This window comes from Lissotriton helveticus, chromosome 6, assembly GCF_964261635.1.
Source record: "Lissotriton helveticus chromosome 6, aLisHel1.1, whole genome shotgun sequence".
Taxonomy (NCBI): domain Eukaryota; kingdom Metazoa; phylum Chordata; class Amphibia; order Caudata; family Salamandridae; genus Lissotriton; species Lissotriton helveticus.
This window is the reverse complement of record NC_136067.1, coordinates 34968296-35112474: the sequence shown is the minus strand read 5'-3', so window position 1 is coordinate 35112474 and position 144179 is coordinate 34968296. Positions and strand designations below refer to the sequence as shown.

The following is a 144179-nucleotide window of genomic DNA, read 5'->3' as shown; positions in this document are numbered from 1 at the left end:
ACGGTGATAAAACCGAGCTAATGTTTTTAGGCAATCCCTCCCCACTAGCTCTCAAATCACTTAGGCCTCCCTCACTAGGCCCTCCCCCTCCACCTAAGGAAAAAATTAAGAGCCTTGGTGTCTTGCTCGATAACACCCTCAGCTTCAATGCTCTAGCCACCAAACTCTCGGCAACCTGCTTCGGCCTTCTCAGGCTAACTTGGAAGATCCTCCCCTTACTACCCTTCGAAGCAAGGAAATATTGGTTCAAGGCCTAGTCCTATCCAGACTGGACTTTGGAAACGCCTTGTACCTAGGTGCCCCCCAATTCACTCTTAACATTCTTCAGGTGGTGCAGAATTCTGCGGCTCGGACTCTTCTTCAAATCCTCCGGCGTCTTCCAATAAAGGCCGGTCTGAGGACCCTACACTGGCTGCCAGTGAGGCGTAGAATCGAGTTTAAGACTCTCTGCATTTCCCACCAAGCCTACTGGAAAACTGGTCCATCTATAATTCATTCTCTGATTACCCCACACAACCCTGTAAGACATCTTAGATCAGCATCCTCATCGCTGGTCAGAGTCCCCAGGATTAAAAAATCCAGAAGTGGAGGCCGCTCTTTCTCTTATAATGCCTCAAAACTCTGGAACTCGCTCCCCCTTAAAATGCGTTCAGAGTCTAATCTGCTCTGTTTTCGCAAACAGTTAAAAACCCTACTGTTCTCTCACCCTGACTAATTTTCTTCTATCATCAGCTCGCATCTGTCTGCAGCGCTGGGACGCCTCAGGGTAACCATCGCACTTTATACATTTTCCTTTCATTTCATTTCATTCATTTCAGAAAGACCTATATACTCCAAAATGATACCACTAACTTGCCAGAAACAGCTAGACTCACCATCACCGACCCTGCACAAACACAGCAAGGACCACCAATTTCCCATTAAAAAAGAAACGAAAATTTGACATAAGACAATGCAGTACACATCGTGCACAAATCCAAAAAGAATTTCATGCTCAAAACATAAACTAAATATGCTACTATGACACCACTTACAAAAAATTCATGCATGACAATAATACTTATTTTGGGTAAAGACAACAAAAAGAATGTCTTATCAAATACATGCAACTACACAAACTGCAGATCAACCGCTGCCAAGACCGCAAACAAGAATCAAAAGCTCTGCACTAGAATAAAAAATAAAAATAAAACATTACGATCACATATGCAAATAATGCACCAGTCCACACACAATCCACCAGACAAGCTGGGGGGCAGGTGGGCCTAAAAGCATAAGACCTACCTGCCCCATGGGGGGCAGAAACAGGCAAAATAATCACCCCTAAAAGGCGAGCGACCCTTGTCCAAGGGGGTGCTCCCCCAATCGTAGAAATGGGTTTTGACAAAATCCCTGGTGTCTAGTGGCTTCTGTTCCCCTTGGGGGCAGTTGGGCCAAAAATGTAAGGCTGATCTGCCCCCAAGCGGGGCAGAAACAGCCAATATATTCACCCCCGTAAAAGGGGAGCGACCCTTGCCCATGGGGCCACTCCCCAACAACATTTAAAACTCCGCCCTCCTCTGCTAGAATTAGATGTAATGCCATCCTATTCTGTAAAAACCTGCTACACATTGCAATTACTTTTTCAGTAATGTTAGAAGGACAACAGTAGTATCATTAGCTCATCATTCTATTTAGCAAGCTTCCTTTTGCATTTTTACTACATTTAGTGCAATGCCAACAAAAGGACTCATGGCTGTAAAAAAATATCTAAAACATCATCTTCTGTGTCCTTCCTTGTAAAAAAAAAAAGCTAGTATTTAAAAACTTTCTTGTATGATATATTTGTGGACTTACCAAGGCCAAAAAGGAAACACTATTCCGCCCAATTGGCAGTGAGAAATAAGCCTTATCCCCCACACACAATACATATCTTTATATTTTTTAATTTTCCATAATTCATAAAATTGGCTTATTTGTTAAAACATGAGCATAATTACTTTTGGCTACCACTGTGATTCCCTGGTGCACTAAACAAAATGGTCCCGTTCTTTTAAGCAACAAATTCAAACCCTGATGTGTTAAAGGCAAAAAGTTATTTTTGTTATCGATATTTCATCAAATTTTGCTTTGCTTTCCACACTTCAGATTTTTACTCTGTTGACTCATTCTTACAGTTTCAGAGAATTTGCTTCCTGTCTCTGGTGCTCTCATCTTTTTAGTATGTGATGAATGATTCCAGTTTTTCATATTTCAAAGCAGTGCTGATCATCAGAATTACTAGGTGCAGTCCACACCAGCACAACTTATAGACAGTCTCTTCTCGAATGGGTCTTCACTACAACCCAATCGCCAGGTTCTAGACTACAGCATGCACATGCTGCTGGTTTAGGAGCACATTGTTGGACCTGGTGAGATATAGAGAGCACAACATGAGATAGTATTTTACAATTGTAAAATGTAAATGTAAATTGATACTTGTATAGCGCACTACTCACCCGCAAGGGTCTCAAGGCGCTTGTACGAATACCGTTGTGGAACCCTTCCTGGCCTTTCCCTGTGAAATGTCCACTCCTGGGCACCCCCCAGGTGAAGCCAGGCATCCTTAGCGTTGTGGGGGCCGTTGTGTAGATTAAGCAAGCTATTGCCCAGAGTTGCTGAGTGGGACCCATGATTAGAGTAGGCACCGAGGCGAGAATTATCAGGTCCGTGGAATGTTTGAGCCCAAGACCCACCGAGGCGGGAATTGAACCCTGGTCCCGGGCTAGACTTCTGCATCAGGGTCTGCCACTCTAATAGTCCATATTCAAATTATTAGTCATGGTCAAAACACTGCAGCCAGCAATCCTGGTACGCACATCGGCCATACCGTCAAGATCTCATAACAAGTTATTTTATCTGGGGTGCATCAAACATCCATAAATACTAGAAGTAACGCATCAGGCCATTTAAATGTTGATACACATAATTTTGCTAATGTGCTTTTTTATCACCCCTTTCATTTCCTCCACAACTCCTGATGATTAGGGATGACAGGCACAAGGAGTTTTTTGTGTGATTCCCACTGCTTCACAACTCATCTCATAAGTTAATTTTTGAAGTCTTCTTCTTCATCACTCTCAATGTACATAGCTTTTTTTTTATACTTTATTTATGATATTTTCCATAAACATACAGCAATTTAACACAATACAGTATGACAGCCATATAATCCAGTGTAAGAGTGAATAACAACTCTGTTCAGCAGTTCCCATGAGTGCAGCACAATATCGTGGGCAACCTATAGGCGTGCTAGATGGCATCAAGGTAGGTACAGACTGAGTGCAAAGGTCGACGGCAATGTCCACATCTCAGCAGGAGAACCATAAAAACAGATCAATCTCAAATCACAGTGTCCCCCATACAAACTCAACAGTGATTGACAATATGGCATACAAAATATCCCAGACCCCCAGCAATTGACAATCCAGTGTGGCCTTCCAGGAGCCACAGGCCACTCTCCATAGAGGAATCACATCCCTCCTCCCCCTCACGAGCAAGATATGTCTGAAGTGGTCCCCATATATCCCTTGGCCTAGAGGTGGCCGTCTGTGTCTCCGCATATACAGATGCTTGTTCTTGGCAATAGACAACATCCTGCAGCCAGTCCTTGAACTTTGGGGCTCGCAGCCTACCCCACCGACAAGCGACCCTACGTTTGGCCAATAGAAGAGCAATATCAAGGAACTTCCTACACTGCACGGGTATTTGTGCTGTATATCCCATTATCATAACCAACGGGTCTTTCACCAGGTCAATATCGAGCATGTGTTTAAGAACTGTGTGCACTTCTGTCCAGTAATCCCATACCCTCGGGCACTCCCGTGCCAAGTGCAGGAAGCCTGCTCCCGGTCTCCCACACCGCTCACATCTATCATTGTCCGACAGCTGAAATCGAAACTTCTTGGCAGGTGTGTAATAGACTCGCTGCAGAAACTTGTAGTGTATTACCTTAAACCGACAGCTGGCGGAGATATGTTCTGTTAGCCTACAACAATATTTCCATTGCTCATCCGTCACTTCTACACCCAAATCCTCACTCCAATGTACGCAGGCTCTACCCTCTATACCCTGTCTATGCAGACGTATGCACCTATATAATCCCGACACCATATGTTTTCAATCCGGAGAGCTAAGTAGATAATGTAGCGGCCCGAAAACCTCCGGTTCATGGGGAAAGTCTGGAAGAATCCCCCTCATCCCTTGCCGTAGGCGCACATACAAAAAAACATCCAAAGGCGTGGGCTGCACCTCTCGGAATATGCGTTCCAGAGAACGAAACATACCATCTTGGAACACGTCGCCCCACGTAGAAATATGAAGCCTCCTACACATAGCTTGAAAGCCCGCTTCCCGCAGCAAAACCATATTTGGATTATATGTTAATGGAAGTCGCGGAGAATATAATAATTTGGACCCCAATAGATTCGCCATTCGGCTACATGCATCAACCGTGCCAGTAACCGTCGTGAATGGTATCTCTGTGGCACTCACAGGTCCGTGAATGAGGCCGCTCAGTGGAAGAGGATGTGCCAGCCAGTCCTCGGTAGCTAATTGTGGCATGTACGGTGTGGGTTCGCATCCAATGATATGCATAATGTGCCTGCGCACTTACATAATAGACTTCAAAGTCCGGAATATCAAACCCACCCTTATCATACGGTTGTGTAAGGACAGACCATTTAAGCCGTGGCTCTTTATCCCCCCCACACCCCTATAGTAGACGAGTCAATTCAGCCCTAAGCGTTTTGAAAAAGAACTTACCCGGATAATACGAGACATTTAAAAACAAGTAAAGAAATTGAGGAAGGACAACCATTTTTATGAGTGAGGCTCTCCCTGAATGCGAAAAGGGCAACGAGATCCACCATGTGACAGCTGTGGTCAGTTTTGTTATTGCTGTACCATAGTTTAGCCAAAACGTTTCCTCCCTATCCCTGGACACCCGTATTCCCAAATAACGGAGATCAGAGTCACACCATTCAAGAGGAAAGTCTATCTGAAACTTAGTAACCGCAGGTGTAAGCGGAAAAAATTGTGACTTTCCCCAATTTATATTGACGCCCGACAAATGTCCAAACACTAAAAACTTCCGTAACAGAGGGTTAACATTCTGTTGCGGATCTCTAACGTATAATGTGACATCATCCGCATATAGGGAAATCAGGACCTGTCGCTGGAAACACTGGAAAGCCCTGTCCCTATGGAGCTGACGCAGTCTAGAGGCCAACGGCTCAATCGCCAGGGCAAAAAGGAGCGGGGACAGCGGGCATCCCTGCCGCGTACCACGCGATATAGATAGAGCAGGGGAAAGATGACCGTTTATCAATCCCCTAGCCGAGGGCTGGTGATACAGCAATTGTACCCAGGAGATAAAGAGCTTAGGGAATCCCATTCTCTGCAGGACATCAAACAGATAGCCCCACTCTACAGAATCAAATGCCTTCGAGGCGTCCAGAAAAGCAGCGGCAAGTGGAAACTCTGGCGACACAGTCTGTATCAGAGAATATAAGGTACGTAAATTATGTGTAGTAGCCCTACCAGGAACGAACCCAGACTGATCGGGAAGAATGATTTTATCCATAAGCAGAGTCAATCGGGTAGCCAGCACCGTAGCTAATATTTTTGTATCATAGTTGATGAGTGACAATGGCCTATAAGAGTCACACACCTTAGAAGATTTACCGGGCTTTAAGAGGGACGTTATTACCACTTCCCTCATGGAGGGGGAGAGTATACCTACTTCTAAGGATTCTTCAAAAACCTCTTTTAGGACAGGCGCCATTACATCTATATAGCATTTATAGAACTCAGCTGGTATTCCATCTAAGCCAGGTGCTTTCCCATTTTTAATGTCATAATGGCTTCAAAAGGAGAACTAAGAAACTCCCTGTGAACATCGCTGAGCCAGCACAACGCTACCTCCCCCATAAAGGTGTCAAGATCCACCTTCCCCTGCCGTAGCGTGGTATATAAGGTAGCATAATGTGACGTGAAGGTTTCAAGAATACCCACAGTGTCCCGACAAATAACTCCCCCCGCTGTCTCTATCTCCAATACTTGAGTGCTAAAACGCGGACTCTGAGTAATCTCAGCCAAAGCCCTCCCTGGACGTTCACCTTCTCCATACCTACGCGCCACCCAATACCGCCGTCTAAATTTAACCTCCCTGCCAGCCTCTTCTTCATAGTCAGATAATTTGGCCCGAAACTCCTGCTGAACTTGCCCTGTTCCCCCCCCCAGCATCCGACATTCAAGCCTCTTCAGATCTTGTTCCAGCTTACTCAATGTGCGCTTAATGTCTCTCAGCACTCCAAAGCTTTTGGACATGCAATATCCCCGTACCGTAACTTTAAATGCCTCCCAAATAACTCCACCCTATCCACTGATCCCTTATTCCGCATAAAAAAATCTTTTATTTCCTCTCCAAGCTCTGTCTGGAATACTGTATCCAGCAATGCAGTAGGTTGCATTCGCCAAGTGGGCCTAGGCAAATCAAAACCAGGTAAAGTGAGCGTAGGGGGCAATGATCCGAGTATGTCCTAGCAAGATGCGTAGCAATCCCCAAGCCAGGTCCCAACCCCTTAGAAATCAGGCAATAATCCAACCGTGCCCATGTGTAGGAAGTGAAGTGCGTCCCCTCCCTGGTCATCGGATGCAGATACCCCCAGTTGTCTAACAAACCCCCCTCCTCCACTATGCCCTCCAGCACCTCTCGTGATCTGTTATTATTAGAGGTTGCTGAATCAGATCTATCCTGAGCAGGAACAAGGGCCACATTAAAATCCCCCCCCCCCAGATAATATGTGTAGAGCCCAAATCTAATATCTTACCCCACAGGGATGTATAAAATTCAGGTGTATCCACGTTGGGGGCGTAACAGCTCACAATTGTGACAGAATGCCTACCCATATAATAGTATATCTCCCTTGAGGATCCATCCCTGTACCAGCGTGTGCAAATGGCGTCCGTTGTTTAACCAAAATGGCCGTACCCCTCGCATAAGAGGAGTATGATGAAAAAGCTCGCACACTCGCCCATTTACAAGCAAAGGTGTTATGGGAGTTCGGGTGGATATGTGTCTCCTGCAGCAATACTACCTGTACCTGCTGCCGTTCAAAATAACTCAGAATGTGCCTGCATTTCCTGGCGTCATTCAACCCCCGCACATTCCAGGACATCACTTTTACCTCTGCCTCACACCCGCGTCGCCATATTTCTTTATATCATTACATTTACTAGTCTGCACCAGAAAGTAGCAATGTGCACCACCTCCAAGAATAACATGGAATGCACCCATAGAACAGATAGGACTGTCATAGCTGTAAACATCGATTCCCCTACCTCCCCCCACCCACTGAAGCATCCCAATCATGCCAGCATCTTGTAATCCCTCCCCCCTCCCCCCCAACAACCAAAAAGAACAAACCATCAGGGGTACTCCACTAGGTGGCCCATGGGTACCTCACACCTATCCAGGAAGTCTCCACCAACTGCGAAGTCCCTGCACAGGCAGCGAGGGTGTCCGGCCCTCCGTAACCACCTCGCTCTGCCCTGCTGTAGCAGTATCCTCATGCAGTCCATAGCACATTACAAAGGATATCCTTATATAGCACTTAATAATCATCAACTTAGTTAGAAAATGAAACCAGCAGCCTCACATTTGCGCTATGAAGTTACATCTAAGACAGCATAAACGACACACACTGTTTAGCAACTCATTCCACATCCGAGAGAGGCCTATCCGATACATCTTCCGTCTCCGGAGTCTTAGCCCTGCGATGTTTAATCTTCTTAAGGAAGTCCTCCACTTGTTGCGGATTCGTATATATATTTTGAGCACCCTGATCAGTAACTCGCATCCTTCCCGGGTATAATAAGGCATAGACCACTTGAGCTTGTCTCAGCTTTTGTTTGACTGTGTTGAATTTTCGTCGTTCCTCCTGGGCATGTGCCGTAAAATCAGGAAACACCGCGAAGGAGACACCATCGTAGGATAGTTGTTTTTTCTCTCGTGCCACTCTTAGTACTGTGTCCCTATCTCTATAATTTAAGAAACGCGCTATGATGGATCTGGGGGAATTGCCAGGAAGAGGCCGCAGACCAAGGGAAGGATGGGCTCTCTCCACAACAAACTGGAGGGATAGGGCATCCGCACCAATCACTGCTGTCATAATTATTTCAACCTACCCCTCCAGCCGGCCCGTATTCATGCTTTCAGGCACTCCCAAAATGCGAACATTGTTACGCCGACTTCTGGCTTCAATGTCCTGTTCTTTGCATTGATAATTTTCACCAATTTATCCATCCGAGTGACTGTTTTTTTAAGTTGAGTCGTGACATCCTCTGTAGTCGATATTCGTGGCTCCACTTCCTTTAGACGTGATTCATGCCCTTCTAATTTACAGACTATGGCATCCATGCGCGTGTTTAGAGTGTCCATTTTATCCGCCATCGTGGCAAACCCCTGACGCACTTCTGGGAGGATGGATTGCATTTCTGCACCTAGTCCTTCATCATTCCCACGGAGTTGTCCTTCCGCGCCATGCTCCACCTCCGCATCCTGTTGGCACGCGTTCTTTTTAGAGTCAAAAGTAAGCTTGGACTGGCGCGCATCCACCCGCCCCAACTCGAAGCACCGGAGCCGCCCAAGGTCCAATTCAGGAGTCTTGCGTAATCAAAATAGTAGTAGGTCCCGCTGTACCATCCACCAATCACCGTCACAATCTCACGACTCCTCCGATGTCAACGTCTTTTTTCCCCCTGTTCCAAATATCACAGCGCAGTTCCCCTTAAGGCCTACTCCATGTCAGGCGCCGCCACTGGAGGCCCCCTATGATGTGTATCACTGGGTCGAGGAACATCCGTGTCATCACTCCCGGCCAGCAGACTATGCCCATCCGTGATGCAGCCAGCCCATCCCAGGATTAAGTTCCACACGCACCTTGTGGGCCAATACGCAGTCAGTCAGTGGGCACCAGTTTTCCCCTATATAATGACACAAAAATTCCATGCAGGGGTCCGTCACCCCCAAATGCCAAATATCGTCTTGTGTCCCGCTCGTGCTACACAGGGGCACCACCGCAGCCGCCACCCCTATTCTACGATCCACGACACATTAAAGGAAACTTCTATGGGCGAAATTCGCAGTAGAGTAGAGCACTCAGTGAGCTCCCAGGCCTCCAGTCCTCAACAGCACACCCATCTAAGCCAGCAGCAGGCAGCGGCCATCTTGGCAATGTAATCAGGCATAGACAGGGGGGCGTCATGCAGCCTTCACCACTCGCAGCACTCTCACCTCATGGAAATCGCCGGAGGGACCAGCTCTCACTCCAAGAGGGTCATGCGCTGTGGACTTTCTGCTGTGCGGCACCCCCAACAGCTCAGATCACTCTGGGTCCGTCTCTGTAATCAGACGCGGTCGCGCGACCCACACACCACGTGGCCGCTGCAAGTCTCACGTACCTCCCACTGCCCAGGCAAAGGTCCAGGGCGCTTCAGGAGACCAGCCGCTCACCAACTCCTGCCGCGCGAAACTCCGCTTCCGCGCCGAGCAGATGGTTGTATGACATTACAATGCGGACTTTTACCCCGCGTGCCGTTACAACCCTGTTTTTACAACTCAAGTCGTTACAACGACTTGCGCTGTAAGCGATGGATAGTGGAATTGTTTAATTTTCTATTCCAACTCCAGCCCACGTTACAGTGGGGAAGGTGTTGGATTAGAAAATTAAACTATTCCTTTTCCAACAGCGCCCTCCAGCGCAAGTCGTTGAAACGACTTGCGTTGTAAAAGCAGCGTCGTAATGGCAGCGTGTGGTAATGCCCGCGTTGTGATGGCTGCTCACCGAGCAGAGAGGTGACCGGCGCTCGCTCCTCAGGTAGTAATGGGCTCAATTAGGCTCAGTGAAAGCTTTCAGCAGGATCAAGAACGCAGGATAAGTGACTCGTTAGCAGCCGGACTGCGGGAGCCGCACGCGGATGCTGCCATTCCGCTCCAGCGCCACCTAGCGCCCCCTCTCTCAATGTACATAGCTTCCCAGTAATGTGGAATCAGTTCTTAAAGCAAGAATTTTGCTACTGTCGTTGCATCACATATGCTCATTTGATGGTCTTCCATCTATTTTGAATACATGCATCTGTTGCTCCCACAAGGAGGGAGTTTTTTTTTATCTCAAATGATCACTATGCCAAAAGTGAAAAACTGATTGTGAGTACAGCCCCTGGCTTGTCACAAACACGATGGGCTTTGAAGAAAGGAAAAAAGGAAAGGCCATCTGAGTGTTCCATACCATACCTGGTGCATTGCCATCCAGAAAAGGACAAGGGCATTCAGCACTAAGGGGTCGATTATGATGGCAGACGGACTTGCGTCCGTCCGCCACCACTGAGTATGAGGGACCGTCCGCATGGGCAGCGGCGGTCCCTCCATGGCAATTAGGATGTGACCGCCACCCTGGCGGTCACATCCTGTATTTTTTACATTGCGGCGGGTGCTGCTTTAAGCAGCACCCGCCGCAATGCAAAAAATGACAACAGTGCATTTGCATGCAAAAAGCGGCAGGCACCGCGCGGTGCCTGCTGCTTCATGCACGCAAATGCAGGATGGGACCATAGGTACCCCCCATGTGCACTCACCCCCCCCCCACTCAACCTGGGGGCAAATCACCGTATGCCTTTCCACGGCGGAGAATCCGCCGCGGAAAGGCATCTGTTGACCCCCATCCTAATATGGTTGGCGGTGTCTGATAGACACCGCCAGCCATGTTCAGGGAAAACACTCTGAGGACCAAAGATGTCATAGGTCTTCCAGTTCTAGCATATTGGAGCTGGTTGGTTGTTGTGGAATCAAGTTTGTTTTGCATGGGACATAGCTACTAACCGATGAGCACAATGGATAACTAACCTAATCAAAGTCCTCTGAGGCATCTGAACTTCTGTCACCCACAGGGTCCTCACCAAGGGCAGATGTGTCGCTTCCCAAAAAACTTCCGAATTGAAGTTGAGTGCAAGTGTGATTAGGAAAAGTCTCTCTGAGGTGTCCAAAATAATCAAGGTGGTCACAGTGGCCCCTCTTTTCGAGGGGTCTGCCACACAATCTTGGGGTTCTGAGGGCTGCAGGGACCTGGGTGATTCTTACCCTCTAAGGATCGATTTAGAATGAGTTGCTCCTAGCTGTAATGATTGCATTGGGAAACAACCTTCACATCGCAACTTTTACAACGCACTACCATTACAATGAAACGTTTACAACGCAACATCCATTACATCGCATGCCATTACAATGCAACCATTACAACGCATGACACTACAACGCATACCACTACAACACGTCATTACAACGCATAACATTACAATGCATAACATTACAACGCATAGTACCCTTACACTATCCAACACTTACCCTACTGTTGCACCCCCTGGAGTTAGAATAGTAATTTTTACCCCTACACTATCCAACACTTACCCTACTGTTACACTCCCCTGGAGTTAGAATAGTAATTTTTACCCCTACACTATCCAACACTTACCCTACTGTTGCACCCCCTGGAGTTAGAATAGTAATTTTTACCCCTACACTATCCAATACTTACCATACATGCAATGTAATGTTATGCGTTGTAATTGTATGCGTTGTAAAGGTAGTATGCGTTGTAATGGAATGCGTTGTTAAGGTAGTTTTTAAAAATTCGTTGTAATGGCATGCGTTGTAATGGATGTTGTGTTGTAAAAAATGCATTTTAAAGGTATGCGTTGTAAAAGTATGCGTTGTAAAGTCATACATCCATTGCAGGTGTTAGTCCACATAAGTCCCTTTCATACAGGAATCACATATGTAGGCCAGCTTCACACCAAGAGAGACCCTCTCTATGTCTGCACATGCTCCGAAAGCTGTCTTTGTAGAAAAGGGCGCGCATGCGCTCTACAGTGCGGAGAACTGCACTGCCCTGACCAAAACCTGGCGCCACAGCTGGAGAGATACCGCATTCCGTGCTGATCCTGGGAACCAAATCTGAGCAGGAAGGAATTGTTAGGATAATAGGCTACAAAGCAACAAGGATCTCAAGAAAAAAAACAACAAAAGAATGAATGTCTCTCACAAGTAAAAAGGGGAAAGGGACTTAACTGATGCTGAATAGGATGAAAAAGAGGAACAGCAGAATGGCTAGAACCTTTATGAGTGGAACTGCATGGTGATAGGTGGAGGAAGCATGAGGGCCTTGGTTGGCTGGCCTCATGTAATTTGTAGTATGTACATGCAGCTGCTTTTATGAAAAATACCAGAAGAATCTTAATTCCCTGATTACTTAGTGCGTTTCAATATTATTTTTAACCCAACTTGTCACAGTTATTACCTTCGAAGTGACAGAAATAAACAAGGAGTTCTGAAAATGCAAGCCCCAGCCACCTTAGTGGTTGACATTCCCAGGGTCCTTCGGAACTTTCCAAGCCCAGTCAAAGGTCTAGAATCAGTGGAGGCTCCTCTATGGGAGCGTTTGGGTGCCGCCCCCCTGCTTTCTCGCTGTGCGAGAAGGCAAAAACAAATGGTAGTTATTACCGTAATAACTACCATTTGTTTCTGCCTTCTCGCACGGTGAGAAAGCAGAAGTTCCTGGTTGGGGGTGGGCGCCCAAACAGACAGTATTAACAACAGTGGGCAAGCCACTCCCCCCTGCCCTCGAGCAACTCCGCCTACTCTCCCTGTTCTCTCTGTATGCTGTAGCATACGGAGAAAAAATGACGTGGGTGGGGCAGCGGTCTAACCAATCACGGCGCTGCGCTGTGGTGGAGGGGAGAGAGGCTGCCTGCAGCCTTCCTGTCTGATGACGTGCACCCTTGGAATTCAAAACTAGGACGGCGGGTGTCGGGAGTGTCTGGACTTAAGGTAAGTAAAGTTTTACTTTTATTTTATTTATCCCGCCTCCCCCCATCCCCTACGCGGCGCGACAACCACATTTCCACCCCCCCCCCCCCACCCGCCCATAATGCCGGCCGCAACTGGCACCACATTCTGAAGTATCTCTAGGCGCTCAAATAATATTAATTCATATTTCCCCAACCCAACAGTACTCATTTTATCGACCTAAGAAAATGCCAGAAATAGCACCTGTGACGTGGCAGCTGCATGCAGATCTCATCAGCAGGTGCATTAACCCTCTCAAATACTTTACTACCATTGGAACCTGTAACCTCCCAGGAGCAGACACATCTTTACAGCAGCCACTGTAATCTAGGGAGCAGTCTATCTTGAATCGAACCCGGGCATGCAGGTTACACGCAGATCTCTACAAATGTCACCCTAAGCCCTTGGGCAGTCACAATAAATTGCCAGCTGTGCCCTGCAACGTCTACTGGGAGCTCTGCGGTGGAAACATTAACTCGCTGAGCATTCTCACTGGGAGTGTGATCTCGCCGTGAGTTACACACAGATTAATGCAACAGGTGCATGTGCCCCTCAGGCATCTTATTGGGATTGGAACTTATAACCTGTTGGTTAGCTTAAAGAGCTCTGCAATAGGTGCATATACCCACTCCACTATCTTACTGGTATTGTAATTTGTGACATGTGGGTTAGCTTAAAGACATCCTCCGCAGGTGCATTTATCCACTCAGCCATTTTACTGGTATGAACCTGTAACCTGTGGGTTAACTTAAATATCTCTGCTACAGGTGCATTTACCCCCTCCGCTATCTTACTGGTATTTGAACCTGCGGCCTGTGTCTTAGCTTATCAAGTGCATCAATTCCCGTAGCTATAATCACGGGACCGAACCCTGTTCCCTTTACATTACATTGAAAACTGCGCAGCAGGCACTTTCCAAACAGTAATGTCACTGGGGTGGAATTTGCCACAAGCAGGTTATTTACTGACCTGGCGCATTAACTCACAAATCTCTTTTACTCAGACGGGACCATGTGCCTGCGTTTTTATTCACATAGCTCCGCAACCGGTGCAGTAACCCTTTCAGCTATCGTCACGCTGGAACGCTTGACTTGTAGACAATGTACGCCGTGCACCCTGACCTGCCTAAATTGGAACACCAGAAAAGCGGAGAGAATTTCCTGGACAGCCATCGGGCAGGGCAGGGCCGTGAGGTGAACGGCGGCATTTTCCCCTACCGCTACCGCCGAACCACAGCCCCCAGCAGCCTCAGGGGCGGCGCGCCGTGACGCGATTGGAGCGCCCGGAGGCGCTTGATAACCGCTGACCTCCCAGGAGCCCAGGGGGGAACACCAGAAAAGCGGAGAGAATTTCCTGGACAGCCATCAGGCAGGGCAGGGCCGTGAGGTGAACGGCGGCATTTTCCCCTACCGCTACCGCCGAACCACAGCCCCCAGCAGCCTCAGGGGCGGCGCGCCCGTGACGCGCTTGGAGCGCCCGGAGGCGCTTGATAACCGCTGACCTCCCAGGAGCCCAGGGGGGAACACCAGAAAAGCGGAGAGAATTTCCTGGACAGCCATCGGGCAGGGCAGGGCCGTGAGGTGAACGCCGGCATTTTCCCCTACCGCTACCGCCGAACCACAGCCCCCAGCAGCCTCAGGGGCGGCGCGCCCATGACGCGCTTGGAGCGCCCGGAGGCGCTTGATAACCGCTGACCTCCCTCTCGCCCCGCGAGTCGCGCGCGGGAGGTGCCAGGGAGAAGCCCGGGACAAGGGCGGGGCCGTCTGTGGCCGTCCGGGGACGGGCCACCCCCTTGGAATTAATTGTGAGTTCAGGCAAGTGGTAAATTGTGGATCGAACATTGTTTAAATTTTAATAGTTGCCCGTGACTTCTGACCTACCCCCAATATGTCTATCCAATCCACTTTACCAGATAACTTTTTATTGAAAGTAGTTAATAGAATTAATAGCGACAGAAGGAAATCGCTAGGCAAAAGTGCTCTACCAGACCTCCCTTTGGTTGTGCATCTGGATTCTAATAATGCTGGAATAAATATTACCAATGACATTGTTATAGCAGCTGAGACTGATAACACCAGTATTAATGTGGAATCCATTGAGGCTCCTGATAATTTGACTGTGGTGGAAGATAATTCGTGTGAGATCTCGGAAGGTACCCCTCAGCAGTCCACCAGGGCTACAAAATACATGAGAGCATGCAGGAAAACGGCTCTTAAACGGGGAAATCATCCTGCCAGAAAAAATAAAAAAGACATCATACACAAGGAGAATGTTGAGGAAATAGGGGCTTTATCTAAAGAACACTGTGTTTCTATTAAGCCTGACCAAATTGAACTGTTAGTGAGTACGATTAATAATAAACTCAAAATGGCTGTAGAGCCCTTGTTAGCTAAAATTGATGATCTGTGGGCAGAAGTATTGAGTTTACGGGCTGTGGTGGATCAGCATTCAGTCAATTTGGATAAATCCATATCTAATATAAAAGATACTATGTGCCCAAAGTCAGTACAAACACAGGAAAGGGTACAACCACGACATACAAATAGTGCCCCCTCTTCTGTAAATACTGGGAAACAACTACCTAAAGAGCTATCTGTACTGACACGCCCATTAACTCAGGAAGTGGGTCGACCGCCACAGTTGCCGGTAGTTGGGTCAACTAGCGTAGTGTCGGGTAGTCCACACCCCGATGTAGGATCATTACCAGCCCCAAACAGGGGAAAGACTGTATCAGTGCCAGCGGTGTCAGCTACGCCTGCTGCCCCGGGGGGGACCAATGGGGTACCTGTGAGGATATGTAGGCACCCAGTAGACCTTCCCCCTGAATGTGTACCCTATGTTGTGGTGTTAACTAACGTCCCGACTCTAACTCTGGCCTCGTATACCCAAGAGTCGGCGGATTCTCTAAAAAATAAAACAACTTCATGGTTAAACCGCCACTGTGGTTACCCAGTTGGCTACTCTGATAAAATTATTTCCATCAGAAGAGTCAATTGGATCGGTAATACTAGGAAGACCTGTGGGGGCGACTGCGTGATTATTAATTTTAAACATCCGCAACACGTTGCGACGGTCCTACTTAGAGCGGCCACACTCACGCAGTCGGATACAGATGTCGTTGCAAGACCATTGGGTTATTTTTATAACCATCTTAACAGGTTGCCTTCTGCTAATTGTTGGGAGGGGGCAAAGAATAATGTCAACTATCCATCTACTGTAAATAGACCTGGGTTATCTACCTTATGTCCCGGTTCTCTGGATGGTACACCTATCCCGCCAAGGCACATGATGAATTCTGCCCCTGGCGGGAATAGGTTTATAACACATACTCCCAATTTTTTATCAGTTTGTGACAGTACTTTTTCACCTGTTAATGGGATGGTTTACCAAGTTCCAATCCAGAATAGGTACCAGTCGTTGAGTTTTCTGGATCAAATTGATTGACATGAGATTGACCCGGTTCTTGGGAGAGATGTAAACAGTAATAATATTGGAGAGTTAACTGTGCCCGCACATGAACTGGTTAATAATGTGAACGTGGATTGTATGTCTGTTGGGGGAGAAGTTGAGAATTCAATGTTTAACATAGAGCCTTTTAATTTTGATGACAACATGTCCATATTCAAAGATGGAATGCCTATTGCTAGCAATGATAGGGAAAGGGTAACTTGTTATATCGCCAGCTGGAATATTGCAGGCTTGATGGCCAAGGAGGATATGCTAGGATGGAAAGATTTTATTAGTTTATTTGACATCATTTGCCTACAGGAAACCTGGTGCAAAAACTTTAAGGGCAGTGAGGGCTTTGTATCCTATGAACTTCCTGCCTTGGCATCGCCCCATGGTAGAGCAAAAGGAGGGCTGTTGGTTCTGATCTCAGTCAAGTTACCCATTTTGGTGAAAAAGCATGTAATAGTGGGGGCTCATTCCCAAATTCTATGGCTAGCACAGGAAGCGGGTAGAAATATACTTTTGATCAATTTCTACAATAATATATTTGATGGCACAAGGCACATAGCAATTAATGATTTAGATAATGCATTGAGTAACCTTGTGAATAATTTTAATGGCGTTTATGAATTTATTTTTATGGGGGATTTTAATATTTCAGTTTGTCCCTTATCATCCCAGAAGTCATGTGGTGTCTATAATCGTTCAGGGGACGCTGATGTTCATTTTCCTCATCATTTGTATGGAGAAACCCTGAATAACTTTTTGATAGATTATGACATGGAAATCATGGAAAATGCCAAGAACGATCTGGGAGAAAGTATACCGACTTTCATAGGGAGAGGGGCCAATACTGTTATTGATTTTATGTGCATGTCCTCTAACTTAATCCCCATGTGCTCAGAGCCCAAGGTGGTTGATGTGATGCTAAGTGACCATAACTGTTTAATTACTAAAGTCATGATTTGGAAACCTGCTCCCACACTCGATATGGGTGTGGCGCCGCGGCCAGGGCGACTGACACTGGAATCTGGGGACCACGGTTCGATCCCCGGCTCCGGCGGCAGGTTAGCCCAGCACCATGTGACTCTGGGCAATAGCTCGCTTAATCTTCCCGACGGCCCCTAGCGCCTAGAGACCCTTACGGGTGATTGTGCGCTTTACAAATGTGGACTTTACTTTTATTGTTAATATCGAACCCCATAGACCAAATGGTTTTAGGTTGAGGTGGAAAGGTGAAAAAGCCGATATAACATCTGACTCCATCATCAATAGTTGTTTGATGGAAATTACGGCAATTCTCGAACAGGATGAAACTGTGGCTGTCAGTATTGATCACTTCGATAGTATTAATTCAACCATCAATAAGAAATTTACTAAAGAAATAGGGCACAAGAGCAGACAAAAAAGGGGGTGGTTTGACCATGCTTGTTCTAAAGCCCGGAGTGATCTTAAAGAGGCCTTAGCAGCAAAACCAAGAGACAGGAGTCTGGTGATTCAACTTAGGCAGGATTATAATATGATCCTTAAACGCAGAAAGGCTGAACTCCAGCAGGAAGCGTGGGACAACCTAAGCCAAGCAGCAGAATTAAAGAACTGCACTCTGTTTTGGACCACGGTGAATAGCCCATTCCTTAAAGACGAGAAGGTCCCAGAGCTCACATCAAATGTGAGCATGGAATCATGGATTGAACATTTTTCCATTATCTTTGACTCTGGTAATAGACCGGCCTCCTATGGAGAAGGCTGGCCCATCTTTGCCCTAAATATCACCATAGATGAGGTCATGGATAGTATAAGAGCCAGTAAGGGAGGGAAGGCCCAGGGACCTGATGGGGTACCCATAGATGTGTATAAGACTGCCCCGGAGATTTGGGGCCCATTGCTGGTCAAGATCTTTAATGCAGCAGTTAGCTGCAAAATACCGTCTACTTGGGCAGAATCAATAATCGTCCCCATCCATAAGAAAGGTGACCGGGGCATTGCCAAAAATTATCGACCAATATCCTTACTGGACTCATCTGTTAAAGTTATGAGTCGGGTCCTTCTAGTCAGATTAGAGGAATGGGCAGAGACCAATGAGATTTTAACTAACAGTCAGTTTGGGTTCAGAAAAGGTCGTGGCACCATCGAGCAGTGCTTGAATTTAGAACTTTTGGTAGGGAAATATACCCAGGCCAAAAAAGGGTCACTTTATCTATGCTTTGCTGACCTAAGCAGCGCTTTCGATATGGTAGACCACGCTATATTATGGGCTAAACTGATTGAAATGGGAGCTCCCAAAGGTATAGTTTATTTTTTGGCACGCCTATATGAAAAACTTAGCACCAGTGTCCGGTATGGACCCACTGGGGAGTGCGCGAACAAGTTCAGGATCGGGAGGGGAATTAGGCAGGGGTGTGTTCTAGCACCCCTGCTTTTTACTCTCTTCATAAATGAGGTGGATTCTGTTCTGCAGACAGTTACGGCAGACGTTCCTAGAGTTAACAACCTTAACATTCCTGTGTTACTCTATGCGGACGATGCCGTGCTGCTATCCAGGACCCCTCTGGGTCTCCAACGCTTGATGGATAGGTTTGTGGAGTTCATCAAAAGTAGGAAACTGGTGATTAATAGGTCGAAAACCTATGTGATGGATGCGGGCCAGGACGAGCTAAAACGAAAGTTAATTCCCATTATTTTATAGAAGGCGAATTGGTCCAAAAAGTCGATAACTTCTGTTACTTGGGGATTACCTTTTCTAAAAATGGTAGCTGGGACATTGAACATAAAGCTGTTAAAACAAAGATGATCAGGAGTGCTAATGGGGTTTTTGTATTTGCCAAGAAGCTGGGGAATAGAAGTATTAGGGACATGTTAAAAATCTTTCAATCAAGATGTCTGTCGGCGGCCCTTTATGGGGCTGGAGTTTGGGGTGTGTCATCGGCCGGGAGTCTACAGGTGGAGGAGAACAACTTCCTGAAAAGGCTCCTGTGCGTACCCAAATCTACCTCCAACAACTTGGTTCATAAGGAAACAGGGACCCAATTCCTGAATGATTTGATCATGATAAGACCCTTATTACTATGGCGCTCCGTTTGGCTGAATGATGGCACCTCATTGAATAGAGCCATTATTGAGGATTGCCTTTCTTTGGACCAGCATCTAAAGATCCCTTGGATCAAATATATTATCGATTGTTTTCAAAAGGTTTTTGGGCTTAAAGTGACCAATGATCGATACTGTGTGTCTGATATCTCCAAGTCAAATTTGAAAATTACCTTTCTGAATTATTGTACAGAGAGGCGTGCTTTGGAGGAATCCAAACTATCTACATGTAAGCTGTACAATAGGTTGAATGATTTTGAAATCCGCCTGGGTCTCTCCTATTATTAAAAAGCCCACATTAGACCCCACAAAACCTGAAAACTACAGACCCATCTCGCTGCTCCCCTGGACGTCTAAACTGGCCGAAGCTCATGTCAATAAAGTGCTATCCCATCATATGCTGTCCAACCACGTCCTTGATCCTTCCCAAAATGGCTTCAGGCCAGGACATAGCACCGAGTCGGCCCTGCTGACCACCACGGAACACATTCGGGACGCCCTGGACGCTGGTCAAAGTGGCGCGCTGATCCTGTTGGATCTCAGCGCGGCCTTTGACACGGTCTCACACAGCATATTGCTGACTCGACTTGAGGCCATAGGGATCAACGAACTCGCCCTTGAGTGGTTCCGGTCCTTCCTCAAAGACAGGTCCTTTCAAGTTTCAGCCCCACCTTACATCTCCCAACCCCATTCCATCGAACAGGGAGTCCCCCAAGGATCGGCGCTCAGCCCATCACTTTTCAACCTATACGTCCAGCCTCTTGCAGCAGTGGCAAAAGAGTGGGACCTTACGCTTGTATCGTATGCCGACGACACACAGCTGGTCATCACACTCTCTGAAGGCCCTTCCACCTCGGCCACTAACTTCAAGGATGGGCTAGCGGCAGTTGCACAGTGGATGACTAACAACTGTTTGCAGCTGAACGCCGGGAAAACGGAGGTGCTTCTCCTTGGCAAAAACCCTAGCCATTGGAGTGACCATTGGTGGCCCTCTTTGCTTGGTCCCACCCCCGTGCCGAAAGACGTGGTGAAGAACCTAGGTGTTTGGCTCGACTCCTCTCTTAACTTCCAGTCCCACACAAAGAAAGTGGCAGCTACGTGTGTGGGCCTAATGAGAAGTCTCAGCCCGATACTCGGTTTCTTCGACTCTAGAACCCGCCAACTCATCATCCAGTCCATGATTCTCGCCCGGCTGGACTATGCCAATGTGCTATTCTTAGGGGCAAATAAAGCAGAATTAGCACGGATGCAGCGTATTCAGAACTCGGCCGCCAGAGCAGTGGTTGGCCTCCCACGCAGGTGCTCGGCCAGAGCTAGCATCCGCAATCTGCACTGGCTGCCAATTGAATCCCGCATCCATTTTAAAACCCTCACCACGGCATTCAAAATTCTTAACTCGGACTGCCCTGAACTCCTACGCCCGCTCCTTGTTCCCTACACCCCTCAGCGTACTCTACGCTCTTTAGGACAACACCTTGTGACAGTCCCCCGTTCCAAGCTGTGTAGAATGGGTGGACGTTCCTTCAAGGTCTTGGGGGCAAGACTGTGGAACTCCCTGCTTCTACACATCCGCACCCTAACCAACTTAACTGCCTTTCGGAAAGAATTAAAAACGCATCTCTTTTCCCTTATCTAGTCCTCTGTTGGTTATCCTCCTTCACCCCTCAGGTACTGGTTGGGTTAGCGCCGGGACGCCCCGTTGCTGGGGCAGCTGTTTTGCGCTTTAAAAACTGGATAACATAACATAACATTTCATCCTTACTTGACACAGGTGACCAGAGTCTCGCACCAGTTTGTACTAACCAGAATGAGGATGGGAACAGTACATTATCTGGTTGCGTGCCCCAATGTAAAAATGCGCCCTACTGGACCCTGTGCTTGTGATAATAATGCGGAACAGAGCACTACGCACTTTCTTTTTTCATGCCAATTGTATAGCGAACTACGGAAAATCTTCTTAAAGCCCATGTTGAAAAGATTTGGAGTAAGAACTATTACCGACTCTATGAAACTGCTTTTTAATTTGCATCATCCGGACATTAGCTTTTTTTACCGCTACTTTCCTGCTTAAGGCAATTGGTGCCAGGAAAAGCATGTGCTTTTAATGTTTTTTAACTATTTATTCCATCCCCCTCTGGATAATAGATGTATTATGTGTTTCTTTTCTAATCAATGAAATGTCTGTATCTGTAATTGTATGTGCTTTTATGGACATGTTTTTTATGCTCCGAATAAAGCTTTATGAAACTGAAACTGCCTAAATTGGATCGAAACCGAAACACCAGCTACAAAATAAACAAGGAAAGCAAACGTTGAACTGCACTGCCCTGACCAAAACCTGGCGCCACAGCTGGAGAGATACCGCATTCCGTGCTAATCCTGGGAAACAAATCTGAGCAGGAAGGAATTGTTAGGATAATAGGCTACAAAGCAACCGGGATCTCAAGAAAAAGAAAAAAAAGAATGAATGTCTCTCAAAAGTAACAAGCATTTGCAATGCAATAGGTCTCGCATTAGGAAAGTTTGAGCTTTTGGCATTGTAAATGACACATTTTTTATTTATGTGTTGGTTTTGAAAATAGCGAAATTAATAGCTTTGTCATTTACAATGCCAATACTTTTAACTTTCGCAAATGTGACACCTATAGCATTTGTAATGCAATATGTGTTGTATTTACGTGACTTAGATGTATTGATATTACAAATAACAATGGCTTTTAATTTTTTAAAATAATTAATACTTAAATAAAAGTTAATGTAATTTACAATGGCGATAGCTTAAACTTTTGTGAATAACTTTTGTGAAGATTATGTTCAGTGTATTTTATTGTGAGGAAAATCCAAGAACAGAAGTGAAATATTAACATCTTTTTGTGACATTTGTAATAAAGATTGAAACATTGAGAGAACATATTTGAAACAGTTGTTGTTGAATGGTTGCACAGATTGATGCTGTGGTGGCGCTGAGTGATGTTGTTGAGAGATGTTGTGTTGTTGACGAGTGATGCTGTGGTAGCACATATTGATGTTGTGGTGCCCCTGAGGGATGCTGTGGTGCCCCTGAGGGATGCTGTGGTGCCCCTGAGGGATGCGATAGATAGAGAGTGAGGGCGATAGAGAGTGAGGGCGATAGAGAGTGATATAGATAGAGAGTGATGGCGATAGAGAGTGATGGCGATAGAGAGTGAGATAGATAGATAGATAGAGGGCGATAGATAGATAAATGGAGTGAGGGAGATAGATAGATAGATAGATAGATAGATAGATAGAAGTGAGGGAGATAGATAGATAGATAGATAGATAGATAGATAGATAGGAGTGAGGGAGATAGATAGATAGATAGAGTGGGGGCAATAGTAATACAAAATCCACTTTTTCAATGGAACTATTTCAAATGTAACAGAGAAAATACATAGGGACTATTTTGGTTGAATACAAAGTAAATTAAATTGACAGAACCAGACCGTAACCATTTAGATAAGGTAGCGACCTCACATTTTAACTTTTGAGTATCTGGTTGAGCATAACATAAATAAAGTAATTAAATTGTGTTTTCGTTAAAGCAGAACAAACGTATTCAGCAGCAATGCTGTTTCACCTAATATTACACAGTTGTAAATTTCCTTTTGTAGTTCTAAGAAGGGGGTACTCGCCTGCATTTAAATAAAAAATGATTAAATGACTTTGATAAATAAAATGGGCCAAGTTGTTTGACAGCAGAGCTGTAAGATAGTTGGCCTTTAAAGTTGTTGTGGACTCCGTCAGTCGAGATGAGGCGACCAGATTACCTGCGCGGCTTATTTTGCATTGAGAAAGATGTCTTCCTTTATCTCTCCACGTGAACACGTGCGTAACCCGGCCTCAGGAGTAATCAGAGACAACGCCAGTCTGAGCAGGCATGCGGCCAAAGAAAACATTCTTATCCGAGTCCTCTTATTTGGAACAAGTGAAAAGGAAATGGAGATATAATCACACTGGACCCAGCCGGCTACTGTATGTGTTAGAAAAAAGGGGGGAAAATGTTGGTAAAGGGGGTACTGGAAATCGTGGAAATTAATGAACAACTGTAGGTGAGGATGCTTTCTTCTGTGTGAGGGTGGGGTGGAAAGGAAGGAGTAGAAGGAAGGCTGGCGGTGGACGATGAGACAGGGCAGATGCGGCTCTCTATGGATCAGAGCCTGAGAGCTATTACCTGCAAAGGAGGCGTGGTACATGAAGGGAATAAGTGCATCATGTATTAAAAATGTATAAAACGACAACTAGAAACTTGAAAAATTCGTACCCGTGTAGGCCTCCATTAAGGTAGGCCAAGTCACAGGTAGCAATGAAATGGGCGCGGTAACTGGATATGTTCCGTCCTGGGATATCTGAAAGGATGCACTTGTCCATCAGTTACAGAGTTCAGGAAGTTATGTGAGATTAAATCGGGCGCGCGGTCATCGCGCATTAATTTGCTTCACATTGCTGAGTTACTGTGATGTGTAGATGCTCCGTGTTAAATGACCGGGTTATGTTTGCAAGATGGTGTGCCGCACCTTAATAGCGCATTTAGTCACTTTGCTAAGCATTCAGTGCCCCAGTGTGTGGCATTTCATTCAAACTATGAAAGTAATTTGCGCAAAATATTTATGCGCACGACAACATCCCCATAAATTGCTTAATAGTCGTGTAGACTATACCTGCACCACCCTCTTATTGGCTGATAGTGCCTCAGTGGTACCAGAGTTTGGGAAACAGATTAAGTTAGTGCACGGGTGGTGTGCAGAATAACGAACTGTGGGCCAGCTGTTAAAGAAAGTTGATTGTGCGTGAGGCTTACCTTCCGAATTATTTGGCAAAAAAACGCCTGGAGCTGCTACGCGTCGCCTCTGAAGCCTCTGTCTGGATGTGATAACAGCGCGGGAAGCTTCGAGGTACACTTAAGTACTGTCTTGGTCTAGTCAAAACCTGTTTGCACGGCAGGCATGTTAGTGGATTGCCGTTCGTGAGAGGGAGCAGGACGGAAAGGAAAAGGGTAATAACAAGCCAGCAACAAAACAAAAAAATGCGTGGTGAAAACGAGGCCTGACACGCAAATAGGATTTCCAGCCGGGAGAAAGGAGAGGCGTGACACGCACGAACTGTCCTGAAGGGGCGGAGAAACAACGGAGCGGGCTGCGGAGTCTGGACACGGAGGGACAGGACGAGAGGAGCCGGTGAGGGGGGGGGCGTCGGGGCACATTGACGGTGCCCGTCCCCCCCAGTGATGGAAGCCCTGCGTGTGCCCGGTGAGCGGGGTTGGGAGTGTGTGTGCGCGTTTGTGTGTGTATGTACGCCTGGGTAGGGGGGGTGCGCTTGTATGTGCCTGCGTGTGTTGTACCTGTGTGTGTGCCTGCCTGCATGTATGTGTGTGTGTGGTGGGGGGGCGGCAGCGAGTGTACGTGTGCCTGTGTGGTGTGTGTTCAAGGGTGTGGGGGCTGGCTGTGTGCGCACTGGAATGTGAGGCACGAGAGGGGCACGGCGCCGTGCGCGCCCACGAGGTCAAATCTGCGCTCGTGCCCCTCTCGTGTCTACATTCCCAAATACGGGCCACAATAGGTCTTTCGCTGACGCTCGACCTAAAAAGGGGAAAGGGACTTAACTGATGCTGAATAGAATGAAAAAGAGGAACAACAGAATGGCTAGAACCTTTATGAGTGGAACTGCATGGTGATAGGTGGAGGAAGCATGAGGGCCTTGGTTGGCTGGCCTCATGTAATTTGTAGTATGTACGTGAAGCTGCTTTTATGAAAAATACCAGAAGAATCTTAATGCCCTGATTACTATCAGGCACATGCATCAATATTGCTTTTTGCGATTCCTTAATTGCGAAAAATAAGGAATCGCAATTAAGGAATTGCAAAATGCAATGCATCAAGAAATCGCTAAATAAATTGCGATTTCTTAATATTCCTTAATTGCGACTCGCAAATTGTGAGTCGCAATTAAGGAATACCTCCCCATTCATTCCTATGGGCCTAGAGGCCCATAGGAATGAATGGGAAGACATTCTCAATTTGCGATTAGCAATAAGCGAATCGCAAATTGAGAATGCGATTTCAAGGGTGCAGGGGTGTCCAAAGGACACCCTGTTGCACCCCTGAAATCAATCTGTGCACATATGTTGTGCACACACACGCCCTAAGGGCATGTGTGTGCACAACATGAAACTTTGAAAAATGCACAAAAGTGCATTTTTCAAAGTTTTCGCAAATTACCATGAGGTTCAACCTCATGGTAATTTGCTCCCCCTAATTGCTAAATCGCAATTTTTTTAAGTTTCATGCATTGCATTTAAGGAATCGCAAAATGCGATTCCTTAAATGCAATCGCAATTTGAGAATGTGCAAATATTTGCAAATTCTCAAATTGCGAGGGCCGTCACTCTTCATGCATTCCAAAAGCAGATTTTGCGATTTCAAACGGCCGATTTTTGCGATTCGCACCGTTTGCGATCGCAAAATCCTTTGATGCATGTGCCTGTTAGTGCTTTTCAATATTATTTTTAACCCAACTTGTCACAGTTAATACTTTCGAAGTGACAGAAATAAACAAGGAGTTCTGAAAATGCAAGCCCCAGCCTCCTTAGTGGTTGACATTCCCAGGATCCTTCTTAACTTTCCAAGCCCAGTCAAAGGTCTGGAATGAGGGAGGTTTGGGGTGATGTAATAACATTGACATGGAAAAATTGTACTAAGAGTGAAGAAGATTACAAGTTAGGTATGGGGCACTACCACTATGCCCCTCATCCTCATCCCATTAATTACTTTTGAAGTATACCAAAGTCAACAGCGTCTGATGAATCAGAAACATATACACTCAAAAACGCAACACTCACGTTTATTGCCATAAGTGAACCAAAACCTGAAAATATTTCCTACATTTCATGAATAGAATCTCTCTGCAACTCTGCACAGAAAGTTGTCAACCCTCTGGTAGACTTTTCATGCACAGAAGCACAAACTGTCTCATGTTGACGTATTAGCAGAATAGTCTACTTTATCTACCTTATCAGAGTTATATAGCACACTCATACCTTTCTATGATTACCCATAGATCACAAACGATCTGGTTTTCTAAACTCATGTGACCTGTCAAGAACAATCAAGAATATAAATACCGACAAAAAAGCCTTTCCACGAGCAGTGTGTTTTCTCTATGACATTGCTAAAACTTGGTACAGCTAGTTTACTTGGGGTATTTTCCAAAATGGCAGTCAATTTTTCCAATTTTTGTGGTTTCTACATACTTTGGGGTGAGAACAGGTTTGAGACCCATAAGAGAATCTGGAAAGCAATGCTTTTCTGAGTTCAGTGAGTCACTCAAGTCATGTTGTCTTTATTCGATCTTCCAAGGACAGATCATAAAAGGTACACACAGTAAAAGAAAAAAACGAAATTTATTAAAGATACACATGTTAAAAAATGACAACCACATATTAAAAATAATCTACATTTTGTGCTGTCTGGTATCTGTAAAAAATGCCCAACTACCACAGTATGCAGTTTACAGGCAACCGTGTATGCATGATTAAGGAGAAGTGTGGCTCAATGGTTAGAGCGGCAGACCCTGATGCAGAGGTCTGGCCGGGACCAGGGTTCAATTCCCGCCTCGGCAGGTCCTGGGCTCAATTTCCTCGGACCTGATAATTCTCACCTCGGTGCCTAGTCTAATCATGGGTCCCACTCTGCAACTCTGGGCAATAGCTTGCTTAATCTCCACAACGGCCCCAACAGCGCTGGGATGCCTGGCTTCACCTTGGGGGTGCCCAGGAGTGGACATTTCACATGGATAAAGCCAGGAAGGGTTCCTAAGCGGTATACGGACAGCGCCGGGACACATCGGGTGAGGTAGCTGTGCGCTTTACAAATGCCCTCATTTCATATTTCATTTCATTTCATGATTAGAGAAATGTGTGCCTGTTGTATGAACATGTAATGAGTGTAGTGATATGTGACCCAATCCTATCTTCACCGTCTGTCTTTTAAATGTACGAGAGTGCTATAAAAAAGCCTAGGCTAGCTTTGACTATCTCTTCGTGGCACTGCCTCACACGGAGTCGTGGCTGATACTGTGTGGGTGCCAGGTGACCCTTTACTGACGCCACCCCAGGGCAGCCTATAGAGACTCAGGAAGACTTGCTGTTCATGCAGCTTTAGCTCACTCAATGCTACATCTAACTTCTTCCACTGATTGACCGTAATCTGGGGTATGTCAGAGGATGTCTTCTAACCCATCTCTCGGACATTGAGCATATTCAAGAAAAGCGGTGGTATAAGGGAATGGAAAAAGACCAAGAACTTAAATGTGTGAAGGATTTTATTTTGAATGGTTGGCCCCAAGAAAGGAAGCTTGCAGGAGTTGGCGATTGAAATAATATCATAGTAAGAGGGGACAAATTCATTCCACCTTTTGGTTTAAGGAAATAGTTTGTTGACATTGCCCATCAAGGACACTTTGGTATCTCCGCAACCAGGAGACTGCTCAAAAGTAATTTTGGTGGCTAGGTATTGACTCTAGTGTTGATCATTTGGTGAGAGACTGGGAATTATGTGCCATCAGTGATAAGTCTGCTAAAGCCTTGGTTGCCAATCCCCAACCGGTTGATTTACCTGACTCACCTTGGTGCAAGTTGGCAGTTGACATCTTTGGTCCGTTTTCTGTGTTACATAGTCAAGAGTCTTTTGACATAGTATTGATAGAGTATTTCTCAAAGTGGTCAGAGATTCAAATGGTTAAAGAAATCACATCAGAGGTTGTTATACAGTTTTTGGATGACGTGTTCTGTAGGGAAGGTATACCCCAATAATTGGTTACAGACAATGGACCGCTGTTGTTACCAAATGGAGTTATTTGAACAGATGGCCCAGAGGCAAATAGACAAATCGAGAGATTTAATTGTGTGGTTATAGATGTAATTCAGTTATCCGTTAATGGTGGTCTCAGCTGGAAAAAAGCTTTGCAGTCCATGTTGTTGACCTATAGGACCTCTCCCAACTCTGTTTCATTGGTAAGTCCCTTTGAGTTTTTGAAGGGGCGCAAACCTAGTACTATGTTAGTTCGTTGGTGGTTAAGGAACAAGAACAAGCCCCAAGGGGAAGTGGCTAAAATAGATTTCAAGGAGAACCGTCACAAAATGGAAATCTATCAAAATAAGATGAGAGAGAATTTGCAAAGAACAAAAAATGTGTCCGCAAAATGCCATGTTCAAATAGGAGATGTTGTGAGTCTAAACAAGGGTACAATGGTACCGTAAGGTGTTTCCGGTTGATCTGTGTTACTGAAGTTTTTAGAAATGCTGTACGAGTGGAATGGGGTAATGCATGGAACTTCGACAGAGTGTCAATTTTCAGAGGTGATCTTCAAATGTGTTTTTGGATGTTAAGGAAGATACATTAGGACATTTCCGCAGTGAACCTGTATCTCATGAGCATGATGTGAATGTACGACTTATTTAACAATAACTACATAATTGGTATAAACTTACTGGGAAGACTCACCCAAGCTCTGTAAAGAGCACTTCCACAGAGATTAAGAACCTTAGAGTGTAGAGCACTGGGTACTCAGTCAAAACATGGCGATAGTCATGTTCACCCTTATGTGCAATGCACTGACTGTAATGCATTTGTAATACAGTGGACACAACATTAATTTGGCAAGTAGGCCAGATGATGAAGGCTGGCAAGCAGGCCAGAAGTATGACCAATATGTGCTAAGTACTGGAGACATACAAGACATAGTGTCTCAATTATAATATAGGATGAAACATAGTCTTGGAATACAGTACTTGTTTGGTTGAGAATAGAAAGATTTTTTTTTTTTTTGCAGAGTTTTATATAGCGCGAACTAGACCCGAACCGAATCAGGTATCAGAGCGCTTTACATATTTTTCCAGTTACGTTAAATTTTTTACGTTTCCAGTTACTTTCATTTTAGGCACGGGGAGATTAAGTGACTTGCCCAGAATCAGAGGAAGTTTTGGCGTCATTATCGAGACTCGAACCCAGATCCCCAGGTCCGAGGACGAGCTCCCTAGCCGTTAGGCCAACTCCTCTCTCCTTTACAACATTTACATTTACATTTAATTTACAACATTAGAGGAAACAATCTGAAAGGCTACATAGCTAGTCCATTAATGGGTTGTGGAAAGTATCTGCCTGTGCTCAGACATTTCTAGGCAGATGCTAGCAATTAATCTGAATGTTCCACTTCAGTCAGTATCCCTGAACTCTAAACCTACTGGAATCACTATTGTACGAAGTTTGTTTCTTCTGGTGCGTCATTCTGTGTCGACTACTTATCGTGCAGACTCCTGGTGGTATTTACCAGCTGGAATACTCAGCTCCTCATTTGTATCTTCTAACTCTGGATCTCTACCCTCTGCCTCTGTGTCATTACCTTGGTCACAATGGATCTGTTACAACAAACAGCCACATCTGACTTCAAATTCCACCTTGTCAAAGCATCCGAAGGGGGCAGAGAAGCAAGGATCAGGTTTTCTTTTAGCCCTTTGCAAACAATTAGGTATGAGTTTAGCCAGCCCTCAACTTAATTGGCCTAATTAGCAGTCAATCTGCTTCAATACGAATATCTCACTGACACAATGGGAGGTGCAAGGGAGGCCTCTCACAGCAGGAATCCCAAGTTCTCGCCTTCTAGGATCTGCAGCCCCTTCACATGAAATTGTGTTTTAGCCACCATTACTTGACTTATGACCAGCTGGGACTTATCCCTGACAATGATAATGAAGGACGATCCCTTCTCAACCGCCTGATGGGGATGCACCTCAGATTTCAATGACTAAGAAGCAGGTCGCTGAAGCACGACAGTCAGTGGTTCCACTGCCAGAATAAACCATCATTGGTGGTCCTAATTTCCTCCAGAGGAACCAGTGTCCAGAAAGCAAAAACCCAGACCTATTAAAGAAAGTGTGAACTATAATGCAAGTCACACTGAAGCCCTTAAATTTGAGAGGATGTGGAGCCATCACCTCTTATGTCAATAAGTGACTGCTTTGAAGAGAGGCTGAATTAACTGAAGTGTCTGACTAGTGCTGGTCCATCCACTTAGTTCCAATGGAGAGTATCTACATCTTAGGAGGATACAGTTAGATCACCCATTAACAACATTAATAAACAGGGTGAAGGACTGAGTTGAACAATTTGCAAAAGGAAAAAAAAAACTACTTTTTTGCTGCAAAGTTGAACTAGAAATGGGCCAGAACCACCAGAAACTGGAGTTGGCTCCTCTGCATGCATGTCGACTCTCCCATGGGGGTGAAGTCAGATGTTTAAGTCTCATTAAAGCTTACAAAGAATGAACCATTTTAGGATGATGATATAGGTTTGATGGGGTTGAGTGGGTTATACCCCTGTGGACATGATAGTTGTCAGAAGAATAAACTTGACTCATGATAGGGTTACACTCACTAAATGAGGGTGAGTTGACAGGTATTGCTCTATTACATTATGCTTTTGAAGTTATCAACTCCCTGATACAAATTATGCTTTTGTTTTAGGATTCAAACTTGCTTTTCTCTTAATCAGTGTTTATTAAATAAGAAAGGTCAGGTTAATAATGTACTCATTTTATAAAGAAATTATTACTATGCTTGAGGTAAACGAGAAAAACAAGCGAACCTATTTTGCTTGGGTATGTGATCTCACTGCCACCTCTCCAGCCTAACACCTCCAAGAGTGACAAAAATGATTTGATTCACATGTAAGGTGTCTTCAGTTAGCTTAAGTCCAACATGGGCAGGGTAGTATTTGGCTATTGACCATTCTGTTGGAACCAAAACTGAGAACACACTAAACAGAGGGGAGCTAGGAGGCATCATATTTGTTCCCTGTAATTAAGGTTTCATATTTAAAGCACCGACAAACCAAATCTCACTTCCAGGATCTCTAGCTGCCTTTGTTTGAATTACAGCTAATTCACCAAGGACTGTAATAGTGTGATCTCCAGCCTATTGTGTGCTTAATTTGATTAGTGTGTAAAAAGTCCTGATTTTCACAAAAACACTTTGCACGCTGGGATTTGTAGTTTTCTCTTTCCTATCATACAGCATCGACATACACATCCCAGCATGCAAACTAAACTTTGTTAAGAAAAATAAAAGCTAGGACTTGTGATCATGTTCCTGAAGCAGAAAGTGGTCCGTTTCTCTTTTTTTGCAGATTCATATAGCGCGAACTCGACCCGAAGGTATTGGAATGCTTTACATAAGCACTGGTTACATTACACAATGACACATTCATTTTGTTTTCACTACACAGCTTGTATTTTGGAAGGTACAAGGCACGTTTCACCTGGATGACACCTCCAAAATCTCATTGGTTAATGCAATTATTGAAAATGTCTGTGTCTGTAAAGAGATATAAAGAAGGCTTAAGGGGAACAGTGACTTTTGATTATGTAGTGCTATGTGGTCCCAGCCTCCCAACTGAAAGCACTCTCAAGCTGCATGTATTATTCACAGGATAAGATAGGCTTCCAGAAAATGTGCAGATATAGTGTTTAGTATAAAACGTGCGTGGAAAGTATATATGTTTAATAATACACGGTCAGACTGCAACTAATGCCAACCGTCATGTGTCTTTTAAAGCAGGCACTCCAGAATTTGGCTGGAAAAACACCCTCACATTTAACTTCAAAAAGAATAAATATTTATAACCACCATGAAGGTTCGAGTGACTTAATCCGAAAATCACCAGAATGCAGTCTGATTAGCTAACAAAGTGGCAGTAGTGACCTTGCACTTCGGCTCTGATAGTTCCGGTATGACCAGTGTATTCTGCGCATGCTCCGAGTGTTGTACGTTTGCGCATGCTCCGATTGTTCCGGACTAGTGCGACTATTCTGCGCATGCTCCGAGTGTTTCGTTGCCCAGTCTGATTAGTCTGCGCATGCTCCAGGTGGTTAGACCTCTTTCAGCGCATGCTCCGTGAGTTCTTTGGGTGAGGCCGACAAGTGGGCGCATGCTCTGAGCGTTCTCGGCCTATCCCGGCTAATTTGCGCATGCTCCGAGTGACAGACACGGCCGGAGTCCACGTCCGGATGCAGGGGGCAGACGAGCGGTGTGACTCGGCAGATCTCCGACAGACGCAGCGCTGTGACTCGGCCTGGAGGGGCGGAGGCAGAGGTGGACGGGGTGACCGGGCGTCGTCCCGAGCTCACAGCAGGTCAGTGGTCGCTCGTTGTCCCGGGTGGGGTGAGAGGGCCCGTGCAGGTGTTATGGCTGCCGTGAGGTGGGTTTCCTATCCCTACAGTGTGTGTTTCACTTCCTTGTGTATCTCAGAGTCTCCTCCGGATTGTGATCCTCGAGGCCGTAATTAAGTTGCTCTGCTCCGGGCGCCCCACCTCGCCCTTCTTGTACCTGGAAGGCTGCTCCTCTCTTCCGGTGTCCTCGCGCCTCCTGCAGGAAGCTCCTGTCTGCCGCGCGCGTGCCTGCTTGACACGTCTGCTCCTTTCTTCCGGGGTCCTCGCGCCTCCTGCAGGTAGCTCCTGTCTGCCGCGCGCGTGCCTGCTTGACACGTCTGCTCCTTTCTTCCGGGGTCCTCGCGCCTCCTGCAGGTAGCTCCTGTCTGCCGCGCGCGTGCCTGCTTGACACGTCTGCTCCTTTCTTCCGGGGTCCTCGCGCCTCCCGCGGGAAGCTCTCGTCTTGCCGCGCGCGTGCCTGCTTGACACGAGGCCGCTCCTCCTCTCTTCCGGTGTCCTCGCGCCTCCTGCAGGTAGCTCCCCTCTGCCGCGCGCGTGCCTGCTGGGCACGTCATCGCTCGTTGCCTATTTCCGGTGTCAGGTGGAGCGCGCGCTCTCCATTTCCGGCCGCTCAGGGTGAGGCGCAGATTAAGAGCGCCCTTGAGTCCACCACGCGCGCGCCTCCTGCCTGACTAGATTTTTATGAGTTTATTTCTTTAATTACTTGTCCCCGAAAGCGGCGGCACTAGAATGTGGGGGCGTGGCAGAACGCCAGAGACGGTTGACCCTCCTTCCCTGTCCAAAGGAGTGAGAATATCGCTAGGCCGAGGGCCTTCCTACCCCAGGGCTACCCAATTTATTTTATGCGTTTTTATATAGTGCAGACTTTACCCGAAGGTGTCCGAGCGCTTCACAATAGGAACAGTAGCGTTACATGAGGAGAAAATTACAAGTGGGCATATTAGAAAAGCAAAAGTTACATTACATGAGGCAAAAGTGATGATTGTGCATGTTTCAAAAGCAAACAAAATACAAGAAGAGGTAGCAAACGATACTTTACAAGAGGAAAAAGTGACGTGTGCAAGTTACATAAGCATACAAGATACAAGTAAAGGTATAAAACTGCAATAAATGGCAGACACTCACAACACAAGAACACACTGGGAAGGCACTTCTATAGGCATGGAGTACAGAATAGAGAGGGCGTGAATTACATTTGGAAGTGTCTTTGAAGCAGGAGAACTTTGAGGTCAGTTTTGAAGGCCTGGGTGGAGGTGGTGGTCCGGAGCTGAGGCGGAAAGGAGTTCCAGATTCTCACTGCGTTGCCTGAAAAGGATTGGGCCATCAACCTTTCCTTTTTGAAAGAGAGAGGTTCAAGCAATACATTTTCCGCATTACGTGATGGTCTAGACTAGAGCATACAGAGAGTTTCAGTTTATTCGCCAGGTAGCTTGGAGAGGAGTGGTGTTAGGCTTTGTGGGTGATACAGGCAGTCTTGTAGATCTTGCCTCAATGGGAAGCCAACAGAGGATGGATAACATGGGTGTGATGTGGTCGCTTCTATTGGCCCCATATATGAAACAAGCTGCTGAATGGAAAACAGATTTAAGGGGGGACAGGTTGGATTTGGGGATATCAATAAGAAGAGAATTGCAGTAGTCCAATCTAGAGAGAATCAGCGCTTGGACCATGGTTTTAAGGACTTGCTCCAGGAAGAGCGCAACAAAACCCTTACACATTTCTATCTTTGTCATGACTGAGAGAAAAAAGGGCCACTCTAAGGAGTTGAAGGCCTTCTTGGTGTCTAATAAAATGGCTGCAGCAGAAACCTCTGTGAGATCCCATGTAAACTTGTGTCCCATTACCTTGCACGTTAGTGCTCTCTGGCCTCCAGAGATGAAGCATGCAGGGTGAATGTTATGTTCTGTGCTGTCTGTGCGCCAGTGGGTCCCGTCTTCCCCACTCCTCCCTACTCGCCAGACTTGGCAGTCTCATTTTGGTGTAGTAAGTGAGAACGGAGGTAGCTCTGTAATGGTTCCCAGATATCCCGGGGGTGTGCCTGTGCAGGCATCAGCTCCCAGTATTTGGACAACTGGTTGTGGCAGAACGCTGCGTGTTTAAGCCAGTCAGTTACACGCGGACTACTGCGATGGCCCTAACAAATTGCAATTCTTTTCTTGGCCAACAGTAGCTAATTTCCTGCGTGTCGCCGGCACCATACGCCCATACCCAAGCAACGCAACCAGGGGGGAGCACTCAAGAAGTGTCCTCTAACATAGTCTTCTGTACCTCAAATGTGGTTTCCCAACATCTCACATCCCCAGTCAGGCCGAATTTGTTAAACCACTCTGTTATCCTGTAAAATCTGTGAATAGCCTCCGCCTGTAGTTAAGGGACATCTCCCTGGCCTGCTCGCAGCAGTAAGCCCATTTAACTTCCTCTATGGGGATCCCCAATATCTCCTCCAACTCTCGTCGTGCCAAAGAGACACTGACGGGTGCCATGCACTGAGTACAGCCTGGTAATAAGTTAACACAGTGATGGATTACCTATAAAGTCTTCTAAAACCTGAAACATTATGGGTGCTATCAGAAACAAGGCAAAATGTCCTTGTAACGCCGATCTGAGCTGGTAATATGTCAATCTGTCAAGTAAGCCCATATTCTCCTCTGACAGTGCGTTGTCCAGCGATATAAAGGGCCATCCTGGAGCACGTTCCCCATAGTGTGTTACTGGGGCTTCTTCAGTCTCTGGCATACTCCTGTGTCCTCCGAGAAAGGTAACGCCGGGTGTCTCAGCAGCAGCATCGGAGGGGCAAACATTGTCTCTAGGTGTGCTCTGCGTCTCAGCTCTCGCCATGTCCAAACAGTGCATCCCACCATCTTTATCTTGGCTGTGTTCAGGCGTAGTTTGCGCCATGAATTAGGTTGGGGGGAGCCAGTAGGACCCAAACTGGGCTTGCGCTCAGTTTTAGTACAACTCCATGTCTTGGGCACCCAGCCCCCCCTGCTCAAAAGGCTGTGTCAGTCTCCCAAGAGACACTGGGTTGCTGTTCAGATTCATCCCATTTTTTTTTTTTAGCAAACTCACGGGGAGATCTTGCATCTATGTCCGCTCTAGGCTTGCCAACGAGGTGGTACTGAGGGTCTGCTTCCCAAAGGATGTGTATACATTTTCAATAATTACTGGCAACTCACGTTCGCAGTCAGCTCCTGCAACCGCAACAAGTCACTGGCATATAGCAAAAGATGCTGCTTCGCCATTAACACTAGAAATAATAATTTCAGAATTTATGGGAAAATTCCCCATTAATTCCATCCCCATAACCAGGGCAGAACCTAGCCCATTCTCATTCTGTATTTGCTTAAGGACGTTTAGTAGCACGGCCACACAGGGAATGCCATGACAGTTTTGACTGTGGCAAAAATAGCCCCCTCCACCACCCGGGTTGCATTTTGCTAGTGTTGGGGGAAAAGTCCAGTGAAAAAGCACCTGGTCAAACACCTGTACTTGTGGTCCTATAAGGGGAACTCCCACTTTCAGTTGATAGATTTATTTTATTTTGGGCAATCCAGAAAAGTATTTCTTCACGATTAGTGGGTTGTTTGCCCATAACTGAATGAACAATTATGGGACTAATAACAGGCGCTGGAGCTAACTGGCTTGCTAATGCAGGCTAAGTCTAGCTGGACCAGCTAATAATGTATGTGAAGTAAATTGAGTTAGACATCTATATAATACTACTACTACTACATTTTACAAACCTTGGGTTTGCATGAGATTCACAGTAACCAAATCAGGGTACGTTGTATACCCAGCTAATTCTGAACAATTAGCCCCCTAATTACTGAGAGGACCCATACGAACTGGCCCAGGAACATTGGGAAGTGTGCCAATAAACCAAGTCCGCTACTCCCAGATCGAGAGAGGAATTTCGGTAAGAGCAGCAGGTGCTGGTGGTGTAGTATAGGTATGAAGAGTATTAGTGTTGCCATCCACAGCTGGAAATCCCAAGAATAAAAAACTTCAAAGCGGAACGCTGCGTCCACTTTAACTACAAACATTCCCAGAGCTCCTGCATTAGAGATTCCCTGCACATAGACTGCTGTTCGGCAGTTGGTTGCAATGGCAATTGGTTGCTCCATAATTTATAACTGATTCAAAGCGTAGCACAAACAGAATTGTAACCTTTGCACCACAATTAGAAAACAATCGCATATCAAAACAAGCATTTGCAATGCATTAGGTCTCGCATTTGCGCAAGTTTAAGCCATTGGCATTATAAATGACAATGCCTTTTATTTACGTTTTAAAAATTAAAACAAAAATAAAAAGCATTGTTAATTGCAATGTCAATAGCTCAAACTTGTGTCAATGCGAGACCTATTGCATTGCAAATGCTTGTTTAGACGAGTTGTAGAGGCTCTCATAGGAATGAAGCACCTAGGAGGATGGAACAGGTGCCAGCTGCAGGATATGATTTGCTGCCAATGGACAATTAAACCCCACTGTGTGCCACCTTCTCATCAATGTATTGGGGCACGGGGGGGGAGGGTGGGGCACGACGAGGGGTGGGCGTGTGGGGCACGACGAGGGGTGGGCGTGTGGGGCACGAAGGCGGGTGGGAGTGTGGGGGCACGAAGGGGGGTGAGAGTGTGGGGCACGACGGGGGTGGGAGTGTGAGACACGAGGGAATGTGGGCACGACGGGGTGTGGGAGTGTGTGGGGCACGACGGGTGTGGGAGTGTGTGGGGCACGACTGGGTGTGGGAGTGTGTGGGGCACGACAGGGTGTGGGACACAACGGAGTGTGGGGCACGACGGGGTGTGGGAGTGTGTGGGGCACAACGGGTGGGAGTGTGTGGGGCACGACGGGGGTGCGAGTGTGTGGAGCACGACGGGGGTGCGAGTGTGTGGGGCACGACGGGGGTGGGAGTGTGTGGGGCACGACGGGGGTGGGAGTGTGTGGGGCACGACGGGGGTGGGAGTGTGTGGGGCACGACGAGGGGTGGGAGTGTGGAGCACGACGAGGGGTGGGAGTGTGGAGCACGACGAGGGGTGGGATTGGAGGCACAACGAGGGAGTGAGTGTCTGGAAGGAGTGAGGGAGAGTGCATGGAAGGAGCGAGTGCACAGAAGTGAGTGTGCGTTTTAGGAGTGAACATATGTGGAAGGAGTGAGTGTGCGTGGAAGGTGTGAGTAAGTATGCACAGAAGTGAGTATGCATGGAAAGAGTGAGGGGTGTGCGTGGAAGCAGTGAGTATGTACAGAAGTGAGTATGCATGGAAAGAGGGAGAGAGTGTGCATGGAATGAGTGACTGAGCAGCAGTGCCAGGAGCAGAGTTTTGGTCTGGGGCTCGGGTGTCTTTCCGTTCATCCTCTGCCTTTGCGTACACAAGAGTAGACAGGCCAAAGTTCAGGCTGTTATCACCCTCATTCTTGGAGGAGTGAGTAGTAAGGGGCGCCTGTTAGTGGATTCAAGAATACTCTGACATGTAATAGCGCCGGCAGCCGGCTTCTGGATGCTGCTCTGGGCACTGGCACTCACTCTTTCACAAATTAAGCACTCCCTGTTACCTACAAGCGGTCCAATTGTATGTATCTTGTCTCATACAACGCACACCGTGAACTCCGGTATTGGAAGCGCTGTCATAACTGATACCAAATAAAACAGAGGGTTTGTAATATATAATGTTTGACTAGGATCACACAATTTGGTCAAGTGGGGAAGCCGGGACTGGCCCCAGGTAGCCTGGTTTGACATCATACCTTTTTCCACTAAATGACTACCTCTTTCGCTCATTTTTAAAACTAAAGGTTGGTGACCCAAGAATTGAACAAATTGGTGGAATCTGGTATTATTTAACGTGTAGAATCATTGGATTGGGTAGCCCTCTTGGTGGTAGCTGGGAAGGCTCTGAAGTGTTTGTGTAGATTTAAGGACATTAAATAAAAACGTCTTTGAGAAAATGTTTCACTTACCCCACGTTAATGTTTCCCTTACCCCGCATTAATGAGCTACAGTCTGTAACGTAGGGAATGGAGTACTTATACACGAAGAAGGTAGGCATCTCGCTGCTTTTATTACATCCATGAGATGCTTCCAGTTCAAGAGAGAACGATTCGGCTGGTCCTCTGCCACGGCTTTATTTCAGAGATTAATGTACCAGTTGTTACAAAATAGAGGAGCAAAGGAACACACTTGGGGTATGAGGTTGGGCATTCCGCCCAAGTCGGAACTAGTTGAGGCCATAAAGTAGGCTCCTATATCCCACAGTAAAGATTATGTCTGTTCCCTTTTAGGACAAGAGTGTCCAATTAGGCAGTTACAAAAGAAATACTGTACATTTGTGTGGTTATGAGATTGCCAAAAAGCTTTCGACAGTATAAAAACAAGCATTTGCAATGCAATAGGTCTCGCATTAGGAACGTTTGTGACATTGGTATTGTAAATGACAATTTTTATGTTTCGACCTGGGCATTGGCAACTGCGTAGCAGTTGCCCCGCCCACGGCGAAATCTCATGATTCTACATAGGGGCTTTGGTTCCGCCTCAGTCTCCCATTGGCTAGCTCCATAAATGGAGGCTAGCCATTGGGAGACAGAGGCTGTCAATCAGGCTTTCCTGTGAAAACGCGATTCGGGGGCGTTTCTCAGGCTTTTTTTAAGTCCCACCCCTTTGTCCTGGGCCGCGCTGTGATTGGCTGCCGGCCCGGGGCCCCGTGACGTCATTCCCCGGGCCGCGCTGAGATTGGCTGCCGGCCCGGGACCTCACTTGTTTATTTTTACGGCTTGGGGAAAGAGCCCGGCCACTTCGCACCGACTGCCCATGACAGATGTGCGCAGCTGCGGGACTGAGAGATGCAGGCCTCCTGGTGATGATGTCCGTAGGAGAGGTGTCAGGTGAAAGACAATGGTGAGGTGTCTTTTCTAGAAGTTTATCAGACCAAACCAGGGTAGAAGTGGCCAATCCGCTCCTGCTGTCAAACCTCCATGAGGTCACCTAGGCTGCAAGTCACCTGCGCCTGACATGGAGAGGAGAGGATGTGGCATAACAGTCAGAGCTGCCGACCTTGTAACTGGAGAACCAGGTACGAGTCTCGGCTCAACATCCTATTTTCCCGGCCAATCACTTAATCTCCCGTGCCTACCAAATGAATGTATACCTGTGTAACATAACTGGTGCTCGTGTAAAGCGCTATAAAACAAAAGGGTCGATCGACTCTTCCTGTCTCCAGAGCCTGCAGACACTTGAAAGCGTGTTTATTAGGCCCCCTGGTGGCGGTGAAGGATGCACTTTGGATCCGTGCTGTAGTGAAAAACACTTCCTTTATGTGAACTCTTTTATGCATTAGGAGTTAAGGGCCAGTCCCTGCAGCTCATATCTGGTAGATAAGATAAGGCTGGTGTTGAAACACATCTTTTTGTTCTTCCGTGACAAACTCAGCCATTTGACATTTTGCCTGCTGGGCTGTTTAGGTTTACGGTTCAGATATTCTCCGATAGTAGCAATGCAGACCGTGGCACTGTATGTGTTCATTCATTCACGACTCCTCTAATTCGGACCTTTCATAGTGCTAGGACGCGGTTCTGCCCTCAAATCATTTTCTGGAGATGCATCTGCTTTCTTCACGTGTTGCTATTCAATTAGCACATATTTCTCCTGTGAATATTCATAATTATACAAACCTAACCATATGGGTGCCATAGTCTCCTACATCCCTCTCAAAAATAGTGTAATTGCAGCTCCTCCTAGAATTGTAATGGTATTTGCTGCCCCCTACTGGTGGGCTGGCAATGAGGATAGCTTAGCTTGCCTTGGCTGGCAATGCCTTGGAATGCTGAGAGTGGCGCAACCAATCAGCTTCTTCAGACTGCAGGCCATAGGGCAGCTCTAGGACACCTCTGGCAGGCCCCTTGAGAGCAAGCATTTCACTCACAATATTGACAACAAACACAGAGGACATACTGGATGGAGCGCGAGAAGGAGAGATATGGTAGTGAAGATAAAAGGGCGACAACATGGGCACATTTGTATTTATTTTTTACCATGCAAACAGTGTCTCTGAATATTCATCTTTAAAGTGCAAGATTGCAAACAATAATAAAATATAACATGAGATGCAGTAACATAGCATGAAATGCACCACAACATAACATTAAGTCCAGCTCTAGGTACCAGCAAATGCATGTGCTAATTTGCAATTTTGTTCTTTGGTCGGGCCTTACTGTCTCTTTCCTTATGTTTGCACACTCACCATTGCCAGTGGCCCCAAACATGTGCCTTGGGTAAAAACTACCATTTTTGATTGATACTGCGCCCATGCTGCATTACAAAGTTAAATAAAAAATCAGGTGTAACACCAGATGCGATCTATATGAAGTATTAAAATATGTTTGATCACAATTAGACATGCACACTTAGGCCCTCGTTACCAATGGGCTGGATTATGGAGCGATATTCAACTCGCGTCCCAAATAATAATGCTTTGGAGTTTATTTATCAGATGTTATAAATAGCACCTTTTACAAGTCTTCCCCCTAAAGTGAGGACTAACTTGCAGATGTTGGTACTTTATGATTTTTTGGGGTTTTACTTGTATTTGCTTTTTGTTCTAGTCATGTTGAGACAATAATTGCACATGAACTTGAATGCTGAGAGGCAGACATTGAAATTGATTCATCATAACACTGTCGGTACATACTCTTATTACACTGTTTGTGAATGTGTCCCTAAATTCACCTTTCATGTTCTGAAATAAGTTGAGAAATTACTTATTTCCATTGCTGGTGGGATGTATAGGAAGGAAGGATTGCAGTGAGTGAAGAGCAATGGAGGGAATGAATGACTGTGCTGGTACATATATGTTTTAATAGCAATATTGGCCCGGAAATTAGTTTTTAGTGATAGTCTATTCCCATACATCCTTCTTGAAAGAGATCTTGCCTTTCCCCAAATCATGCTTGAATATCTGATTCTCTCAAGCTTTTTTTTGGGGGGGGGGGGTTTCTGGAAGATACAAACTGGGACTTTGTAATGGGATATGCAATACTGCAAGTACCAGAATGCAAGTTAAAAACTTGGAATGGATGAACTGTTAATGCATGGACACGAGAAACTTGGTGACTCTGTAACTGTAGGTGTTGACCAGCACTGTGCTAATGCTAGGGAAGACGCATATATACGAGCTAGTACCCGCTGAACTGTTTCTTCTGTATTGTGTGGTCAGGAAGTTGAACAATCACCATTGGGCGTTGCCCAAAACTCCCATAAATTTGCCTGATTTTATGAACTGCTACATTCTTCCAATACTCCTTAGAAAGGTACGCCTCAAGGCAAAATTAGAGACAAACACGTTACTGCCATTATCCAAATGCAATAACACCCAAGAGAGGCAAAAGGTGTAAATTATAAACCGGTCATGCAGGTTGGGGGACATCTGCTCCTAAGCCAGACCTCTGTAGGTACAACACACCGTTGACAATGGAAAGTATTTTCTGTTTCTGGTCTTTAATAAAGACTGTTGCGTGTCTAAGTAATAACAAGTGTGCATAATTGCAGGCCTCGGATCATTACTTCTCAACAGCATTGCAAGGAGGCGGGGACACTAATGGGTTTTTAAGAACCGGTACAGAACCGGTAACCCAGCGGTGCCAGGGGATCAACACACCAGAGACCTCGGGTTCTCCTGAGTCAGACCGACAGAAACTTCAGAGTCTTTCAGGTGAAGTCAAAGAGTAGTTTATTGGCTGCAACCAAGGTGACAGGGTCCTAGAAGTACGATGCCAGTATATTCAGGAGACTGCACACTTTCACAAAGTTAGGCTTCTCTTCCTATACACAATATTCACCCTTTGGCAAAACATTCCTTGGATTCACGGTATTTCATTTATGGTTACTGATTACAAAAGGAAAGTAGAGTCATGATGACATGTACATATTTCACGTCGTGCTGCCCATAACAAATCATCCGGCAAGGCCCAACATTTCATCAGATATCGCTGGACCCCTAATAAAAGTGGTCACCTCCCCATCATAAAGTAAGTGAAGGAAAGGAGCGAAGAAAGATGTGAGCGAGATATGGCAGGTGTGCGTGCTGAAATGGTTTTATGGCTGGTTGAGCCTAGATGCTATCTTGCTCGGCCACTGGGAGGGAACTGACCTAACGAGTTTGGCCTGGGGCAATGGTTCTAACTTGTACCGGGGTCAGGGAGAAGTCGATTAAGGAGTATGTGTCCTTGTGGAATCAAATTCGACTAGATTAAGGCCTATGTAGAGGGCAACATGCAACTAAGGGTTCAGAAGGTAAATGACGATTTCGAGGTGAAATCGTCACTCGAATATGCCGAAAATACATGTACTTGATGTACTCATCATTATCGGTCTTTTGATACCAAATTCGTCCTATTTCGACGAAGTTTTTATTCTCGAGTTCGTTACTATAATATGAATCCAGAATTTTCAGAACCACAGACCCGCCTTTTGCCCTTACATAGGCAATTAATCTATCCTCATGTTAATCTGAGTCCAGATCTATATTCCTAAAGTCATTGAGATGTTGCTGCAACATCATTCTAGTGCTGAGCTCATGTCTTGACACAGGCTTCCTTACACATGATGTAGCACAGAGGCCACATATTGCAGGAGCACACTGTATGCATAGACAGAACAGGAAAAGAATGGCTAAGACCATCCCAATGACCATCAGAATTTTCCATCCCCAGCCAGATATCAGTCCCCAGAACCATCCCATTAATGACCAATCTCCTTTATCCACATGAACAGATTCGGAAATCTTATGTAGTTTGGAGATGGCCCCGTACACTGTTGGAGCATTATCTGGAATAAAAATGCAACAACTGGACTGGATCAATTTGCATACTCCACCTCGGTCCGCCAGTATCACATCCAAAGCGACCCGGTTTTGAAGGGTCATCAGTCGATCCGACTGGAGCTCAGCAGTCAAGTTACTAAGGGCACCAGCAGTTTCGATCACGGTGGATTCGACTACCCTTGTCAATTGCCTTATGTTTCTGCTGTTAATCATGGCTCCCCAGAACGGCAGAACACCCATTGCAAAGTCACCGAATTCTTGACCTGCAGTGTCTTCTTTACTCAAAACACCTCTAACTACCCTTGTCCGATGGTAATCCGCCGCTGCTGTGTAGGTGGGAGGTAACAGGAATGAAACAAAACATGAGCCCGAGAAGTCAGGGGGCAACCATGTATAGGCTCTATCATGGCAGATGAAATAAGTACCCTTAGCGGCTAAAAAGGCAGGGGAAGTCTGGGATCCAAAAACGTACGTTTCTGTACAGACGCTCTTCCCTAGCTGAGCTCTGGGATTCCTACCAATACCTTGCAGACACAGGTGACCTTGATGGGGTACGATCCAGATAGGGGACGGTCTCTTGGCTTGCTGTTTCTCACTTACTGTAGTGCCATATCCGGTCACATTCCAACCTACATATGCGAGTATCTCATCATCCGGGGTATCTTCGTAAGAAGTTACTTCCTTGATCATGTCAACTATACCCTTGACTAAAGCGCTAGTCTTGAGGTTGTCTTTTACAGAACGTAGGGGTTGGATTTCTCGTGCATATATGAACATAGTCCTATATGCCCATACTGACCCATTGCGACTAAATGGCAGGACCAAATAGGGGATACCTCTATCCGTGGTGTGGGGCATAAGACCACACACCCAACAGTTGGTTGTGTTCATTACAAGTTGGTGTTGGTGTAATAGCTGAACGAAGGAGTTATTAATGAACTCTAATCTCCTATTTGATTCATGGTCAGGCAAAGAGTGGAAAGAATGAGAGGAAACAGTAGGGGGAGGTATGGGTGATGTAGTAGGCGTGAACGTCACATGAAAAGAGAATAAAACATAGCTTATCAAAAAGACCATTACGCTAAATAGCATAAAAATACACATTATTATAAAAATTCTCTTCCTCATTGCTTTCCAAAGTCTCTGTTTAAAGTTCATTTGTTTGGCAGTTCTCTCCACATCAGGAAACTCCATCCTCTCTAAGGTGCTGCCCGCGGCGGTAGGTTGTTTCTGCTAAAGGATGCTTCCGTCAGTCTAGGGTGGCTCCCTTGGACCAACTGGAACTGGCGACCTATTGTTGTCAGCTGCACCCAAAAGTCTTTAATCAACCGCGACCCTAGCAGCGGAACCCGGATGGCGGTTCGAAAAAAACAAAAATAAGCAAGTTACCTAGATGGGAGAATCTGCACTTTCAAAAATAGCATTTTGGAAAAAAAAAACACATTTTACATTAGTCCTCATGTTTCTCTCGAATCATAAAATAAATCACTTTTATTCTAGTCTCTTTTTCTTGGTCGCAAATTATAGCGTCTTTTCCCGGGTACTGTCTGGTCCGGAAATAGTAGCTCAGGTTCCACAGAGTTCAATTGTTCTGATGGCGGCGTAGTTTCTTGAAAAATGTTCCCACTCTTACAATCACGTTTAGTTTCGTCTATACGTTCATCAGTTGTGCGCTTTGAGTCAGTGCCTCCTTGTCGGACCCATTGGTCATGTGGCAGAGGGAAGGGTATTTTCTTACAATGGATCCCGTGGACCCAATTGGCTTTCCCCTCCACTTTAACAGTTGACCTTGTAGACAGGAGGACGAGGTGAGGCCCGGTCCATCTGGGCTGGTCGTTTCTTGTCCTTTGGAAGTTCTTGACCAGAACCCAGGAGCCGGGGTCAATGGACTGACCCGGTGTCTCAGAGACCGGAGGCAAGGTGTTGTGGACCTGTTGATATAAAACACGCAATTTAGCCGTCAATTCATACAAATAGTCAAGCAAAATTGGGTGTTGCAGCTCGCTAAACTTCGTGGGCCTAGGCACTCCCCATATGTTGGCTGGCCGACCAAAGACTATTTCATAGGGGCTGAGTTTCATTCGCGAATGCACAGTCATTCTGGTGGATAGGAGTGCTAAGGGTAGAGCGTCGGGCCATTTAAGACCCGTGCTCGCTTGGATTTTGGCCAATTTAAGTTTAAGCGTGCCATTGTAACATTCCACTAATCCAGCTGATTGGGGGTGATTTGCAGCGTGGAACTTCTGACTAATGCCTAGCCCTTCACACACTCTTCATCACACAACCCACAAATTCACTTCCGTTGTCCGACCAGACCATTCTAGGCATTCCCAACCTGGGGAAGAACTCTTTCACAAGGGCTTTCGCTGTGGACAAGGCAGTATTGTCTCTTAGGGGATAGGCTTCTACCCATCTTGAGAAGGCACAAACAACCACGAGCACATATTTTAAGTTGTTGCACCTCTCCATGTGTATGAAATCTAGCTGCAAAACCTCGAACGGATACGTAGGAGGTGCAAAATGACCAGCTGGAGTTGGGGTTCCCCTACCAGGATTGTGCTTCAGACATACCATGCAATTCTTGACAACATTCTCTGCACACTTGGGAATCCCTGAATTCTTCCACACTGGGGCCAACAACTCGCAAATCCCTTTCGCGCTGATATGGGCCATCCCATGAGCCATTGTAACCACTGCAGGCACATATGCATCGGGTAACAACCATCTCTGTTGCTCTGTCGACTCAATCCAACAACCATTTGCATCCATTCTCCCTGTACTTTCTTTCCACATGCTTAACTCTTTCTCCGTGGCCTCAGCTTGGATGGACTTCACACTTTCTAACGTGTCTTCGCATATTCCAACATCACCAGTCCATCTTTCTGGGCTCGCAACATACATTCGGCTCATCATATTCCTTGCAGTATCCTTTGCAGTTTCGTCAGCAAATGCGTTTCCACGACCCACATCATCAATCACTTTCTTGTGTGCACTACATTTTACGATCGCTACTTTCAGGGGCAACGTCAGTGATTCAAGAAGCTCATTCACCAACTGACCATGCTGAATCTTAGCTCCATGCGAAGTCAGGAACCCACGTTCTTTCCACAATCGTCCAAAACTGTGAGCCACTCCAAAAGCGTACTGACTGTCGGTATAGACAGTCACTTTCATTCCTTTGGATAACACACATGCTCTCGTTAATGCCACGAGTTCAGCGGCTTGAGCTGAACCATGTGGTATTCGCGCGGTTTCAACGATTGTGTGCAAAGTTGTGACAGCGTATGCTGTAGTCACGTTACCATTTGGGAGTTTAAAGCATGAACCATCCACCCATAATGTACCATCACATTCAGCAAGAGGAGTGTCGAATAAGTCAACTCTCCCTTTCGTCTCTTCCTCCGTTCTGAGGAAGCAATCGTGCTGTTCTGAAGCATCCGATTCCTCAGCAATTGGTAACAATGTGGCTATGTTCAGGGTGCTGCACCTTTTGATGTGCACATGGCTCGCTAGTAGCGTCAATTCATAACTGGACAGTCGAGCACTAGTTAGGTGCTGTGTCTTGGTCCTATTTAACAACGTGTCTACTGCATGCGGGACCATCACGATTAGTGTATTATTCATTACTAGACCTGCAGACTGTCGAATAGAAACAGCTGCTGCTGCTGTGGCCCTTAGACAACTTGGCAATGCTCGTGCTACCGGATCTAAAGTTGACGAAAAATAGGCGCATGGCCGCTGTCTATCTCCGTATAACTGAGTCAGCACGGACAATGCACAACCCTCCTTCTCGTGGACATATAATGTGAAAGGCTTACTGTAGTTGGGGTTACCTAACACAGGGGCCGAACATAGTGCTGTGCGTAATTCGAGAAAACTTTTCTGACACTCATCAGACCAAGGAATGGGATTGGGTGTATTCGCACACGTTAGTGCCAATAAGGGTTTGGCTAATAACGAAAAATTTGGAATCCACTGTCTACAGTACGATGTAATGCCCAAGAAAGCGCGTACTTCTCTCTGCGTTCTTGGCACATTAAATTTGGCTATTGCCTGAATCCTTTCTGGGGTCAGTTTCCTTCCCTCCTTCGATAAGAGATGACCTAAGTAGGTCACTTCTTGTCGGCAATATTGGAGCTTGGAAAGTGACACCTTGTGATGTAGATCACATAGATGACGCAGTAATTCCAACGTAGCCATTTTACATATTTTCTCAGTATCCGCAGCGATGAGCAAATCGTCCACGTACTGTACGAGAGTGGAACCCTTGGGCAAAACCATTGCGTCGAGCTGACTTTTCAGAGCTTGACTGTATATTGATGGGCTTTCACAGTAGCCTTGAGGAGCGCGTTTAAAACGGAAGCTGCGACCACCTAAACTAAAGGAAAAAATATCCCTGCTTTCCTCGGCAATCGGGATACTGAAGAAAGCATTCTTCAGGTCAATCACCGAAAACCAGGATGCGGATGCTGGAATCATAGTCAATAATGTTGTGATGTCAGGGACAACTGGGAATTGTGGCACCACTATCTTATTTACTTCTCTAAGATCAATCACGAATCTATACACGGGTGGCTGAGAAGGGTCAGTTCGTTTTAAAACAGGCAGAACAGGACTATTGCAAACATTTCCTCGTGTTTCTTCAATTACGTCTTTCTCAATCAACTCGTAAACAATCGCTAGCAAAGCTTTTTCGCCCTCATTGGATATTCTGTATTGGGGAATACGTGGCAATTTGACATTAGACTTCAATGTTACAACATATGGTGGAATTTCCAAGAGACCTACATCATTCGGACCAGTAGCCCAAAGAATATCTGGTAGAAGTGCCAATTCTGCTGGAAGCGTATTTCTCGACAAATACATGGGAGAAACCACTTTCTTACCTAAAGTCAGTTGTACTCCTGAAGGAGAACAGTACAGGGTCGCATACAATCTTTTTAGCAAATCTAATCCTAGTAAATTTTCACCACAACCTGTTGTCAAAATAAGGGGTGCTTCGAATTCACAAGGACCAACAGAAAGAGATAAAGGGTCAGAAATCGGATTTCTAACCGGGGCGCCAGAAAAACCTACGGAAACGTTCATTTCGCCAGACAAAGGTGCGCCAGGGAGTTTGGAGTGCATAATAGAACTCTTTGTAGCACCAGTATCCAACAGAAAAGGTTCTGACACACCCGATGTAATCACCTCAACGTAAGGTCCACTCTGATCTACTGGAACTGAAACAACTCCCTCTCCTTGTCTAAGGCTGGCCTAGCAATCATTATTCTCCCACTGCTCATTTTCTGTGTAATACTCGTCAACGTAGTACTGAGCTGTCCTGTCAGATACGTTATTTTGCTGATCAAACCTGTTCATAGAGTTTTGTGGTGGAAGGGAACGTGCGTCCTGAGGGGCGTTTCCACGCCCTCTGCCTCTAGGCGCTTGCTGACTTCCACGACCTCTTACACCAGAAAATCCATTTGTACGTTGCGGCAGGGCAGGACAGTCATATTTGTAATGACCCTCTTGTTTGCAATATACACACTGGTTGGGACCTACGCGGTTTTGAGTGTAATCGAATCTCTGCAAGTTTCTCTGAGGCTGCTGAAAAGTGTTCTGGTAGTTATTTGGACCATTATTATTTTTATTACCACCACCACCACGTGGAGGGTATGCTTGCTGTAGCAAAACCTTCGTTTTGAGTTCTCTAGTTTTCTTCTCTACTTTATCTTTCTCATCCTTGTCTCTATTCTCGTAGTACTGTGCGGTAGCTAATATCTGGGCTGAAGATGAGACTGCCCAAGAACTTTCCGAATCTTTTAATTTCCTACACAAGTCCGGAAGTAGGTTGTGCACCAATTTATCGACAAACAATCTCTGACCACCTTCTGTGGTCATATCTTGACCGCTGTGGTCAATGAATGTTTCTTCAAATCTGGTGAAGAAATCTGAAACAGTTTCGTCTTTCTTTTGCTTGCATGCAGATAACTTATCCCAATTTACACGTATCGCAGGCATTATTGTTTTCATGTAATCTACTATTCTACCAGGTAGTTCCGCTATCAGAGGCTCAGGCGTGGCACCACCAACTTGTCGTGCATCTGCAGCAGTAATATTAGCCCACGTGTCACCTAATTCCTGGTCATGATCTACATGGCGAATTTTTCCCCATAACGGTTGTGGAACAACGTTTCCGAATAACATATCGATATCAGCCAAATTCATTATACATGACCCAGCAGTTTGCGACAATTCTTTATAGTACCCTGCAGGATTTTTACGCGGATCTGGTAGTGTTTGTTTGAGTGCTAAAACTTCAGCTCGCTTCCATGGGACATGTACCCATACGCGGTGAAAGTGGGGCAGGACAGGTGGGACAGCTGTCGCGTCACCCTCTCTCCATTGTGGGGGAACTTCTCTCATAGGGTATTGTCGTGCCTTTTTCCTACTAGATGTACTGGATTCGGATGGTGACCCAGAACTGCTTCCCTTACTTCGATATGATAATAGCATTTCAACTGCTTTTTCCACATCGGGACCTACGATCATACCCAGACTAAAGTGAAACCTTATACGACACATCTCTTGTGGGAGGCAATCCTGATCATTATCTTCTAAATCTTCGCAAAGAAAAACACACATCTGTTCGAACACATATCTCTGTGTCGCTGTTTCCCATTGAGGAAAAACTTCCATGACAGACTGTAAATCATATTTTGCAGTGTCCAAGACCCATTTCCGAGCTAAACTATTCAGGGAATCTCTCTCTTGATAATCAGGCAGTTGACTTCGCAACTGTCTTCTACTTATGTTAGGGGTCGTAGCAGGCGACCCAAAAAGGGTTAAAAGAAGATTAGTAACGGTGCTGGCCATTTTCTGCCGAAGGGAAGGTGAAACGGAAGGACAAACAGATGAAAAGACGGGATGAGATAAGGCGGGGGTAGAGATGGCAGAAGAGGTATGAGGAATGATAGATGTGGTACTAGGCAAGATCATAGAAGGGGCATTAGGAGATGTAGAAAGTACTGTAGGCAGAATCGTAGAAAACACAGGAGAAGCAGAAGTTGTCGGTGGGCCTGGAGGAGGCTGCACCGAAGAAGTAGGAGCCAGCTGAAGAACAGCTGGTGAGTGCTGTGGAAGAGCCAAAGGCGCAGTTTGTGCAACTAAAGGTTGCGGGGGTGCTGTAGCATTCTGCGCATAGGGGGGTGGCGAAGTTAATAATTGCGACATTAATTGGTCTTTGTCACGCTCTTTTGCTGTCTCTTGCTGAAGAGACGGCAAAACTGGATAACACTTATCTATTGCCATTTTACGTTGCCTGTGCAACTGTTCATTTATCTGCTCTTCCTCATTATCTTTAAACTGCACGGCAGCTTGCATTACTGAAAGTCCTCCTTCTCTCTTATTTTTCTTAGCTAATTTAATTTCTTTTTGTTTGGCTTCTTTGCGCCATATGCGGAAAGAGTCAAACATCGCCGGCCGGGCTTTCTTTTTGAATAATTTAACTTCAAGGTTGTCTAAGATTTCAGAATCAAAGCTACCATATTAGGGCCATTTTAAAACACCATCTTTCCTAGTGTATTTAATCCATACCTCGTTGTAAACAATGGGGCCTACCCCATGTTTAACGTACAGCTCGTAAGTCGGAGTTCCAACTGGAGGAACCGGACATGAGTCCTCCAATCGGGAGTCCCTATTATTATTACCAAGACAAAACCACTTCCCGAGTCTAAGACCAGGCATCCTTGCTCTTTAGTCTAGTTCCAAACTTCAAAGGATTTATCGATTACGATATTTCTCGTGAAAACACGAGTCCTTCGGTTATGGTGCTTGCAAGAACCAATAAAAACCTTTATGTATCTCTAAGATATCACAAAGTAAGTCCAACTAAGGACTAGGAGACGCTCCACTTATACTTAACTGAAAAATATCGATGGCTTCACCAGAAGACTCGTCTCAGCGTTTCGATCGCCCGAAAATTTCAAGGGTCCAACATCAGGGCGATAGCCAGGGCAGCAGACCTTGTAGCCGTCGGGAAGCGGGGAACCTCGCAGTAAAGACCTTCGGACCACGTCGACATGCAGGGGTCGATGAGGTGGTGGGCCCTCCTCCGGAATTTTCACACGAAGCTCCTCACGATCTTCAGGCTGATTGGTACCACTGGAATCGCCCCAAACGCTGGGCGCCAAATGAGGTACTGGGTTTTTAAGAACCGGTACAGAACCGGTAACCCAGCGGTGCCAGGGGATCAACACACCAGAGACCTCGGGTTCTCCTGAGTCAGACCGACAGAAACTTCAGAGTCTTTCAGGTGAAGTCAAAGAGTAGTTTATTGGCTGCAACCAAGGTGACAGGGTCCTAGAAGTACGATGCCAGTATATTCAGGAGACTGCATACTTTCACAAAGTTAGGCTTCTCTTCTTATACACAATATTCACCCTTTGGCAAAACATTCCTTGGATTCGTGGTATTTCATTTATGGTTACTGATTACAAAAGGAAAGTAGAGTCATGATGACATGTACATATTTCACGTCGTGCTGCCCATAACAAATCATCCGGCAAGGCCCAACATTTCATCAGATATCGCTGGACCCCTAATAAAAGTGGTCACCTCCCCATCATAAAGTAAGTGAAGGAAAGGAGCGAAGAAAGATGTGAGCGAGATATGGCAGGTGTGCGTGCTGAAATGGTTTTATGGCTGGTTGAGCCTAGATGCTATCTTGCTCGGCCACTGGGAGGGAACTGACCTAACGAGTTCGGCCTGGGGCAATGGTTCTAACTTGTACCGGGGTCAGGGAGAAGTCGATTAAGGAGTATGTGTCCTTGTGGAATCAAATTCGACTAGATTAAGGCCTATGTAGAGGGCAACATGCAACTAAGGGTTCAGAAGGTAAATGACGATTTCGAGGTGAAATCGTCACTCGAATATGCCGAAAATACATGTACTTGATGTACTCATCATTATCGGTCTTTTGATACCAAATTCGTCCTATTTCGACGAAGTTTTTATTCTCGAAGTTCGTTACTATAATATGAATCCAGAATTTTCAGAACCACAGAAAGAGCCCGGCCACTTCGCACCGACTGCCCATGACAGATGTGCGCAGCTGCGGGACTGAGAGATGCAGGCCTCCTGGTGATGATGTCCGTAGGAGAGGTGTCAGGTGAAAGACAATGGTGAGGTGTCTTTTCTAGAAGTTTATCAGACCAAACCAGGGTAGAAGTGGCCACTCCGCTCCTGCTGTCAAACCTCCATGAGGTCACCTAGGCTGCAAGTCACCTGCGCCTGACATGGAGAGGAGAGGATGTGGCATAACAGTCAGAGCTGCCGACCTTGTAACTGGAGAACCAGGTACGAGTCTCGGCTCAACATCCTATTTTCCCGGGCCAATCACTTAATCTCCCGTGCCTACCAAATGAATGTATACCTGTGTAACATAACTGGTGCTCGTGTAAAGCGCTATAAAACAAAAGGGTCGATCGACTCTTCCTGTCTCCAGAGCCTGCAGACACTTGAAAGCGTGTTTATTAGGCCCCCTGGTGGCGGTGAAGGATGCACTTTGGATCCGTGCTGTAGTGAAAAACACTTCCTTTATGTGAACTCTTTTATGCATTAGGAGTTAAGGGCCAGTCCCTGCAGCTCATATCTGGTAGATAAGATAAGGCTGGTGTTGAAACACATCTTTTTGTTCTTCCGTGACAAACTCAGCCATTTGACATTTTGCCTGCTGGGCTGTTTAGGTTTACGGTTCAGATATTCTCCGATAGTAGCAATGCAGACCGTGGCACTGTATGTGTTCATTCATTCACGACTCCTCTAATTCGGACCTTTCATAGTGCTAGGACGCGGTTCTGCCCTCAAATCATTTTCTGGAGATGCATCTGCTTTCTTCACGTGTTGCTATTCAATTAGCACATATTTCTCCTGTGAATATTCATAATTATACAAACCTAACCATATGGGTGCCATAGTCTCCTACATCCCTCTCAAAAATAGTGTAATTGCAGCTCCTCCTAGAATTGTAATGGTATTTGCTGCCCCCTACTGGTGGGCTGGCAATGAGGATAGCTTAGCTTGCCTTGGCTGGCAATGCCTTGGAATGCTGAGAGTGGCGCAACCAATCAGCTTCTTCAGACTGCAGGCCATAGGGCAGCTCTAGGACACCTCTGGCAGGCCCCTTGAGAGCAAGCATTTCACTCACAATATTGACAACAAACACAGAGGACATACTGGATGGAGCGCGAGAAGGAGAGATATGGTAGTGAAGATAAAAGGGCGACAACATGGGCACATTTGTATTTATTTTTTACCATGCAAACAGTGTCTCTGAATATTCATCTTTAAAGTGCAAGATTGCAAACAATAATAAAATATAACATGAGATGCAGTAACATAGCATGAAATGCACCACAACATAACATTAAGTCCAGCTCTAGGTACCAGCAAATGCATGTGCTAATTTGCAATTTTGTTCTAGTCATGTTGAGACAATAATTGCACATGAACTTGAATGCTGAGAGGCAGACATTGAAATTGATTCATCATAACACTGTCGGTACATACTCTTATTACACTGTTTGTGAATGTGTCCCTAAATTCACCTTTCATGTTCTGAAATAAGTTGAGAAATTACTTATTTCCATTGCTGGTGGGATGTATAGGAAGGAAGGATTGCAGTGAGTGAAGAGCAATGGAGGGAATGAATGACTGTGCTGGTACATATATGTTTTAATAGCAATATTGGCCCGGAAATTAGTTTTTAGTGATAGTCTATTCCCTTACATCCTTCTTGAAAGAGATCTTGCCTTTCCCCAAATCATGCTTGAATATCTGATTCTCTCAAGCTTTTTTTTTGGGGGGGGGGGTTTCTGGAAGATACAAACTGGGACTTTGTAATGGGATATGCAATACTGCAAGTACCAGAATGCAAGTTAAAAACTTGGAATGGATGAACTGTTAATGCATGGACACGAGAAACTTGGTGACTCTGTAACTGTAGGTGTTGACCAGCACTGTGCTAATGCTAGGGAAGACGCATATATACGAGCTAGTACCCGCTGAACTGTTTCTTCTGTATTGTGTGGTCAGGAAGTTGAACAATCACCATTGGGCGTTGCCCAAAACTCCCATAAATTTGCCTGATTTTATGAACTGCTACATTCTTCCAATACTCCTTAGAAAGGTACGCCTCAAGGCAAAATTAGAGACAAACACGTTACTGCCATTATCCAAATGCAATAACACCCAAGAGAGGCAAAAGGTGTAAATTATAAACCGGTCATGCAGGTTGGGGGACATCTGCTCCTAAGCCAGACCTCTGTAGGTACAACACACCGTTGACAATGGAAAGTATTTTCTGTTTCCGGTCTTTAATAAAGACTGTTGCGTGTCTAAGTAATAACAAGTGTGCATAATTGCAGGCCTCGGATCATTACTTCTCAACAGCATTGCAAGGAGGCGGGGACTTCCCACTAGAGAGCTTTCATTCATGTGCCGTTGAGCACCGGCTCAGGTGAGGTAGGTAGGCCATTAGATTGCGTGAGCATTGCATCACCAGGTACTCAACAAAGGGACAGGAATAAGAGCACAAGGTGGCGTGGAAACAAGACAGGTTGCCACCTGGCCATGCTTGTGTTTTGTTTACGTTTAATTATGCACCTGCGTTTTCAATTGTCATTATCACAAATAGGTGTGTGTGTCAGAAGACGTTTTGAGTCTGGTAACTAGGCAGGCCTCGGATGTTTACCTCCTGATGACATTATCTGTTGTGATAATAAAGGCCCCAGGTGAAAGAAATACCCGTATAACAAACCTTTAATTAATGAAACACATATCAACTTTAATTAATGTGCTTCTCTCAGCAGTTAGTTTTTAAATATCACTTCCACAAGCAAAATCTCAATAAACCAAGTCATCTGCATAAAATGCACGCAATCGTTTCAGTAAATCACTCTTTAAGCAGTGAACCTCAAGGTGGTTGGAGCAAATATCCAAAAATCATTAGAAATACTTCTCTCAGGTGATATAATAACTATTAATCGTGGCCACTGGAATTGTGCGATTCTGCGGCATAGCTTTTTTTGTGTGCATAATATTGCCACATTTGCTACATAAGACATCATCTGCTACATACTCTGTAGATTTTAACAGAATAAATGTTTCTATCTTTCAGATAATCAAAAAGGTCCAACGTCAAGTTAGGGGAGTGCAGAGTGACTATGGAGTGCTAGGGAGTGCAGAGTGCTAGGGAGTGCAGAGTTCTAGGGAGTGCAGAGTGCAAGGGAGTGCAGAGTGACTATGGAGTGCTAGGGAGTGCAGAGTTCTAGGGAGTGCAAGGGAGTGCAGAGTGACTAGGGAGTGCTAGGGAGTGCAGAGTGCTAGGGAGTGCAGAGTGCTAGGGAGTGCAGAGTGCTAGGGAGTGCAGAGTGACTAGGGAGGGCTAGGGAGTGCAGAGTGCTATGCCATTTATTTATCTGTTTTCAAAACCAACACATAAATACAAATTTTGTCATTTACAATGCCAATAGCTCTAACTTTTCCAAAGGCGAAACCTTTGCATTGTAAATGCTTGTTTTATTTATGTGTTGGTTTTGAAAATAGCGAAACTAATAGCTTTGTCATTTACAATGCCAATAGTTATAACTTTCGCAAATGTGGCCCCTATAGCATTGATGGTGGTGGATTTGGTGGACATGGTGGTGGTGGTGGAGGAGGTGGGTGTGGTGGTGGTGGACATGGTGTTGGTGGGCGTAGTGGTGGTGGACGTACTGGTGGTTGATGTACTGGTGTTGAATGTGGTGCTGGTGGACGTGGTGGTGGATGTGGTGGTTTTGGACATGTAAGTGGTAGACGTGGTGGTGGTGGACGTGGTGGTGGTGGACGACGTGGTGGTGGTGGTGGACGTGGTGGTGGTGACGCAAATAATAGAAAGATGTCATGATGCAAGACGGGCATGTTCGTTGATTCAAACTCGTTGAGTAATAGCGATCTAGTCCAGAATAAGAGCTACGTAAACAAGCAAACAAAAGCGACGGGTAGGAGGTGGTGGTCATGGGGACGGCTCCACACTGGGAGATTAAGTGAAGTGGGAGCACACTAACTCCATGTTTGTACCACAGAATTCGCTGCCAATGCAAACAAGAAACATAAAGGTGAAAAAATCCAGCATGAAACCGACCAGACTGACACAGAATGCAGAAACGAGGCAGTGGGGACAGGGTCCTCCAGTTATTCATTCTGATTACAACTCAACTCTTATAATACATTCATATATTTTGCAAGCATTTAATTTCAATTAGCTAGAGTTTTTATACTAAGGGTCTTGATGAAAAACGTACATCTAATCAACAAAATGTCTTGCAGAAGAATTTTAACTTCTTTTAAATTACTTCACCAGAAAATGTATCTCGGGTAACTGGCCCACAGATCAATCGGCGGAGAATGCATGTAAAACAAGCATTGGGAAAAGAAAGAAATTAGTTGGCTGCATCCTCGGTTGTATTGCAGAGGGAAATGCGCAAATTGTGTTATTAGTATAAGAGAGTGACCATACTGTTTAAATACATTTAATTTTCAATGTGTTTCCATATAACGCGGACTTTAACCGAAGGCGTTACAGCGCTTCACAATAGGAACAGTAATGATACATGAGCAGGAAATTACAAGTGAGCTTGTAACAAAAGCGAAAAGTTACGTTACAGGAGGCAATAGTGACAATTGTGCATTTATCAAAAACAAAAAATACGAGTTACCAAATGATTTGCGGCCAATAGCTAAACACAATAGCAACAGTGGGGCGGAGGTTGGTAGATGAAGGATATTTGACAGCATCTTTAAAAGAGTAATTATGTGACAGCAAAAATAACAAGTGTGTAACTCTGTGTAAGTCGCAGTGAACACACGAGGAACTGGCGAATGCACCAGGAGCATAGGGAGAGTCAGTGCAAAGAAAGTGCCGGGCACACGAGGTCCACTGAAGACAGAGAGGGGGCTTGGTATCGGTAGTAGACACAAGGTAACGCTAGTGCTTTGCATTAGTGGGCACAAAGGAATACTATCTAGAGGCTGGCAGCGGTGGGCACAAGGGAACACAATCCAGAGACAGTGCATCAGTGGGCATACGGGAACTGTATCTAGAGACAGCACATGGCATCGGTAAGCACATGAGGACCTTATCTAGTGCTTGGCATCGGTAGGCACTTACCCTGTGTGACCTCCTGGTTCCGGTGGACGCCCGCCCCCTGCTGCTGCTTCTCTCGGGCTAGGAAAGCAACAGTGTGAGTCACGTCCTGAGTCATGCTGCGAGCTACGCACGGGCACTAGTAAACCGTTTCCGCTTCCTTTGTTCTGTGTAGTATCCGCTCCCATTCTGCTCTGAAAATCGATTTCAACTACCATATTTCTTTCTCTCTGCTTGGTTGTTCTCCCGGTTAACACTCCCAGGCACAATTTGCTAGATTGCTTTTCTCCTTCCCGTGGACATCTGATTCAGGAAGGGATAAGAACACGACTCTGATTTCTGCTTTAGATGTTGCACAGCGGATCTGAATAATTCCCTGGAAATGGAAAGGGAGGTTGTCCAAATGGGGCTCGCAGCAAGTAAGTGATCTATAATGTCGTACTGTGTACAGTAAAAGCAAGAACTCTCATATAGGTGGTCTTTAACAGTCTAGATTGCACCTCTCGTCGGTTGTGTTTGGTGTACTGAGGGTAAGAGCGCCTCCTTGGTAGGTTGTGTATGTTTTGTTTTCATGAGGTTGTGTTTGTATTGTTTTAAGTCCACTCCCGAGAATTGTGTAAAGCTTGCCTGTAGAGCGATGTTCAAGGAGAGACGCCAAGTAAACAAACCACACAGCACAGGCTTAACAGTCTTTAATTGTTGGTGTATGCAGCGTACTAGTGATGTCGGGATGTGCAGCCGGAAGTTAGGGTGCGTTACGACTCTTGTGGGGCGGGACTTCCGTTTTCCATGGGAAGCCCGCGCTCACGAAGTGATTGGCAGGGAAGCAGTACTGACGCGGGGCTCCCATGCCCACGGGAGAGCCCTGCGATGGCTGCAGAAGTGGCGGCGCCGATGCGGTGAGTGGGGCGGGGGGGGCCGTGACACCCAACCACCGCGTGGGGGGGGGGCGGCAGCGTGTGTATGTGTGCGCGCGCCTGTGTGTGTGCGTGCATGCAGAGGGGTGGGGTCTGGCTGTGTCTGTGTGTGTGCACCGTTATTGCATGCGAGCGGAGCGAAGCGAAAGCAGGGGCTGGGAGTTCGTCTGCGCAAGCGCGGCTCAGACGCGCGCTCCCGCGGTCAAAACTGAGGCTGCAAAAGCGCGCGTCTGAGTCGTGTCCACATTCCCAAATACGGATCACAATAGTTGTCGAAGCTGACTGCAATCAATGCTTACGCATTGAATGCAGGTCGTGCTTCGACCTAAAAACATTTGTAGGACTCTAGCATTCCTCTGATGTATGTGGGGCCTTGATCATTTCAGGCAGTTCATTTGTGGGAACTAAAGTTCTGGTGAGGAGCGATCACAAACCGTTGACCAGGGTTCTTGCCTCATGTGGTCTCAAGAATGTTTCACCAAGGATAACCAGGTTTTCTACGCTATTGTTGGATTACTTGTATGAAGTTCATTATGTTCCAGAGCCCCCGTACAAAACTGCAGATTTTGTAAGTAGATTGCCATTACTTCTAAATGAGAATAACAGTAGTGAATGGGGTAAATGTATAGCAGCATTAGTGTTTCCTGAGGAACTACAGAGCATTAATGCTAAAACATTGTTGACATGCCAAGAACAAGATAGTCCACTTACTATGATCATAGACTATATTAACAAGGGATGGCCAGATAAAAAGATTTTGGAGAAGGAGTTTACTGTATTTTGGGAAGTTGAAAATGAATTGTCAGAGGAAGGATTCCTTTTGAGAGGGGGAAGACTAATTCCACCTAGGACCTTGCGAGAAAAAGTTAGCAACTTGTACCATGAGGGTCACTTAGGGATTGTAAAAACTAAAGCAAGAGTTAAGCAATCTTATTGATGGCCAGGGGCTAGTAGAGAAATTGAATGGATTGCGAGTGTGTGTAAAATGTATAAGCTCAGACGACAAGGCCATAGTTATATTTAACCCGCCCTTGCATTCTGCCCACGTTCCTTGCATGCCATGGGAGAGGTTACGCGTGGATATTGGTGGTCCGGTACAGGATTTGTATCGGAACTATAAACTTGGCAACCACAGAAAAATGTCTAAAAATGGCATGAACTAATGCAGAAGAGGTGGTCCACTTTTTAGGTGACATTTTTTTGTAGAGAAGGGTTGCCCAATGTCCTTGTGAGTGATAATGGAGTTATTTCTGATATTTTTAAAAGAAACATATGACAACTGGAGCTCAGCACCATTTTTTTAAATGGGAGGAATTTAAGTACAATAAAATGATCTGCAAAAATGTTGTTAATGAGGAAAAATGTTCTGCACTTTATGGAACGTTTTCCCGCACTTTTAAATGTATCCCTTTTAAAAAATTGCTTTATTCTTTACTTCTAAATGTGGCATCATGTCTACCAGCCACTGTCCGCAAGAAGCCTGCTTTGTGTAAATGTGACATTTTGAAATGAGAGAAAAATTCAACTTAAGAATTAGCTGCATGTTTATATGAATTACACAAAACACATCATTTTCATTTTCTGCCTTGTCAAAGTATCTTTACTAACAGCATGCATATTACTCCCAGGAGCCTGTAGAAATAGGGCCAAGTTTTTTTTAATTATAAATCTTTTTATTAAACATATTGGTTTCAATAAACCAATACAGAGGTATCAATCAAATTATACAATACAGAGCGGCATAGGAGGAACATTTTCATATGATTGCATTGTATAAGAGGGGCATGCTACATCCCATATCCCTGGAGTGGACTCAGCTACTGTATAAATTCACACAGGCGACGCGCCCTCAAGAGTCACCTACCGCCTCGCAATCCCAAATACTACCGGCCACACCAACCTCCATGACATTGCCACGAATACTACACGAACGTCATGGGCGGTCGTACCCAGCGACCCTCTAGCACCCGGACACATACCAACTACGCCCGCCACATACATACGCCAGGCGACCCAGGAGCACTGACACTATGCTCCAATAAGGAGACCCAGACCCCTCCCTCCCGCTATTCCCTGACTTTTTCCCCCCTCCCATGTTTTTCAGTTCACCCCTCAGTTCCTGGGTAAGTTAGGAAGCTCAAATTAGACAGGGTGATATCCTTGCATATGGTTCACTGATCAGGCTCACAGACAACGAAGCCATGATGCCACGTGTCACCACGTACCATACCCACACGGTCGGTTCCTCCTGCGCCACCCACATAGTGACCGACATATCACGAGTTCACCCCCTCACTGACACTGTTTGACAGACTTACGTGAACGGGACGGCTCCCCCAGGGGTGGTACACACGCTCTGGCGAGAGGCCACGTGATACACGCTACTGAGTACATGGATAATGGCGGTTGATAGACAACAGACCCCGAACTGTGAAGTGCCACTAAGTGACTATTTCTAGAAACTGTATTTCTATGGTCCCATTTTTGCAATGCTCGTCTACCTTTTTGATTACTGCCGTCTTGTTTATGTAAATGCAACCTAAAACCCAATAAACAAATTTAAACAAAAAAAAAAATAAGAGGGGCATGCTACAGGGTTAGGGAGTCATCTTGTTCAGCACAGCGGGCGAACCACAAATCTCTCCACGGTATGTATTCCAGGGACTTCATATGCGGGCCCACTTTTTTGGGCAGCCCCTGGCCGAGTACACTGTTTTTTCTCTCCATACATACTCCATTCTAGGTCTCTTTCCCAGGCTTCAAGTGTGGGCGATTGGGCAGCTCCCCATAATTGTGCAATATTTCTTTTAGCAAGCATGAACCCTAGTGTAGCCCACTGAGTCTTGAGTGTTCAGGTCCGTGGGTTCCCATAAATTCAAGAGGCACCTACGCACCTCTGGGCGAAGATGGACATGTAACACCACGTTGATTGTGTCATGGACCTTGCCCCAGTAGGAACTGATATATTTACACTCCCAGATGGTATGCATGAATGTCCTCATATGGCTACAGCGTTGCTTACATTCTCCATTATCGGATCTTCCCATTAGCACCAAACAGGGCCCAGTGATATATTCTGTGTAGGATTTTAAGCTGGACCAACCTCTAACGGTGAGGCTTCGGCAGGTGAGGTCCCCTTGGGAAAATGAGACTGGAGTGAATGCAGGATCTGTGTATATCGGAAACATTCAGTGCCTGCCAGCTCGTATTCCATCTGTAGAGTGTGGAAGGATTTGACCCCTCCCTCTCCCCAAATGCCTTTAATGTGGGAAATACCGCTAAGGTCCCTCCTATCGAACCCCTTTGTCTTCCATAGGTTGCCCAGCTACCCGGAATCCCAAAGCGGGGTGACCAAAGTCCATTTCTGTCCCCATCCGAGAGAATTAGTGGCATCATGCCAAATGTGGACGGCATGGTTGGTGGGGCCCGTCAAGGTGTTCCAGAAAGGAGCCATCTATCCATGGCATGGTGGTCATCGATACGGCTGTACTTTCCATGATTGATGGCCGCTAAATGTGCAGCCCAGTAATATTTTTTAATGTCTTGGGAGACTAATGCCCCCGTCGTACAAGTTTAGTGTCAACTCATTAAGGGTGATTCGAGGTTTGCTGTCCCACAACAAGTCCCTCTGGAGACTTTCAAGTTCTTTAAAGTAGTCTGTTGGTACAGGGTCTAGCGTGCTCTGCATTACATAGAGGAACCTAGGCAAGAACATAAGTTTGAAGCGGGTGGCTCTGCCCAGGAGTGAGAGGGGGAGTCATTTTCAGCTGGCAATGTCTGTTCTAAGCTTACGCAGGGGCGGAAAAAGGTTTTGAGCGCAACGGGTTGTAGGATCAAGATTAAGATTCCCGAATATTTAAAGGCCATAGTGTTGATTTGTATTTGGCAGTCTCTCAGGGGGTAGGGGGCATGGGTGGATCTCCCCAGATAACGAACAATAGGGACTTACTCCAGTTGACCATAAAACCAGAGAATCTGTCAACCACAGCTAGGAAATCCAATACTACTATAAGGGACTTCGTGGGGGAAGCCAAATAGAGCAAGATGTCCTCTGCATAAAGCGAGATGCAATCTTCTAAGTCGGGGGACCATCGCCGACCTCGCAACATAGGATCTTGTCGGATCCAGACTGCCATAGGGCCATATTTTTAACAAGAAAATACAGTAATTTCAAAAGATGCTTCATAAAATATTAGCACTTTATTCGCTTAATTTAAAGTAGAGAAAATACATTAAAGCAATGTTTCAGAGAAACATTTTCCTTCACTTTAAATGTTTTCCATTTGAAACCAAATTATTGTATTTTTCAGTTATAAATATGGCACTATGTCTATTAGCCACTGGGAGCAATTTCTGTCATTAACTCTTCATTTTAATTTTCTCTCATTTGAAAGCATTCAGAAATATCTTTTTGTTCTCATGTTCCAATTTTGAGTTTAGAAGACTTTTTTTTATTTAAGACTTAAATACCTCAGTACTTCAGGTCTTAACCTCTGTGACCCAAATGAGTCAAAACTGAGTTGGGTACTTCTTATCATCGGACTCTGTAATCTGGAGCCTGATAAGAAAGTAAAATAAACATAACATTCCCATAACTTTAAAAGGAAAACAACAATTATTTATTAAGGTACTATGTTACGATGGAGAAAAGAAATCTAAGGGAATCCAGAGTGAGGAGAATCATGCAACGGTACCCAGGGAAACCCAGCCTGAGAAATCTTGTGTAACAGATTCTAGGGATACTTGGAGAGAAAATTCATACTACAGAACTCATGGTATCCAGAATAGGAAGGCCAATTGTGAAACCTAGATTCTTTGACTTTGTGGTAATTGTGTACTAAGGGGCATTTAAGAGTGTTGTACCTAGTCTTTTCAATGTACTCATTTGCCGGGACTATTGAGGGGTTCTTCTGTGCGCAGTTCTTTTTAGTCCATCAGATGTGTCTCATCTTATTTAAACATGCATATATTGCGTTAATTGTTATGCATAGTTTATATCAACCAATTCTTCTAGTATTATTTATGTCTCATTTTATTTAAACATACAAATTTAATTTATTTGCTGTGTCACCTAATTTTAGCATGTTTTTTTTGTTTTTATCATTTAAAAGGGGGAGATTTGTTGTGGCTTGGGGGATTGGGTGTTGTTATAGGAACGTGCTATTCCTAGAATGCTCAATAGAGGTTGGCCGAACGGTGTAGGTGATGCCAGGGTTTGAGTTTTAAGATAGAGAATATAAATTATTCACTGCATTTGGACTTGCAACTCAATAGCTTGCACTTGCACCCATTTGTCGCTTGTTGTCCTGCACCAGCGTACATGTTTTTTCTTTTTAAGAGGTTTCTCACGAAGCCCCAATGTGTTTTACCAGATTTACCCAGTCAATCTACAAAAGGCAAACTTTCAACATGCATGATTACAGTTTGGATAACATGTACTGAAGAGAAGAACCTGTAATGAATGTAGGGTGGCAACTGTTCTGCATGTTACAATCATGACCTGCAATTATGGCTTCCGTCCTGCTGCCTGCACAAGGTTATGCAGAGTGTGCAAAGTTCTGCATTTTGGTTCCCCACTTCTTATTCACCCTATGATGCCTCCTAAGTCAAATGATTTGTTAAGCAGACCAAGGAATGCAGCACCCAACTACTTGCTGCAAAGTATATACATTTATCATGTTGCATTTTGCTGAGTAGACCAGGTGATTAGGATCTTCACACCTCAATTGGGAATATAAATTCAATTTTATAAACTTGTGCATTTTGTTAATCACCGCTGCTTTGTAGCCATTCTAGGCTTTAGTGCGTAATACAATCTTGAATGATGGGTTTAATATACATAGTGTTTTTTGTTACAAGGTGGGACCTTGCAGCTCTAAAATACACATTTCAATATTGAAAATCCGCAATGCAGGGAAAGGACTGCATTCTTAGTTCCCTCATACCGATCTGTACAAGTGCCTATGGGTCTCAATTCAAGTTCATTGCAGAATTAAAGGCAATTCTGTCCCTACCTTGCCAGACCATGGCTTTAAATGGGAGCTCCACCAGATCCAGACATGTGTTGACTCTGCACCTTGACCTTTCAGCTTATTACAGTGCAAAACCAATAACCCATGGGAAATTGGCCGTAGAAATAATTCCTGTACTCCCGAATTAGCCTATCTCAAAGCAGGAGAAAAGAATCCCACGGCAAAAAAGTACAGATCTTGGCCGGGCCATAAGGGAACGAGGCTTCATTTTTGCTGCAGCAAAGATTTCCTTTTGCTTCACGTGAAGAGGAAAGTCTTTCTAGACTGTAGTTGTAGGCAGTGCTAATTAATCACATGTAGCAGAGCGTCTGTTCAACTATCTTAAGGCATATTGTCCTTCATATCTTTGCAGTGTTTTTAATGTTTTAGTAAGCTAGACTTGTAAATGCAGTCAGTTCCTGTTTGTGATTTCGTGTAGATTACAACTGAGCTATGTTTATTTTATTCGCATGAAATTCAGTTTTTTTCCTCTCAATCTAACAGGTGCCCGACAGACCGCAAGAGAGGAGAAGTTGACTTTATTTTTAAAAGCTTGATGGACTTGCCATAAAGAAAGTGGTGACTGTGTTGTTTAGAGGAACATCTTCCAATGCCAGAAATATCCTAAGAAAACTCCTTTTTGGTACCCATTATACAGATGCCTGGCTGTTTTCCCAGTATATCTGTTGGAAAAGGTAAAAGTGGACGTAATATGCGGACTTTAAGGAATTAAATGAGCACATTTTTTCTTCTTTCTTCTATGCAACAAATGTGAGGACTCGTTGAAAATGGAGCAAGAACTAGTAGTACCTCTGAGTACCACTGATGAGCAACCTTATAAATGTACTGAATGTGACAAGGCCTTTAGGACAACATTTAATTTAAAACAGCATCAGATCACCCACACTGATGAAAGACCATACCAATGTACCGAATGTCAAAAAGCATTTCAATCAAAAAGTAGGCTCACACGACATCAGCAAATCCACTCTGGGGTGAAACCATATACATGCACTGAATGTGCCAAGGCGTTTAGAACGAAGGACAATCTAATGGTGCATCTGAGTAGCCACTCCGAGGAACGACCACACCCTTGTAACCAGTGTGACCATTCCTTTAAAACAAAAGTGAGTCTACACTTGCATCAAAAAGCCCACTCTGTGGAGAGACCATTTAAATGTACTGAATGTAACAAGGCCTTTAAATCAAAACGGTGTTTAAACCAGCATCAGATAACCCACACTGATGAAAGACCCTACCAATGTACCGAATGTCAAAAATCATTCAAATCAAAAGACGGGCTTATGGTACATCAGCAAATCCACTCTGAGGCGAAACCATATATATGTGCTGAATGTGCCAAGGCATTTAGATCTACGAGTCAGCTAATGGCTCACCGAAAAACTCACACAGATGAACGACCACACAGTTGTACCAAGTGTGACCGTTCCTTTAAAACAGAAAGGGATCTAACCGAGCATCAAACAATCCACTCTGCGGAGAGACCATTTAAATGTACTGAATGTGGCAAGGCCTTTAAGTCAAAAAAAAGTTTGAGAATGCATCAGAAGAGCCACTCTGATGTAAGACCATACCAATGTACCGACTGTCAAAAGGCTTTCAAATTAAAAAGTTTGCTTAGGGAACATCAGCAAATCCACTCTGATGTGAAACCATATACATGTACTGAATGTGCCAAGGCTTTTAGAACAAAGGACCAGTTAATGTTGCATCAGATAACCCACACTGAGGAAAGACCATACCAATGTACCGAATGTCAAAAAGCATTCAAATCAAAACCTGGGCTTGTGGCACATCAGCAAGTCCACACTGGGGTGAGGCCATATCCATGTACTGAATGTGCCAAGACATTTAGTACAAGGGCCCGTCTAATACTGCATCAGAGAATCCACACAGATGTAAAAATGTATGTTTGTACCAAGTGTGACCAGTTCTTTAAAACAGAAACAAAACTAATCCTGCATCAAATAACCCACTCTGCGGAGAGACCATACAAATGTACTAAATGTGGCAAGGCCTTTAAGACTAAACTGAGTTTGAAACTGCATCAGATATCCCATTCTAATGAAAGACCATACCAATGTACCAAATGTCAAAAAGCTTTCAAATTAAAACGTGCGCTTACAACACATCTGCAAATCCACACTGGGGTGAAACCATATTCATGTACTGAATGTACCATGGCATTTACAACAAACGGCAGTCTAATGAAGCATCGGAGAATCCACACAGATGAACGACCACATAGTTGTACACAGTGTGACCATTCCTTTAAAACAAAAACAGCTCTAAAACTACATGAAAGTATCCACTCTGTGGAGAGACCATTTGAATGTTCTGAATGTGGTAAGGCTTTCGCACTAAAATCTGCACTGACGGCACATCAGCGAACCCACATCGTTGAAAAACCATATAAATGCACGCAATGTGACAGAACCTTTGGAACAACAAGAGAGCTAATGCTACATGAGAGTAACCACTTTGAGGACAGACCATATGAATGTGGTAAATGTGAAAAGCCTTTCAAGACAAAGCGAGCCCTATTGACGCATCAGAGAGTCCACACAAGTGAAAAACCTCATAAATGTACAGAATGTGACATGGCTTTTAAGACAAAAAGATGCCTAAATGTCCATCAGAGAATCCACAGTGGGGAAAAACCATATAATTGTACTGAATGTGGCAGGGATTTCAGGACATTTGGGGCAGTAATGGTACATCAAAAATGCCACTTTGAAGAAAGACCATTTAAATGTACAGAATGTGACAAGTCATTCAAAATAAAACAAAGTCTAATGATACACCAGAGAACCCACAGTGAGCAAAAACCTTATAAATGTACTGAATGTGACAAGGCTTTTAGGTCAAACCAGTCCCTAAAAATACATAGTGTATCCCACTCAATGGAAAGACCATATGAATGTACTGAATGTGACAAGACTTTTAAGCTGAAACCATTACTGATGCTACATCAGAGAATTCACACTGGTGAAAGACCACATAAATGCAGAATTTGTGATCAGGGTTTTATATCAAAGGTGCAGTTAAAGCTACATCACATAGATCACACTGGTGAAAAACCATTTAAGTGTATGGTGTGTAATACGGATTTCAAGACAAAAGGATGCCTGGTGGGTCATCAAAGAATCCACACAGGTGAAAAACCATATAGTTGTACTACATGTGATAAGGCTTTTAGAACTGGAAGTGCATTAAGACAGCATGAAAGATCCCACTCCGATAAAAGACCCTATGAATGTATTCAGTGTGGGAAAGCTTTTAAAAAAAATGCAGTACTAACAAGGCACATGAAAGTTCACACTGGGTAAATATCCTACACATGCAGGGAATGTGACAATGTTTTTAAGAAGAAAAAATGACGAGAGGAATATCTCGAAACGGACTACGTTGGAAAACAATATAAATGCTTTGAATAGGACTAGGCAATCCTATCTAAAGGAGAGTAAATGCTACATCATTTCAATGCGCTCTGGTTCATATTGCATAAGTAACCGTTTTTTATCAGGAGGTCTCAAGGACCACAGTAATATGTCTATGGAAAGCTACCTGTGTGAAAATTAATGTTTATAAGGTACTTATAGAGAGAGGGGTGCATGTATGTATTGCTACCTGCAAAGGTGCTATGCAAAATGAGACACATTATGGAAATGCCTTCAATCCTAGGAAAATCAGTCAACAGAAGCATTAAACAACTGCTAAAAGGTTAGACAATGGAGCTACAGAAAATAAATATTAAATAGAAAATGTGTATATATCATGACGTCTTCGAGCAATCGCATGTTGATCAGAAGTGCTCACATTAGTGCCATGCTGTGAAACTATGTTCTATATACAAAGACCTTTCTTTAATTGCTGCCCAAGCCAGGGGCATCGCACACGTAAAGGTAAAAAAAAATTACATTAACTAAATGCATGGTTTTCCTTATGGAAGGAGTGGACTCTCACACTTGGTAAGGTTCTTATGGCAGAATAGTGTATTTTGTCTCAACCATTGGAGAATATGTAACCATTATAACTCTTATGGAAGAGACAGGCATTGAGGGTCATGACCAAGTTATAATAAAAGCAAGAAGTGACAAATATAATGGGCAACTATTCCTAGCCAATAAAAAGACGTTTTCCTCAAAACTAGACACAGCTGTAAAAGAGAATTGCACAGATAGTAGGATTTTAACACAAATAGCTGATGGGTGGTGAGCTTGAACAAATCTCAGCCCCTGGTAATTAATTGGCAGCATTCCAGTTCTTCTTTCTCTTTTTAATCTATTATGCTACTCAAGAAAGGGGTGCGAGGCACACTGTCTAGAGAGTCTTGGTGATGATACCACATAGAAAGCAACATATCAATATCCTGTGTTTTGACCAGGCTTTCAGTAGAAAGTAAGTGTACAGGTAGTACCATAGAATAAGAATAGACTTTTATGATTTATGATATCCATTTTATGATTCACAGATTTTAGGAATCCAAAGGTTTCTGGGTTATTGCAGCAAAAAATGTGGTGCTTAGAGTTTGCATCCAAATCTCTTGGAGATTGTGTCAACCAATCTATGTCTTCCAATGTTTCAGAAATATTCGGTATTTTGTGCTGACAATTGGGGCAGTGGATAGGGGCTGAAAACTATGAATTATTCACACTTTGTTTCCTTTCTGATTTGTTAGTATGCAGGAGTAAAGAGCAGGCCACCCTTACTTTTTTGCAACATTTTTTTTATTTGGACACTAACATATTTTCACTTTTGTATTCACTGCTTTTTTTATTAGCTCATATATATTCAATGTTGATTTATAGAAGTTTATTTCAACTTATAGGTTTGTTCATTAAAGGTGTGTTTGTAGATTTTTCATTTATTTTGAATTTATGTCAATATGCTTTTTCTCTTATTTCATTAAATTCCATTATTACAATGTTAGTTTTTTCAGCTCTTTCTCAAAAATGTCAATGTGAAAAATTGGGTTGATAGTTGAAGGTGTTATGCGTTTTTTTTTTCCAATCAACAGCCGCAATCCTCACCAGGGTGAACAAATGTCACCAAATTAATGAGTGCTTATTCCTTTGGTAGTTTGGCTCAAAATCAGTCAGTCTTCACTTAGAGGCAATCTGTAAAGTGTTTCTGCAGCACTCCAATAGTGATAACGTGAAAACACAACCCTAAAAATCCCACACCAGCCTAGTAAAATGTAGCAAAATTAAATAAGTTATTTGACCGCACAATTTCAAAAATCTAATCACTAGAACTGGAGTCATACATTTTTTCAGTGAAAAATCGGGCCACCCATGGTCATATAGTCACACAACAATGATACAAAGTTGCGATGGAACTTGTTCGGATACAAGGAGTGAATTGGATCCAGTCTCCGCTTAGCTTCAGACGTTTAAGAAATGTTCAAAGGAAAATGTCTGTGAAGGAAAAGTTCAGCAGGGCAAATCAGCTATCACTGTCTGAGGAGACGTCATCATTGGGAGCCGCTGGGCAAAGTCGCGGAGGATTTCTACGTTCTAACTTTGTCTCCAGTATATTCTGGTCTACTCTCAGTTCTCAAGGCACTTTTTGGCAGGACATTTTCTAAGTCCCAATTTTCAGCCTTTTGTCATCTGGGCACCAAGAGTCCAGGTCTGAAGGGGCACCACTTTGGAGGTTCAGGACTCACTCAGGCTCAGGACTCACTCAGGCTCGGTCCAGGTGCAATTGGGTACGGACCTAACAGAACACATCGCTCCTTGAAAGCTACTATCCTAGTGGTTCCCAGATTCAAGAGAACTAACGAGGGAGGTAGAAGTTTCATTATAGGTACTAACAAGGCATGGAACTCGCTGCCTTTTCACATCATATCCTCCCCCAATCTGCATACTTTCAGAAAGTAATTGGAACCATGGCTTTTTAATATCTAGTTCCTGGTCCCGGACTGTTCTTTTTCAAATCTGGGCTAACGCCGGGACTCCTCCGGGTAACCCGAGCTCTCTCCAAATTCATTTAACATAACATTTAACATTTCAAGATGGAACCTTGTGAGGCTCTGATTGGAGGTCAGCCTACTAGCCCTTAGAGTTGCTTTAGTAGTCCTGGGTTCAAGCAAGTAAGAAAGGTATCAAGGAGCAGGCCACTTCTTGTTGCAGCAGGGCAGCCCTCAAAGTCCTTCCACCGGTCCAGAAGTGAACTGAAGAGTGGTTCTTAGGGCCATATTTTTATACCTGGTGCCCACTCTAAAGTGGATAAAACGTTAGAGCACCAGAAAAATGTGGAATTTCATGCCTCTCTGCGATGGTAGCTGGGTGTCTGGACTCACTGGCCTAGTGGGAACCTGTTTGTGTACTGAGGCAGTGTTTGTGAAGTGCAAATGGGACTGTGCACAGCTCCAACCCCTGCCAGAGTGGCCCATTCTACTACCACGCATGCTCCCTATTGTGCAGTTGTCCTGGAGGAATGGCTTTGTGGTTGTGCTAAATATTTCTAATATTCTCTGTGTGTGGTACAGGCATCATGCTTTTACTTCTTTACATGTACATGGTGCCAACAGACTTTGTTTACACCTGTTTCTCTGGTCTGTGTGGTTGAGGAAGCGGTATAGCTACAAGAGTTCTCCCATGGTTTTCTGAGCCCCACTCACAAAACAAAAACAATGGTTCAGTGGGATGTTCTGCCTTTATTTTAGAGTCTGGATTTGTTTACAGTCTTTGCTGTACTATTCTGGTGGATCCATTGCAATAGCAGCAAGGAGCACTACTTGTGGGTTTGTTTGATCACTTAAATGAGGATGTGGATCAATGGTATATTTATTCCATGGAAGAGTTCTGGGATGGGTTTGCAGCTGGTCTTCTCTAATACCTCAAGCCTAGTTCTGCTTGACTGCCAGTTGAACCTGCCTCTATAGATCCTTGAAGGTGTTTTCCAGAGAAGAAAATGAACATTTCTTTCTAATCACGCTGCCTGTAATTGTGGGTTTGACACTCTCAGAAGTTCATAACCCCTTATTTTAGGTCAAGCTAGACAGTGCATGCACTGTCTCTTCGAGACGTGCTGTAATCTGTCTGTTTACTTCAAGTCCATCCCCTTTCTTGGCAATGCTTTTCATTTGTCTGTCAGTGTTCTTTGAAAATCCTTGCTTGCTTGTGGTCAGTCCTGCCTCTTTGTCCCTCCGTTCGCTCTTTTGTTCCTCCCACTGTCTTATTCCGCTATAGTTCTTTTTCTGTTCTTTGGGGGATTATTTGTTTAGTGGTTTCCTGCTCTGTTGCTGTTTGACTGTGTTTAGCTTCAATGCCCCAGCTGCTTACGTTCAAATATAGCATTCTTCCTCCAACCTCCATTTAATGCTGCAGTTGTATTACTGCTGCCTTTTTTACTGTTGTCTCCCCCACCATGGCTCCTGCTCAGTTGCTTGTATTTTTTTAGGTCTCGCCTACAGCATTGCTTTAGCAATGCCTGTTTGGCGAGATTATAGTAAGGCTTTCAAAAGTCTACCCAAACTGTGGATTAGGTACAGAGCATGTGGGCCAGGTGCGTGCACATCGCCAGCCACATCCCACACCATTTGTCTGAGCCTCGGTACAGACTTCAAAGGAATCCGCCACCCATTGCCGCTCCCTAGCCCCTGCCACCCAATGCCGAGAACTTGTTTAACTTTCCGGCAGTTCACGCTTTGTTTACACTGCGTGCTCTTCTCTCGACCGTTTGTTGACTCCTCGTGTTTACATAGCATAACGCAAGTTCCACTGAAAATGTTTTTAAATCGTGGTGTAATCCTGTGCAGTGTTAAAGCTTCACCTGGGTTCGCCAAATCCTTACTAGGCTGGCAACCTTTCGATTGCGTTGACTCGGACGAAGTAAGCGTTAAAAAAACACAGTATGTTCATTGACAGTGTCTGACACTTTTTTAAATTATTTATTTGCGGCCCGGCCGCGCAGCCAATGCTTGTTAATGTTGTTAGCACTTTGTTTTTCCCCCATGTCCCTCCAGTTCCCTACGTGCCCCAGTTCCCTACGTGTCCTTCCTGTACTCTACCTGCCCCCTCTTATGATCTCTCTATGCACCGTTAATTGCCTGTCACTCTTATTTTATATAATATACCTTCCCCTTTGCTGCTTCTTGGCGCGCACTCGTACGCACCCTGCTCGCCTCCCGTGCTCCCCTGCAGCCCTCCATTCCCGGACTCCTGCCGCTCTGCGCACAGCTGCACCTCTCAGCCTGGGAACAGTTGCATATATCACTACTTAATTGAACATTATGACCCGGTGGCCCCCACAGTGGTTTTAAGTTTCAAGCGCGCTGTGTGTTTCCTCCAGGTGACACGAAGCAGGCTGTTCCCCCTCAGTCGGACCAGGCAGCTAAACGTGGGCGTTAAACAGCCCTTCACTTCACCACCAGGCCAGCCTGCCGCGGCGTGAGCCCACATGTACTGTGCCTTTTTTAAATTCGCGTAATCTTTCTGTGACTGTAAGGAGTCAGTCGTAGTTCAGGGTACAAATATTCATTTGAACATCTAGGAGCTCCTATGTTTGAGAGTAAAATAATGAAAAGTCATACTTTGAATAAATAAGTGTTTTGCCGCCTCAACTCCCAGAGTGTACAGATGCCCCTTTACCTAGGGGTTGTAAACCCCTTCTTTTCAAATTTACATCGCGTCACTGTTGGCTTTGCCACTGCTTGTTTAAGTTGCATTTGGCACCATCTGGGCGAGGAACCTCTCACCCGACTGTTGCCTCTTGAAAGGAACGTGCGGTTTCTCTTTGGGTGTGGCACTCTTCTTTGCTCTACCTTGCCTCATGCTCTTTCAAGCCTCCAGATCATTCAAAGGTGGCCTCTGGCTCTAGGGCTCCTCTATTCAAAAATAAATAAATTGTGACACTACGGGCTTTCAAAAAACTGCCAGTGCGGCCTCCAGTCCGCTCTGGTAAATTAGGTAGCACACTTACTAAAATGCAAAAAGTGACAAATTGGCACCAATGGCAGTTTGGCACAGAAACTAATCGAGTGCTACCTATCTGGTACTCATACATACTAACATTCAAAGGCTTTCTTTCGCTCCTACCGGCTTGTGCTCTCAGGCTATCGCTGTATCATATGTGACCAAATAGTGAAAGGGCGATTGAGGATAGGGAGGCCACGCGTGTGTATACTGGCTTGTTTTTTACCATCTGTATGTTGCGCCACCATAGACCTTGTATTTTGCTATATGAACTCTTATTTCTATCATTTTTACTCTTCTACAATGATTTTTTTTGCTCACATACAAACGGAAATATACAGCCCGACGCCAAAGTACTTAAACACCCGATTAAAGTAACCTGTTAAAGCATTCAAAAGGAGTACCGTCCTGTACTCCACGGATGCTAACGTAATTGTATGAATGAGCGGGTGTGAATGTTGATAAGTGTGTGTTAGACAGGGTTTTGTCTTTTATCACAAAAATTCTTCGTGTATATATATTGCAATGTAGAAACAAATGAACTGTATTGAATTTTAATGTTTATATGATCATAAGTATTATTGACTAATTGAAGAATTCATATGACAAAATAGTAAAAATAGAAAAAAAGTATTTTTTTGATACACTACTGAAAAAATGAATAAAATACCAAAAACTATATAAAAATAATTTTGTACCTGTTTCAATTTGAAGGTTTATTGACTAAAGAGATGAACTATGTCTTATGAAAAAGTATGGTGAGGCCACGGGGGAACTTTATTGTGTTTTTGTTCTTCATCTTAGCCACAGCTTCCCCGCATTTGCCACCTCGCATTCATATTGCTCCGTACCTCTGCATCAACTACTTAGCGTTTATCGCGAGGCGGTTTAAAAAAAAAAAATTGTTTTAGTTTTAGCTGCAGCCCCTTCCCTCTCCATCTATGTACAACCACCTTATTGTTACTAATTGGAAATAAAGTAATTGCAGACTGATAGTTGTTTGTCTATTATTTTCATACTTATGTTAATACCTAACTGGTATTAGACCCTATAATGTTTCGGAATGGGTATGTATTTTGCAATCTGACTTATGTACTAATAGGCCACTTTGGTAACTGTACTTTCGCAAACAATAACAAGATCACCTGCCTAATAATTGTTAGGTAACGCAGGTTAAGGGCCGTATTAATAACGAAAAGCTGCTGTGGCACACATGTTAAAACAATACTCCTCCGTGTCTTGCATCAACGACTGAACAATACAAACATATCATTGCACCCTTGATGTTTGGCTTGATGTTAAAACCACACCCAAGTACTTCACAGGTCTTCACATTGTGTGCTTTACCGGCAGGAAGAAACAAATAACTTCAAAGTAGCTGCGTAGCTTGGCGTCCGTCTTCTTGGAGCCCAAGGTAACTACTTCACAAGTTTATAAGACATCTGTACGTTAACAAGGCTGTATTGTGCCGTTAACTACAAGGCTTGTTTGTTATTGTGACATGGTCTAATTCACTCTTTGGATGTCTTTTCAACACGCTCGTGTTCTTTTTTTAAACTGACCAGCGGCTTCATTATTGTAACATTATCTCCAATTTACAGCATGCCATCCTATTTTCATGAAAATGTTGTCTTGTTTTACTTTAATGGTGAGCACGGCGCTCGCTTAACGGACACCGCACTCTGCAATTCAAAAGGTCTCGCTTTTAACGAAGTTTGACCTATTGGTATTGTAAATGCCAATGCCTTTTAATATTATAAAAGGCATTGCTTTGTACAATGTCAATAGCTCAATCTCGCAATCGTCCTCACTCTATCTATCGCCCTCTCTATCGCCCTCACTATATCTATCAATCCATCACCCTCACTCTATCGCCATCACTCTATTTATCTATATATCGCCCTCACTCTATCTGTCTATCTATTTATCGCCCTCCCTCTATCTATTGCCCTCCCTCTATCTATCGCCCTCCCTCTATCTATCTATCGCCCTCCCTCTATCTATCTATCGCCCTCCCTCTATTTATCTATCGCCCTCCCTCTATCTATCGCCCTCCCTCTATTTATCTATCGCCCTCCCTCTATCTATCGCCCTCCCTCTATCTAACTATCGCCCGCCCTCCCTCTATCTAACTATCGCCCGCCCTCCCTCTATCTATCGCCCTCCCTCTATCTATCGCCCTCCCTCTATCTATCACCCTCTATCTATCTATCGCCCTCCCTCTATCTAACTATCGCCCTCCCTCTATCTATCGCCCTCCCTCTATCTATTGCATCACCACAGCATCACTCAGCACCACCAAACTATCGCCCGCCCTCCCTCTCTCTATCTCACTATCGCCCTCCCTCTATCTAACTATCGCCCTCCCTCTATCTATCGCCCTCCCTCTATCTATTGCATCACCACAGCATCACTCAGCACCACCAAACTATCGCCCGCCCTCCCTCTATCTAACTATCGCCCTCCCTCTATCTATTGCATCACCACTGCATCACTCAGCACCACCACAGCATCACTCAGCACCACCACAGCATCACTTGTCGCCAGCACAACATCACTCAGCGTCACCTCAGCATCAATCTGTGCAACCATTCAACAACAACTGGTTCAAATATGTTCTCTTCATGTTTTAAGCTTTATTACAAATGTCACAAAAAGATGTTAATATTTCACTTCTATTGTATTTTCGTCACAGTAAAATACACTGAACATAATCTTCACAAAAGTTATTTACAAAAGTTTAAGCTATTGCCATTATAAATTACAATAACTTTTATATAAGTATTAATTATTTAAATAAATTAAAAGCCATTGTTATTTGTAATATCAATACATCTAAGTCACGTCAATACAACACATATTGCATTGCAAATGCTATAGGTGTCACAACGAAAGTTAAAACTATTGGCATTGTAAATGATAAAGCTATTAATTTTGCTATTTTCAAAACCAACACATAAATAAAAAATGTGTCATTTACAATACCAAAAGCTCCAACTTTCCTAATGCGAGAACTATTGCATTGCAAATGCTTGTTTTAATTAGGCTTTTTACACTTTTCTATCTCCACCATTAATTGGGCTTTTTCTAGTAGGATATTTGCTTGGTTTAGGCTTCCTTTTTGGGGGATTGGGCGTGTTTGTTGGGTATGCCCTTCAAAGGGTTTAAATCTCACCCCCTCTCCTACCTGCCTTTTCATTGGTTCCTGTGCAGGCCACTTGCTTTTCATCCAGTGCTATTCGCTGTAGCATATTATTTATTTATTTATTTTTATTTAAGAAGTTTTATATAGCGCTAGCCTGTCCGAAAGGTATCGGTGCGCTTCACAACAAATAGAGGGCAGTGCAAAAGAAAGCAAATATAATACAGTCAGCGAGACGTTCTGGATACGAGTCGTAGTAGAGAGGGTGCTGACGAGTTCCAAAAAACAGGTGACAAACCGCATCACAGAGGAGAGCAGTGGCGTTTTGAACACTCCGAGCAGTTCCTATCTGTTCGATAGGGAGTGGTCGAGGAAAAGGATTTTGAGCTGGCTTTTGAATATCGGGAAGTAAGGGATAGTTCTGATGTGGGGTGGATAGAGTTCCATATTTTGGGAGCATTTCCGACAAAGGACCTGACCGCGTTTTTTTGTTTTCGTGCTTTTAGTGGGATAAGAAGTAGGGTGTTAGAGCTTCTGAGAGTCCTGTTCTGACCGGCTTTTCTGAGTTTGGATGCCAGATATTCGGGTTTGCCTGTGTGAAGGGCTTTATGGGTCAGGCAGGCTGTTATAAAGTTAGCCCGCATTTCTATTGGTAGCCACTTGAGTTCTTTTAGTGCCGAAGAAATGTGATCGAATTTCTTTATTCTAGTGACCATTCTGGTGGTTGAGGGTTGTTTTCAGAGGAACAAGGTGAGTTTTGGCTATTCCCGAGAGGATTGCATTTCCATAGTCCAGTCATAACATCCCCAATGCTTGGGTGGCTTGTTTGAGATCTTTGGATGGAATGAAAGGTTTAATTTTGTTTAGAAGTTTCAAGTTAAGGAAGGCACTCTTTGCCGGGGTCTTGATGTGTTTGGTCAAATCAAGTTTAGAGCCTAGCTTGATGCCTAATGTTTTGACGGAGTCAGCCAAGGAGAGGTTCCCATTGAGCGCATCAATATCTTTTAGCCATTCGATCATTTGTGGGTTCTCTTCATTGTTTGAGATAAGAAGTAGTTCAGTTTTGTCCGGGTTAAGCTTTAAATGGTTGCTTGACAGCCAACGTTGGACATCCTTTAGTGTTTCATTTAGTCTATGGATGTCTTTAGAAGAGGATATTTCCAGGTAGAGTTGCGTATCGTCAGCTTAGAGGTGAAAAGGCATGTTAGCTTTTCTGAGTAGGGTGGTGAGGGGTTCCATGTAGATGTTGAAGAGTTGGGGGGAAAGCACTGAGCCTTGGGGTACTCCCCTTATGACTGGGTGGAGTTCGGATTCAGAGCTTCTGATTTTGATTCTTTCTGAGCGTTGTGCAAGAATGAGGAGAACCAGTTGAGGACCACGTCGTCGAGTCTGGCCCTTTCTTCCAGAGCTTTGAGAAGAATGTGATTGACCATGTCAAATGCCGCCGATAGGTCTAGGAGAATGAGGAGGCAGCAATGGTCTGAGTCCAGTGATTTGTGTAAGTCATCAATTATGTTGAGGATTGCAGTTTCTGTGCTGCACCCTTTCCTGAATCCCGATTGATGTGAGTCGAGAAGGCTGGTATTGTCCAAGTCCCGAGTTATTTGGTGGAGAACACATCTTTCTAGGATTTTGGAGAGAAGAGGAAGGTTAGAGACGGGTCTGAAGTTGTTTAGGTCATTTTTGTCCAGGCCAGGTTTTTTTAGTAGTGGAGTGACTTGTCCCACTTTCAAACAGTCTGGGACTACTCCAGTTTTTAGGGAACTGTTGATAATCCTGCACCACAGTGGGGCATGGGAGAGTTTCAGTTTTTTGGTGAGTTGAGCAGGAAGGTGGTCAAGGGTGTGAGATGAAGGTTTGGAGGTGGCGATACGTTTGACTATCTCTTCTTCTAGAATGGGTTGAAAGAGTGACCAGGGTTTAGTAGAGGGAGGGAGGGTGCTACCAAGCACCCCATCATGTTTGCTGTGGGGGGGGGGGGAGCGGTTGGTGACCAGAGAGTTTGTAGGGCAAGGGCGGAGGAGGCGTGCTCCAGCTTCAGAAGGAGCAGCCTAAAGTGATCTTCCTCCGTCCTTCTGGTACCAGGCGGCGGCAATCTTGAGGCCAGGCGTCGCCAATTGAGCCGATCCCAGCTCCCCTCAGACCTTGCAGCAGGGGGGTGGGGAGGGGGGGGTCGTCGCGCCCCAGCCCTTAGTGTGCTCCGTGATGGAGGGGGGCAGCAGAGCCGAGCCTCACAACCCCCGCAACTGGCGGGCGCGATTAGTCCGTTCTATGCTCCTACCAGGTTAAGGCATCGGTGGGGGAGCAGTACACTGCATCTCCGATCTCCCGCGGGGCAGAACGGATGATCCTGGCCGCTTCGTCGTCGTGTCGTCGCCTCAGGGTCGCCGATGTGGCTCTCAGAACCCGCGAGGCAGATCCGCCTAACGGCGGGGGATGGCTCTCAGCTCCAGCGAGGCAGAACAGCCGGAGACGTCTTCCCAGAGCCGTCGGTCACCCGTATCGGTACATCCTGACTGAGAGAGTGATGGCTGATGGCGGGGTGAACGGGCCGGGTGGGATTTACACCAGTTAGTGATCCCAAACCCGAGAGCCCGTTTTCCCGATCCTACCTCCGCGGCCATCTTCAGCGGCGTCCACTATGCATTGACTAAGCTTGTTTAAATTTCCTTTAATTTACATTATCGTGTCTCACTGCTTTTTCATGTACATTTGTAGAATTATATAGTAATTGTATAGCGTGGGCATGGGGGTGATTACGTGATTTGCCCAGATTTACAGGAAGTTGAGCCACCACTGAGGCGCCAACACTGAGCCCCAGCTCCCAAGTCAGCTGTGAGGCATCCCTTATTGGAGATGGGGCGGGGTAGAGGATGGGCTGATTTGAGGGTGTTTTCCGGTCGGTGTTGGTCTCCTTTGCTCTCGGAGATCCCGTGTGCTTACCTTCAAGGATCTGAGCAATAACTGCTCCATTTAATTTTTTGTTTTTAAAAGAACAAAAAACACCATCTCCACTGAGCACTTTCCCAAGGGGAGCAGGAAATTCAAGGCGAAAGGTAGCCTGCAGTTGCCAAAGGCTGCTCTGCAACCCTTTTGCTTCGTCGCTGCCTCTGCGGGAGTGCTCATTGGAGGAGGGGGTAGGGTTGAGCCCGGCTCTGCAGGTTTTTCTTGTCCGCCCTGATAATAACCAAACTGACGGTGTATTCAAAGATACCCCAGAGGTGCTCAGATTACAGACAATAAAGGGGCACAGAGTTGAGTACATACCTTTATTTGGAAGTGAAAAGTATTTTTTAAGCAGTTATTACCTTTCTCTGTTCCGAGCGCAGTCTGATGCCATTGCTATACCTTTCCGGTTGGCGAGCCTCAGAGTAATCCTGGATGGGTGCCTACAAATATATGCAGGTGCTATGGTGAAAGAAGCAGTCTTACTTCGTTCTTCCTTTGTGTTCGCTGCTGGCAGTATCGCAGCCTGTTTGCTCTCCAGACGTCACCCCGCCCCCCACCCGGGCAAGGCTCGCAGGGCAGGTTACCAGGGCACACCGGGTACGTGATTCAATGTTTGTTCGCATGTTCATAGAAAACTTACTCTTTCTAGCTCACATTCCCCTTGTGTGAGAGCATCGAAGAGCTTTAATGTCAGTTTTTTGGGGATAGGGTAAAGCGTAGTTCAACTGAATGACCAACAAAATGGTTTTACTGGAAGCAGTTTTCAGCTGCATAATCCAGGCCGAGGTGTGGTATCAAAAAAATGAACGTGGGTACTGGGTTCACAAGGACTCACTGTTATAATTTTAATTCAACAGGAATTATATATGACAGTAAGAATTACTTTTTAAATCCGGTGCTATTAGCGTGCACCTAGACATGAGTTTGGTGCAGATTTATTAAATAGTAACATTCATCGGATATCTAGGAACAATTTAATAACATTTTAATATCTACGCTCAGACCGTCGTTCCCTTTGCTTATTTGGCTGAAATGAAAAACTGAACCACAAAGAGCCTAAAGAATGTGGCCCCCTTTTCTGTATAATTCTGATTTGTGATTGAAAAAAAGATGTTAATGTGGTCGGAACAAATCTAGACCCTTTGCATGTTGCACAAATAATAACTTGACTGAAACCTGAATTCCACATATTGTCATTCATGTGCAATATCGTTTAAAACTGTATGTCTGTGTAAATTTAGTGATCATTTCAAAGGAAGTATGCTCTCTGTAAATGACAATGAGCAAACACACCATGCTTTAGTTACATTTAAAAAATTGCCCGCCTCATGTTCATTAAAGCCGGGTGAGCCGCAAAAGTTGTTCGTACCAAAAGGTCGAGACATGTTGACTAGAGATTAGAGCAGTGAAGGTGGGGCGCTAGGGGGTCCTAACACCCTACTCTAGCATCACCATCCACTCATTTTTAATCCTGACCTTGGAACCTACTAATAAAGTTGTTGTTGGTATCCAGGAGCCAGTTTTAACTTTACCCTACTGCAATTTTTTGTCTATCACTGTACTCAGTCTTGATTTATTGTTGGCTTGTTTGTCTGTGAACATTGTTGTCACTTTCAGTTTTGTGTTATACGTTGTCCTTGTAGCTCTTTGTTCCCCCCTCCCTATGCTCCGACAGGATCGTGGCTACGCCCGGGCGTTGTAGCAGACCCGATGATGAAGCACGTCACACACATTGTGTGTGAGTGAGGGCAGTTTTTCATCACACAGAAGTGTGCCAATGCTTGTACACTTAGTTGTGTATCGTGTCTTCTCCACCCCTCTTTTGTGTATATCGTATTAAAAGTGGGTCAGTGTTCTAAAACGTTTGGGAACACTGTGCTAGGCACGTGTCATGGCAGCAAAATGACACCCAAAAAAGTAATTTTACTTAAGATCTAGGTCCAAATGTATGAAGCTCCGATCGCAAAATACTGGTTGCACATTGTGACCAATATTTATGCAACCAATTGCATACCAAAAGGCAATATTTAAGGGTGTAAACAGACCAATATTGCAAATCAGACCTTTTGTGAACACAAAATACCTTTGCATATCTGGCCCTTGGTCGCCATTTCTGGCTTCAGTGACCACCATTTTAAATTCCTGTGGATCCCATTTATATGCTGAAAGCTGGATTTGCATTTAACAGCTCTGTGCAGTCTAGGAGTCATGGTCTTAATTTACATGGGCTGATCCATTTGAGCGAACACACCTAGAAACTATTTTCTTTTGGCAATTATTATTATAGAGGAAACCTGGCCAAAGGACCTTGGTGGCCTTTATATGCTTACCAGAAAATGTTACTCATTTTTTTTTTAGGTCTTGCCTAGACAGCAAATGTAAGATATTTTAGCTTGTGTACAGTGGGCTTGAAGCCAACCTATTATTTACCATTGGTAGGCTTCCTTGTCACGCTCATTTGCTTGCATCTTATTGGTCAGCTGCCTTTGGTTTCCTTCCTCTTCATGGGTTTGTCCTTCCTGGAGTATTGATGCATTACTTGTGTCCTTCACATTTTTTTTGGTGCTACTTTTTTCTTTAAGTTTAAGCACTCCACTAGAGTGTCTTTTCCATCCGGCACCCTCATGCACTTCTCCTCCCTCCTGCTGTCTAAGTTGTTGCTTGCCTCCTTCTGCCTATTGTCCTTGTAGCTTGCCCCCTCCTGCCCATTGTTCCACCTTGTTACTTGCTCCCTCCCACTCTTTGCTGTTACTTGCCCCTCCTGCCCTCTTCTGGATATCTATGTTGTAGCTTGCCCCAACTACTGTCCGTTTTCTTGCTTGCTCCCTCGCTCTCTCCTCTCGCTTTCCATGTTGCCCCTTTCACAACAAATACAAAAGAGATATGAAGCTGCCAAAGATGGCTGCGTCATAGCACTTATTAAAAAAACCTTTCAGCCATGCACCCTTCCTACCATTTTGTCCAAAAATGAGAGCGGTGTTGCCTTACACCCTCTTTATAGGTGGCACAATGTGCTCACACGCATAGTGACTCCTGATCCGATTCTGTTGTGCACGCAGCTCTGAAAAGCGTGCACACAGACACTACATAGCCGCACATCAAAAAATAAAAGCACTGGTCTGCAACTGTCTGGTAAGGCATGCTGATGTGGCATGTGATGCTCAGGGGTTACTCGCCAGAATAGCAGCAGAGAAACTAAAATAGAAGTTTTTTTATGTTAATTGATATTGTGTTCTGCTGAGAGTACAGTAGTAAACACACATGGGAAACGAAACAGACGTAAACTCACATAGATTTGTTTGAACACATGTCAGCTGCATACATTTTACATCACATACGTACATGAAAAACACTGGGTGTTGTGTAGTAAAGTTTATTTATTTACCACAAATGCTAGGGAAATGGTCCATTGTTTCTCGACCCTCTTCTTTTTGTTTACAGGTATTCAGAGATATTTTGTCAGGATACTTGTGTCATGGCATGCTTCATCATAGGTGACCTACCACACCATGGTAGGAATGATACCACCACGGTGGACTCCGCTGAATTCTTGGAGTTCTTATATACATGGAACTGGGTAGAGACAAGGATCCAGATCTAAAATTACCTTTAGGTGATCCCTTAAAGGTTTGCCTTTATTAGTTGGGTAACCTGGATATGGTTAAAACAGGATGTATAGATAGAAATTGCTCTCTCACTAAACAACACATTTTGCCTCTAGTTATTGCCCCTATGGGTCATCTGGCCTTAGTCAGGGCTCTCTATAAGTTCTGTCTACAACACTCAGATTGCTAGCGATTTATAAAAGGGGGCACTACATTAGAACGTTGGCAGGGGGTTCAAAAGACATTGGACTTAAACAAAGTGGAGGAATTTGTGGAAAAGTAAATTTTGCCATGTTCTGTGTCCCTACGTGTCCTCCATCTTATGTTATGTGTGCATGATTAAATATGCATATGTATTCCCCATGTTTGATTAAAGACGCAATTATAGTTGTGTCCATCTCTAGTATGCCAGTTTCCAGTTCTCGTGAAAGCTACGAGTATTAGGCCTATGTAAAGTTACGTTGCCACGTTTCTCAGTGTGCACGTTATTTCATTGTAAAGTCCCCGTTTCTAGGCCTCAAAAGGGCCCGGACACCAGATTCAGCTCCTGTCTTCTGAGTCCTCGCTGAGGAGCGATACAGCCCCCACCTGTATCCTCGACCCTTCACTTACTTCCTGCCTCACAGTGCCCGGCTCAGCCTGGCTCTGCCTACGAGTCTGCCAAGAGTATGTTATGATTCTAGTTATCAGTCCAGCCCTCCTTCTCTGCATTCCTAAGCTACTGAATCGCATCAATAGTTTCCGTCATTGTCTAGCCTTTACGTCTCTATGTAAGAGAAATACTGCATTTAATGGTCATTTAATATTCTTCATCACGCACTACATGTAGAGTAATGCATGCACCATTCTTAGAGTCTGTTAGCCTTTACCCCGATAACTTTTGGATTCTATCAACATGTTCTCTAAACATCAGATACTAGATACTGTTTAGGTACATGTCGCCCTGACTCTCCAGACTTCAGTCTCTGCTCCTAGCACAGAGTTCATAGCCCCCAGCTTCTCCTAGTAACACGTCATTGTCAGTTTGCGCGCACCATTAGGTTAGAGGTCCCGGCTCCTTAGGTAGCCCCCTCCATGTTTCCGCCCCATTTATGACATATTCTGTTACGTTTGCATCACATGTCTATGTATACGCCCCTGTTACACCCATTTTCACCCTTATCTTTCGCGACTGCTATTGACCACACCCACTGCTCCGCCTACTGTAATTCATTGTAATGTAACTGTTTTAGTATATATATTTGTGCACTGTTATTAAATGTTACGCCGATTCTGATCCTGCCCCCGGCAGCGCTGTCCATCCTGTTCCCGTGCAGGTTGTCCTGTTCCTGTCCTTTATGCTGTATTAAACCTGCAAACTCCTACTACCTCGAATCTTGACTCTTATTTATTGAGCTATCTGTTATTGCTATGTCCAGTCAAACCTAGATCCGGTATTATTTATTTATATACCACATAATGGCGCCCGAATAGGGACTTGCCCTTTCCCCACGCGCCGGTGAAGCCACGCCGGCCCCCTGACCCTCTGCAGCCGTGACGGAACCATACCGTGCACGTGCAGATATTTCTGCTTCAAGTATCCCTCAGGCCCACGGAGGAGACGGAGGTGGCGGTCCAGCATCCAGACGAGGCGGTGGAGGAACGCGGCGAGTCCCGACCAGAGCCCAAGCCGAGAGTCCAAGGTCCGAGGTACCCGGAGGCCCACCCGTAACAGAAGTCCGAAGTTCGTCCGTCCGGCGTCGAAGTAGTCCAGTCCAGTCCGAGGCCTTCCGTTCTTGCTGCCCGGTGAGTACCATTGCTGGGGTAGTATCTAGACAGGGTCAATCTAATTGACTCTGGTCCGTGGGTTGGTGGTACACAGACCCAAAACGAAGTGTCCACTTCGGTGGATGCGGGTCCTGACGTGTCTCTTTATGAGACCGGTAAGTTTCGTACTGTTTCAGCAGTGCATCTAGTTTCTGTTCTAGTCAGTTCTGTTCTCGAGAAAATTCATGTATTCTGTTTTCAGTATTCCAGGTAGTATTCTGTTCGAACTGTTATTTTAAATGTTCTGCACGTATTTTAATGTCGTGGTATGAATGTGGAGTAATTATCGTGTTCATTGTGTATTGTATTGTGTCTAGATTACAGTTCAGTTATGCCCTTATTCTCTAAATTACGTCAGCTAAAAACCAGGAAAGGTCTGCTAGAAGCAGCAGTTCCTGTCCCGCCTAGGGACAGTCCAGGTCATTTTATGTATCAGAAGCATGGCATAAGTGCCATATTATATCTAGACTTATGGGTAGAGTATACCAAACAGTTAGAAGAAAAGTATAGATGGCCTGTATCAGGCACATGGGATGCCGAGTGCATCATGAGAGTAGAAGAAGCATTATGGAAGAAGAAAGCCAGACAGTCACAGAAGGATGCCATCGAGTTATGGCGCAAAGAATCTCATAAAAGAACCGAAAAAGAAATCAGAAAGTCAGAACTAAGTAGAGAATCTTTGGAACGAGCCCAAGAAAGGGAACTAATCGAGATAGGTGAACGAGTTAAAACAGAACAGTCAGACAGACAGAGGCATGCCCTTATTAAGGGTATGTATCCTCTTCTTGCCGAGGGCTTGCCAAAAGCGACCCCGGAGGCATCCAGTAATTTTCCGCCACCACTAGTTCCGACTAAGCTACGTCACAAACCGACCGCAGCTGATATTTTCATCTCGTCCTATTTGGACGACACAGTCCCAGAATATGCGAATCCTGTTCCGCCAGTCCCTGTAAATAATGTAAATCTAGCTCCTCCAGACACCGGGGCACCTCTTGCAGTACCTGCTACGGTACCCCCGGTCCAGCCTACATTACAATTTCCCGCCGCGCTAGTACGAAGAGTATCAGTCGACGATTCCAGTTTAGGGGCCGCAGGAGGAGGTCCTCCTGGTACCCCGCCACCACACCAACGTAGAACGTTGGCCGAGTTACATGAATGTGCGTTACAGCGTACGCCCAAGTATAAGTCCGTTGCAGACATCCGACGAGCTCTCACTGAATGCCGCTATGATCCAGTTGCAGGTGATGATAGTACAGTAATATATTCCATCCGTGTAAGACGGGTGACCGGGTATTTGGACAACCTACCAGATATGAAAGGAGATCTAGACAGAATATATCGTTTCATCCGTACAGGGGATGATCCAGAAAGTATTGGCGAAGCCATGTCTCAAAGGAAAGCTGAGATCCAGCTCATGATATTAAAGTTTCTGATTAATTGCCTAATAAGAGAACAAGACTACCCGACTAAAGATCCGGCCGAAATGAGAATCCTGACAAGGTGGAGTGATAATATAGCCGAGGGTAAGCACAAGACTATCAGTAGTATAGAGAGTATGTACAAGAGAATTCGTAAAGAAATAATAAAGTTACATGAACAACGTAAAGCAGCACAAGTAAACAAGAAAGAAAATGACTCTTCTACTGAAGAGGTAGAGGACGAGAATCCCGCCAGAATAGCGTATGTAGGAAAATCTAGATTTCCAGACCGACATTCACGTCTAGACTACAAGAAAACTGTTCCTCATCCGGCACCAGAACAAGGTTCTCTAGAACAAGTATTTCAAGCTACCGATCACATTCTGAAATCACGAATCGGTTATAGCGAGTTAAGTACTATGCATGAACAAGAACTAGTCCGATCAGCGGTCCGATGGATTACTGATTCTACCACTTTTCCAGATGAAATAGTGGCACAAATGTTTCTGAAACTGCCCCCAGCCGAGCAACGACTGGTGGGTATGTATATGATCCAGCACCTCATTACTCTGTATGAGGGTCAACATTCTGATCCAGGTCCGTTACACGATGTCCTGAACGAGTTACTCCAGTATAGATGGAAAGGTTTAGGTACCGATTTAATTAGTGTTATTTTAGAACAGCGCCACAAATATAGAACGTTTTTGAACCCGCATTTTGTTCATGTCTCACCTCCAGAAAGTAAACCGTTTTACATGGACAGACAGAATCCGTTACGAGAAGTACACCCAGTCAGGACAACAGATGGTGAAATGCAACGAGTGTTTGTTTACACTCCGATTACAAAGATGGAACTCTTAGAGATGAAGAAATTAATTCCCTGTCATGACAAAGATCCAGCAGGGTTCCACCGAGAATTAAAAGACATGCTCCGTATGGGAGAATACACGTATCCAGATATAATTAAAATGTTAAAAGTCTTATTGCCCGCAGGGGTATACGAGAAACTCAAGGAAAAAGATTGGGAGGTGGGAGAGAAAAAGATCGATTGGGCAGTTCTAGAAGCTGAAGATAAGATACGAGTACCAGGTACCGGTCTTGGAGAGAAATGTAAAGAATTACCAGAACTATTAATACAAGTTTTGCCAAGATTATTAGCCACTAAAAAGGAAGACTGGGATGCAATCTCAGCCTGTAAACAGAAACAAGATGAAGACACTAGTGATTTTATTCTAGATTTGAAAAGTGTTTTATTATAAACAGTGGCCTCAAGACAAGTAGCGAGTCATACCCTCATCTTTTTGTTACTAAATTAGTCGAGAATTCAAGTCCACAAGTTAAGAATCGAGTTTTAAAAGTCGAAAGTACCTGGCAAGCTAATACCCCGTCCCAAATGTTACAGATGCTCCAGTATCACCAGAATAGAATCAGAGAAGAGCAAGATCATGAAAGAAAACGTATGAAAGACACGAAAATGAAAGTACTAGTTGCACAATCTATTCCACAAGACAGTCAGAAGAGGGGTACGAATCAAGCCAGTCATCCTGCAGTTCCCGTTAAAGGGACATGCAATTATTGTAAACAGCCAGGTCATTTTATAAACGAGTGTGCAGTTCTGAAACACAATATAGCTACCGGTAAGACTAAAGAAAGACCACGTCCGCCTAGACAAGAACAAGTTTCACAGACTTCTCAGCCACAGAATGCACAACAGACAGTTCCAGCACCGCAGCCTATTGCTGCAACACAGCATGTTACACAGCAGATGTACCAGTATGCGCAGTCCGAGTATCCAGAGTATCAGCCGTACTCATGAAACAGCCTAGAGAGGGAGGTAGGCTTGCCTCTCATCGAGATACCTGTAGATCAAGAGGGTCCCTATGTTCATAGTCAAGTATTAGGGAAAGACAGAAAGTTTTTGATTGATACAGGGGCAAGTAGGACCACCATCAGTCACGCCGAAGTTCCAGGGGCTCCGCTCTCAGGCTCAAGAAATGTTTCCCTTGGATTTTCAGGAAAGCCTATTGTAAACGAGATATCTAAGCCAGTCACTCTAGAAGTAGGTCCATTGTCCCGCACTACTGATCTGTTACTTACAAAGTCATGTCCAGAAAATCTGTTAGGCATTAAAACACTGAAAGAATTAGGTGCAGTTATTTGCTGTTCCCCCGAGGGAATACGACTGTTTCTACGTGACTTCAAGGGTCACTATGTATTACGAGATTTTGATCCGAGATTGTCTAATGTTCCGCAGCATCTATGGGCGCAAGGTCCAACTGATGTTGGTTATATGCAAATCACACCCCATCGTGTGACTCTTAAGCCAGGTGTGGTCCTGCCACGAATCAGACAGTACATATTGCCACCTGAGGCTGTAGCAGCCTTATCCAAAATTATTGACGAGCTCATGGCTCAAGGAGTAGTTGTAGAAACTGACTCCAATGTATGTAATTCTCCGATCATTCCAGTCATGAAACGTACTGATCCAAATGCACCCCCTGTATATCGATTAGTGATTGACCTCCGGGAACTTAACAAATGTATTATTCCCCAGTACCCAGTTGTCCCAGATATCTCTTCCCTATTGACAGCCATTGATTCTGAAGCCTCATTTTTTTCAGCCATAGACCTCAAGAACGCATTTTTTAGTGTCCCCATTCATCCAGACAGCCAGTTCCTTTTCGGATTTTGTTTAAATGGAAGGAGCTATATGTTTACACGCGCTCCTCAAGGTTTCACAGAAAGTCCTAGTATTTACAGTCAAGCACTTAAGAGACAACTAGACAATATTCACATGCCAACTGACACTGCCCTGCTCCAGTATGTCGATGATCTACTGATCACAGCCCGTTCTGAACGTGCTTGCGAGCGAGCATCCCTTACAGTCTTGTATTTCCTTGCCGAGATGGGGCACAAGGTGTCCCCTTCTAAGCTTCAATTCTGTGTCCAGCAAGTGATCTATTTAGGCCACTTACTGTCCAAGAGGGGTAGGCAGTTGACACCTGACCGTATCCAGCTAATAGCGAGTCTTCCTCAGCCCAAGACTCAGAAGGAGGTACGTGCTTTTATCGGCCTCACTTCTTACTGCAGACAATGGATTCCTCAGTATGCATTTCTAGCTAAACCACTGATACAGTTAACGACACAGGAGGCAGCCGTATCGACTGTCCTCCCTTGGACATCTGAACATACACTTAGTTTTAATGAATTAAAGAAAGCTCTATGCCAAGCTCCAGTTCTAGCTACACCGAACTACAGTAAGCCTTTTACACTTTTCGTCACAGAACGGGAAGGTACAGCATTATCTGTTCTCACACAAGATCAAGCAGGACAATACAAGCCCTGTGCTTATTTTTCGAGCACATTAGATCCTGTAGCCCAGGCTCTGCCTGCGTGCCTCAAGTCAGTTGCAGTCACAACACTAGCTATCAGACAAAGTGATTCCATAGTATTAGGACATTCCTTGACAGTACAAGTTCCACACTCCGTGGAAGTTCTTTTAAACCGAACACAGACTCAGCACTTGACAATTGCACGTTTAACAGGTTATGAACTGACACTGTTCCAGCCACACATAGAAATCAGACGCTGCAACGTTCTAAATCCTGCTACACTGTTACCGTCAGTTAATTCAAATCCTGCCACACACGACTGTGTGGAAGTAGTTAACATTATGACTAAGCCAAGACAAGATCTGACAGATATTCCATTACCAGATCCCGACCTGACACTTTATGTGGATGGTTCATGTATGAGAACAAGTACAGGAGAACTAGTAGCCGCGTATGCAGTGACTACTGACACTGAAGTTATTGAAACACACCGTATTGACACCCTGTCTGCTCAAGCAGCAGAGCTAGTTGCTCTGACACAAGCCTGCATACACGCCAAGAACCTGAAAGTTAATGTTTACACAGATTCACGTTATGCATTTGGAGTCGTACACGACTTTGGAGTGCTCTGGCAGGAGAGAGGTTTCATGACTTCTCATGGACTCAAGATTCAGCATGGTCTCCTTATTCAAGCTCTGTTAGATGCCATACACTTACCGACATCTATTGCTATCATGAAATGCAAAGCACATACGAAGGTTACTGACACTATTTCTCAAGGTAATGATCTAGCAGATCGCACAGCCAAGCTTACAGCACAGACACCAGACGTTCCAGTAAATAAGACACCGACATCCACTCTAGAACAGACTACATGTATGACCGTTAAGGACCCCACTCAAGATGTCATAGATATCCAGTTACATGCTACTCCCGAGGAAATCAAGAAATGGTCCGAACAAGGAGGGGTCCAGACAGATCAGGGATGGGTAACGAAGGGTAAAGCCACATGGTTTCTCCCCGACTCTATGGTTCAAGTCATTATCAATACCGCACATAGTCCAGCACATTTAGGAGAAAAAGCTATGTTAGATAGTATCCAGAACATTTGGTTCAACAAGCATTTACGAGCTGCAGCCAAGCAGAAAGTCCGTACCTGTATGATATGTTGTCAGTTTAATCCAGGTAAAAGTGTCCCGTGGAACAAGGTGGATTCCAGCCCCCTGACCACCCTTTTGAAGTCCTCCAGATGGATTATATTCAGATGGAGCGATGTCGAGGTTTCAAGTATGTCCTTGTAGTTGTATGCGCTTTGTCCAGGTGGACAGAAGCATATCCAGTCCCAGACTACACAGCCGCGACCACTGCCAAGCAGTTGGTTCGTGAGTTCTTCCCCCGTTATGGACTCCCTAGAGTCGTATATTCTGACAACGGCCAGCCATTCTCATCTGAACTTATGAAGCATGTTTCCCTTTTGTTAGGGTACCAGTGGAAGTTCCATTGTGTACGCCATCCAGAAGCAGCCGGTCTCGTAGAGAGACATAATCAGACCCTGAAAATCCGAATTGCAAAAGTATGTAAAGAGAAAGATGTGGACTGGCTAGTAGCTCTGCCAGTTGCCTTGTTTTATATGCGCATGGTCGCACATTCCAGATCAGGTCTGTCCCCGTATGAGGTCGTATTCGGCCGCCCCCCTAACATGTGGGGTACACCTAGACCTCGAAGTATTACCGATGTTTCAAGTAATATGCTGACAGATTACCTAGCTTCCTTGATGTCTGCCGCATTTCCAGACAATACCGAGGTGGCACCGCATGAAATCGTTCCCGGATCCATGGTTCTCGTCCGGAATTTTGATCGTTCAAGTCCGCTGGAGCCTCGCTGGAAGGAACCCCGACAGGTCCTCCTGGCCACCCGTACTGCCGTCAAGCTGGAAGGCAGGAAGGGCTGGGTCCACCTGTCACATGTGAAAAGATTTTTTGGACTAAAGCCTGTTTCAAAGAACATTTCCGAGGATTCTAAAGACTGCCAAAGTACTATTCTTAAGGACTGTCCCGCAAAAGACATTGCTACGAACCCTTCCCTGTTAGAGAAAACTCCGCAGCAGGAGTATAAGCTTAAACTAAGGTCTAGTAAAATAAGTCAGCCAGTTTGATTGTCTAAGTCCTCCCCTAGGTGAAACGGTTAGACCGATTTCTGACATGTATATAATAGACCCCCACAGAGAGAGAGTTAGTGAGAACTCTAGAAGTTGCACTATTATTTTATGTTTTCTGCTATATTTCAGCATTATGATTTCCTGCACCAGTTATGCATTTTATTTGTATTTTTCAGTTTCTCATGTAAATAAGTCTGCCAATGTTACAGTAGAGCACATGTTTAGTGATCTGCCTCCTCATGAACTCTCTTATCGTCTTGCTATGCGTAATAACTCCTTTATCCGTATGTTACATTATTCACACCAGACCAGCAATGCCACAAATTGTTGGGTGTGTGGTCGACTCCCCCCTTTCCAGACACCGAAGGGAGTTCTGCCACTCTTTCCTTATCCATTCTCACATAACGGTTCGTGTGGAGCATGGTCCACGTTAACGTCATCCTCAACAGATATGTCTTTACTTAACAGTACATGTTTCCCAGACAAGCAAGGTCTTCCCCACAGAACAGGGTTAGATCTAGAAAATGAAGTTTATAATTTGGGTAATTATTCTTCGAATTTTATGGTCCTGAATGTTCAGTCTGATTCTACTCCAGACTTACCTGCCATGTCAGTACTACCAGTCAAAGGTGAATTATGTGTCCGAAATAATGGTTCCGTACATGTAGGCCATAGTGATTGTACTACTATTATCAAGTATAGTGACAGTAGGAAATCTATTTTCAAAGCTTCACGTCATTCTTATTTTGTTTGTGGTCAGACCGCATATGTTCGTCTGCCCCTTGATTGGGATGGTACATGTTACATTGCCTTCCTACTGCCACCAGTTTTCCTAGCCCCACCTGACTATCATAGGAATTCCCACCTAGTACATACTAGACACAAGAGAAATTTCCCGATTGTCGATTATACTGAAACTGCTCTAGAACAATACATAGATATCAATAAAGGTGTCTTCCCCTACTTAGGTACTGTTGTAAATAGTAAACTGATACGTAGATTAACCAGAACACTTGAAGCAGTAGTGATTGAGACTACTTCTGCTCTAGGTAACTTAACTGAAGAACAATCCTTTATGAGAATTGTCGTGCTCCAGAATCGTCTCGTCCTTGACGTCATACTGGCCGATAGGGGCGGGGCATGTAGAGTCATCGGATCTAGTTGCTGCATTTTCATTCCTAATAACGCACCGTCTGTTTATTCAGCTATTACCAGACTCCATAAAATTGCCCATATGTTACACCAAGATCCAGGCACCTGGACGTGGTCCGGTTGGTTCTGGAATATAATTTCCGCCTGGGGATGGAAAGTATTGTCATTTCTAGGTATTGCAGTAGCGATCATATTCAGTTGCTGCCTCTGTTTACAATGTGGCCCTGCGATTTGCGGCATTTGTGCTACATCTTGTGTTCCTAGTCCCAAGTCCCGTCTTAAATCCCGTTCCAAGAAAATTCGAGACGAGCAAATGATACTGTATGAAATGATAGATGGTATCATGAATATTGATGTTTCCTGATGGAAACGTAGTGACAAGGAGGGAATGTGGAAAAGTAAATTTTGCCATGTTCTGTGTCCCTACGTGTCCTCCATCTTATGTTATGTGTGCATGATTAAATATGCATATGTATTCCCCATGTTTGATTAAAGACGCAATTATAGTTGTGTCCATCTCTAGTATGCCAGTTTCCAGTTCTCGTGAAAGCTACGAGTATTAGGCCTATGTAAAGTTACGTTGCCACGTTTCTCAGTGTGCACGTTATTTCATTGTAAAGTCCCCGTTTCTAGGCCTCAAAAGGGCCCGGACACCAGATTCAGCTCCTGTCTTCTGAGTCCTCGCTGAGGAGCGATACAGCCCCCACCTGTATCCTCGACCCTTCACTTACTTCCTGCCTCACAGTGCCCGGCTCAGCCTGGCTCTGCCTACGAGTCTGCCAAGAGTATGTTATGATTCTAGTTATCAGTCCAGCCCTCCTTCTCTGCATTCCTAAGCTACTGAATCGCATCAATAGTTTCCGTCATTGTCTAGCCTTTACGTCTCCATGTAAGAGAAATACTGCATTTAATGGTCATTTAATATTCTTCATCACGCACTACATGTAGAGTAATGCATGCACCATTCTTAGAGTCTGTTAGCCTTTACCCCGATAACTTTTGGATTCTATCAACATGTACTCTAAACATCAGATACTAGATACTGTTTAGGTACATGTCGCCCTGACTCTCCAGACTTCAGTCTCTGCTCCTAGCACAGAGTTCATAGCCCCCAGCTTCTCCTAGTAACACGTCATTGTCAGTTTGCGCGCACCATTAGGTTAGAGGTCCCGGCTCCTTAGGTAGCCCCCTCCATGTTTCCGCCCCATTTATGACATATTCTGTTACGTTTGCATCACATGTCTATGTATACGCCCCTGTTACACCCATTTTCACCCTTATCTTTCGCGACTGCTATTGACCACACCCACTGCTCCGCCTACTGTAATTCATTGTAATGTAACTGTTTTAGTATATATATTTGTGCACTGTTATTAAATGTTACGCCGATTCTGATCCTGCCCCCGGCAGCGCTGTCCATCCTGTTCCCGTGCAGGTTGTCCTGTTCCTGTCCTTTATGCTGTATTAAACCTGCAAACTCCTACTACCTCGAATCTTGACTCTTATTTATTGAGCTATCTGTTATTGCTATGTCCAGTCAAACCTAGATCCGGTATTATTTATTTATATACCACAAATTCACACAAGGCGTTTAACATGAGGTAGTTGGAGACCTGTCCCAAGAACAGTGCTTGGTGACTGACTAAATATGGCATTCCTCTTGAAAAGCTCCATTGCTCAGACTATAAGAAAATCATAGACTTGGGGCACTCAGAAAGTGACAAAGTAGGTAGAGTACATGCATGGGTGACTAAACTGGAACTGAGAGGGTAACCCATAAAAGAAACCTAAGTAAAGGTAGCTATTGGAGACTTGGCACCACAGGATAGGATTGCACAGTTGTGGCAGTCTGAGTAAGTGAGAGGTTTACATTCTCTCTAACTTAGTAAAACGGCCACAGGTGTGCTCAACGGCACTGGATACCACTGGGGAGAGCTTCATTACCTCTCTTTTCAGACCTGGTTGCAATACGACAGATGCTAATATAAGCCTCAAGCCACAACGAGCTTGATAAAAGCTCCGTAGCAAAATCCTGGTGAAAAAAACACTTCACCCGCAAAAAAACCTTTAGATAGGTACAAAACACAAATGGCGATTTCAGTATTTGGAATGGGCGTGTTTAGAGTGTCCCTTCAAAATACCGATTTTTAATACGTTTTATGACTATTTTGGAACCGAATTATGGTCACAAAACATTAATATTGTTCTGGTTCTTTTAAAGAGTTACCATTGGCAAATGAGAAGGGGGCAAAATTGTACGCCTGCCCCATGGTGAATGGAAGAGCATAATTTTTTAACACCAGGCAGTGGTATCATGGACCACTGCCTTCTCATAAACAAGCACTGGCATAGCCAATATGTCTTTCCTTTGGGGTCTTATAAGTGTTTAACCACACTGAACATTATCCTGGGTGCTGTATGATTACAACCAGCAAGACTAAAAATGACCTGGAGGCGAGGCAGGCCTGAAATCACATACTGAGAATACGTGAAACATCAGTAGGGCTGGGGCACAGCCAGTTAATAGAGACCCCACTTAATGCCTCTCTTTGATAGCAATGAAGGCCAGGGTGGGCCCACCAACATTATATGCTGTTCAAAAAATATTTAAAAATAATATCTATCATTAAAACACCAAATATCGTATCTGACCATGATGGAACAGTCCAGGCTTGCTACCCATCACTTAAATGTACCAATTTAGATTGCATTTCAATATTTAATGATTTGTGAACATTTTGTCCCTGAAAAAAAACCTCTGTGCATGCTAATGCTTATGCAGGGCATACGTGAACACCTTCTGTGTCTTGCACAGCCTGTGTGAGTGTGTTAGGATAAAGACTGTGAGGGGAGGTTTGGAAACATCGGGTCTGGGGGTACTGCAAGTCTCTAGCCCCTGAGTGCTTCTACTGCATCTGCCAGGAATAACAGTAAATTGTCTGCATACAGTACAATATGGTGCATTTGCCCGGTCACCACTAAACCTTGAAAATATTGACTTGCAAAAGCCCTGGCCGCCATCTGTTCCAAGGCCAGCGCTTGTGGAGGGGTGCAGTTGACAACCCTGTTGCGTTCCCCGTTCTATGCTGCATGCTTCAGAAATCAATTTGCCAATTGTGACCCGGGCTGTGAAGTCCTTATAGAGCTGTCCACGTAGTGAAGTCAGGCCCTAGTCCGAATTTCCTCATCACCTGAAAAAGGTAAGTCCATTCAAGGCTATCAAAGGCCTTATCTATAATATCTACTGCAAAGACGGTCGCCTCATCCTCGCAGTGGAAATTGACCTCCAGCACATGCAGTAGCCGTCTGACATTCAATGCCATATTTCTGGTGGGAATAAAGGCCGCTTGGTTTTGGTGCATCTGTGTTGACACATGCGGGAGAAGGCGAGTTGCTAGTATTTGACCCAGAAGTTTATAATCTGGGTTGAGCATAGATGGAAGCCTCTAGGTTGCCTATTCCCATGCTGGCTTTATTGGTTTTTTGCAGCGGGATGATTACTGCTTCTCTCGTGCTGGGTAAATGTCCCTCCTGTTTCACCTGGTTAAATAGTTCTACCAGTCTTGGGGCTTGTAGGTCAACGTATGCTGAATAGAACATTACCGGAAGTTTGTCCGTTCCTGCTGTCTTGTTTCTGACCATGCTAAGACTCTGTTTCCCCATGCTAAACTCAACCTCTGCCCTTTTCTCTAATCAAGAATAACTATCATCCACGTCTCCTATATACCCTGGCAACTAAGCTCATGTGCTGCCACCCTACACCCCTCTCTTCACTTAGACCTTTTGCCCCCATCTCCTCGCATCTCACTTATTCTGCCTACACACCTCTGTCCCACATTTGCTACCACCCACCCAAACCACTACGTAATGCGTCTAGTTCTCTCAATGAATGGCCTGATAATTTCATTTACACCACAGCAGCGCCCACACTTCTCTCCAACCAACATCACTTGACAGTGCACCCTCCACCACGCAATCTAATAGCCCCCTTATTACCTTATCTCCCAAAAAGAACTCTCATCAACCCGCCTCCCCAATGAGCATCATAACATTCCCTGTATAACGCCTTAACCACAGCGTTTTTTTCCGCCACGGTGCGGGCGTTCTAAAGGGTGGGCGGGCTGCGTCGGCCATTGGCCGACGGCAGCACGGAAGGGGATAATACTCACACTTCCTCAAAGTGGAGCACAGTTTGCTATGGCTTGGCTGGAGTGTTAAGGCTCCTGCCAAGCCATGGCAAAAAGCTATGTTCTTGGGGTGGGCACCCCTGGACATACCAGGAGCTGGCTATCCGGGATGGCGGTCATTGCTCCCCCCTCCTTGCTTCAATTTTGCACCCAGGGCACGATTAACACTGAGGTGCGAGAACCCGCATGTAGTTTCTTTTCAGGCGGATCCGGACAAAAATGAAAAAAAAATGTTTTGGGGCTCTATGGGGTCACTGAGGAACCCTCCCTCCACCCACAGGAGGCGTAGGAGATCAGGGTATTTCCACCCTGGCTCTTTTTCTTTTACATTTGTTTCTGTGACTCGGTTCAACGAGTCACAAGATGGCTGCCAACAATTCTTGGTTTTAAGTATTGGCAGCCAATCAGATCTCAGCATGGGGTCGGAGGGTTCGCGGATCCTTTGTGTCAGATATACAACTGGACCAGGGGTGTTGAAATTTTTCAGAAATCTACTTGGCCAATGGACAAAATGTTACAGAAATCTACTTGTCCTGGGAAGATTTCTGCTAGCCCCACCTATTCCATAAATCACCACGGTGGGGTCTGCACGACAATCAGAAGGGTGTTCTCCATCCTAGGGCCAACTCTTAGCTGTCCAGTTTCAAAAATACTCCCATGTGATCATGCTCTGATAAACGTGTGGATGGGGATAACCACTTCTTGGTGGAGCTTCTGAACTGGTCATGGGGCAGCAAAAATAACATAGCAGAGGTGTTCAGTTCACTGAAGCAGTATCTCTAGGTACAAATACACAAGAGGCAGCAAAGAACAGTTAAATCAATCTCTCCTTTTACACTCCTGGGCAGGTAAGGTGTGATTATATTATTGTGCACTTACTGCTACATCTCCACATTCTTCTACCACACAAGGAGCATATGCATCTCTGGCAGTAACAGTACAGGGTTCTCTTGTGCACGGTACTGGTCAGTAATGGCACCAGCAGAGTAAGCTTCCCTAACATGAAGAGGTGCAGATCAGCAATAGATGGGCAAGTTTGTCTCACTGAGATTTGTAAACTACTCACTTTTTTCTTTAAAATCCAAGTTCTCTGCCACTTGTCTCTCTCCTTCCAAACTCCCCAGCACCCCATTGACCACCCTTTTCTTCTGTGAAGTCCATACAATTCTTATATAGCGACCTAGATAGGATGAATACTCACACAGGTGGCAGGGTCACTTTTCCTTGGATCTGGTATGGGCTTGTTTTTACTGCTGGCGTAACTGCAATATAAATGCAACACTACAGCGATTGAATAAAATTCTGAGGTGGGAACATTTTTAATTTTTTACCCAGTTGTCAAAACGTGATTGTGAGACCTACAATTTTGTGTTTTGATAATTTCTGCTTTATATTGAGCTCCGTCCTGCAATTTTAGCCATTTTGCACATGAAAGATGGTCCCCCACTTATGGCAGGTCCTGTGTATATATATATATATATATATATATATATATATATATATATATATATATATATATATATATATATACACATGATTTTTATATATATATATATATATAGAACCGAGGCGTTTTCCCACATAATTTACCATATAATCCAACACATGCTGCCTAAACTGCATGTTTTAACAAAAAATGTAAATGCTAGCTCAAACAGATCAAACGTTACTAAAAAGAAAAGAACATGTCCTGCTTCACAGCAGGAGGAAAAGCCCATCACAAGTAGTGACTGATCTCTTTTACATTGATATTGGTGTATTTAGGTCTTAATCTGAAAGTAATGAGGCAAAACATTTATACAAAAAAACCAATATGCAGGGGGTCAAAGGGGAAATAGTTTAACGACCTGTCGACTCATGCCCCTAGGAACACGGTAAAAAACACAAGAAGAGAAGACCAGGTCACAGGTGGTGTGGTAGTGGTGAACGTGGGTCATACGAGAGAGTGTGTGAAAAAGGATTGAGTGTTGACTAGGCCAGAAGAACCATCAGACCACCCATGTGGCGGTATATCATCATATGGAATTTTTTGGTGGTCGCTCCATGCACCGCCTATATCGTCAATTCACGGTACAGGAAAAATATATAGCGCCACAATCCAGCCCAGTCAACTCAAAATAAGCTGGACCAAGTGCAGTGCTCTAAAGGAAGTGCTCGCTAAAATTGACTACCTAAACTGAGGAAAATGTGTAGGTGTCAAGATTAAAAAGTGCGCCTAGTAGTAAGTGAGTGAAACTACATAATTGCGCTGTGTGAAGTGGTCGACTAGTTTCAGCTAAAAAGAGTGTTTGCTCTAGCTTTCATCAGGACCTATAAGGGAAAATATGCTACTGCACATCAAGGAAGGGGGTGTACACCCATGGTTGGGCAAGAAATACATCCTTATCATATAGTGTACTTGCGAAACTCATGTATCACCCCAGCGTATGGAACCTCAGTTTCCAAGAAAGACAGGAAAAAGGTCTTCTCCCTGTCAAAAAACAAAAAATACAATGTATTCATATTCACACAAAAAAACCACACAACCCAAAAGACACCATCCAAACAGAGAACACCTTGCAAGAGCAATTTGCGTTCTGCACACTAAATAAGCATATTAGCTACATCACAAAGAGGCATTTCAGGTGCTCAATGCCGCGTGCCCGCGATGTCTAGTACTAGAGGTAGATCTGGACCACATGCTGTGGGGGTGCCCGAAACTGGGGGACTATTGGCCGGAGGTGGGAGATCTCCTGAATACTATTACAGATAGAGAGGTGGACTTTGATAAAGCGGCGTGCCTGCTCCTTTGGTTCCCGCACACCAAAAAGACCAAAGTGACGAGCAAATTCATCGGGTTAGGTTTAATACTAGCACAGCGCGAAATCACTTGGCATTGGAAATCTAAAGAAGGGCCGTCTGTGCGGAGGTGGAGGAATGAATTGTTGAAGTGGTCTGGATGCGAGAGTGTGCTACGGATGCGTCAGGCGACTAGAACGGGTAATGAAAAAAGCTTGGAATTGGCGCGTTCATGGGAGCTGGTGGTGCAGGCTTTAAGGGACCACATCACTGAAGGCGAGGGGGAGGATCTGGCATAGGAAGGGATTCCATGGGGCTTACGTGATTGTCTGAGCTTCCTGGTGGATGTCATACCGCAGAGCAAGAAGGACTGTTAGGGCCCGCATTAGCAGCAGTTGGAGGGGGGGAGGGTATTAGGGGGGAGTCGGGGAGGGGGGGGGGCTACCGCCATGTGGAAGCTTCCCGGAAATGGAGGGCCCTGGGAGGTCGTCCTAGCGCTTTCTGAGATGTGAAAATGGAGTGGCCTAGGGTTAGATGGAGGAAGAGTTGGTTTGGTTGTTATAGCATAAAAGCGGAGACGATGTTATTTCCGACTTATGGCCCGATCAGGGCAAGCACTGAGGTACATCCAGCGTACTGGTTACTTGAAACGCCGCCCAGCCTCCGGGATGTGGGCTAATTGGCTGTGTATTGGATTGTCATATTATCGATTGTTGGGGGCCGCCAGTGTATAAGTTGGCTTATTGAATAGTTTCTTTCTGAATCTGCAATAAAAATATATTTAAAAAAAAAAAAATCACAAAGAGGCATTTCCTCCTAGTGATACTCACCCAGCTTTGTGTGGGTGACAGCCTCACCTCACCCGGCAACCGCTCGGGAAAATGAGGCCCCGCTCTGATGTGTAAAGAAAAAAGAGGGCACAGTAAGTGCACAATCCTGCTGTGTCCAGCCTAATCGCTATATACACCCACACCCCAAAGGAAGTGTGTTAGTCTCCCCTCTAACCTGCCACACATGCCCCTGTCATCTATCAATCTGAGCCATAGGTAGATGCCTTCAATGGGAGACCTAAGGTAGTAAGGTTAGTATTACAATATTAGCCCAGTGATTATTGTAGTGTGAAGTACTGGGTTTCTATGATATAAGCAGTCATCATCCATAAATAAATCCACGTCTGAGAAAATCCCTCGCAAAACACTTTGAATATCATGGAGGGTAATTGCAAGGTTTAAGAAAACGGCCTAAATACTAATTGGTCAGAAAATGTTGATTCTGGATATCTCAAAACCTCCCTACTTGCACTGACCAAGTGACTTAAAAATACCATACCCAAGTTCCTAATAGCTTGCCCCACTCACCTCTCCGTCGGTGCCCCATGCTCAGAAACGAGCGGAAGGGAAGGCACTGACGGGATCACCTGATCCATATAAGTAACCGGGCTACATCTGCTCATCAACCAATGGGAGCGAGAGATATTGCCGGGTGAAAACGAGTCGGCAAATGACTCCGTGTGGCTCAAGAACAAGGGGTGCTCACCTGCTGAAGTGGGAGGCTAGTCTCTCGGGACACTGGCAGGTTTGATCAGTCGATTCTGGTGCTAATTCACCCGCGCATGCGCAAAAGCGCACAGCCTACTGTTAAAGGAACACTGTATTTTCGCGTATGCGCACATTTGTGCAGAAACGCCGAGAGGCTTTATACTGATAAATATAAAAAAAATATATATAAAAAATGCCCATGTCTGTGATTAGCGCTACATCATTCATTGTGCCTTTTACTATACTTCTGCTTAGATAAACTCAGGGCAAGAAAAAGTTGGAAGAGAAACTTATTTACTCTCTTGTACTACAAGCATAATGTGGTTAAACTCTAATGGAACGTCACTGCCTGCAGAGGAGAATAGAACTAGCAGTGTCCAGTTTGTATATCAAACAGACGGACAGTGCAATAAGCGAGGGATTACAAGTAAAACGAGTGAAAATTAAAATGTTTATGAAAGTTGGTACAATATAAACAATTGATTATCCAGGACATATATAAAAGGTCCGTCTAAGAAATACTTAGATCAGTGCAGTTTGTTGGTAATTAAGATGGTTACAGTACTGGATTTGCTCAGACCCAGCTATACAGAAAAGGGCGCATGTGAGGGCAGAAGAAGAAAGGAATCACACACAGTAGAATTGGGTGAGCTTGTTAATGTAAACAAACAGTGAGTTTACATTGGGAAAAACGACCCGCAACAGGAAGTTGCTCTAAGTACAAAAAAACCAATGTGCAGGGGGTCAAAGGGGAAATAGTTTAACGACCTGTCGACTCATGCCCCTAGGAACACGGTAAAAAACACAAGAAGAGAAGACCAGGTCACAGGTGGTGTGGTGTCTAGAGTGGTGAACGTGGGTCATACGAGAGAGTGTGTGAAAAAGGATTGAGTGTTGACTAGGCCAGAAGAACCATCAGACCACCCATGTGGCGGTATATCATCATATGGAATTTTTTGGTGGTCGCTCCATGCACCGCCTATATCGTCAATTCACGGTACAGGAAAAATATATAGCGCCACAATCCAGCCCAGTCAACTCAAAATAAGCTGGACCAAGTGCAGTGCTCTAAAGGAAGTGCTCGCTAAAATTGACTACCTAAACTGAGGAAAATGTGTAGGTGTCAAGATTAAAAAGTGCGCCTAGTAGTAAGTGAGTGAAACTACATAATTGCGCTGTGTGAAGTGGTCGACTAGTTTCAGCTAAAAAGAGTGTTTGCTCTAGCTTTCATCAGGACCTATAAGGGAAAATATGCTACTGCACATCAAGGAAGGGGGTGTACACCCATGGTTGGGCAAGAAATACATCCTTATCATATAGTGTACTTGCGAAACTCATGTATCACCCAGCGTATGGAACCTCAGTTTCCAAGAAAGACAGGAAAAAGGTCTTCTCCCTGTCAAAAAACAAAAAATACAATGTATTCATATTCACACAAAAAACCACACAACCCAACAGACACCATCCAAACAGAGAACACCTTGCAAGAACAATTTGCGTTCTGCACACTAAATAAGCATATTAGCTACATCACAAAGAGGCATTTCCTCCTAGTGATACTCACCCAGCTTTGTGTGGGTGACAGCCTCACCTCACCCTGTTTGATATACAAACTGGACACTGCTAGTTCTATTCTCCTCTGCAGGCAGTGACGTTCCATTAGAGTTTAACCACATTATGCTTGTAGTACAAGAGAGTAAATAAGTTTCTCTTCCAACTTTTTCTTGCCCTGAGTTTATCTAAGCAGAAGTATAGTAAAAGGCACAATGAATGATGTAGCGCTAATCACAGACATGGGCATTTTTTATATTTTTTTATATATATATTTTTTTTAATATTTTTTTTTAATATTTATCAGTATAAAGCCTCTCGGCGTTTCTGCACAAATGTGCGCATACGCGAAAATACAGTGTTCCTTTAACAGTAGGCTTGTGCGCTTTTGCGCATGCGCGGGTGAATTAGCACCAGAATCGACTGATCAAACCTGCCAGTGTCCCGAGAGACTAGCCTCCCACTTCAGCAGGTGAGCACCCCTTGTTCTTGAGCCACACGGAGTCATTTGCCGACTCGTTTTCACCCGGCAATATCTCTCGCTCCCATTGGTTGATGAGCAGATGTAGCCCGGTTACTTATATGGATCAGGTGATCCCGTCAGTGCCTTCCCTTCCGCTCGTTTCTGAGCATGGGGCACCGACGGAGAGGTGAGTGGGGCAAGCTATTAGGAACTTGGGTATGGTATTTTTAAGTCACTTGGTCAGTGCAAGTAGGGAGGTTTTGAGATATCCAGAATCAACATTTTCTGACCAATTAGTATTTAGGCCGTTTTCTTAAACCTTGCAATTACCCTCCATGATATTCAAAGTGTTTTGCGAGGGATTTTCTCAGACGTGGATTTATTTATGGATGATGACTGCTTATATCATAGAAACCCAGTACTTCACACTACAATAATCACTGGGCTAATATTGTAATACTAACCTTACTACCTTAGGTCTCCCATTGAAGGCATCTACCTATGGCTCAGATTGATAGATGACAGGGGCATGTGTGGCAGGTTAGAGGGGAGACTAACACACTTCCTTTGGGGTGTATGTGTATATAGCGATTAGGCTGGACACAGCAGGATTGTGCACTTACTGTGCCCTCTTTTTTCTTTACACATCAGAGCGGGGCCTCATTTTCCCGAGCGGTTGCCGGGTGAGGTGAGGCTGTCACCCACACAAAGCTGGGTGAGTATCACTAGGAGGAAATGCCTCTTTGTGATGTAGCTAATATGCTTATTTAGTGTGCAGAACGCAAATTGTTCTTGCAAGGTGTTCTCTGTTTGGATGGTGTCTGTTGGGTTGTGTGGTTTTTTGTGTGAATATGAATACATTGTATTTTTTGTTTTTTGACAGGGAGAAGACCTTTTTCCTGTCTTTCTTGGAAACTGAGGTTCCATACGCTGGGGTGATACATGAGTTTCGCAAGTACACTATATGATAAGGATGTATTTCTTGCCCAACCATGGTTGTACACCCCCTTCCTTGATGTGCAGTAGCATATTTTCCCTTATAGGTCCTGATGAAAGCTAGAGCAAACACTCTTTTTAGCTGAAACTAGTCGACCACTTCACACAGCGCAATTATGTAGTTTCACTCACTTACTACTAGGCGCACTTTTTAATCTTGACACCTACACATTTTCCTCAGTTTAGGTAGTCAATTTTAGCGAGCACTTCCTTTAGAGCACTGCACTTGGTCCAGCTTATTTTGAGTTGACTGGGCTGGATTGTGGCGCTATATATTTTTCCTGTACCGTGAATTGACGATATAGGCGGTGCATGGAGCGACCACCAAAAAATTCCATATGATGATATACCGCCACATGGGTGGTCTGATGGTTCTTCTGGCCTAGTCAACACTCAATCCTTTTTCACACACTCTCTCGTATGACCCACGTTCACCACTCTAGACACCACACCACCTGTGACCTGGTCTTCTCTTCTTGTGTTTTTTACCGTGTTCCTAGGGGCATGAGTCGACAGGTCGTTAAACTATTTCCCCTTTGACCCCCTGCACATTGGTTTTTTTGTACTTAGAGCAACTTCCTGTTGCGGGTCGTTTTTCCCAATGTAAACTCACTGTTTGTTTACATTAACAAGCTCACCCAATTCTACTGTGTGTGATTCCTTTCTTCTTCTGCCCTCACATGCGCCCTTTTCTGTATAGCTGGGTCTGAGCAAGTCCAGTACTGTAACCATCTTAATTACCAACAAACTGCACTTATCTAAGTATTTCTTAGACGGACCTTTTATATATGTCCTGGATAATCAATTGTTTATATTGTACCAACTTTCATAAACATTTTAATTTTCACTCGTTTTACTTGTAATCCCTCGCTTATTGCACTGTCCGTCTGTTTGATATACAAACTGGACACTGCTAGTTCTATTCTCCTCTGCAGGCAGTGACGTTCCATTAGAGTTTAACCACATTATGCTTGTAGTACAAGAGAGTAAATAAGTTTCTCTTCCAACTTTTTCTTGCCCTGAGTTTATCTAAGCAGAAGTATAGTAAAAGGCACAATGAATGATGTAGCGCTAATCACAGACATGGGCATTTTTTATATTTTTTTATATATATATATATTTTTTTATATTTATCAGTATAAAGCCTCTCGGCGTTTCTGCACAAATGTGCGCATACGCGAAAATACAGTGTTCCTTTAACAGTAGGCTTGTGCGCTTTTGCGCATGCGCGGGTGAATTAGCACCAGAATCGACTGATCAAACCTGCCAGTGTCCCGAGAGACTAGCCTCCCACTTCAGCAGGTGAGCACCCCTTGTTCTTGAGCCACACGGAGTCATTTGCCGACTCGTTTTCACCCGGCAATATCTCTCGCTCCCATTGGTTGATGAGCAGATGTAGCCCGGTTACTTATATGGATCAGGTGATCCCGTCAGTGCCTTCCCTTCCGCTCGTTTCTGAGCATGGGGCACCGACGGAGAGGTGAGTGGGGCAAGCTATTAGGAACTTGGGTATGGTATTTTTAAGTCACTTGGTCAGTGCAAGTAGGGAGGTTTTGAGATATCCAGAATCAACATTTTCTGACCAATTAGTATTTAGGCCGTTTTCTTAAACCTTGCAATTACCCTCCATAATATTCAAAGTGTTTTGCGAGGGATTTTCTCAGACGTGGATTTATTTATGGATGATGACTGCTTATATCATAGAAACCCAGTACTTCACACTACAATAATCACTGGGCTAATATTGTAATACTAACCTTACTACCTTAGGTCTCCCATTGAAGGCATCTACCTATGGCTCAGATTGATAGATGACAGGGGCATGTGTGGCAGGTTAGAGGGGAGACTAACACACTTCCTTTGGGGTGTATGTGTATATAGCGATTAGGCTGGACACAGCAGGATTGTGCACTTACTGTGCCCTCTTTTTTCTTTACACATCAGAGCGGGGCCTCATTTTCCCGAGCGGTTGCCGGGTGAGGTGAGGCTGTCACCCACACAAAGCTGGGTGAGTATCACTAGGAGGAAATGCCTCTTTGTGATGTAGCTAATATGCTTATTTAGTGTGCAGAACGCAAATTGTTCTTGCAAGGTGTTCTCTGTTTGGATGGTGTCTGTTGGGTTGTGTGGTTTTTTGTGTGAATATGAATACATTGTAGTTTTTGTTTTTTGACAGGGAGAAGACCTTTTTCCTGTCTTTCTTGGAAACTGAGGTTCCATACGCTGGGGTGATACATGAGTTTCGCAAGTACACTATATGATAAGGATGTATTTCTTGCCCAACCATGGGTGTACACCCCCTTCCTTGATGTGCAGTAGCATATTTTCCCTTATAGGTCCTGATGAAAGCTAGAGCAAACACTCTTTTTAGCTGAAACTAGTCGACCACTTCACACAGCGCAATTATGTAGTTTCACTCACTTACTACTAGGCGCACTTTTTAATCTTGACACCTACACATTTTCCTCAGTTTAGGTAGTCAATTTTAGCGAGCACTTCCTTTAGAGCACTGCACTTGGTCCAGCTTATTTTGAGTTGACTGGGCTGGATTGTGGCGCTATATATTTTTCCTGTACCGTGAATTGACGATATAGGCGGTGCATGGAGCGACCACCAAAAAATTCCATATGATGATATACCGCCACATGGGTGGTCTGATGGTTCTTCTGGCCTAGTCAACACTCAATCCTTTTTCACACACTCTCTCGTATGACCCACGTTCACCACTCTAGACACCACACCACCTGTGACCTGGTCTTCTCTTCTTGTGTTTTTTAAAACATTTATACAGGCAGTGTTAATGGGTTCGGATGTCAAAATTATAAAGTAATACTATAATCAAAAATGTGCTGCATTATGCTAAATAATTCTCATTTTTGTGGCTATATAATCTAGTCAGTCCTGCTGCATAATTTAGACCTACCCTACTGTTTCATTACAGTGGCTCTGCTTATTGAGCATAAACTGCCAGAGAATTATGCATGGTGGTGGTGGTTTACAGTAGGTCCAGGAGACGAGAAATGCAACCAAATAAAAGTTACATGCTAACAGGAATGGGCCCAAAATGTGGAGAATAATCTGTTTCTTGACCGGATTAAGCCTATAAAAATCGGCACGGACGTGAGGCTTTTCCTCTGCCGCAGTGGCAAGATTAAAAGATAACGTGTGGGCACTGATTAAGTGAGAAGCCATGAAGCGAAGGGGGAGGTAACGGAATAAGGAACAGGCAATAAAGACAGTAGCAGAGGATATTGGTAAAGGAGACCTCATCTTGGGCAAAAATGTGGACATTGCGACGTTTCAGATGCCAAGAGTGGACCACATATCAGTGGCCAGTGTGAAATATGCTGCACACATAGCTTTGCCTGGAATACGAAGATACTTTCTGCCTGCTGCATAAGTGGCATTTCCTTTATTCAACTTTAGCTTGATTTATTTAACACCAGGAAAACTATGCAATTTAAAAAATGTTTCTATTAACAGCGCACGCATAATCTTAGAAGGCTGCATTTTCTGTAAGCTTTCCAGGTGTTTAGAGTAGTATTGTTTGCTCCGTGCCCCCCAAATGCGACCTAGTCTATAAAAGCAGAGGCAAAGTAAAGGTCAATGTCTCTCTATAGTACACTTACTTTCATCGTGTTTTCACTCATCAACGCTGCACTGATTCCATTGTAACATTAATATAGGAGAGGTTCCCACCTTATTGTAAATTGTTAACATGCCACACACATTTAAACCCTGCCCCCACGCTCACTGAATCCAGACCATTGCACGCAGAATTACAATTAACATACTTTTCTTCAGACTCGGACCGCCGCAAATCCCATTATCTGACTGACTGGCCTGTTGGGGATGCATACAGTGTGTCATAGACGCCGACTTGCCGCTACCGATTCCAGGAAGTGCGCAGCAGCGCACCAAAGATGTGTGGCCTGCCTTCGACACATCCCACTGGAGAATGCGTTCGAGCATGCAGCAATCAGCAGCAGAGAGACCACCAGGCCACTCGGTGCACAGCGCTGGGACTTGGCAGCAGAAAAAGGGTTTACTGCCTCGGGCCTGCCCTTGAACATTCGGCAACTGTGTTCCAAGAGCAGGTGGCCTGCACCAGTGTGGAATCCGCGCTAGAACACTGAACTTTAGCTCAAGATTCCAGCAGCCAATCACTTGCTAGATAGAGCCCAGTCATGTGCTTCCAGCCAATCAAAGGCGTCCAAAGGCTTTCTGGCATCATCTCTAATTGGCTGTGACCCCAGAGGGCCCACAGCTCATATATTTTTTTGATTTGATGTCTACTTGTCCGTCGGACAAAATAGACAATAAATCTTCTTGCCCATAATTAAAATCTACTTGGTTCGGGCGTTGGGCGATACAATTCCCCCACCCCTGAACTGGACTAATTTCTATAAATAACACCGCAACTACGGAACTGATTTACACCAAATCACAAAAAGGTACTTCCCTGAACCAACGTCTACATTCCTGCCAAATTTGGTGTAATCCGTTCAGCAGTTCGGGCTGTAGCTGTGTGAGTTTCCTATGGAAATGAACATGGGGAAAACGTGTTTTGGGACAATCCCCTTCTTTTTGGGGCCCGAAACATTTAAGGCAGATGCAACTAGTTTTGAAACGTTTGTTGTTATTCGTCAAATGAAGACAAAGTTATTGGCAAAAACAAAAACGCTCTTCCTATGTAAACTAGGTCCTACTAGAACTACCTACTGCAGATTGCCAGTAGATAATATATACACATACAAACCAGTCCCCCCGCCCCCCTCCCAACAGCCATCTGACTCAATGTGCCATGGACCCAAAGGTTTTCTGTAGCACAATCAACAATTGCCCAGCACGGTAATTTTTTAATAGATGAGTAACCAGTTTGTAAGCTTTATGGCACTGAACAACACAAAATTGGGGATTGTCTGGGAATATGGAGAAAGAGATGCACTTGGAAAAGGTGTTTGTACATCTGGTAATTTTGTAAAGAAACTGCTTCCAAAGTAAATGCTCTACCTGCAATGTCTAGCGCACTCACTTCAGAAACTCTGCAGGAAGAAATGAGGCGTAGCAGCAGAGTTAACTTGGCTGACAACTGCTTTTGAGATAACAAATAATTGTCCGGCCAATTCTGGGGACATCTCAGTACCACATCGCAAAGATGAGAGTACTGAGGCAGAGGAGTCTTCAGAATGTAAATCCTACATAACCTTGCAGACCAAATGATGTTCGCCTATAGGATTAGCCTCCTGAGGGACATGAACACCAGTGACTTGGGCTGTGCCAGGCTGATCCATAGCTGAGTTACATGGTCAGACACACCCCAAGAATATAAAGGTTGCAGGGGACGTTGTCCCAAGTACAATCGGAGGGCGAGCATGGTCCCCATAAAATACTTGTGGATTGGCTGGAGGTCAGCACCTCATCTACCACAAGAACCTTGTGATTTCTAAAAAAATATGATATGAGTATCACAACTATGTGCTCAGTCAGAGGGCCACATGTTATGCGCGTTGACGGAAAAACTGCAGTATTGAGGCAAGGTCAAAAGGAGGCCTATAAACATGCAGAATCTGGCAAGAGAAGGTGAGATCAGGCAAGAAACTATTCTTGGAGTCCCCTGAGCCATTTGCAACCTTGCGCAGCACTCCTGTGACTGCATCAGCAAGAACGAGCCGACGGGGAAGAGAAGCAGGCCACAGAGAGCACAGCAAAGAAATCCGGCACAATAATAAAGATTACTTGGATATACAATATTTTAACCACAGTGACAGTAATAGCACAGGAAAGTGTAGGAGGTAGATAAATGGTACTTAGCTTTGGCTGCAGCAGCAAAGTACGGGGATGAGTCTGAGTTGCTGTAGGTCAAAGTCCCTCGCATAAAGAAAGCTCGGTGGGGCGGCAGGAGCTTTGTGTTGGGGGCAGCGAAGGCCTGGAATGCCCTGCCCCTGGCCTTGAGGAACATGACCGATTTGATGGTTTTCAGGAGAGGCATTAAAACCTGGCTGTTTACACGGTAATCTTATTTTGGCCTGAAGCTTTAGGAGTTTCATGGCTGTAGGAAATGTAGTTTTGTGATGTTACTTGTAGGAAATGGGATCCCCGGCCGACCAGAGCTTGCGCCAGTCAGTCAGAGACCACCACTCCCCCGTCAGGGCCAGGGGGTCACCCACCAAGACAACCCCTACTCGCCCTCTAGGTAACGTGGCGCGAGCAGCCAGGCCTATCTCGGAGGTCATGTGTAAAGCATTTGCGCACGCACCCCCAGCAACAACCTCCCGGGCCCCCCACAAAAGGAACTCCACACAAGATCTATATGAAAATAGCCTTTGTATTGACGAACACACTTAGACAGGAATATGCAATTTACAAGGTGCCAGGGGCACGGGCAGGGTTTACAAGGGACCATATACAGGGCAGGGCCATGGGGCCACTGCTAGGGATATGCACATGATGGAACTGGCATTAGAACACATAACCACTGGGAGCTTCCTAGAACTAGCACTAGAACACATAACAACCAGGCGCTAGCATTAGAACACATTACACCCAGGAGCTTCAGGGAACTAGCGGTAGAACTCACTCTAACCAGGATCAACAGACATGGGACCTCGGATACTCAGGAGGGAAGGAAGGACAAGGTACCTAGCACAACAGAGGCATCATCAGAAGGCAACACGTAATAACTCTCCGAATCACATTAACATTAATCGATACTTCCAACAGGCAATGTCACGATGTTCAGGGCAGGCTGCAGGTAGGCAACAATAAACCTAAACGGGGCAGCTGCCCACGAAGTGCTGGGCAGCTGTAGAGCGAGGATGGGGCCATTGTGGGAGCCTCGCAGGCTCTGAAGAAAAAGGCGCCAAACGGTGGAGCCTCTCGGGCTCGGGAACAACTGGGCGGAGCCTCGCAGGCTCGAAATGGGCAAGGGCCACGTGGTGGAGCCTCTCGGGGCTCTGGACGTTGGGACGCGGGGGAGCCTCCTCGGGGCTCAGGGGCTGAGATACAGATGGAGCCTCTCGGAGCTCAGGGGCTGAGATACCGATGGAGCCTCTCGGGGCTCAAGGGCTGAAATACAGGTGGAGCCTCTCGGGGCTCAGGGGCTGAGATACCGATGGAGCCTCTCGGGGCTCAAGGGCTGAAATACAGGTGGAGCCTCTCGGGCTCGAGAAATGATGCAGGGGGGCGAGCCTCGCAGGCTCGCTAGGACACTGTCCTGGGGGGAGCCTCTCGGGGCTCAGGAGGCGAGGTATGGGCAGGCAGGATCCCCCTCGGGGGACCCGGCATCACTGGGGGCCCCACGGGCCTCGGGGCACAACAGAAGGATCATTGGAGGGGAGGGGCGGGCACCGGCAATGTGCCCCGACGCCCCTCCCCTTCGCTGCACTCACCGGCCGGGGGACGCGCCGGTCTCTCCTCGCTCTCCGGGGCTCCCTCTGACTCCTGGGGGCCCTGGGGGGGAAGCGGTAGTCGTCTTGGGGGACGCAGGGGCGCGGAGTCAGCTCCCGCCGCGCCCTGCATTCTCGGCTCTCCTCTCGTCGCCTCCTCAGCTCCTCGGGCCGCCGGCCAATCAGAGCGCGGCCCGGGGAGACATCATCCGCCCAGCCCGGGCCGGCAGCCAATCCCAGCGCGGCCCGGGGGAGGGCCTTACGAGGGTCCCGGGCGGCGGCGGTGAGCTCAAGGGAAATTGACGAGGGCTAGGCTCCCTCGATAAATATAGCGATGACGGAGGCAAGCGAGGTAGGCACTCCCTGGGGGCTCGGGCCCCTCACACGAACGGGGCAAATGCCGGGTGGGCACCGGCTGGAGAATATAGCGCTCCCTGCGCTAGAAACACGAGTGAGCGTCCCACGGCGCTAGGACAGCAGGAAAGCGCTCCCAGGCGCTAGGGCCATAGAAAGCAGGGTCCAGAGGAAGTCCAGGATTTCAGGGGGGAGCACAGCAGCTCCTAGAAGGGGAAAAGGGCCATCAACAGTCCCAGGGCAGGGCCCAGGGAGGCAAGCCAACCCTGAGCCCACGTCGCAGCACGCCCCTGGCAGGGTTCCAGTCAGGACAAGCAGGAAAAGAGAGAGAGAAGAGGGCACACCCTCCTTTCATACAGGAGACCCCTTTGTCTAAAAAGGGGCAGGCAGAATGAGAACCAGCTAGAACTGGTTATAAGGAATTTCTTGTTACTGGCCAGGCTAGGACACCAGACGCTCCCCAGGTGGGTGGAGCCAGCATTGTGGGGGACAGCCCAGACCCATACAGGACACAGGCACAGCCCCTCCCTCACATCAGCATGTTAATCTCTCCATTCACAACCGGGGCAGACCCACACAGACTCCTGGAGTCAGGCTCCCCAGCTGGCTTCAGCCAATCACGCGCCAGCATACTTATTGCACACACACACCGATGTCTAGAAGTGGCACTTCCCTTCTAGACACACACACGCCGCTTACATCATCTTGCAGCTCGAGCCTGTACCCCCCACGCACCAGGAACTATCAGGGACACACCCATTCCCCATGCAGTCCTATGGGAGGGCAGGCTTCTCTCATCTACACGCACTCAGAGTGGGAATCACCATCCCCAGGTCACATATAACAAGCACAACTTCAGGGGTGGACCTGCCAGAAGGGCCCAGTCCAACATTACTGTTTATTAGTCTGCTGGAAAATTTGCAGTAAAGTTTGATCAGCATAAATTGATCCTCCTGTCCCGACATAAAATCGTATTTGCTGCATGTTAAATGTGGTAATGCTGCCCCACTGCTGAGCAGCTGAATGAGGCCTAAAGCAATTTGAACCATTCATACACCCATGCAGAGAATTATGTAAAGCACTCATTGGTTGATTCAAAAAGTTTATTTAACTTGAAAAACATTACTAAAACTATGTGTATGATGAGTATTAATTTTAGAACTACTAACAACATTCAATTCAGTATTTCATTAATTTCAAATATAGTTAACTATATAAAAATTATTTTTCTTAAGTGTGAAGAAAATTCACCTAAAGTAAAAAAAGTAGACATTAATGATTAAGGGCCGTATGTAGGTAGCTAAATACCGGTCCGTAACGGACGAAAATCGGTAATTATCCTGTTACCGACCGGTACTTAGAATTTTCTGATGTAGGAGGCAAGTTTTAAGGAATCGGTAATTTACCGATTCCTTAAGGAATCGGTAAAATACCGATTCCTTATTTTAAGGATTCTGTAAATTACCGAATCCCTAAAAGCTGTGTAGGAGGCACTCAAGTAAGTGCATATTTGCATTCAGGATTCGTTATTTACCACCAACTACAAGTTGGTGATAAATACCGAATACCTTCGAAAAAAGAAATAATTTGCTTTTGTCAAGGTGCCATGTGGCAGACATATATGCGTGCCACATGTGCACTCATGCATGATTCACGGGTGCAACAGGGTGTCAATATGACAACCTGGCACCCTTGAATATGCTCCCCCTATTACCGATTCGGTTTTTACCGGATCGGTAATAGTTAATGGCTTCCCATTCATTCCTATGGTCCTACAGGCCCATAAGAATGACTGGGAATTACCGAATCGGTAATAACGAATATTACCGAATCGGTAAAAGTTACCGAATTTTTACCTGCATTCAATTTACCGATTCCTAAATACCGAATCTGTAAAATTCGGTATTTAGGAATCGGTAAAATTAGATTACCTACATATGGCCCTAAATCTTTGTCCATTGGATGAAAAGTGATTTGATTATATTTTAATAAAAATGGTTATATATTTATAAATTAAAAGGGTTATAAACATAATAATACTTTTCATTTTTAGATACATGGTAGATATATTGTATGTTTTAGTTTAATATTATTTCTTGTGTGGTTCTATTTTGAGTCCCTGGGTTTTTTTTTTTTTTATGGAATTCTGTTGCATCATCAGTGGGTGGCTATCTCTGGTGTTGGACATGCTATTGCTCCTCTTTGGCTGTATTAATTTAGATTTGCAAATTTAGCTTCTCTCCCTGTTTCAAGGGGTTGAGATAGGTAAGTTTGCAATTTTGAATAAGTTTACACTCTTAAATAGTGAATCGGAAAAAGTTATAAAGTTACTCAAAAGTGTAAGAGTACACCAAAGCATGTGAATTACTCACAAGAGTAAATTACCTTTATAAATATAACCAGGGCCACTGGAATAATACTTTTCATTTTTAGATACATGTTAGATATATTGTATGTTTTAGTTTAATATTATTTCTTGTGTGGTTCTATTTTGAGTCCCTGGTTTTTTTTTTAATGGAATTCTGTTGCATCATCAGTGGGTGGCTATCTCTGGTGTTGGACATGCTATTGCTCCTCTTTGGCTGTATTAATTTAGATTTGCAAATTTAGCTTCTCTCCCTGTTTCAAGGGGTTGAGATAGGTAAGTCTGCAATTTTGAATAAGTTTACACTCTTAAATAGTGAATCGGAAAAAGTTATAAAGTTACTCAAAAGTGTAAGAGTACACCAAATCATGTGAATTACTCACAAGAGTAAATTACCTTTATAAATATAACCAGGGCCACTGGAATAATGCGTCAGGAGAGGGCCAAATTATGCAGCAGGTTCGGTAAATTTTGTGGTAAGGAAAGACAAATTATGCATCGTTATGTGGCACATTTTGTATAGGTAGTACTTCAATATTTTGTTATTTTTGAACTTGGTAGCACTGGCTGGGCATTGGTTGCACCTCATTAATTTACAATTTTAATACCCAAATATAGCAATAAGCAACAAAAAGGTGACCAGTCCAGCTTTACAACAGGCCTTTCAGTGTGCGGCACGTGTCACTGCATTTTCAGTAACCTTTGAACTGTTTGAACTAGAAACGCAATTTGTGTTTTGTTGAAATCTGGAGATTATGCTTTAAATGATGGATTATGTGGCAAATATGGCAAATCCATAAAAATCGTCACACAGTCTCATAATTCTGAAGAAAACAACGGTGAAGCAGACCGATATCCAAAAAGTACAACATAGTAAAGCAAACTCACATCAGACTGTGTCTTTAACACCATTTGATCTAGGATAAGAGACACAAAATGAAGATTCCACGGACCTCGCCAAAAGAACATATGGAAGATGGCCACCATATCAGGGCTCGAAAAATCAAAAAAATTGTTTTCCTGCAGGACTAGTACCTTAAAAAATGTCCTCGACCTAAATGCAACCTACTTGACCTTCGTCCGTGAAAGCGGAGCAAATGTGACAAGATAACAAGATTTGAAGGCATTTTTATTGCTCATTATCTTTGTGAGCAATAAAAATGCCTTTAAATCTTGTTATCGTGTCACATTTGCTCCAATTTCACAGACCGAGGACACAAGTTGGTTTGTTTTCCTACTCGCCAGAAAGGGTGAGTAAGTCCTAAAAACAGCTCGACCGTGTTAAATTTAGCTCGACTACGCGAGCGGTCGAGTGGAATTTTCGAGCCCTGCATATGCTGCTTTCCTCTTGTGTCTTCAGAATTTGAGTTTAAAGCAGAAAACTGGAAAGTTTTATCATATGCCGTAAGCATTCAAGGTTAGAAAGAGAATGCATGCCGAGCATTTGTATCAGTATGTGGGTGTGCACTCATTGCTGATCTCAAGTCATAGATTGATAAGTGATATATTTAGGCGAAGATTCATCGGTCAAAAATCAATACACTTGCTCCGCCATTTAAGGGGTTGCTGCTCTGTAATACGGGAAGACCTACTGCGAGCGAAAATGCTAATCCACTTTAATATCCACACAGACTGAATAGAACTACTCTTGGCTTATGGAAATGTAGCCCACAACCCGATAGACCTAGAAGCCAGAGTTAGTTTACCAAACCCAACTGGCATCCAGCTCAAGTATCGACCCGCTCAACCCTCTTTGCTGTTCACTGCACATTCTACACACGCTGCCCCAGGTTCTGACTCCATTTTAGCTCTGAATGATTGACTCACTCAGCATGATACTCCTGCTTGCATCAAGTCACATACAGCAAGTTCCCATTGTACTGTAACAGCAACCTCACACAATATCCATCACATAGATACCCCCTTGGAAGTCCCCCAAACTATTGTTTCTGAAAATGCAAGCAAGCTGTTGCTTGTTAAAGAAAGACCTGGGGAAGGGACTCCGTTTCCACCACTTTCACGGGCTGAAACACAAAAAGGGGTGACATCCATTAGGATGCATCCTACCACCATAAACAAGCACTGGCGTTGCCAATAGGTCTCGCAGTAGGAAAGTTTGAGCTATTTGTTTTCTAAATGAAATTTTTTTTTTTTGTGTTGTGATTTACAATGCCCATACTTTTAACTTTTCGCATTAGGAAAGTTTGAGCGATTGGTATTGTAAATGACACTTTTTTAATTTATGTGTTGGTTTTGAAAATAGCAAAATTAATAGCTTTGTCAGTTACAATGTCAATAGTTTTAACTTTTGCAAATGTGACACCTATAGCATTTGTAATGCAATGTGTGTTGTATTTACGTGACTTAGATGTATTGATATTACAAATAACAATGGCTTTTATTTTGTAAATAATTAATACTTAAATAAAAGTTATTGTAATTTATAATGGCAATAGCTTAAACGTTTGTAAATAAAGTTTGTGAAGATTATGTTCAGTGTATTTTATTGTGACGAAAATCCAAGAACATTGCATTTGCACCTACACACACATATGTGTTGTAGCACTGAGTGGTGTGAGGGTGAGGGTGTGTGAGGGTGAGGCTGAGTGGGTGTGTGAGTGTGTGAGGGTGAGTGAGGGGGTGTGAGGGTGAGAGTGTGTGAGGGTGAGGGTGTGAGGCTGAGTGGGGGTGAGAGGGTTGTGAGGGGGGTGAGGATGAGGGGGTGAGTGAGGGTGTGAGGGTGAGGGGGTGTGGGGTTGTGAGAGTGGGTGAGGGTGTGACGGTGGGTGAGGGTTTGTGAGGGTGAGAGGATGTGAGGGTGTGTGATGAATAAAAAAAAAAAAATAATAAAATACATTTGTATGCGCTTGCACAATGGCAATACAAAAATGCTCAATGCATAATGGCACGTTTGCATAAAGCAGAAAGTAAAGTCAGACATCAGCGAAGTAGCCATCTTTAAAGCAATGGCGTCCTTCCACCTTCACCACAGCGTTCGTGTGCTGAGTCGGCTTGCAATAGTCTACCGCAGCCTGGCCTCCTTTGATGTGGGCTGGAGCAATGAACCCGCATTAACAGCAAAGGGGGCAGAGTGCCTGTGTTCCTTCTGTGAGGCCAACGGATCATAGATTGATGTTTTCCCTGCACGTGATATATGTCAATAGTTCACTTGTGCCAGTCATGAAGAGCACAAGTGCACTCCTGCATGTGTGACATTTCCGACTATTTTAGGACCCTAAAGCTAAACGAATGGCTTGGGCAGCAGTTATTGGTCTTTTTTTTAAATGTTTTTCGAATTAATAGACGGGGTGCATGGGGAGTGGGAAAATGGGCACGGAAAGGGAATAAGGAGGGGGAACACACGCAGGTGAGGAGGAACACGCGCATGGGAGGGGTAGAAGGGGTGCATGTGAGCGCGACACGTGCATGGGAGGGGAACACACACTTGGGTGGGGAGCATGTCTCGGGAGGGGTAGACGAGGTGCACACGAGGGTCATATACGCCGATAGCACAAGTACATCCGGAACATCAGCAGTGCAAGCTTGTCCGTGAAATATACTTGAGCAGAGCAGAGGCAACAGGAAGGGTAGTGCACATTTGATGTCCCACAGAAAACTACAGCAGAACGCAATGCCGCAGTGTATCTATCCATATAACATATAACGTTACGTTCCTGCTTATAAAAGTTTGCCTTAGTAGGGGAATAATGACAGCCTAGCTTTAAACATCCACACAGGGCAGTCTCCTACGAATGCGTCTTTGTAAAAGGAGAAACACAGAAAGGGAATGCGGAGAATGAAGGGAGGTGGGTGGGAGCATTGTGAACATCAACAGCGGGTGGGGGGTGGGAGGAAAGCAACAGAAATGTAAACAAGCGCAGCATGTGAAAGTGAAAGCGACCGCGTTTGTAGCAACAATACACACAATTTAATCAAATATGTATTGACGCAGGACAGTCTCCTAGGAATGCATATTTTAACAAGCTAAAACCGGGAAAGCAAGAAAAAAAAAAGCAGAGGGGACAAGGAAAGCCGTAGGGGGGGGAGGGGGGAGAGGGGGGGGTCGGGAATGCGAACGAGGGGAGAAGTGTGGCAGGCAGATGGCTGCGCGGAGGGAAGCCGGATGGGGGCGGGAGCGCCTGGTGGGGGGGGGGGCGCAAAGAGGAGAAAAGAAATGCGACACGGCGGGCAGGGGAGGGGGCGGAGCGGGTAAAAAAAAAAACAAGACGGAGGGAAAGGCAGATAAGGGGAGGGGGGAGGAGAAATGCGACACGGCGGGCAGGGGAGGGGGCGGAGCGGGGAGAGGGTGTGAAAACAGCAGGGGCCTGGAGTGCGGCTGAGGGAACTGATGTGCACGCGCTTTTAAGCTCAATGCACATGCGCATTGAGCTTAAAAGTCACGGGCACTGCAAGGAATCGCCACGATTCCTTGCAAGTTAGTTAAAGAGTGGTTAATCCCCAATAGTCTCGCAAGCTCGATGCGCATGCGCATCGACAGGCGAGACCTAAAAACGTAGCGAACCCTAGCAGTCTCAATCTGGTTTTATGGAATGTGGCAGGAGTGAGGCTGAAAATCTCCCTTATGCGTTGGAACCAATTCATCGAGATGTTCGCTGTTTGTATCCTGCAAGAAGCCTGGAGTACCACTCCTGTATTCATCCCTGGTTACCTAACATTCCATCGCCCTGCACGCCGCAACAAACTATGCCGCCCATCTGGGTGGCTGCTGACAAGGGTGAAAATTGCGCTTATATGTACAGTACGTGAGGTTACATCTAACAGTCCCGATATAGCTATTCAAATTAGGGGATCGAATGGCACTGCAATTGATTTCTTTAATGTTTATGCACGAGGAAGCACTACAGGCAGAAGGTCAACCATTCTCCAAGAGCTGGAGGAACTACTGGATAATAGGGTCCCTCAGCCACTACTAGTTGTTGCTGGCAACTTCATCGCCACTTTTGAACCCCTAGAGAAGGAGGATATATGTGGGGGTAGAGAGGAAGAGAAGGTATGGCTAGTTCCCAGCTTGATTTACCTCCCATCAAAAAATGCTCTCACTCTCGAATTCGGCCTTAGGGCAGCAAATGGCCATACAAAATCAGATAAAAGAGGGGCTAATACATTTAAACAAACTGCTAATTTAAGTTGTATAGGCTACTTCCTTCTGGATCTGAGAATGTGGCCAAGTGTGGTCGACATGACTGTGGGCCACACCGCAGACAGTGACCACAATCCCCTGGAATTGCATTTGGTTTCCCCACGGGACACCCCCAAAATCCCTCAAACGCTACCCTCGTGTCTAGGTAGGTCCACCCATTGAACGATAACAGGCGGCTAAAATGTTCACAGGTTGTCATGGACGAAGATAAACTCAAAACCATCAAGTCCAATCTCTTGTAAAGCATTGCGGATTTACATACATTGTCCATCCATCAGGGAGGGCTGGACGAGATCCCGGTCTATCATAACCTTTTTTATACTTAACTGTCCGGTTGCTTCTTAGAACTAAGGCAACACCAGCAAAAAAGCAAGAAGCTTAGGCCGCCGTTTTCCTGTTTCAACAAAGAATGCTGGAGCCTCCGTAAACAACTATCTCATGCTATTAGGGTCAACAATGTACTGCTGACCCGGAAAGTGAGGAATGCTTACAAGCTTGCTCAGTCTAGAGCTAAAAGGCAATGGACCAGAATAGATGGGACCAAATTAGCGAGACCTGCTCCAAAAAAGGTTCCAAGGACTTCTGGCTCCTAGTAACTAGGGGGATACTAGTAGGCCTCTGCCGCCAACTAACAATATCTGAACATCAGCATGGGTCGACCATTTCTCGTCACTCTACTCTGGGCCTTGCGTCTCTGACAAGGAAGATGCTAAAAATGGGAGAGTCTATCTGACTGCCACAGACTTATTTGTGAGAGATTAAATCGTGTCCAGTGTTAACTCAATTTCAACTTTATTCGATCATTCTTAGGTATGATTATAAAAATACAGAAACAACAATACATTTAAATGTGAAAAACAATTCTCATAAATAAAATATAGTAATCATTTCATCTGGATTCTTATAGAAAGAAGTTACAAATCTTACAAAGTTTCAGTTTATAAGTACTAGAATCAGCCATATCAAATATGTTAAAATGCAGAATATAGTTAAATAAATTTACCTAAAAAGTTTTATAATCCCAAGATCTTCTGCCTTTTTCTACAAGCCCATAGAAATGAGGCTACGAGAAGCACACTAGATGGTCTGGTAATGATTTTAAAAAGAATAGTGCAACCCTACATTGGACAAAATGATGGCTCGTTAAAATCGGTACAATGTATTTTGTCCTTTCTTTATGATAGTGACCACAAAAGAACAGTGTTGGACCTGGGACCTCCAAGTCACATAAGGTAGCGTGGCACTAAGTGGGAAGGCCTAACTCAAAGGTACATGTGTTAAATTTGCGTCACACCCTTCAGTAACAAGACATCCACCACTCAAAAATAAGGACACTACACCAATTTGGAAAAATATGAGCTGTTTTATAAAAATACTTTGTTAGCTTTTCTCTCTCCTCCGTAGTTCAACAATTTAATACACTGTACATTTTTACCCGTTCTTCTCACACATATCCTGTAACATCAGTAGAACTCAGTTCAGTAGCCTTTTGGCCTTTCGACTCTTCACAGAGAGCTTACCTAGGATGCACTGTCTTAACGCTTAAAATTAGCACCTCCGACAACAATAGATTACCCACACAATAAGAGGTTTTCTGGTTACATAAAAGAACAATTTCAATCATTAAAATTTGACCCACTCCAGTCTAATACTATGGGAATATCTAGGCCATAGGGCCCTGGAATGTTACCTTGATAACCACTGTGTGACACCTTTCCCACAATAGGTGAGTAACCCCAGGTTTTCAGTTGTCAGGTGCAATGCTACAATCAACTCCTTTATAGCGGGTTCCAGTACTAGTACAGGGTGAAGTCACAAGTTTTCCTCCCCTTCCACCTCTGTAAGAAAATTCCACATCAGACCTCAACCCCCATCTTTATTAACCACAGTAACTCAATTCACTTCTCCAGCACTGTGGTGTCTCTCCGCTACACTTATTCCTCTGTACTTCTAACCCTGATGACTTTCAAATGCGATCTTCCTCCACCATGTCAGGGCTAGATTTAAAGGTATCCCCGGTATCAGGGGGCGTGAAAGAGCTCTTTTAGTTATCCCCGGAATCAGGGGCCGTGAGTGAGCTCCGTCAGTTAATCCCGGAATCAGGGGGGCGTGAGAGTACTCCTTTCTGGCCTCACGGCCGATCCCCCAGTCACTCAACAATCTCCCCCCCCCCTTTCCTCCACCTTACTTGGGGCTGATCAGAGCAAGGTGCGGGAACAGTCCTCCAGCTCTCCTCTGCCGGCGGTTCCTCCCACGGAAATCGGGTCCAGCGCCCACACGCCAGCACCGAGGGAAGGCCGGTCTGGGGCTGCCGGTGATCCAGTCACCCGTGCTGTCTTCGCTGCTACCTCGTTGGTCGCGCCTCTGCACAGGCGCGGGAGAGCAGCGTCTCAACAAAGCGCCGCCTCACTCGCGCTGTCAAACGAACACCGCTCCTGGGCCTGCGCGGAGTTCAGCGCTTCCCCGCTCCACACCACTGACGGCCGCACTTCTAGGCCTGCGCGAGGATCACTGCTCCTCCGCTCATGCGCCTTGCCCGGCACCACCTCCACAGACACTCGCCTCCGCTCCAGAGGCTCCTCGGGCAGCGCAGGGCGTTTCAACTTGCTCCGGTCTTCTCCTCTGGGAAACCGGTAAGGCGGACTAGAGAGGGGGGGAATTTTCCCAGTCAGCTAGGTTCTAGGAAAGCAGGGGCCAGAGGGTCTCAAGAGGGCCAACTGTAGTTGCCAAGCCGACTCCCTCAGATGGCAAAATCTACTAAGAGGGTTTGGTCAGGGGCTAGGGGGGGAACGTCTTCACGAAGAGGCTGTCTATCTCTCTGATGAACTAACTACTTCCTGCGCGTCCACCTCCCCTCACCACTGCCTCACTCCTCAAGCTCACTAGACTACACAAAATGGCTACCTTGCCCCTGTCCTTTTATAGACTGGCCACCCAGGGTCCAGTAGGGTCCAGAAGATTCTGGAAGGTCTCTATGCTATCCTATGGGGCTTCCACAGAGGTTGGCAGTTATGGCAGTTAAAAGCCACCATTTTAGGTATCCTCTAGTTTTTAGTCAGGAAAGACACCTAGGCCTCAAGAAAAAGGACCATGAGGGCAAGAACACCTAACCCCTAGGACAACACCGTAAAAACAATCCAGTGGACACAAAAAGTTAAAAAAGGGATGAGGGGCAAAAAAAAGGGACAAAAATAAATAATAAATAGGAGGGACTACCCAAAGGCAGACAGGTCTAACAAACAGTATATGAAGATCTGTTTGGGCAGAGGACTTGTCACAAGGACAGTTGGTCAAGTCCGAATGGTTCTAAGATTTTGATGGGAACCACAGCATTAGTGGGATCAAATGTAACCAAAATCAGAGTAATAAAAATTTGTGGTGTGGTATTGTTGTAACCTCCTCTAGGTAGGAGAATCCACCTGCCCAAGTAGATAAATGTGGGCGATAAACCAGAATAGACTGCTTCCGGTGGTTGTTCTCCCTACGAATGTACTGGCCTTCAGCATAAGTGTCGACGAGTCTTTGCTTGGACATTAACCTGCAAGACAGCAGGCCTGTAAACAATACTTTCATCCCCAACTCCGTCAATTCTCGCTCGACCTAGTTAATCCATCTGATTCTCTTATAATTGTCAAGGCTTGGGCAATCTTTTTTTATACTCTGAGTTAAAGGGAGAGTTTTCCTTCGCCAAATTGAAAACCACAGAAGCAAATGAGCCAATCCCATTGAATCCATAATATGGGGTAGGCTCAACTCAGTATGGCGTATAAAATTGGATGTTGATTAGGGAAGGGAGACCAAGGATTTAAAAAATGTATCTTCAATAATTTTGAGTTGTTCGTGGTGTGCCAGATCCCAGACACCTGCTCCATATGTGGCCGCAGATTTCGTTTTAGCTTGATAAACCTGCTTAACAGTGGACAGAGGTTTCCTGCCTATCCTGGAGGTAAATGCTTTTAGTGCTCCCAGACTCCTTTCCATTCCCATGGCCTTTGCATCAATTAGTCTAGACCACGTTTGATTCTTACCAAAAAGCACCCAAAGATAGGAGAACGACTCCACCACCTCAATTTTCCCTGATTCTGTGTGGAGGTGTTCGAACACCCCCAACCCTCCCGGCAGGAATTGCAGATGATTTTGACTGGTTAACCTTCATGTCAAGGGAATCCATGAAGGCGGCATAAGTGGTGATTAGGTGACGCAGTTCTATCCCTGTTCTGGCGATAAGGTCTGCGTTGTCTGCATAAGCCAGAATTGGGAGCTGGATAGACTCGGACACTGGGAGATCAGGGGTTACACCCAGAAGGGCGTTTCCCACGCTGTTCGTATAGATGGAAAACAAGAATGGCGCAAGGACACAGCCCTGTCTTACCCCCCTTAAGATCTTAAAAGGGTGGGTACATTCCCCGTTTTTCCCATATCTAACCGATGCTGATGCCTCCGAGTACCATCACTGGATAAAGTCAGTTATTGGAGGGTTGATCCCCATCTCTTCCATGATATACCAGAGCTTTGGGTGGGAAACACAGTCAAATGCTGCAGAAAAGTCTATAAAGGCAAGAATGATTTTCCCACCCTTAGTCCTTGTGTATTTATCAATGATCAGTGAAAGATTGAGGCACTGATCTACAGTTCCCCTACCCTGTTGAAACCCATACTGGGCTTGCATTAGTATATTATCAACTGCCCAATCCTCTAGTCTGGCTAAAAGCAGACGTCCCATGAGTTTCGCGGTAGTGTCTAAAAGGGAAATAGGCCTGTCGTTTTTAGGGCTACTTTTGTCCCCCTTTTTAGGTTGAGCTGTGTTAGCAGTGCGAAGCACTGCGTCAGCGAAGCATCTATTGTTGCCGACTTGCCGGGAATGTGAGACAGAGTGTGGGCACACGCTTCGCTGTCTGAGATTTCAGCGTGTGTGTGCGCGCTTTTGCTGCTGGGTGGTCGCGCAGGGCCGTTTCAGATTTCAGCGTGTGTGCGCGCTTTTGTCCTTCGCATCACGTGTACAGGCGATCTGCCGCCTCCTTTTCGGGCACCCGACCCCCACTCACGTGCACATTAAGTGATGTTTAATACAACTTTCTAAACGCTGGTGGCAAACTCGCTTTTACGTTAATTGTATGCTATTGTAAATATACAGCCTGTTTTTTTGCAAAGCTGGCACCATGCCACGTCCATTCTTTTGGAGTCACTATTCACTACAAGTGTTAAAAGTTTCACAAAGAAAGGTTTTAAACAGCGTGTTCCTTTGGGAGCTGGCGCCATGTCAGGGTCATTCTTTTCGTGCTCTGTTATTCAGTGTGACTGTTAAAAGCCTCAACAAAGGACTTCCTAGGCTGCTTTTAAACAACGTGTTTTTTGGTGCACCATGGCGCCATGCACGTTTATTTATTTTATGCTTTAAGCTACAGAGCGAATGTTAAAAGCTTCACAAAACAGCTCCTTCACGAAAGGCCTTCTGAAGCAGTCTTACTGCCACTATGTCTGCTTTTTTATAAAACGTGCACCTTATGACGTATACAACAGCCCGTTTCCCCCACCCACCCCACTCACAAGCTCACGCGCACACACTCAGCCACGCTTGCACCCCCCCACCACCCCACTCACAGCCTTACGCGCACACACACAGCCACGCACGCACACACCCCTTCCACCCCCCTCCACCCCGCCACGCACGCACCCACCCCCCTCCACCCCGCTCACGTGCGCACACACAGCCAAGCACGCACCCCCCACCCCACCCACCCAACTCACGCACCAGCTCACGTGCACACACACAGCCATGCATGCACACACCCCTCCCCCCCCGCACCAATCCCACTCACATGCTCACGCGCGCAAACACACAGCACAGGGAGCTGCAACAAGAGGCAGAGCAGCGGCGAGGGCGTGCATATTGGGCACACTGGGCTCGCATATATACCCATACGACAAGCGTGAGATCATATGCATAAGACAAAGAGCTAACGCGAGAGACAGAGCACAGGTGACGGAAGCACACTGTCACGCATATATGTACATATAACAAATTTAAAGTAAAATGCACACGGCAAGGAGGTGCAGCGATAGGCACAGCAGGGGTGAGGGCGCGCAAATTGAGCACAGTGGGCTTGCATATATGCCCATAAGACAAACGTGAAGTCAAATGCACGGGACAAGAAGCTGCAGCAAGACGCAAAGCAAGGGGCAGCCTTACGCGGCATTCTTAAGTTGCTGCTAATGCCATGTGCCGTGCCAGGGAGCTCTCGAATTACACGTGAGGAGTTTGCCAAGTCCGCATACTATTGCATGTACTAATTGTGAACAGCTTACCAACACCACGTGCCAGTACATAAACACCCCTTTCCTTCTCAAACTACAGATGCGCCTTGTCCACGTGCACCCCCTTATCTTGGCAAAGGCACTGTGTCTGAAGCCGTTTTACTAAGACTCTGGTTGCTTTTTCATATTTCTGCACCTAAACACGTGTTCGGCAGTACGTTTGCAACAAAAGCAACTTTACTAAGTATTTGAACAGTTTAACCCCCAACCACCCCACTCACAAGCTCACGCGCACACACTCAAAGCCCGTTCCCCCACCCCACTCACAAGCTCACGCGCACACACTCAGCCACGCATGCACACCCCCACCCCACTCACAGCCTCACGCGCACACACACAGCCACGCACGCACACCCCCCTCCACCCCACTCACGTGCGCACACACAGCCATGCACACACACCACCCTCCCCCATGCACCCATCCCACTCACACGCGCACACACTTACAGCACAGGGAGCTGCAACAAGAAGCAGAGCAGCGGTGAGGGCGTGCATATTGGGCACACTGGGCTCGCATACATACCCATACAACAAGCGTGAGATCATATGCATAAGACAAAGAGCTAACGCGAGAGACAGAGCACAGGTGACGGAGGCACACTGTCACGCATATATGCACATATAACAAATTAAAATGTACACGGCAAGGAGGTGCAGCGATAGGCACAGCAGTGGTGAGGGCGCGCACATTGAGCACAGTGGGCTTGCATATATGCCCATAAGACAAACGTGAAGACCCCATCTGGACCTGGGGCTCTTCCTGTACTGCATGACAATAGGGCCCTCCTAACCTCAGTAAGCGAGAATTACAAGAATACCTTACTATTATTCAGATGGGCAATGGGCAGGGGGGTCAGCCTACCCTTTGTGCCATGATCATTTGTTTTTTTAAAGAAGGGCCCCCTAAGGGCTTAATATGGCGAGATAGCCAGTGTAGTGATTTGTCTAGTAGTTGGCCCGTAGATTCGTACTGACCCCCCCCCTCAGGATTGGAACATTCCCCAAAACTAGTGCAAGGGGAGAAGATGCAGGAGGGAGATGAAGCGTCTAATGAGGGTCCCTCAGGCACTGGTCATCAATCACCCCACTACATTTGGCCTGGCCCAATGGATTGTGATCCCCTATGCCCCTCCTTAAGTTTGCTGCCTGAGGGTTAAACATTGAACTGTTCATGGTGTTACTAGACGATGGATGTGGGAGCCAGGTAACCCAGGATCAACATATCAGCTAGTGTCGGGGGTTGGTGAGGACATAGAACCAAGAATAAGTGGATTTGTTCTTGAGGTAGTTTGGTGGTTCTCTATTATACACATCTCTGAGTGTATAGGTTTTGCAATCCCCCGGATAGCCCCCACTTCTTCAATGGTTTTGAGCCTCTCCTCCATTTGAGTTATTTTGAGGAAAAGTGGTTCCAAAAGTGTAGTGACTGTAGTCTTGAATCTTTCCCAGGTGGTGTCGTCAAGTGAGCCCCCGGGATGAGTCTGCGTAGGTATTGTGTTCCTGTTTAAATTTTGGCCTAATTCAGCAACTCTAGTCCCTCTAGCTCTCACTGTCCGAGCTGGTTTCTGGGGTTTTTGCTTTTGTGATCCCCCCCCCCATGCCCCCCCCCAGATTTCTTTTTTTTACCCACTGTTCTTTGTCATTCACAGGTTGAACTTTTGCAGCCTGTCCTCTGGTGGTAATATTGGGGCGCGTAGTTACCTTCACCAGAGGGGAAAGTGAAATTGGTACAGGGGGCAGGGAAGCAATGGGCGATGTTTGGGAGACGGTTGGAGTTTCCCCGTCCCTAGCAATACTTCCGAGGGAGGAACACTTTTGGGAGATGAAAGATTCCAATGAAAGCCGCTGTTCTGCCAACTGGATCTCATGATTAAGGACGACAACACCCTGGTTAAGAAAGCGTCCAGTGTTCCTGTTGTTCCTTTCCCGATTTGGTGAGTCATACCCTTCCTTTTAGCCATATTAGTAATCCCAACAAATGGCCGAGTTTAAATCAAGAGCGCCCAAAAACAGCTAAAGGAAGGGTACCTTGTGTAGAAGGAGTATCAGCACTCAGGAAGTCTTGGGTACTAGGGCTTAGAGGAATGGCCCAGCCTCTTCTGGGCTCCAACAGGCATGGACGGGCTGGTTTTAAGCACCTCCGGGTGCTTTCCCTCTCTCGCGTTGTCCGTAGCGCCTCCAGGCACAATGTACTGTGGAGGCTAGAGTCCCCTGAAGTGGTCAGCAAGTTAAGTCAATTTTGCAATTTTTGCACAGGGTGGGGCAGGACAGCAGAGGCTGCGAGCGCAGGCAAAGGGGCGAAAACAGGCGAAACGAGCGGATGGCTGTGGGTGAGTGGGGCTCTACAGGCGGACGTAAGCTGCCCGGGCCTCCTCCGTTTCCGCCTGGGGCACACTCTCTGCAGCCTCCGTCTGACGGGGTAGCACTCACTCACACACACAGGGTGTACACACATCTTCCTTTCCAAGGCGTCAGGGCTGCCTAAGCTTAGGCAGGATAAGGTACAAAAACTGCTTGGTGGAGGGTCAGCACCTGGTTCTTAGCACAAATGCGGTATCAGTTCATTTTGTTTGCCGATGATGGGTGGAATGAAAGCGTGGTTCCCGTCCAGCTGAAAGTTCTCAGAGCGACTTGAGCTCCCCCTGGCTGCTCTCGGCCGCCTATTCTTCCCCGGATAACTGCGTGGTGTTGGCTCCATTGTAAGGGCCAAAGCCCCTGGCCGGGATGGTATTCCGGATGATTTTTTTGTCAACGACCCAGAGAATTGGGCACCTTACATCTTAACCCTAGCCAACTGGATTGCAGCAGGGGGCATCTTCGTGGAACGGAGCGGACGTAATTCCCATATACAAGAAGGGCTATATATCTGTACTCTCTAATTACAGGCCTATCAGCCTCATCAATTGTGTTTCATAAGGTCTTCCCATGCGCACTGCTCCTGAAAATACAGACCTGGATCATCAACCAGAATATTCTGTCTGTATATCAAGCTGGGTTCTGACAAAAGAACAGTACCATCGAAAAGGCATTTCGATTTCTTCTGTTAACCTGGAAAACTGTGAACATCGGACAAGGTGGAACTGGTGGAAGCTGGGTGGCCGGATGTAAACAGATAGTGGGGGAATCCTCGTCATTAAGGGACATCCAGAGAGCGTACTGGGTTGGTTACTAGAGGGTAAAAGCATCATATCCACCCCACCACAACCTGAAGAAACAATCATTATATCAGCTCAGTTCAGGCAAGTATTTAGTCATTCTCACTGAGGTGTGCACCTTCGGCGTGTCGCTCCACAAGCAAAGACTGCTCGAGTGGTCTGAAGATCAGTGCAAATTTGGTGGCTAGTTTGGGGTTGGTAAAGTACATACTTTTGAGTGGAAAACACAAAGATTTTGCGGGGTAAATCAGGGAATATCTAATCTCCTGTTTCTGGAGCATTCTTTTCACTGACACAAACTCTCTTCTGGCGGCCTGTACAGTCAAGGTGAAGTCCGGGTAGAACGAGACCGTGTTACCCTGGTACATCATTTCTTGCTGGTCCCAAACCCTGCACGAACAGTGTCCCAGACCCTGTAATTAAGTAGCAATTATCGGTCCCACAGAGGAGGGTCTAATGCTGAGACCTCTGTGAGCCCTTTCTACTATGCAGACTGCAGACAGGGAGTCATTGTACAGAAAGCACAACATTTCCTCCACTTATTCCTCAACGAGGCTCATGGCTGTGGACTCCGGGATACCCATGTTGCGGAGGTTGTTGCGTCTGGACCTGGCGTCTAGGCCTTCATTCTTACTCCTGATCACTTCCAGGACTTTCTCCATACTGAGCAATGTTTCCATCGCAGCTGCCCCTGCTTCTTCCACCGCTGATGTGCATTGTTCGACCTCGGCGGTCCGTTCATCATGACCAACTACCTTATCTTTCAGTCTATCCAGCCTGTTAGACATGAGTACATTTTTAGGTCTCGGCTAGAAGCGCGCGAAAGCGCGTTCTCGCTAGAGAACTATAGGCGTCGGCTCAGCCGACAACAAGTGGAGACAAGAGCTGGCCACGCGCGCAGCATCGTGAATGGGAGAGGGAGAGACAAGAGCTGGCCACGCACGCATGGGATTTGGTCACGCGCGTGAGTCAGTGTCGGAGCTGCTGATGTGCACGCTCACGGCGCCTACGTCTCCGCCGCGCCACTGCCCCATGCGCGCGTGGCCAGCTCTTGTCTCTCCCTCTACAATTCACGATGCTGCGCGCGTGGCCAGCTCTTGATGAACAGGTGACGTCCGTGGACGCTTGCCGTCTCCGGCGGCTGCTGCGCGCGGGCCCGGCCGGCGGCCGCTGCTCTCCTCTACCTTTGGAAGCGCACTTTCTGTTTCCCTTCGGAATTACCGTAATACTCGAAGTGGGCCGCCTCTCACAATTCTGCTCCGTACCGAAGGAACGCAGCTAGCGGGCACTCGTGCAGAAAACCATACATTTAGGGAAATAATTAGGTGCCCTGGAAGTTTCAGACAAGTACACTTTGCTGACAGCCACATAGTCACAGACAGACTTTGTGATACTGGCAGCGGGTCCGAGCACAGCGTGCGCCCGATGCTCTGACACGGCTCCATCTCTTGTTTATGGGTATTACGGTGCTGAATGTTGTTGATTGTAGAAGCGCAAAACATTTTCGTGGCGCGCTTTCAGGGCTTCAGATACCAAGTGTTAACCAAAAACAAAGCAATAGCGCGCTATCTGATGGCATGTGAGTGAATTCTCTTCTCCGATAAGCTTCTGTTTTGGTTGCCTTGTTTTGCCCTGTAGGAAACTCGGTGAACCCAGCAAATGGGGAGGAGATGTGGCGTTAGGGTCAGAGCTGCCAACTTTAGAACTGTGGAACCCGGTTGCAGTCTCAGCCAGACCTCAACATCCTGTGATTGTGGGGAAAACACTTAGTCTGCCCTTCCCTAAAACTTGAATGTGACCTTGTGTAACTGCTTCACGTGTAAAGCGATCTGCTCCTATATCTTCGGGTCGAGTTAGCGCTCTATAAAACTGCAAACAAATAAGCCAAAAAGATAAAGCTGTTGCGTTTGCCATGCTTATGCTTTGCATGCAATTTCAGCCCCTAGCTTTCTTTTCGAGAATGGAGGCCCAAGGGTGTACCAGCCAGGTTGGGTAGGGTCCTGGTGCGTCACCGTCATTACTACACTTTATTTTGCATGAAATGTTTTATGTACGCCTTTCTAACGGCATTATGAACCCTTATGTCAATTCCTGTATGTAGAAAGTTCATTTTAGATTGTTCACTTAGACAGTGCCCCTACATATTTTGTCCGTTTTCTGTCTTGGTAGCTCAGTGGGCACAAGTAACCCATCACAAATCGACCCGTCGTGTGCCAAATTTTCATGTCAGATTTTAAATTTAGGAATTTAATACAAGGTGCAGCATCAATATCATGCACAATTGCGCATCATTATTAATAAGGTATTTTCTAAGTGGGAACATAGCTTGACTTATACCATACAAAGGCCGGGGTACATTTTGGTAACATTGTTCGTGTGGCCTTATGCAGGGCAGGCCTTGTCTCGTGGGCCTACCGTGCATCAACCGTGCTTGCGTTGCGCAGCCTGCCTCACTGTTGTGGTGAAATATTCTTGACACTATGATGAGTGCCAGGAACTGCATCCCCGGCCTGCCGCTGGCCAGGGTATGTCTCCACTCCCCCGAGGGAGCGGAGGAACCCAAACACAATTATGAATCGCCGTTCAGCCTATCAGTGAGAAACCAATAAACATGAGTGTATATTTTAAATTTGCTTTTAGAATTGTGAGCCGCGTTTGTAAGCAGAGATCTGTGTCTACGGGAGACCTCTGTTGTCATTTTCGGCTTTCAGTTAGTAAAACAAGCATATTCTACGAACCAATTGTAAACCAATCAAACTGGCACACCAGAAAACAATTCACAGGTGACCAGGTGTCAGCAGGCAGGATGCAGGAATGGCGGCTCCATCCGCAGGTAAGGTGGGGTAAGCGAACAGGTAGGGAGGTTCTATTTACAGGTGACCTGGAATCAGAGGGCAGGTGTAGGGGCATCCAATAATACATCACCTTGGGTAAGACAGAAGGTAAGAGGCATCCTTTCACAGATGAATGGGGCCAGTGGGGGTTATGGAGTTTCCATGACTAGGTAACCTGGGGCTAGTACCAGGCAGAGGGCCTCAGTTTATATGGAACCTGGATTCACAGACCAGGTAAGAGGCTAACTATCGAAGGTGGTTTAGAGCCAATGGCCATGAGCGTAGCCTTTATTCGTGTGTGTACTGAGGTCAGTGAGAAGATAGGTCTCCTCTGATTACAGATCACCTGGGAAAGGCAATAGCAATGGGGCCTCCATTATAAGTGACCTTGGGTTAGTAAACAGGCGGGGGACCTCACTCTCAGGTGATCTGGTATTAGAAAAGGCACATGACACCTTGATTCACAGGCAAACTGGGGTTAAGGGAACACCTTTCGGACCCTTATTAATGGATAACTTAGGGTCAGAGTGGTGGTATGGGGACTCCATTCACAAATGACTTACACACCCGTAGAAGATATGGAGTCTTCATTCACAGGCAATCTGGTGGTCAGTAAACATGTGTTCTTTCATGTGACCTGGGTTCAGTGAGAAGGTATGGGGTCTCCATGAATCAGTTACCTGAATCCAGAGGATAGGTACGGATTCTAAGTTCACAATTATCGTAAGTTACCGAGCAGATTTATTTATTAGTTTTCACTTTTATATAGCGCAAACTTTACTCGCAGGTATCAGAGCGCTTTAAATCAGCATGCTTATAACAAGTAAGACTAGCACTCTATATTACTGCCAACTTTGCTTAGCATAAGCAACAGCTAACCATTCACAAACAATGTTTATATACCAATTACAAATTGAAAAAAAAATTAATGCAAAGCATTGTCATTTACAATGCCAGTAACTCAAACTTTAATGCTGCGAGACCTATTGCATTGTAAATGCTTGTTAGGTCAATAGCTGTGATGGACTGTTTGAGGTCTTTAAACGTCTCGCGGATGTCTGGTTTGTGTGTGGATGTGGGGTCCAGGTGCACTTCCATTGGTTCTTCCTCCAAGGAGGGGCCACCCCGGGGAGGTCTACGTTGCTCTAAGGATAGCTATGACTGCTGAGCGTCCGTTTTCCCCATGTTGGCTTGTAGCTCCTGATTACCCCAATGGATGCACCAACACTAGGGCAGCGAAAAATATTCTCGTATTGCACCACTATATGCAGAGTCCTTATGGGGGCCCGGTGACGCCACCTGTAATGCACACCAGTCTCCTACTGTGCCAGTCAAGGGATGATGGCTGTGGCTGGGCTTGACACCACCTTCAGTAATAAGAGAGGGATGACCCCCTTCCCTTGCAAGGTGGTTTCAGCTAGAGGCCTTACAGGTCAAGGCCTGCATTCTTGGTGAACCTGCACTGATCTTACGGCCTTCTCGTAGCTGCCGTGGGCTTGTGAGACTCCCCTCATGCAGGCATTCATTGCACGGCGCTCTTACTGCTGCACTGTCCCATTTATCACTTGCTGGGCCAATCATCCGGGTGGCCCGTTTCGCCTTTCCTCTATTCGCTGTGTTAGTGCACAGATGCCCCCTCTATGTTTCACATAGAGCCACACAGGGGCCCTGCCGCGCCTGTTCATTTCGCACTAGGCCGAGCGGTCTTTGCCGATTCTTTGTTGGAGGGAGTTGAGCTATCCCGCCTAGCAGCTCCCCCCGCTGCGCTTCTCACCTTATGGCAGAGGTCTTCAAACTGTGCGTCGCGCCCCCCTGGGGGGGGGCATGTATGTGTTGCCAGGGGGGCGCAAATAGGTCTGCAATTAAATGTAAATGAAGATAGCCTGGAAGAGCAAAAGGCACCCTCAAGGCTATCTTCATTTACATGCAGCAGTTAAACGCCACAAAAACAGAGATAGGACTGTACTACTAAGTGGCACTGGGGAAGCCAGTGAGTGTGAAGTTGGGGTCAAAGAGCATGCTAAAGAGAAGAAAAAAGATAGCATTCCATTGTTTCCTGTTAACCTTGGAATAACTGCATTTAACAGCACGCACACAACTTGAGCACAAATCACCAATTAACTGTCCATTAGGTGTAGAGGTCAGCAGGCAACAGCATACATCTGACAGGTATTGGAAAGTCTGCAATGAAGCTAAAACCCAATCCCGTTTAAACTATGGACAGTGTTCAGCAACTCGGAAAGGTGAGGTGGGTTATATAAACAGTGAATTTCTGTCCAAACTGTGCCAGTGTTTCTTTGAGCCTTGGAGTAATGACCCAAGGGAGTGGGGAAATTAAACAGAGGCGACACCTTGATTTGGGCATCAAAGAGGTGAGAGGATGAGGAGGGATTGGAGGGAGAGGGTTGGTGTGAGATGTTGTTAAAGGTCAGAGGCAACAGTAAGGTAGCAGCTGACATTAGTGAATAAAGTACAGTGACACTTTTGCCAAGGGGCCCACTGCATCACAATTATGAATGTTTTACAATAGAATTTGGGCATGGGGGCTCATTTTCCTTGCTAGCTTTAGGGAAGATGGTGCCATTGGTGCAAAACAACTGGAGAAACATGCAGTAGCTGATTTTCTTTCAGACAGACTGGACCTGTTTTGAGATTGACGTGATGGTCAGACATGGTGGTGAAGAAATGAAAAAAGAAGACATCGCTTTTTTCTCAGGGCTAACTACGTCCATCAGCAGTGCAGCAGGTGGAGTGCATTGGGGCCCACGGCACCCCAATTACGGGCAGTAGTGTTTGTGGTCAATTCTGTTCTTATTCTATGCTACATTTAGTGTGGATTACAAGCTACAGAATATCACTCCTGAAATGGCCTCATGATTCCAGACTCCTGTGATCATCCCTCCACTCCTCAAATCCTTGCCCTATAGGCTTGGCGGGGGGCCCAACTTCAAAAAATTTGTTTAAGGGGGCCTCAGACCAAAATAATTTGAAGACCTCTGCCTTATGGTATGAAAGAGGAACTCCCAGAGCCACCTCTCCTCGAGGCCTGTTTACCCCGGCCGGGCTGCAGTCACGTTTGGCCCGCAAGGATTATCTGCTGTGGCAGCTGGCGAGAGTCAGTGGTGCGATCCACACAGTGCCTCACAGATTTCTGGGCCGGCTGTCGCTGTAGGATCGGCACACTCCGACAGTTCTCACGCGGCCCCTGCGACGGGTACCCAAGCTGCGTCGTCTTCTTCTACACCACTGCAGCCAAGGCCTGACTGTTTCGGAGCTTCCAGCTCTGCCTCCGCTATCTTTCTATCGGGCTCTGGGTTGAACACAGAGGCCTTACTCAAACCACCCAGCTGCTCGTATGTAGGCAGTTTGAGTCACTGCAATCATCTGAGCCCCGCAGGCCTACGCGACGCTCGTCCCACCTCAGCACATCTGTCAGGGCTCCACGGTTGCGGCCCCTGCTGCGCGGTACCTGACTTCCACTTGGGTCCACTTGTCCCCCGGTCACCAATCGAGGAGCAGGGTGGAGGCAGCAGCTCGATGTGGACACACCTTGAGGTCCTGGACAGTCCCACTCTGCTCCACCACAGCGGTGTTCATGCAGAGTTGCACAAAGTTGCCATCTTGCCGTCTCACGCAGCTCCGCTCGCCTCCTTGCCATTATACAGGTCTTTGCATGTTCCAGACCAGATCAGCCTATTCCACAGCAGTTGTGCCTCTGTCCCCTTCGTTTTGGGGGTACAATGCCTATATGACTTGCCAGATTATGCTGGATAGCCCATCCAGCCTGCAGAGCCTAACCGAGTGGCAGCCCTCTTGCAGCTGGGCTCACTAGCACCCCACTCCACCCCACCCCAGAGACTGCAATCTTTTAAGTGTGTTAGGAGGATTCAATTGCACACATTTCTCCAGAAAATGAGGGGCAAGATTCTACCATCATTGGTTAGTTTATACCCTAAGAAAAGGACACCGAAAAAGGCTATATTAGACGTTTTTTCAAATTTGAACTTGTAGCCTAGTTCAGCAAATCCAAATATTATTCAGTCTATTTTGGCAATGTAGGAGTTTAATTTATTGTCCGTCAGGTAGATGTCATCTACGTAGGACAGAGCATCTGGGTCAATTTTGTGAAGAATTGACACAATTTGTGTTACAAAAACGCCCGGCTGTTCTAGCCCATGAGAAGTAGTGCATAGCGCATTTGAATTCCCAAATCGCAAAAGGCAGAGCAGTCTTGGCTCACAGGAACATTTTTCTTCACTTTAAATGTTTGCCATTTGAAAAGAAATGATTGTATTTTTCAGTTATAAATATGGCACTATGTCTTCCAGCCTACAGGGAGCAATGTCTGTGTTTGTAAATGTGAAATTTTGCAAAGGAAGAAAATTTAAATGAAAAGATACCTTAATCATGTTCTATGTTAAAAATGAACTCCCGGCTGGGAACTCCTCTGAAGACTTTGCGAGCTACTGGTAGCTCATGATTCACTGGTTAGAGACACCTGTTGTAAATCAAGTCAACCTCACAGTTGGAGATTTTGTAAAAGTGAAAAACAAGTGACTTGTCTGGAAGGGCAGGTTTTCAGATCCCTTATGAGTTGAAGGATCTTAGGGCCATCGTATGTATGTATGTACAAAATCGCATTTTTTTCTTAAAATTCCTTAATTGCGATTAGCAAATTGCGAATCGCAATTAAGGAATACTTTCCCATTCATTTCTATGGGCCAGGAGGCCCATAGGAATGAATGGGAAATTATACTCAATTTGCGATTCGCAATTTGCGAATCGCAAATTGAGAATAATTTCAAGGGTGCAGGGGTGTCCACTCCCTGTTGCACCCCTGAAATATGCATGGGTGCACATGTGGCGCACATACATGCCCAAGGGCATGTATGTGCGTCACATGGCACCTTGAAAAATGAAAAAATTTGCATTTTTCAAGGAATTCGCAATTTACCACCAACTAGAAGTTAGTAGTAATTTGCGATTCCTTAAGGACATTTTGCAAATTTTTTTTGCTTCATACATTGCATTTAAGGAATCGCAAAATTTGCGATTCCTTAAATGCAATTGCAAAATAAGGAATCGCAAGTTTTGCGATTCCTTATTTTGCACCAGATTTTGTTTAATACATACCATGTAGCAAATTCGCATTCGCAAAGGCCGAAAATCTGCGAATTTCGGCCTTTGCGAATGCAAATTTGCTTGATACATATGGCCGTTATTTCTTAGGCTGGAGAAAAGAAATCCAGGTTGAGGAGAATCATGTAATGGTACCCAGAGAAACCCAGGCTGAGGAATCATGTGTAAAAGATTCTAGGGAAACTTGGAGAGGAAATTCATACTATAGAACTCATGGTATCTAGGATAGGAAGACCAATTGTGAAACCTAGATCCTTTGACTTTGTGGTAATTGTGTACTGAGCGGCATTGAGTGCTGTACATAGTCTTTTCAATGTACTCCTTTTCAGAGACTATTGAGGGGATCTTCTGTGTGCAGTTCTTTTTAGTCCTTCCTTATTTAAACTTGCATATATTGCATTTATTGTGCTGCATAGTTTATATCAACCGATTATTCTAGTATTATTTAGCTGTGTCATTTTATTTTAATTTAGGAATTTTACTCATTTGCTGTATTACCTAATTTTAGCATTTTTTATTTTTTTAAAAGGGGAAGATGTGTTGTGTTTATGGCATGGGGGATTTGGTGTTGCTATAGGAACGTGTTATTCCTAGAATGCTCAATAGCATGTAGGGTGTTTGGGAGAACAGTGTAGGTGATGCCAGGGTTTGAGTCTTAGGATAGAGAACATAAATTATTCACTACATGTGGATTTGTAACTCAACAGCCTGCGCTTGCACCCATTTGTCGCTTGTTGTCCTGCACCAGCGTACATGTTTTTTTCTTTTTTAAGAGGTTCCTCACAGGTGCACAATGTGTTTTACAAAATGTACTCCATCCACGAGAGGCAACATTTCAACATGCATGATTACAGTTTGGATAACGTGTACTGAAGAGAGAAGACTGTAAGGAATGTGGGGTGGCAACTGTTCTGCATGTTACAATCGTGACCGGCAAATATGGCTTCTGTCCTGCTGCCTTCACAGAGTTCTGCAGGGTGTGCAAAGTTCTTCATTTTGGTTCCCCACTTATTAACCCTATGATTCCACCTAAATAAAATAATTTGTTAAGTAGTCCCAAGAATGCAGCACCCAACTACTTGCTGCAAAGTATATACATTTATCATCATGTTGCATTTTGGTGAATAGACCATGTGATTGGGATCTTCACACCTCAATTGGGAATATCAATTCAATTTTGTAAATGTGTGCATTTTGTTAATCGCCAAATGCTGCTGTGAGGCCCTTCTAGGCTTTAATTGATGAAGGTAGGCTATCTCCGTGCAATACAACCTCGAATGATGATTTTCATACTCATAGTGCTTTTTGTTACAAGTTGGGACCTTGCAGCTCTGAAATTTACATTTCAATTTTCTAAATCTGCAGGGAGGCGAAAGGACTGCATACTAGCACTGTGAGATAAAATATCACGCTCAGTACCTCCATACCGATCTGATAGAGTGCCTATATGTCTCAATTCAAGATTATTGCAGCATTAAAGGGAATTATCACCCACATGCATCAATGTTGCCGTTTCCGAATCCTTAATTGCGAAAATTAAGGAATCGCAATTAAGGATTCGCAAACGGCAATGCATGAATAATTCGCTTTTTTTTAGCGATTCGTTAATTTTCCTTAATTGCGATTCTCTAATTGAGAATCGCAATTAAGGAATTTCTACATGTTCATTCCTATGGGCCTAGAGGCCCATAGGAATGAATGGGAGGGCATTCTCAATTTGCAATTCATCATTGTGAATTCGCAAATTGAGAATGCAATTTCAAGGGTGCAGGGGTGTCCAAAAGACACCCTGTTGCACCCCTGAAATTTGCTTTTGGATACATCTTACACACACACATGCCCCAAGGGCACGTGTGTGTGTAACAAAGAAAAATGCATTTAAAAGCATTTTTCTAGATTTTCGCAAATTACCATGAAGGTCTACTTCATGGTAATTTGCATTTCTAATTTCAAAAATTCGCAATTTAAAAAAGTATGATGAATTGCATTTAAGGAATCTCAAATTGAGATTCCTTAAATGCATTCGCAATTTAAGAAATCGCAATTGTGCACTTTCTTAAATTGCGAATTTCTAAAAAGGGTTGGTGCATCCCAAATCAGGAAATTGCATTCGCAAACGGCCGAAAAATGCGATTCGCACCGTTTGCGAATGCAATTTACCTTGATGCATGTGGCCGTATGTCTCTACTCTGCCAGACCATGGCTTGAAGTGGGAGCTTCACCATATTCCAACATGTGTTGGCTCTGCACTCTGACCTTTCAGCTTGTTACAGTGCAAAACCTATACACCATGTGATTATGGGAAATTGATGGCCATAGAAATAATCCCTGTACTCTCTAGTTAGCCTATATCCAAGCAGGAGAAAAAAAATCCCAAGGCAAAAAAAGTATAGATGTTGGGTGGGGGCCATAAGGGAATGAGGCTTCATTTTTGCTACAGCACAGATTTCCTTCTGCTTAACATGAACAGGAAAGGCATTCTATACTGGAGTTGTAGGCAAGACTAATTAATCACATGTAGCATAGTGTCTGTTCATCTATCTTGAGGCATATTGAATGTCTAATTGCCTCTTTGTCCTTCATATCTTTTGTAGTGTTTTCAAGGTTTTAGTAAGCTTGACTTGTAAATGCAGTCAGTTCCTGTTTGTGATTTCATGTACATTATTACAACTGAGCTATGTTTATTTTATTCATATGAAGTGCAGTTTTTTTCTCTCAATCTAACAGGTGTCCGACAGACAGCAAGAGGGGAGAAGTTGGCTTTATTTTTAAAAGCTTGACGGACTTGCCATAAAGAAAGTGGTGACTGTGTGGTCTTCCAATGCCCGATATATTCCAAGAAAACGCCTTTTTGGTACACAGTATGAAGATTTTGGCTTTTTTTCAGTTGTATATGTATTGGAACAGATAAAAAGTGCACATAATGTACAGACTTTAAGGAATTAAATGAGCAAAGTTTTTCTTCTATTTTATACGAAACAAACGTGAGGACTCGTTGAAAATGGAGCAACATCTAGGAGGACGTCTGAGCACTAGCGCTGATGAGCAACCGTATAAATGTATAGAATGCGACAAGGCCTTTAGGACAAAACAGGGCTTAAAACAGCATCAAATAACTCACACTGATGAAAGACCATACCAATGTACGGAATGTCAAAAGGCATTCAAATTAAAACATATGCTCACACTACATCAGCAAATCCACTCTGGGGTGAAGCCATATACATGCACTGAATGTGCCAAGGCTTTTAGAACAAAGGACAATCTATTGGTGCATCAGAGAACCCACACAGAGGAACGACCACACATTTGTACCGAGTGTGACCGGTCCTTTAAAACAGAAATGAGTCTAATCCTGCATCAAAGAACCCACTCTGCGGAGAGACCATTTAAATGTACTGAATGTGACAAGGCCTTCAAGTCAAAACGGGGTTTAAAACAGCATCAGATAACCCACACTGACGAAAGGCCATACCAATGTACCGATTGTCAAAAAGCATTCAAATCAAAACCTGGGCTTGTGGTACATCAGCTGATACACTCTGATGTTAAACCACATACATGTACTGAATGTGCCAAAGCATTTAGAACAAAGGACCAGCTAATGGCGCACCAGAGAACTCACACAGATGAACGACCACACAGTTGTACAAAGTGTGACAATTCCTTCAAAACAGAAATGAATCTAATACTGCATCAAATAACTCACTCTGCGGAGAGACCATTTAAATGTACTGAATGTGACAAGGCCTTTAAGACAAAAAAATGTTTAAAAATGCATCGGATGACCCACACTCATGAAAGACAATACCAATGTACCGAATGTCAAAAGGCTTTCAAACTAAAAAGTTTGCTTAGGGCACATCAGAAAATCCACTCTGGTGTGAAACCATATACATGTACTGAATGTTCCAAGGCTTTTAGAACAAAGGACCAGCTAATGTTGCATCAGATAACCCACACTGATGAAAGACCATACCAATGTACCGAATGTCAAAAAGCATTCAAATTAAAACGTGCGCTTATGGCACATCAGCAAATCCACACTGGGGTGAGGCCATATCCATGTACTGAATGTGCCAAGGCATTTAGAACAAGGGCCCGTCTAATGGTGCATCATAGAACCCACACAGATGAAAAAATGTATGTTTGTACCAAGTGTGACCAGTTCTATAAAACAGAAATTGATCTAATCCTGCATCAAAGAACCCACTCTGCGGAGAGACCATATAAATGTACTAAATGTGGCAAGTCCTTTAAGACAAAACTGAGTTTGAAACTGCATCAGATAACCCACACTGATGAAAGACCATACCAATGTACCGAATGTCAAAAAGCTTTCAAATTAAAACGTGCGCTTACGGTACATCAGCAAATCCACTCTAGGGTGAAACCATATTCATGTACTAAATGTGCCAAGGTATTTCGAACAAATGGTAATCTAATGGTGCATCAAAGAACCCACACAGATGAACGACCACACATTTGTACCAAGTGTAACCATTCCTTTAAAACAAAAACGGCTCTAAAACTACATGAAAGTATCCACTCTGTGGAGAGACCATTTGAATGTTCTGAATGTGGTAAGGCTTTCGCACTAAAATCGGCACTGACGGCACATCAGCGAATCCACATCGGTGAAAAACCATATAAATGCACACAATGTGACAGAACCTTTGGAACAACAAGAGATCTAATGGTACATGAGAGTAACCACTTTGAGGACACACCGTATGAATGTAGTAAATGTGAAAAGGCTTTCAAGACAAAGCGAGCCCTACTGAGACACCAGAAAATCCACACTGGTGAAAAACCTCATAAATGTACAGAATGTGACATGGCTTTTAAGACAAAAAGATGCCTAAACGTACACCAGAGAATCCACAGTGGGGAAAAACCATATAATTGTACTGAATGTGACACAGCGTTCAGGACACTTGGGGCAGTAATGGTACATCAAAGAGGCCACTTTGAAGAAAGACCATTTAAATGTACAGAATGTGACAAGTCATTCAAAGTAAAACAATGTCTAATGCTACACCAGAGAACCCACAGTGAGCAAAAACCTTATAAATGTACTGAATGTGGCAAGGCTTTTAGTTCTAACCAGTACCTAAAAGTACATCGTGTAACCCACTCAATGGAAAGACCATATGAATGTACTGAATGTAACAAGACTTTTAAGCTGAAACCATTGCTGATGCTACATCAGAGAATTCACACTGGTGAAAAACCACATAAATGCTGCATTTGTGATCAGGGTTTTATATCAAAGGTGCAGTTAATGCTACATCACAGAGATCACACTGGTGAAAAACCATTTAAGTGTATGGTGTGTAATACGGATTTCAAGACAAAAGGAAGCCTAGTGAGTCATCAGAGAATCCACACAGGTGAAAAACCATACAATTGTACTGCATGTGACAAGACTTTTAGAACTGGAAGTGCATTAAGAAAACATCAAAGAAGCCACTCTGATGAAAGACCCTATAAATGTATTCAGTGTGGGAAAGCTTTTAAAAGAAATTCTGTGCTAGCATTGCACATGAAAATTCACACTGGGTAAAAATCCTACCCATGCATGGACTGTGAAAGGGTTTTCAAGAAGAAAAAATGGCTAGAAAAAATCTTAAAATACATTGCGTTAAAAAACAATATAAATGCTTCGAATATGACCAGGCTATCATAACTAAATGAGAGTAAATGCTACATCATTTAATGCGCTCTGGTACATAATGAATAAGTAATAGTTTTTTATAAGGAGGTCTCATGGAACACAGTAAAATGTCTATAGAAAGCTAACTGCTTAAATACATTTTTTAAAGGTACTTGTAGAGAGAGATGTGTGTGTGTGCGTGTGTGTATATATATATATATATATATATATATATATATATATATATTTTGCTACTTGCATTGGTAAACCTGCGCATGTGCTATGCAAAAATGAGACACATTACCGAAAGGCCTTTAATCCAAGGAAAACAGTCAACAGAAGCATTAAACAACCGCTAAAAGGTTAGAAAACTGAGCTACAGAAAATAAATCTTAGATTTAAAAAATGCATAAATGTCATGCCTTCTTAGAGCTATCACATGTTGATCAGAAGTGCTCCCCTTAGTGCCATGCTGTGAGGAACTATGTTCTATATACATAGACCTTTAATTGCTGCCCAAGCCAGGGGCTTCGCACAAATAGAGGTAAAAAAATATGGAAATTGACTAAATGCTAAATGATCCAGGCAGTTAGAGTAGAATTGGGCCTAACTGCATGGAATGTCCAGGTGCAGATGAGTCTTCTTAGATTCTGGAACCGCTTGGGTCAGGGGGAAGTCACTAAGGTATCACAATGGTGTATGAAAGAAATTCAGACCAGTGAGTTAAAGTGGGCGAAGGCAACAAGAAGGAAACTCCTGGCCATTTGTGACCACCTGAATGTGAACATCGACCCTCTGACACTCCAAACGAATGTAATAAAGAATGTTCTTAAAGTGCAGGGTAAAGAAATTTCTAGGGCAACAGACCAAATGTATCTGAGAGAGAAAGACTCAGTAAAGTTTATGAGCTCAGGATGGGAGAAAGACTCAAACTTCCCATATATAGACTTGCTACCAAACCGTTTGTTAAGAACAGAAGTTCTTAAATCACGAATAGGTATTAATCCGTTATTTACAAATAGTGCAATAAAAACTTCCTTAATGCATCCTGATGGTAAATGTGTGTGTAAACTAGCAATGAAATGTGATATTTTGCACATCTTACTGGATTGTTATAGGTTTTTAAATTTACGTAAACAGTTTCTTCGCCTGATATTTTTAAAATAGGATGTTGAGGATCGCACCCA

General features: G+C 45.1%; 1 protein-coding gene across 1 annotated transcript; it reads left to right on the top strand.

The window, feature by feature from the left end:
- Positions 1-27841: 27841 nt before the first annotated feature.
- Positions 27842-143166, top strand: LOC144762160 (uncharacterized). Its single transcript, XM_078647320.1, is given in 4 exon segments — positions 27842-32661; positions 65110-67951; positions 140373-142960; positions 142963-143166. Coding segments are annotated over 3 exon segments (5217 nt in total). The 5' UTR covers positions 27842-32661; positions 65110-65393; the 3' UTR covers positions 143034-143166.
- The last annotated feature ends 1013 nt before the right edge of the window (positions 143167-144179 follow it).